The sequence below is a fragment of the Spinacia oleracea genome, chromosome 4 (genome assembly GCF_020520425.1).
Source record: "Spinacia oleracea cultivar Varoflay chromosome 4, BTI_SOV_V1, whole genome shotgun sequence".
NCBI lineage: Eukaryota > Viridiplantae > Streptophyta > Magnoliopsida > Caryophyllales > Amaranthaceae > Spinacia > Spinacia oleracea.
The window spans coordinates 3810153-3932700 of NC_079490.1; the positions used below are offsets into that span (position 1 = coordinate 3810153).

The 122548-nt window shown below is 35.7% G+C and overlaps 9 protein-coding genes and 1 non-coding gene across 11 annotated transcripts; 5 read left to right on the top strand and 5 right to left on the bottom strand.

The window, feature by feature from the left end:
- Positions 1-335: 335 nt before the first annotated feature.
- Positions 336-4341, top strand: LOC110783390 (COMPASS-like H3K4 histone methylase component WDR5A). Its single transcript, XM_021987731.2, has 2 exons — positions 336-1175; positions 3802-4341. Exons 1-2 carry the CDS (start codon positions 504-506, stop codon positions 4093-4095), a joined length of 966 nt encoding a protein of 321 aa, XP_021843423.1. The 5' UTR covers positions 336-503; the 3' UTR covers positions 4096-4341.
- Positions 4342-5026: 685 nt separating this feature from the next.
- Positions 5027-10811, top strand: LOC110783391 (50S ribosomal protein L16, chloroplastic). The gene is made up of 2 exons (XM_021987733.2): positions 5027-5209; positions 9793-10811. The coding sequence occupies exon 2, from the start codon at positions 9812-9814 to the stop codon at positions 10493-10495; it is 684 nt and encodes a 227-aa protein (XP_021843425.2). The 5' UTR covers positions 5027-5209; positions 9793-9811; the 3' UTR covers positions 10496-10811.
- Positions 10812-26602: 15791 nt separating this feature from the next.
- Positions 26603-36047, top strand: LOC110783392 (uncharacterized). Its single transcript, XM_056826725.1, has 15 exons — positions 26603-26890; positions 28001-28707; positions 28795-29107; positions 30614-30760; positions 30843-30931; positions 31037-31129; positions 32022-32148; positions 32425-32489; positions 32599-32773; positions 32989-33189; positions 33289-33336; positions 33452-33601; positions 33746-33828; positions 34578-34693; positions 35677-36047. The coding sequence occupies exons 2-15, from the start codon at positions 28118-28120 to the stop codon at positions 35751-35753; spliced, it is 2274 nt and encodes a 757-aa protein (XP_056682703.1). The 5' UTR covers positions 26603-26890; positions 28001-28117; the 3' UTR covers positions 35754-36047.
- Positions 36048-50793: 14746 nt separating this feature from the next.
- On the top strand, positions 50794-66095 carry LOC110783393 (sister chromatid cohesion 1 protein 4). The gene is made up of 15 exons (XM_021987735.2): positions 50794-51530; positions 54825-55086; positions 55175-55272; positions 55408-55457; positions 56400-56458; positions 57115-57226; positions 57371-58220; positions 58595-59008; positions 59198-59339; positions 60270-60406; positions 61482-62530; positions 64053-64086; positions 64369-64477; positions 65416-65545; positions 65664-66095. Exons 1-15 carry the CDS (start codon positions 51407-51409, stop codon positions 65754-65756), a joined length of 3663 nt encoding a protein of 1220 aa, XP_021843427.1. The 5' UTR covers positions 50794-51406; the 3' UTR covers positions 65757-66095.
- A 795-nt stretch (positions 66096-66890) lies between these two features.
- LOC110783394 (beta-glucosidase 42) lies at positions 66891-72676 on the bottom strand. The gene is made up of 13 exons (XM_021987736.2): positions 72382-72676; positions 72131-72197; positions 71984-72042; positions 71316-71391; positions 70886-70960; positions 70720-70807; positions 69972-70185; positions 69306-69421; positions 68973-69187; positions 68850-68884; positions 68402-68504; positions 68162-68270; positions 66891-67296 (listed from the first exon to the last, which is right to left on the bottom strand). Exons 1-13 carry the CDS (start codon positions 72496-72498, stop codon positions 67101-67103), a joined length of 1470 nt encoding a protein of 489 aa, XP_021843428.1. The 5' UTR covers positions 72499-72676; the 3' UTR covers positions 66891-67100.
- A 943-nt stretch (positions 72677-73619) lies between these two features.
- LOC110783395 (beta-glucosidase 42) lies at positions 73620-80137 on the bottom strand. The gene is made up of 13 exons (XM_021987737.2): positions 79823-80137; positions 79573-79639; positions 79428-79486; positions 78663-78738; positions 77952-78026; positions 77778-77865; positions 77343-77556; positions 76657-76772; positions 76277-76491; positions 75950-75984; positions 75766-75868; positions 75186-75294; positions 73620-73962 (listed from the first exon to the last, which is right to left on the bottom strand). The coding sequence occupies exons 1-13, from the start codon at positions 80063-80065 to the stop codon at positions 73767-73769; spliced, it is 1596 nt and encodes a 531-aa protein (XP_021843429.1). The 5' UTR covers positions 80066-80137; the 3' UTR covers positions 73620-73766.
- A 4797-nt stretch (positions 80138-84934) lies between these two features.
- Positions 84935-87031, bottom strand: LOC110783396 (pentatricopeptide repeat-containing protein At3g02650, mitochondrial). Its single transcript, XM_021987738.2, has one exon. The coding sequence runs from the start codon at positions 86893-86895 to the stop codon at positions 85135-85137; it is 1761 nt and encodes a 586-aa protein (XP_021843430.1). The 5' UTR covers positions 86896-87031; the 3' UTR covers positions 84935-85134.
- Positions 87032-91133: 4102 nt separating this feature from the next.
- Positions 91134-98390, top strand: LOC110783397 (V-type proton ATPase subunit H). The gene is made up of 12 exons (XM_021987739.2): positions 91134-91230; positions 91333-91389; positions 92588-92713; positions 93321-93423; positions 93504-93576; positions 95015-95080; positions 95170-95287; positions 95599-95793; positions 95949-96074; positions 96218-96343; positions 96812-96991; positions 97761-98390. The coding sequence occupies exons 2-12, from the start codon at positions 91354-91356 to the stop codon at positions 98007-98009; spliced, it is 1398 nt and encodes a 465-aa protein (XP_021843431.1). The 5' UTR covers positions 91134-91230; positions 91333-91353; the 3' UTR covers positions 98010-98390.
- A 667-nt stretch (positions 98391-99057) lies between these two features.
- On the bottom strand, positions 99058-107763 carry LOC110783398 (splicing factor U2AF-associated protein 2). Of its 2 annotated transcripts, XM_021987741.2 has the most exons (14): positions 107532-107763; positions 106640-106750; positions 105895-106029; positions 105411-105634; positions 104699-104896; positions 104191-104283; positions 104004-104042; positions 102823-102912; positions 102624-102726; positions 102382-102462; positions 101324-101400; positions 100910-100990; positions 100223-100314; positions 99058-99480 (listed from the first exon to the last, which is right to left on the bottom strand). In XM_021987741.2, the coding sequence occupies exons 1-14, from the start codon at positions 107599-107601 to the stop codon at positions 99357-99359; spliced, it is 1518 nt and encodes a 505-aa protein (XP_021843433.1). In that variant the 5' UTR covers positions 107602-107763; the 3' UTR covers positions 99058-99356. The 2 variants fall into 2 exon arrangements, with proteins under 2 accessions (XP_021843433.1, XP_056682704.1); XM_056826726.1 differs by lacking the exon at positions 107532-107763 and having other exon boundaries at positions 105895-106111.
- Positions 107764-116375: 8612 nt separating this feature from the next.
- On the bottom strand, positions 116376-116482 carry LOC130460177 (small nucleolar RNA R71). The gene has a single exon (XR_008920121.1). It is a non-coding gene; the product is annotated as a small nucleolar RNA R71 (small nucleolar RNA).
- Between the last annotated feature and the right edge of the window lie 6066 nt (positions 116483-122548).

The window sequence follows — 122548 nt, forward strand, 5'->3', positions numbered from 1 at the left end:
GCTAATGCAAACATCTAACCGCTAACAGCTAGTCAAATCAGCTATCAACTAACAACTCCTAACCAAACAGGGCCATTGTATTTTGTAGAAAAAATTAGAAAATATAGAGTTAGGCGAACAACCGATCCAAATCGGTCCGGTCTGGCTTTTTGACCGGTTTTCCGTTCCATCCTGGGTCCGGTCAACATAAGCAGTCCGGTCTCCAAATCTAGCATTATCCAAAAATCAATTTCCGATCCGTTCCATGTCAATCTGATCCGGTCCGGGTTTGGACCGATGAACACAGCAAAATATATTTCGCCATATAATTCAGACAAACATATTTGACAAACCAAAATTTCAAAAATGGATCAAATCAAATGAATTGGAATCATATTGCTCAAGTAAGAATTCAACCCACAAAAACCTGATATTTCCCTCCTAAAACCCTCTTCTTCTTCTTCTTCTTCTTCTTCAACAAAACCCCCAAAAATCTCTCTCCTCTTCCACAATTCCACACAACAATGTCTGCAACAAACGACACTTCTCAATCCTTCATTCCGTACACCCTCAAACAAACCCTAACTCCCCACAAACGCGCTATCTCCTCCCTCAAATTCTCCTCCGACGGCCGTTTCCTCGCCACTTCCTCCGCCGACAAAACCGCCATCATCCACTCCCTCTCCTCCTCCACCTCCGACGACCCACCTTTCTCTCTCCACCAGCAGTTTAACGGCCACGAACAAGGCATTTCCGACGTCGCCTTCTCCTCCGACTCTCGCCTCCTCGCCACCGCCTCCGATGATAAAACCGTCAAACTATGGGATGTATCCACCGGTCAGCTCATTAAAACCCTTATTGGCCATACTAATTACGTCTTTTGCCTCAATTTTAACCCCCAATCGAATTTGATTGTTTCTGGGTCTTTTGATGAGACTGTTAGGGTTTGGGATGTTAAGAGTGGGAAATGCTTGAAGGTTTTACCAGCTCATTCGGACCCTGTCACTGCTGTTGACATTAATCGGGAAGGTTCCATGATCGTTTCCAGTAGTTATGATGGATTGTGTAGGGTTTGGGATACTAATACTGGTCACTGTATGAAGACTTTGATTGATGATGAGAATCCTCCTGTGTCGTTCGTTAAGTTTTCGCCGAATGGGAAGTATATTCTTGTGGGCACATTGGATAATAATCTGGTATGGAAACTATCTGAAGCTTTTATTTGTATCAATTTGGATTTGTTCATTGGGTTTTAGGTCAGGCATTGTTTGATATGTTGGCTGTATGTATGCTTTCTGTGATTGTTGAATTAGGCTTCTTGTAACTGTCTGAATTGGTGTGGTATTACCTTGGCATTTGTATGAAGACTTCTTACTGAAGGGGAGTTTATTTTTGTTGGTAATTTGGATAATTCTTTTGTATGGGAACTATTCTTGGTTCTATTTAGCAGTTTCAGTTAAAAATTGTACACTGGTGTAATTTTGTTTTCATGGTTTGTCGAGTTTTAATTTGTTTAGCACTTATCGAGTGGTTAAGTTAGGGCTTTTGATGACAGGGTGTTGTTTTTGGATTGATTGATTTGTGTTGCTTGCCGGGATTTGTTGCGATTAGTGATTTAAGTTTAGTTGCTGGTACTTACAGAAATATGACAACTTTTTAAGGTTAGGGTTGTTATCGTGTGTGGAAAGTGATTTATGTCGTTGCATTTAGGTTGTTTTCATTTCTAGTTGAGCTGGGTGAATACGTTTCACATGTTCTTTGGGGGTATCTATTGTTTGATGTGAGTAAAGTTTGTTTGTTGCTGCTTAATCGATGTTTCTTTGGAACGTTGGGAGGAGAGCAACCATGGTTTGCGCAGCATTTTTGTAAGTGATTTACGTAAATGAAATGTTCAATGGGAATAACTTCGTCGAGCTACAAATGAATTAGGAATGACACTATATAATTTATTTTCCACTTTCTGTAGGCACAATTAGAATCTTCAATGCCACCCTCGTGCGAATTGATTCTGTTAATTCTCTTTAATAGGTAGGTTTCGTTAAGTTCTGGTTTTCCTATTACGTTGTAGATATGCCAAGTTGGCTATTGATTTCAAGGAAGCAAGTCCACCAACACGAACCACAGTTTTCTCAGTTGGAGTTTAAATGGATGAAAACCGCAAAACTATGTATCTTTCGAGGAGACAAATCTGCTTGTCTGTGACCATTTGCTCATTAGCTGTTATACGGACAAAAATATAGTTCCAATTTGGTTGCACATGATTTTGATTTGTGAAATTGCTTAGCCTTTGCTAGCAAGATTATCAGTTATCTTCTACTGCAGCAAGTTTTATCAATGAACGTAGTATCTAGTATGAGCTGAGGCCTGTTGGGCCTTTTGTTGTTTTTATAGTATGCCTGTTGTGTGTTGATTGAAGGAATAAAACGGGGGAATTTAGTCATTTAGTCATTTAGTCATTTCATAACGATCTCTGTAAAGCAAGGGGCAAAGTTTCGTCAACTGCTTCTTATGTAAGGTCTTCTTCTTCAGTGAGCTATACGGGCGTACTATAGTTTTTAACTACTCGAGGAGAACTATGGGGCTATGGGCTACTCCATTCTTTACTTTAAGTTACTAGTTAGTTTAGCTTTCCTTCCCCTACTTCGACTAGCACTAGGTTTTTTCATATCTACCCTACCTCAAGCTCTGTTTTCAATTGTACTGTGCCTCAAACAACCGAAATCTTTCTAGCTGAATCTGATACATTTGACTAAATGGGAGTTCCAGGGGCATGATTAGTGGGACACATTTACAGTGAAAGATGAACGGTTGGGTGGATAGCTGAGTCTTTTTAGCAGAATTTGACTCAGACTATACAATATTTGGTTGTTTGGTAACAAAATGTCAAAATGTATTCTTGGCTGCAAAGCAAAATTGCTTAGAGAAGATTCCGCCACACATATAGCTGTGAGTCTGAGAGCCTAGCCATAGTGTTCTAAAGCTATGATGAGACATGATCGATTGATTGAAGATCATAGGCTGTAGTTCATATATATATTGACTTCTTTCTTTGGCTTGCTATTTACATCGGTAACTTTAAATTATTGACTTATGGAGTGTAATTAGGCTGTACTCCCTCCGTCCCTAAAAGAATAGGTTGGTCAGTGGGCCCTTAAGGAGAGATAAGAGAGAGAGCAAGTGAAAGTTACTAAATAAGGTATAGGGCAAACAAATAGGGACGTCCCAATATGAAGTACGTGGCAATCTTTTAGGGACGGAGGGAGTATGTGGTTACTTGTTAAACCTGCATCCTGAACGCTTGTCAAATTCTGGAAATCTTGTTCGGTCCAAATTCAGATGAAGGGTTGTAGTAGCATATTGTATTTTTATTTAATCTCCAAGTACTCGCTTCGTTTCTGCGTTATCCCGCACAGCAATGCAGCTTTTTACTAGTCTATAGTGGGCAGGGAAAGCCTTCGCCTATCATTGTGATGCAGACCAGTGGTTAAGTTTCTTAATGTTGACCTTCATTTGTAATTGCCAGTAGTAAATATTACATCATCCAGGATTATCTAGGATTATTACATCATCTGTGTACCTTTTTTTTCACTTAACCTTTATTGAGTAATTTACACCGTGTCTCAGCTTATCTTTTATGCATTTTTTCCCCTTTCTTTCCAAAAGCCAGTAGTAAATATTACATCATCCAGGAATAGGATTCATGTAACATACATTTTGAAGTGTAGCAAATGAGCAGTTATTGACTGTACTTCCGTATTTATCTTTCTATAGATATTTTACTATGATGTTTGTGATTTACCCGACTTTATATTGAATCTGCAGAGGCTGTGGAATTTCCAGAACGGGAAGTTTCTGAAGACATACACAGGACATGTAAATTCAAAATACTGCATTTCAGCGGCATTTTCCATATCAAACGGAAAATACATTGTTAGTGGTTCGGAGGATAATTGTGTTTACTTATGGGAACTTCAGTCAAGAAAAGTTGTCCAAAAACTAGAAGGTCATACCGACACCGTCATAACAGTTGCTTGTCACCCTACCGAGAACATGATTGCATCTGGTGCCCTCGGGAACGACAAGACAGTGAAGATATGGACTCAAGGCAAAGACTAATTCTTTCTTGATTTATGTTGGCTTCTTCAAAGGGATTGTTGAGGGTGGCTGTATGTACTTGTAGGCTTGTAGCTTAGTGTTTAGATCTAGTTGTAACATGGCACGGCAGTTGTTTGTGCCGCCGTCGGGAGTTTTAAACTGTCCAATACTTTTTCTTATGTGAAGGAATTACTTCATGACTGGACAATACATATGATGAGTAATTTTGCTTTGAAAAAAAAAATTACAGGAGTATTATTTTGTAGATATTCTTGTGTGATGTTTAATTTCTTTTATCTTTCATGAATGTGAAACTGAGTATAAATGAACATATTCACTCTCCACAATGTAAGTTGCTCTTTGGACAGAATAAAACGTAAGTTGTATTACTTGCAAATAGGGGTAGACACGAGTTGAATTGAGCCGAGCTCTAACATGGTTCGCTTGGTTTAGTTAAAATTTTCCGAGTTTGAACTTGAACTCGAGACCTCGAGCTTAAAAATCCTTATCGAGCTATGTGTGATAGGAATTCTTCGAGTTCGAACCAAGTTTCGAGCTAGTCCTTTCGTTTTAACTTATTTTAACTTATACTGTATTGGCTTATTTCAGCAAGCATAAGTTCAAAAAGGTTTAGATAAGTTTCTACAAGATCTGACGAGTTCAATTCATATAAGATCAACAAAAACAAGCTTTTGTTATACATAATTCAACGCATAATCGATTTTTTTTAGCAAAAATAAATTCAGATAAGTGGATTTAAGTTCTGAATGGTTCAAGTGAATTAATTTCGAATTAAATTGAGCAAAAAATATCCTACATAGACCAACTTTAATTTTATTTTTTATAAGGTACATACACCAACTTAAAATACCCCACACTTTTTAATCACAATTTTAACATTTCATTTTATTATTTTTCAATATGAAAATGCTATTGTGATTTATTTTTTTTCCTTTTTTGCAAAAATAAACAAATGAACTTTCTTCAAACTCCAAATCGGGCATAGTCGCATTTGCTCTGCATCTCCTTCCTCCGCCCGAAACCATCCAACAAAAGCAGCATTTTGAAGTTTTATCACCACCTCTAGTCGGCGGCGCCTCTGTCAACCACCACTCCTCTGCGGCTGCTTTTCTCAGTATGTACTTTCTTCGCTTATCTATTTTGCATCGATTTTTTTTTTTTTGGATTTTCTGTTGATTTTTGTGTGTTTTATATCGATTCAAAAAGTGTTTAATATGCAATTTTTTGATACAATGGATTCAAATTGTTAAGTATGTTCTATTGGTTTATGTTAGCTTTCTTTTGGTGTTGTTTAATGTCTATGCCCACTTCATAATTCTACTTGAAATTCGTATTAGGGTTTGAGCCGTTTTTTCCTGTTATTTTGTTTCTTGAGATCAGTATTTTGTTGAAATGGTAGTGAAATTCTATGCGTAATGTTTTGATAACTTGGTAATGCTAAAATGGTAGTGTGGATTGATTATTTGGGAAGTTGCCATTGGATAAGTTATGGCAATTTTGGACTTGCTTTGGAATTTGAGCTTTGGTTTGTGTTACTTTGGATTGGTTTTCTGTATCGGGTAGTTTGGTGGGGATGTCATAAGGAGTGTGTTTGAGTGATGGATTTGATCACTGTATTTTGGAATTGCCTAGATCAATGATGCATTCTAGTTAAAGAAACACAAGCCAATTGTGAAGCAATCTGAGTTTCGTTTACTTGTAAGAAAATGAAATCTCAAGGCAAATCTTTTGTTGCATTTTTGTTTGGCTATTTCAATAATTCGACAGCTGCTCCATAGATAAAGATAACTGTATCATAGAATTTGTGAAACTTTGTTAGGATAATATGTGCGATGGCAGTTTGATTATTTTGGTGGAAAATGTTCTGTGGACCCTAACAATTATCAACCCCGTCAGGGATATAAAGAAAGAGAGTGCTGTAGAGTCCAGAGGGCAAGTTGCCTAATTTTCTGGTTGATGATTGATGATTCATTGTTATCTGTCACCTGCGTGTCCTGTTTACATGAGTACTTCTGTCTTCTACAGTTGCTACGGTGTAATTGTGTAAAAAAACTTAGCACTCTTTTGATTGCGCTTGGTAGTTGATACATGTGAGACCGAGGGTTTAATTCTTCTTAAGTTTAAATTCAGTGAGGTATGGCAATTGAGGACTTGTTGTAAAATTTGAGCTTTGGTTTGTGTTTCGACGGGTTCGTTGCATTGTATAGTTTGGCGGGGATGTCATGAGGAGTGTCAGAGTGTGTTTAGGTGAAGGATTTGATCACTGTATTTTGGAATTGCCTAGGATGAATAATGCATTTTAGTTAATGAAATACAAGCCAATGGTGAAGCAATCCGAGTTTCGTTTACTTGTAAGAAAATGAAATGTCAAGGTCACATTTTTGTTGCAGTTTTGTTGGGTTATTTGTCCAATTTGACAGCTGCTCTATAGATAAAGATAACTGTATCATAAAATTTGTGAAACTTTGTATGTGCGACGGCAGTTTGATTATTATGGTGGAAAATGTTCTGTTGACCCTAGCAATCACCAACCCGGTCAGGGATAAAGAAAGAAAGTGACTTGAACTTTACCAACTGTAGAGTCCAGAGGGCAAGTTGCCTAATTTTCTGGTTGGTGATTGATGATTCATTGTTATCAGTCACCTGTGTGTCCTGTTTACATGAGTACTTCTGTCTTCTATAGTTGCTACGGTGTAATTGTGTAAAAGAACTTAGCACTCTTTTGATTGCGCTTGGTAGTTGATACATGTGAGACCGAGTGTTTAATTCTTCTTAGGTTTAAATTCAGTGAGGTATGGCAATTGAGGACTTGTAAAATTTGAGCTTTGGTTTGTGTTTCGACGGGTTCGTTGTATCATATAGTTTGTCGGGGATGTCATAAGAAGTGTCAGAGTGTGTTTGGGTGAAGGATTTGATCACTGTATTTTGGAATTTCCTAGAATGAATGATGCATTTTAGTTAAAGAAGCACAAGCAATGGCGAATCCATCCGAGTTTCGTTTACTTGTAAGAAAATGAAATCTCAAGGCCACATTTTTGCTGCAGTTTTGTTGGGCTATTTCTCCAATTTGACAGCTGCACCATAGATATTGATGACTGTATCATAGAATTTGTGAAACTTTGTTGGGATAATATGTGCGATGGCAGTTTGATTATTTTGGTGGAAAATGTTCTGTTGACCCTAACAATTATCAACCCCGTCAGTGATATAAAGAAAGAGAGCCACTTGTACTTAACCAATAGTAGAGTCCAGAGGGTAAGTTGCCTAATTTTCTGGTTGATGAATGATGATTCATTGTCATCATTCACCCGCGTGTCCTGTTTATGAGTACTTCTGTCTTCTATAGTTGCTATGGTGTAATTATGTAAAAGAACTTAGCACTGTTTTGATTGCGCTTGGTAGTTGATACATGTGAGACTGAGTGTTTAATTCTTCTTAGGTTTGAAAATTTAGTGAGGTATGGAAATTGAGGACTTGCTGTGGAATTTGAGCTTTGGTTTGTGTTGATGGGTTCGTCGTATAGTATAGTTTTGCAGGGATGTCATAAGGGATGTGTTTGGGTGACAGATTTGATCACTGTGTTTTAAAATTGCCTAGGATGAATGATGCATTTTAGTTAAAGAAACACAAGCTAATGGTGAAGCCATAAGAGTTTCGTTTATTTGTAAGAAACTGAAATCTTAAGGCCATATTTTTTTGCAGTTTTGTTGGGCTATTTCTCCAATTTGGCAGCTGCTCCATAGATAAAAATAACTGTATCATAGAATTTGTGAAACTTTGTCGGGATAATATGTGCGACGGCAGTTTGATTATTTTGGTGGAAAATGTTCGGTTGACCCTAACAATTACCAACGTTGTCAGGAATATGAAGAAAGCGAGTGACTTGAACTTAACCAACTGTAGAGTCCAGAGGGCAAGTTGCCTAATTCTCTGGTTGATAATTGATGATTCCTTGTTATCAATCACCTGTGTGTCCTGTTTATATGAGTACTTCTGTGTTCTATAGTTGCTATGGTGTAATTGTGTAAAAGAATTTAGCACTGTTTCGATTGCGCTTGGTAGTTGATACATGTGAGGGTGACTGAGTATTTAATTCTTCTTAGGTTTGAAAATTCAGTGAGGTATGGCAATTGAGGACTTGCTGTGGAATTTGAGCTTTGGTTTGTGTTTCGACGGGTTCGTTGTATGATTGTATCGTATAGTTTGGCGGGGATGTCATAAGGAGTGTCAGAGTGTGTTCGGGTGAAGGATTTGATCACTGTATTTTGGAATTGCCTAGATAAATGATGCATTTTAGTTAAAGAAACACAAGCCAATTGTGAAGCAATCTGAGTTTCATTTACTTGTAAGAAAATGAAATCCTCAAGGCCATATTTTTGTTGCAATTTTGTTGGGCTATTTCTCCAGTTTGATAGCTGCTCCTTAGATAAAGATAACCTTATCGTAGAGTTTGTGAAACTTTGTAGGGATAATATGTGCGACGGAAGTTTGATTTTTTTGGTGGAAAATGTTCTGTTGACCCTAACAATTATCAACCCCGTCAGAGATATAAAGAAAGAGAGCGACTTGAACTTAACCAACTGTAGAGTCCAGAGGGCAAGTTGCGGAATTTTCTGGTTGATGATTGATGATTCATTGTTACCAATCACCTGCTTGTCCTGTTTACATGAGTACTTCTGTCTTCTATAGTTGCTACTGTGTAATTGTGTAAAAGAGCTTAGCACTGTTTTGATTGCGCTTGGTAGTTGATACATGTGAGACTGAGTGTTCAATTCTTCTTAGGTTTGAAAATCCAGTGAGGTATGGCAATTGAGGACTTGATGTGGAATTTGAGCTTTGGTTTGTGTTTCGATGGGTTTGTTGTATCGTATAGTTTGGCGGGGATGTCATAAATAGTGTCAGAGTATGTTTGGGTGAAGGGTTTGATCACTGTAATTTGGAATTGCCTAGGATGAATGATGCATTTTAGTTAAAGAAACACAAGCTAATGGTGAAGCAATCTGAGTTTCGTTTACTTGTAAGAAAATGAAATCTCAAGGCACATCTTTTGTTGCATTTTTGTTTGGCTATTTCTCCAGTTTGACAGCTGCTCCATAGATAAAATAACCGTATCGTAGAATTTGTGAAACTTTGTCGGGATAATATGTGCAATTGCAGTTTGTTTATTTTGGTGGTGTTGACCCTAACAATTACCTTACCAACCCCGTCAGGGATATAAATAAAGAGAGCGACTTGAACTGAACCAACTTAGAGTCTAGAAGGCAAGTTGCCTAAATTTCTGGTTGATGATTGATGATTCATTGTTATCAGTCACCTGTGTGTCCTGTTTACATGAGTAATCTAGTTGCTATGGTGTAAAAGAACTTAGCACTATTTTGATTGCGCTTGGTAGTTGATACATGTGAAACTGTGTGTTAAATTCAGGGTAGTTGATATAGCCGGATTGCGCTTGGTAGTTGATTGCGCTTAGGTTCGAAAATTCAGGGAGGTATCTGATACGTAGTATTTGTTGAGTTATGGTTGTCTGGTTGTTACACGCGATTCAAATGTAGGTTTTAGAATCTTGATGTTATCCATTTCACATATTTGTTGCAATCCGGCTATATTATGTGAGTTGGAACTTGGAACCAGTTATACTATATTCCTTCGCGTGATTTTAATGAAACATTCCACATACTTGGTTATCCTTGTGTGCAGAGAGAGCTAGAAGTTACTGATGGCTACTAGAGTGATCTCTCAAATCAGAAAACTTCCCCTTGTGAATGCACTGAGGCAGGCTAGCCAGCCATCTGCTACTCCTGGCTCATACAGCTCAAGATGGACCATGCCATCTACTTCTGTGGGTCCCACTTTGAAGAAAACCAGTGGTCTTACTCCTGCAATGGGGTCTCTATTTAGAAATTCGGGCTTAGGATCAGTTACTGCACATCCACGCTCTGGTTTTTCCGCGAGTATTCCAAGTATGTCAGTATCTGTACGCTACAATTCAACATCAGGGATATACGCAAATGTTAGGAAGAGGTTTACTAAAGAACGCAGAAACAGAGGAGAAATAAAGGGGGTTTCGGATAACGTTCTTTCTTTTGGTAAATATGCACTTCAGGCACTCGAACCAGCTTGGATCACATCTAAACAAATCACAGCAGGACAGCTGGCAATCAAGAGGAACATGCGCGGTGGGAAGCTTTTCATGCGTATATTTCCACACAAACCGATTTCTCTAAGGCCCGCTGAAACCCGTATGGGTCGAGGGAAAGGAAACATAGCATTTTGGGTTGCTGGTGTTAAAACTGGTAGAATGATTTATGAAATAAACGGAGTTCCGGAAAGTGTAGCGCGTAAAGCAATCACAGTTGCAGCATCGAAATTTCCTCTGAGAACCAGGTTTGTCAAATGTTAGGGTTAAAACAGGAGATGGATTCTCTTCCCCATTGTTTGGACAGATCTTGTCTCGTTTTTTTCGAATATTTGTACCTTTTCTACCAAGGAAACTTGCTGAAACATACTCAGAATTTTGATAGGTTGGATTACAAACTCTTTATCTTTTGGTTTCATATGAGCAGTTCAGGTAGATAGTTCAGCTTTTATATTACAGATGATATCAGACTTCACCTAGCTGGTAGTTGAAGTGATGTTTTGACTGTTATTCAACTGTATTTGGTTCGGCATAAAACATTTTCAAGAAAATAATGATACTCCGTAACATTTATCTTTTATCATCATCACTTTTATTTGGGTGATTCCAAATCAATAATGATTATTGATGAATAGTATAAATTACATGGCATCTGCCAGAGTTTTCTAGGTTCTTGATTCTCATTTATGGATGAGAATTTTTTTAGGGTTTTTAGGGTTTCAATAATTGGGAAGGAGATTTGGATTCATACAGGTTTAGGGTTTATCATCAACTCGTCAATCAGAACAATTCGTGCGCATATTGCGAAGGGCTCTACTTGGAAAGATGCGAAAACATCGAAAATCACTGCTCGCGTTAAGCTAGAAGCGGTGAAGTACGAGATGTGCTTTAGAATGCAGAATAGTAATTGGTTTGATTGTAACAGTTATGTATTTTCTTTGAATCTGTGGTATGCAGATCTATTTTATTATTGTAGATGCCGTATGGCTGATTATTAATGAAATTGTTCTTCCCCGTCAAAATAAAATAAAATTACATGGCATAATTGTAAATAAATAGACTTTCAAGATATATATTTAACTTTAATTTTTATTTCTTTAAGCTCACATTATTATTATTTAAATTCAAATTTTATTGACTTAACCTTAAATTTTTATTCATTTAATTCACTTTTTTCGCTTCCTTTTTTTCCCACCTTTTTTAGTTTTTCTACGATTTTATTACGAAAATGTCATGTTATTTGTACTATTCACAAATTGTCAAATCACAGTTGTTTCCCTTTTATTTGGTCTTTCTACCCGTTGTTTTTTTCCCGGTCTAATTGATGGTTTGAAGATTTATTACTACAACATAGTGGATTCTGTTTTAAACTAGTAGAAATGCTTGACCTTGAGTTTAAACATCAAAGCTTTCACCACTACACTATTAGATGTTTGATGTTACCATTGCAAAAGAAAAATATATAAGTAAATGTAAATGTCATTAATGTACTAACCTGGGGCATCACCCGGGCCCAAAAACTAGTTCTACTTTACGAAGCGACTCATATTTTTCATATTGTTGTTTGATAGTTGATCGAAATACAACATCGATATAATTTGTTGATAGTTGATTGGGTGTATAAGTGTATTAATGTATATCAGTATATTCTTTGTCGGATTTTGAAATGTAAAATGTGACTTGAAGAGTGGTAGAACTCTAATAGTGATTGCCGTAAGGATTTGTTCTTTTCGCCTTGCAAAATAAGTTTAGATAAGTTTAAGATATAAAGCTCAAATTAGTGAATTTCGAACGAAAAAGACAAGGTATTAGTCAATAGTGAAGCTTACAACATTATCCCATGAAAAAAATACTTCTATTTAATTACAAACTTATATGAAGGAGAGGGAGAACTTTGAAAAGGATTACACTTCTACTAATATGGAGTATTGCAAGGGTTTAAAAGAAAATGTTGTACATGGTTTGAAGAGAACACACATCTTAATTAGTGTAACTTGTAAAAGTGTTTCTTCAAAATCGTTATCAAAGATTGCAAGGGGAGTTGGCAAGTCCGGAATCAGAGTAGTGAGAATGTAACTTGCAAGTTGCAAGTAGGTAGGTAAGTCCGGGGCAAGAGAATAAGTAGATCAAGTAGTGTTGGAAGTATCCTTCCATAAGCTAGTCTTGCTTCAAAAGAATAAAATTTTGCTTGTCCCATATTGACAAAAAACAAGAGTTTTACCCACTTTATATATCCACACTCCACTAATAGGTTTGTTAGAAGACTTGAGAGGAGGTTCTAGGCGACCGCACGCGCGCGCGCGAGCCGGGCGAGTGGCACGACGCGTTCGCGGGTGTGGGTGGGGGCCCTTTTTGCCGCCGCTCTGTCTCGCATAACGGCTAGTTTGTCATATTTTGGTAACCGAATATTTTCTATAACGGTTAGAGATTTTATTCTGGAAATTGAGTCATTGATTGATTCTAATTGATTACCGAATTTATTTCCTTCCGAAATAATTCCTTCAGGCTTTTCGTTATTTATTGTGGCTTTCTTCTTCACGAAAAATAATTGCTCTCCGAATTTTTTCCTCTCAAACACAAATTCTCTGGTTTGTTTTTGGGCAACGTTCAATCTCGTTTTCAATCTATCTTTTTGTACTACACCAACGAGATAGATGTCGTGTAACCCTGGAGGTTGATTGTCAAGAGGCCGTGTGTACGTAACGGGACAAATTCAACTTTAGGGCAGTGTTCATACACGTCATGACTTGGTTAAAGATAAGTTTATTCGTTCATTACTAGTCATTGTTCCTACAAGTAGCGTATTCACTTATCAAGAACGTCCAAACCATTACTTTTATTGAAATCATCTCTCCACACTTTAAAATTACCCAATTTGTTTAAGAATCATAATTCACAAGTCTTATTGTCCGACATGACATCTAATAAGTGAGTATTGTAACTTCAAGTTCGAGAGCATTTATTCACGTATTCATATTTTTAGAACAAAGTGTGTTAATATTTTCTTTTAAAACAAAAGTTAAAATAAATATGAAAATCACATAAATAATTCCTCACTTTTTATACAAACCAAAATTTGTACTTCGTATGTTATATCTTATTTTCTAAAGTACAAGAAAAACATTGATGCAAGTTGGCGTAATTTCACAAGAAAAGTGGGTGTTATAATCTTTTACATGTAAATAAAACATTCACACTTTTAACCGAGCTTCGGAGGCATATTCTAATTTACTGGAACTATACTCCCCCCCCCCCCCCCCCCCCCTTCTCTACATCGCTGCTCTCCCTAACTATTAAGAGAACCCGAATAACAATTTAAATTCAGCATCAGAGAGTTTTTTCTTAAAGAATGGAGCTCGATGTCGTATGTTAACATTTTCCCGATGCTATGTCCCAACGTATTCAATATGAGTCAACTTTCATAAACTTGTGTGCCACTGTCTCACTGTTGCATGTATCTTGTTGCAGGTAAAGTATCATTACATTGTAGACGCCTAGGACCATGCCTTGCTTGTTTGTTGCATTGTTCCAAACCCAAGGAAAAGTGCGATTCATGTGCTATAGTTGTTTTCCTAGATAGGCATTGAGCGCGGAGCCGTTGACACTGAAAACGCTCCCTATTGACACGGGAAAGCGCCCACTCTTTGTGTTGACCCTAGGAGCATGGATATAGTGTGTGTTGAGCCTCATTCCTATATACCGAAGTGTTACCATGACCCCGGGACCTCGGTAGGGAATCGGAAACACAACGCTAGATTATTGAACCAATCACCGTGACCATCGGGTGGGAATGGATTGTAGTAGTGTACAATGCTTCCTAGACTTACTTGTAATCCACCAAATGACCATGCTTGAGTAGACTAGAGAGACCTTGACTTGCCATAGCTATACTAAGTGGAATCCCTCTTCCCTAGTCATACCCCTTTATATTGATTACACCCCTCGTTTGTGCAATTAGTGACAAGTTGTGAAAACAACTCAACATTGATTCAACTATACTCCCCCCCCCCTTCTCTACATCGCTGCTCTCCCTAACTATTAAGAGAACCCGAATAACAATTTAAATTCAGCATCGGAGAGTTTTTTTCTTAAAGAATGGAGCTCGATGTCGTATGTTAACATTTTCCCGATGCTATGTCCCAATGTATTCAATATGATGTCGTATGTTAACATTTTCCCGATGCTATGTCCCAACAATCAATGTTGAGTTGTTGTGACCAAGTAAAGTTTCTAGTGAGTGCATATCTATTGCCAGTATAGAAAACGCTTGATCCCCGAGAGTTCAATCCCTTACTTACCCCCATGCTACTATACTTAGTGTAGTGTCATAGGATCGAGTCAAGTGGAGAAAAATATTATAACTCTGGTGAGCTCCCATGATTAACGACTAGTGGGAGGGCATCAAGTATGATGATAAATCATCGCATGGGGGCACCAAAGATGGTGCCATCAATTACCGAACCAGTAGCTCAAGATGAGCTATGTAAAGGGAACATATGAGGGGGAACCGTGACCACGGTCGTGAATGCGGTGCCCTCCATTGACAAAATTTTATGCTTTATGGCTTGCATGATCACTAGACTTTTCCCTTTTAGGAGTCACCACTAAAGAGTCGATGCTATGGTCACCACCACCTGCAAAACAATTCAAAACATGTGCTTTCTCCGAAGAATCACTAGAGGTGGTGTGAGGCAAATCATTATTGATACAAAATCAGACACAACTATACTTTAACTTGACTCCTCTGTGTTTTGTCAAAAAAAAAAAAAAAAAACTTGACTCCTCTGTCATGGAACCCTTAACAACGCGGGTTAAGTTGAATATATCATTGTTATCCCCCACATTTAAGGTCAGTTTCTCATTCTTAACATCTATGACTTCCCCTGCAATATGAAGGAAAGGTCTACCCAAAATAATGGGAATATGTACGTCCTCCTCCATGTCTAACACAACAAAATCCACAAGAATAATAAATTTACCTACTCTAACAGGCACATCTTCCAAAACACCTAGGGGGTATTTCACATATCGGTTGGCCATTTGCAGAATTATGTTGGTAACTTTGAAGTCACCCATGTTCAATTTAGTACAAACAGATAAGGGCATGACACTAACACTAGAACCTAAATCACATAAAGGTTGCCAATATTACATGGAATAGAGAAACTCCCAGGGTCTTTCAACTTGGGTGGAGACTTATTTTGTAGTAAGGCACTTCACTCTTCGGTAAATGAAACAGTCTCCACCTCACTAAATTCTCTTTTCTTGGTGAAAATGTCTTTCATGTATTTAGCATATGCAGGTACTTGAGTAATTAATTCAGTAAAAGGAACCTTTACCTGTGAAATTCTTGACCACTTCTAAGAACTTACCAAACTGTTTGTCTAGTTTGTTCTTAAGCTAACGGTGAGGAAAAGGAAGTTTGATAAGTGGGACTTGTATCTCAACTTTCTTCTCTGCCTCGGTGCTAGCCTCATTCTCCTCTACTTCCTTTTCAGAGACTACCTTCTCAACTTCTTTTTCAACCTTACCACTAGCAGATGCTCCAACTCCACCCTCAATAGACATAGGTGGCCCATCGTACTCATAACCACTTTGAAGGGTGATTGCGTTAGCAGTCTCCCTATTTTCAGGTTGTGAAGGGATTTGACCTGGAGTTCTCCTCGCAAGACTAGTGGCCATCTGGGTCATATATAAATGATCTTATTATGAGCAATAAGAGCATCAATCTGAGTTTCATTAGCCAAAAGAGATTTCTGCATGGTGAACATCATATTTCGCATCTCCACTAACATAGGATCAGGTTGTGGAGCCTGAGACTGGGGTGGTGAAGTATGTGCTTGTTGAGGAGTATAAGATGGTCTGGGGAACCCAGGTGGTCCGCCAGGCTACTGTTGTTGTTGATAATTACTCCTTGGTTGATATGCTTGTTGGGGTGGTGGAGTCTGTTGAATCTGGTGAGGGTTTTGAACATTAGTACTCTTATATGATAAATAAGGATGATTTTATATCCCTCATTATATGAATGGGAGTACAAATTGATCTGCTTGTAGGCCTGAAATGTGTTACATTGCTCAATGGAGCTTCTACACTCCTGTGCATAGTGACCAGACACTCCCAAAATTATCACATACATTTACCGCTTGAGCATTCATTGCAGCTACACTAACTGGTTGGGAATTTTGAGATGATGTCGCTTGCATGTTATCGAACTTGTAGTGTAAAGCGGTTAATTGGACAGTAAGTAATTCAATTGAATTAATCTCATGCTTACCACCTTTGTTGGGCAGGCCTCTTGGATTCCCATGCTGGGCATTGTGAATGGTCATCTCCTCAATCATCTCCAAAGCTCTAGACATTGGGAGTTGCATGAACCTCCCATTTGCAGTAGAATCAAGAATCACTCTAGAGTCATTGCCCAGACCATTGTAAAACTGTTGAATAAAAAACCATGGTTGCAGACCATGGTGAGGCACTCCCGTTGCAAATCTTTGAATCTTTCCCACACCTCATGTAAGCTCTCTTCAGTCTGTTGGGAAATAGAAATAATCTGGCCCCTCAGACGGGCAGTCTTCTCAGGTCGGAAGTATTTCACATAGAATGCAAGGGCTAATGACTCCCAGTCAGTAATCTTCATAGCCGCTCTATTAAGCCCATTGATCCATAACTTTGCCTTTCCACTCAGAGAGAATGAGAAAAACATCTCCATGGTCTGCTCTATATTAACACCTTTCTGCTTGATCGTTGAGAATTACCGAATAAAATACTAAATATGGAGATTGGGTCCTCACACCAAACCGATGTCTATCAATCATGTTGATCAAGGCAGGCACAATTTTGAAATTTTTAGCATTAATATTCGGCATGATTGCCTTTGGTAGCACAGACAGACTAGGCTTGGAGTAGCATGTAAGCCTTAGCTCTGGTTGGTCACTCATCTCTGAATATGTATTAGAAAGATTTCTAAGATTCAGAGTCAGATAGATCTCCTAGATGTTTGATGAAGTTTCTTCGTCTATGAAAGCTTCTTTCGGGTTCGGGATCGTATGAAATAAGATCCTTAGTACATGTGGTTATATGCATAAACAACTAAAACTACAACCACTTGTGAGATCTGATCTCAAGGAACAAGTGTCCCTTGAGATAAAAGAGAAAAAATAGTCTAAACAAAACCAATAGTAGAAAATAAAATTGTTGCCCCGAAAATGACGCCAAAATTTGTTAGGCTAAGTCGTATCACCTTGTCAAAAATAAACCTAAATTCAATAACCAAATAGCAAGGGAAGTCAAAATCGAATCCACAGAGAAACTATATTCTTTCTACTATTAATCAACAGGTCTAGACTATTGATATCAAGAAAGTTGGTTTGGTTTAATATGATTAAAACTACGACGATAATCAAATAACGATGATAAAAATGTTAAGGGAATCTATGGCAGCGGTTCACCACAAATGCAGACTAGGATTGGACGATGGTCAATAATAATCAATTAACAACCATAACTACGAAAACATGCATCTCTCGAATTTAATGAATTCCTTAGAAAATACAACTAGCAGGCTCTCGCAATTTACTAGAAATAGCCCTATCTAATAGTCACAAATCTTAAACATCAGATTTATACCTCTCGAGGCATAATCTAAGGTTAATCAAGCAATCAAAATAGTCCGGCCGGACACAATTGACGAAAAAATAAAACAGAATATAGAAATCACGATCAGTAATCAACTATCAATATCAATCCAATCCCAATCATACATTTATGGATCCCCTAAACCCTAGAAATTAAACTACTCACTCATACTAAAACTAAACAAAACAAACATATTTAATAAATACATAAATGAAATTCAATAATGAAATAAAAAATAAGACAATACCAAACTGAAGAACGAATGATGAACTTGAAATATTGAAGCTTGGATTAAAATTGCAAAAGTAACTGATAAGGGTTTGAGAGAGAAAATAAACTAAGTAAACAAAAGTGCTGAAAATCTAAGATCATTTCTAAGTCCTTAAGACTTAGTATTTATAGTCTTGTTCGAAATTAAGAAAAACCGAGTCATTAAACTAAGGAAAACACGGAAAGATTGTTGTCGCCATATTGGGCCACCATCCGCCCGATCATCGTGCTCGACAAGGAAAAATGTTGTATCTCCAACCGCCGATCGGGCAGCTATTTGCCCGTTTTGCAGCTATTCGCCCGATCGGGTGCGCGTGCAAAATTGCCTGATTTCCATCTTCAAAATGTCATATCTCCTTCATTATTCGTCGAAATTAGGCGAGTGACCACCCGTTCGAAAGCTCTTGAAGTCTAGAATCCAACCCTATTAGAATCACTGCATTTGAATTTGTAGAACTTGAGTTATCATTAAAGTAGTGGACTACAATCATTTTTCTACTTATTTCATTATTTGCTTTGCTTCAAAACTCTTCCAACTCAATATTCGTGCTCTCAAAAGTACATCACCTCTTGCAGTGGTTCAAAAGTAGGAATGCATTAAAATATGTTAATGTCTACAATGATAAACCTGAAACTACAAACACACTACAAGGAGCGCATTAATACTAAAAATGGCTCCGAAGAGCACAATTAAGACCAACCATCAACGAGGGACGGAGGTAAAACTCTATATAAAATAGGCACATCAATACCCGTTCCAAAAAATCGAGAATCGGAACCAGAACATGTTGCAACATGTTCCCAATTTTGTTACCCGGAACCGGAACCTGTACAAGAGATTCCAGAACCTGGGGTTCCGGTCTTCCGAATCCTCAGGTTCCGAATCCTCAGTTCCAGATCCTCAGGTTCCGAAACCCTAGGTTCTGGAGCCTCAAGTTTCTAACAGATACCGGTTACGATTCAGAGTACCCTAAGTTTTTGTTCACCCCTAAGTGCAACGACAAGTTCCACCTAAAACTTCAGTTAAAATCTCATTGATGTTGACAATTTATCAAAAGTTGTTGGACTATGCATTAACCAGGTTTTCATTTAACTCACGACTTTTTTATAATACCAATTTCAAAATAGTCAGATTTTTTTCATCAGTGGCCATTCTCATGTCAAACAATCAAAGCAAAAATTATGTAACAAATGAATAAACGAGACACTTATAAGGTAGAAAATTAGAATTAAGAGAATACCTAGTTATTGTTCCGGACAATGCCTCGGTTGTTTCATGTAATTTAGTCATTTATCTTAATTAAAATTAATTAAAATACTAAACTATTTTTATTTATATAGTTGAGATTTAATTAGTATTTTTTTGTCGGTAAAATTTAATTAGTATTCCCTCTGTTCCTAAATGTTCTTCCCATTTTCCTTTGGCACACTTGCCAATGCACATTTTATATAGTTAATATCTCTAATTATGTATAATTAAAAATTCTCATATTGTTAAAATACTCATTTAAACGATTCAAACAAGACCTCACATGACTATATTTATTCTTATATATTGCACATTTATTCTTATATATTGCACATAATTCAAAAGATTCTCTTCTATGTGAATAGTGTTAAGATTCTAAATGGGAAAAACACTAAGGAAGGGAGGGAATACTTCTTAACAAATAGTTTGAGATCAATATTATTAATTAAAATATTATTTTTGAATTTCTATACTTGCATGTATAATTGAATTGATTTTGTACTTGCTTCGTAAATGAATTTATGTAACTCCGTAAATGATTTCATGTAATTGAATATTTTAATTGAGTTATTTTGAAAAATAAACCTCGGAGTAATTTGATTAATTATAAATAGTAAAAAAAAATATGCATAAATATTGCATGAATATAGAAAGTTGTATATTTTGTAGAAAAAAAGTTCATTTGAATGGAAATAAATTGTACGGAGTAACATTTTTTAAAAATCTCAAGGGGCGTAACATTTTCACTTTCTTTGGACCCTGATAAATTAAAATTGTCTGACAACCCATCATATTGGAGAAAGAATAATTAGTTTCTTAATAGATCTGATCTAATTACTTTGATATATATGCTTATATATAAAGCCGTAAAAACATCAATCAAATACAAAAAGAGTTATTTTTCTCCAAAATTATTGTCTTTAATTTATCACTTCACCGTCATTTTTATTTTATTATTTTAATAAAACTGTCTGCTACTGCAATTTCTGAACTTATATGCAAAAAAAAAAAAAAGTATCGTGATCATGTTTGGTATGTTGCAAAAGCTAGCACATTCATGGCTGATTTGCAAAAGAAACTTGGGAGACGATCTCGGTTGTATTGTAGGAATGATGAGAAGGGAGGAGGCCGATGAACAATTGGTATTATATGAAGTTCATCTAAAACTGGACTCCCAAATACAACTTTTGAGCTATGGATTACATGAATGGAAGATGGAAGGAAGAAACAGACGGCTAAAATGTTTTGTTCTCAACATAAGCTCTTGAGGGTAAATGGTTATTTAATTCAATCAAACAGATGTGCAACCTATATCAAATGTTAATTTCTATGTCGACCCATTTTAAGACCTTCATTTAACGAGAGTTCATATCTCTTGTTGTTTCTGCACTTGTTTCGTAAATGAATTTACGTAACTTCGTACATGATTTCATGTAATTAATATTTTAATTGAGCCATTTTGAAAAACAAACTTCAAAGTAATTTGATTAATTATAAATATAAAATTATATGTATAAATATTGCATGAATATAGAAAATTGTATATTTATAGAAAAAAAAATTCATTTAACTGAAAATAAAATGTAACATTTTTTAGAAATCTCGAGACTTTTTCACAACATTTTTCACTTTTCAATTATTTTTTGTAACTCAAACTAATATAAATGCAAAAAAAAAAAATGTAATAATTTTCGTAAATTTTTTGAGTAGGAAATTATAAATATGACATAATTATTTTTGAATAATTTATGATACTGAGTATTCTTTTAATTTTCTATTTTCTTTAACACCGGATTTCATGAATGAAAATATTGTATACGAAGTAGTTAATTGTATAGAGTATGTCTCATCATAATATTTGGATTTTTTTTCAAAATTATCATCTTATGAAGTCCAATTTTTCAAACTTATCACCTTATAAAATTTTAATTTTAAATTACCACCTTATAAAATCACAAACCTTCAAAGTTACCACATGTTAACGAATTTTGTCAATTTTTCCATTAACAGGTGGTAACTTTGAAAGTTTATTTATGTTTTTCCTTCAAAATTTCCACTTTTGGTTTTAAAATTAGCACCTTATAAAATCACAAACCTTCAAAGTTATCACCTGTTAACGGAAAAATTGACAAAATCCGTTAACAGGTGGTAACTTTGAAGGTTTGTGATTTTATAAGGTGGTAATTAAAAATTAAAATTTTATAAGGTGGTAAGTTTGAAAATGTGAACTTTATAAGGTGGTAATTTTGAAAATTTCCTAATTATTTCTATCACTGATATTTTCACCAACTGCTCGTTACAACAACAAAAAAATATTTTCCTCAAATTCCATTTGTATTTGCTTTACAAGAACGTATGAATAGATCATTCAAGAGATATGTATTAAAAAATTGTAAAAAAATTGACGTTGAATTAGTTTTGCGATAATAATAAAAAACCTAATACGTGATGAATCATATTTATATAGGGTATTCTAGGCTCATTTAGGTTGCATTTCTAGGCATTCGTCTCATTTTAGTTGCATTTAGAGTCATAATTGCATAAGTCGTCGTTATTGTACTCTATTACGCTCCGTTTGTGTTTTCTTTGATATTTCAGGTGATTTTACAATCATTTGGGTGCTTTCGGAGTGTTTGGAGGTGGAACGAATGATCACCGGATGGTTTGAGTCGGAGACGAAGTGTTTGATCGGAGAATTGAGTTTTCCGGGGATGATTAACTCGATATATCGCTTGTGCATAGCTCGCAAGACCCCTCGTTGGCTCGCAAGACATCTATCGTAGGCTCGCTACATTTATCGTTGGCTCGCAAGATCCCTCGTTGGCTCGCAAGATCCCTCGTTGGCTCGCAAGACATTTATCGTAGGCTCGCTACATTTATCGTTGGCTCGCTACATCCATCGTCGTGCCTCGTCGCTTCATGGTTGCTTGCTTCACTAGGCCAGCGAGGGATGGCTCGCTAGCTCCCTCGCTGCCTCGTTGCTCGTCGCCTTGGCCTGCTATGCATCTCACTAGGCCAGCGAGGGATGGCTCGCTAGCTCCCTCGCTGCCTCGTTGCTCGTCGTCTTGTCTTGCTGCACTTCACTAGGCCAGCGAGGGATGGCTCGCTAGCTCCCTCGCTGCCTATAGCTTCGTCGTCTTGTCTTGCTGCACTTCACTAGGCCAGCAAGGGATGGCTCGCTAGCTCCCTCGCTGCCTATAGCTTCGTCGCTTGGCTTGCTACACACACGCACAGGGCAGCGAGGGATGGCTCGCTAGCTCCCTCGCTGCTCTACCTTCTTGCTAGTCGCTCATCATGATGCCAGCGAGGGATGGTGCGCAAGATCCCTCGCTGCCCATGCCTCGCCATCTATCTTCCCGTGTGCGCGGCTCGTGCTCGGGTTTGGCTGCCACATCATCGCTCCATCGACCAATCATCGACGACTTTTATTTTTATTTTCATATTTATTTAATTTTTTTTATTTTAGAAAATAGGAGCATATAAATACTCAAGAACTAATTAATTTCCCTCATGTTATTATTTTCCTAGAATTCTTTTAAACGTTCAGTTTTATTTTTCTCTCTACACATTATTGAGCCCTAGTTCATTCCATTCAATTATTCAATATAGAGGTATTTTCATAATTCTTCTTGCTTCTCTTGCTTTGAATTATCGTTTCTTATTATTGTTCATTATGAAATTCATTGTTAATTCATATTTCTTGCTTTGAATTATCGTTTCTTATTATTGTTCATTATGAAATTCATTGTTAATTCATATTTCATGCTTGTTAATTCAATTATGAGCGAGTAGTTTTATTCTAGGGCTAAGTAAGGGAAGCCATGTTTATACCATGATTGATATGCATTAAAGTTCGTTAATTTATAAATTATGATTGAGTAATTCCAATTGATTTGTTCTTAATCGTTGATTCATGTTATCGGCCAATTTCATGGATTAATTATCTAGCTAATAGGAATTAGAATCGAAAGATCGTGTTTTTAGAGGCTTTGTACAATTGGCAATTCTGATTATGTTAGCGACCGTACTGCATATGTTGAATTGAAAGTGTTAAGACCCGACCGTAGGATTAGCATGTACTTTAATTACTCGGCCTAGTTTATTCGTTGTCGAATTGAATTGTGTTATTGGATTGGTATAAGCATGGTGAACCGAACAGACGCCCTAGACCTTTAATTCATTGATAAATTACGCATTTTTATTATTGTTTTAGCTTTAGTAGTTAATACTCAAACTCAACTTTCGTTATTGAAATAGTTCGTATAATTGGGCAAAAACTAATAGAACTTGTCTCCCAGTGGGATCGACCCGTATTTGCTAAGTATCTGCTAACAACAGACACCGTGCACTTGCGGTATCACTTTTTAATTCATCAATACGGAGTATCAATTTTTGTACAATACCCTGGTCTGCTCGATTCCAATCTAAACAAAACATTACTTATACTTTTCCCTTTTATTTGGTCTTTCTACCATCTGTTTTTTTCCCGGTCTAATTGATGATTTGAAGATTTATTACTACAACACAATGGATTTTGTTTTGGAATTATGCATTAAGAAGAGACTCACATTTTTCATATTGGTGTATGGTAGTTGATCGAAATGCAATATCGACATAATTTGCGATAGTTGATTGAGTGTATTAGTGTATATCAGTATATCGTTTTTCGGATTTCGAAATGCAAAATTTGACTTAAAGACCGGTAGAACTCTGATAGTTGTTATCATATAAGGATTTGTTCTTTTCGCCTCGCAAAATAAGTTTAGATAAGTTTAAAAATTAAGATATAAAGGTCATATTAGTGATTTTCGAGCGAAAAAACAAGGTATTAGTCAAAAGTGAAGTTTACAACCTCATCCCATGAAAAAACGATTTACAAACTTATATGAAGGAGAGGGAGAACTTTAAATGCATATTGATTATTGAGTATTGCAAGGGGATTGAAAAGAAAATGGTGTAAATGGTTTGAAGAGAAAACACATCTTAGTTAGTGTAAATTATAAAAAGTGTTTCTTCAATATCGTTATCAAATATTGCAAGGGGAGTAGGCAAGTCCGGAATCAGAGAAGAGAGAATGTAAATTGCAAGTTGCAAGTAGTTAAGTATGGGGCGAGAGAACGAGTAGTTCAAGTAGCGTATTCACTCAATCGAGTACGTCCAAACCTTTACTTTATTGAAATCATTTCTCCTATTAAACACTTTAAAATTACCCAATTTGTTTAAGAATTATAATTCACACGTCTTATATTCCGCCATGACATCTAATAAGCGAGGCTGGTAACTTCAAGTATGAGAGCATTTATTCGTGTATTCATTATTTTAGAACAAAATGTATGAATATTTTTTTGTTAAAAAAAAGTTAAAATCAATATGAAAATCACAAAAACAATTCCTCCCTTTTTACACACACCAAAATTTGTACTCCTTAATCCTTATAACTTATTTTCCGAAGTACAAACAAAACATCAATGCAAGTTGGCATAATTTCACAAGAAAAAAACAGATGTTATAATCTTTTACATGTAAATAAACCACTCACATTTCTAACCAAGCCTCAGAGACATATTCTAATTTACAAGAACTATATTTTTCCCTCCTCTATACATCGCTCCTCTCCCTAACTATTACTGGAACCCAAATAACGTTTTAATTTCAACATTAGAGACTATTTTCTCAAAGAATTAATTAATGGAGCTCGATGCCACATGTTAGAAATTTTCCTAATGCTATGGCCCATCGTATTCCATATGAGTCATACATGTATTTTATTGCAGGTAAAGGCCCTGTTTGGAAATTGGCTGTTGGCTGTTGGCTGTTGGCTGTCGGCTATTTTACTTTGCTATTTTGACTGGCTGTTCAAGTTGGCTGCTTTTGTTGGCTGTTTGACTATGGATTGGTTACAAATATGTTTGGTAAAATCAGTTGTTGGCTGTTGGCTGTAGCTATGTAAAATGACATTTAAGGACATTTAATGTCTTTTATTCATTTTTCGATACATACTATACTGTGTATTGTGTACAGAGTAAAACATAATTACAAATAAATAGAATATAAATTAAAAATAAATTACTTTATGCAATAGTATTAATAAATTATTATTTTAATTAATAATTACGGAGTAATAATTAATAACTAATAATAAATAATCAATGATTAATAATTAATAATTAATAATAATTAAATTAAATTAATAATAATTATTAATTATTAATTATTAATTATTAATTAATAATTAATGATTAATTATTAATTAATTATTCACTTTTAGTTATTAGTCATTAATTAATAGTCCGTAATTATTAATAATTCATTATTAATTATTAAAAATTATTAATTATTAATTATTAATTATTAATTATTAATTATTAATTATTAATTATTAATTATTATTATTAATTATTAATTATTAATTATTAATTATTAATTATTAATTATTAATTATTAATTATTAATTATTAATTATTAATTATTAATTATTAATTATTAATTATTAATTATTAATTATTAATTATTAATTTAATTATTAATTATTAATTATTAATTATTAATTATTAATTATTAATTATTAATTATTAATTATTAATTATTAATTATTAATTATTAATTATTAATTATTAATTATTAATATTAATTATTAATTATTAATTATTAATTATTAATTATTAATTATTAATTATTAATTATTAATTATTAATTATTAATTATTAATTATTAATTATTAATTATTAATTATTAATTATTAATTATTAATTATTAATTATTAATTATTAATTATTAATTATTAATTATTAATTATTAATTATTAATTATTAATTATTATTTATTATTTATTAATCATTAATTATTAATCATTAATTATTAATTATTAGTTAATTAGTAAAAAAAAAGGACAAAAAAGTAATTTAGATAGTGAAATGCCAAAAGCCAACTCCAAAAAGCTAGTGTTACTAGCTTTTCATTTTTGGCGGAAAAGCTGGCTTTTCAGCAAGCTAAAAAGCCAGTTACCAAACATATTTTTTTGCTGTTTGACCAGATTAAAAAACCAACCGCCAAAAGCCAATCAAAAAGCCAGCAAAAAGCCATTTGACAAACAAGGCCAAAGTATCATTGCGTGTGATTTTCTCACTATTACTAATTTACTCTGGTCGATGTTTGCTTGTAGTCTCTATATGACTATATCCATTACAAAGTGGAGAGTTTTCAACCTTTAAGACGTGGAGATATCATTTCGGCCCATTTTCACAAAATCACCAAATAAAACGAATGTGCGAATCATAAATCACTTCACAACTCGCTTTCTTTATTTTTCTAACACACAGACACACAGTGACAGAGTCCCTATAAAAACTTACCCCAACGCCTAAAACCCCTCTTTCCTGACTTTTTCCCCAAGTTTTCTCTCTCCTCAAACCGCACACTCTCCCTGCATTCGTAGAACATTCAAGACTAATCAAATTCTTCTCATTTCGGCGACAACAGCAGCTAGGGATTGCGATTTTCTCAAGGTTTGATTCACATTTTTCTTTCATAATCTTCGTACTTCTGTGATTATTCTGCAAATGTAAATTTTGTTCTTCACTTAAAATCAGTTCATTTTGTGGAAAATCGGTTGAATTATTTGTTCGAAATGAGTTCGTTGTTGTGATAAGATTCTTTGACTTAACTACTTGCGATTTCTTAAGGTTTGAATCACGTTTTCTTCATAATTTTCGTACTTCTATGATCATTGTGCAAATGCGAATTATGTTCTTCACTTAAATCAGTTTGTTTTTCTGGAAATTCGGTTGAATTGTTGTTCGAAACGAGTTCGTCGTTGATAATATCCGTACTTCTATTATTGCTGTGCAAATGAGAATTGCGTTCTTCATTGAAATCAGCTTAATTTTGTGGAAAATCGATTGAATGATTGTTCGAAATGAGCTCTTTATTGTGATAATATTATGCCTAAATCACGTTGTAATTAGGTAAAGAATCTTGTCAGTTTCTCTTTATAACGCGCGAGTTTGCTTTTGTGACTGTTTTGGACGAATTTGTGTTAATTTCGTCTTAATAATGTTTATATTATTTGAGAAAATAGGTTGTAATAATGTTTATCGTTGTGTAGGAAATAGGCCGTTGTAATTTTGTAGAAGAGATGTCGTGTAATTTTAGATGAGTATTAACGGAGCTACTCACATCAAGCGAGTTTGTATTCCTCCCGTGATTAGGTGCCGATACATAATAAAATGCACCATGCCTTACTTGATTGATTTAGATTGGACTATTAGAGACGAACGAGTAGACGAGATTCGAGATTCTCGGGCAACTAATATGCAACTTTAACATTTTAAAAAATCAATACCTGAAATGCAGCGAATGGGAGCTTGGGTGGTTAAGAAAGGGTTAACTGTTGGAAATTATGGAAGCAAGTATTTCATCAGTAGGTTCTAAGTGACTAAATGAACAAGTCATATAGTTCCGTACCTCACTATTTGTTATGGAGTAGTTTTGTATGCTTCTTTTGTGCCTTTTGTTTATTTTGTGTTCCTTGAAAGTTATGCTATTCTAATGGTTTCTAGCTACATTACTTGCTCAAATCGATATTATTTTCTTATCAGTTTTATTGTTTTTATTAGGTTCATTAGGTGTTGGCATTTTTATTGGTCGAGGGAAACCCCATTATTCCATGGGTATCAACAAGTAGGGACCTAGCAAGAGATTTAGCTTAGTTTTCAATACCTAGAGAGTTGCTCATGGCAACAAGAGCTATCTTGCGCCGGAGGAGAGCCCTTGCCAGTGCGTGGACTCAACCCAGTGGCTCGTTCCGTTGTTTTTCGAGTTTTGAGCATGGGCAATCATGTTCCGCTCCCCACTCACAGGATTCAAGTTTGGCTGTTGTTCTTCCTTCTCTTGATTCTGATTCAAGGAACGAAAGGAAATCATTTTCATTAACCAAAGATAAGTTACAACTTTTTTCCTCCGTTGGGATTCTACGCAACAATTTGAGTGGGAGCTCAAGATTAGTTGATGAACGCCTGAACTATAGATCGTCTTTAGGAGCGGCCTGGAGGTCACAACTTTTGCGCTATTCTTCAACAGCAACATCAGGTCAGCCAGAGTTTCGGAGCGGTAATGAAAAAAGTGAAGAAAAGATTGCTACTCAAAAGGAAGCTTCACCTGAAGAATGTGATCAGGCAGTTGAAGGCCTCAGTTCAGCTAAAGAAAAAGCGAAAGCTAAGCAAATGCAAGAACTTCGTAAGAGTGGAAAATCAATACTGCGAAGAGTGTGGGCTACACTTTTAGGAATCGGGCCTGCTTTGAGGGCTGTTGCTTCAATGAGCAGGTAAAACCTTTTTAGTTTTTACTAAATCCCTGTTTGACAAAGTTGTCTGTAGATTTACTTTCATGGATCAATTTTCCGTTACTGTAGAGCGGATTGGGCTATTAAGCTTGTACACTGGAAGGATGAATTTGTATCTACAATGAAGCACTATTGGTTGGGCACAAAATTACTTTGGGCTGATGTTAGAATAAGCTCGAAGACGCTGGTGAAGCTTGCTAAAGGCAAGAGTCTATCAAGGAGGGAGAGACAACAACTCACCCGCACTACAGCTGATATCTTCAGGCTAGTTCCAGTTGCAGTTTTCATTGTTGTCCCATTCATGGAGTTCTTGTTGCCAGTATTCCTGAAGTTATTTCCCAACATGCTGCCATCAACTTTCCAACACGAGATGAAAGAACAGGTAATTGTCAATTTGTCATGATGACGTTTGCAAGTAATATGGTATTGTCACAGACTTGTCGGAGTTGTCGCTATGTCTCGTGCTCATGCTCTCCGTTTAAATTTATTTTTGTTACGGGGTTGTAAATTGGAAGTCAGACTGTTGTGAAATACTATAGAAAAACTATGCAACTTGTTCTCATGTTTTTACTTTCTTGCATGGAAGTATGTTTTAACTTTTAATGAACTTGATAATTATAATGTTTTCCCTAAATCAAGAAATTACCTTTACTCTTAATTGTGCATAGTAAAAGCTTGTTTTCTGTTTGATTGACTTCTTTAGTCTGTTTTGTTTTTGGTCTGTTCACTTATCTTTATATAGCAGCTCCATACTAGCTATATGAACAGGCTGTCTGATTTCTTGTTCCTCAATACAGAAGTTTATTGGATCTTCTTTCTATCTGTCTTGTTTACTGTTACTTGTGTTGAGGATCATAGTATTGTATGAGCAGCACATGGTTTATTGAAGAAACACTCTTTAACTGAGTCTTGAGCTATCAGCTATGATTTATCCCTAGTAAATAAGGCTATCTATTTTTGAGAAAGCGGAAATGTATTATGTTTTTCTCATGTATGAGGGTTGTTCAAGTGTGTATTAATTATCGTTTTACGTACTATGATTGTTGTATCCTGTGAATGGGTCTATATGTTACTCTCTTTGTCCCATAAAATTTGCTATTATGTGGAAACTGAAACACGAGAGCTTGTCATTTGCTGCAATGTGTATAATTTGAATCTTTACTAGTAGCAACAACTGGGTTTTGGAATTCGATTATCCTGTTTAGAAGACTAAACATATGGTCTAAGGATCTCAATTTATCTGCTAAACTTCTTCAGGTCAAGTTGTGCTACATACAGTGCCATACTTTCAACACTGTCACTCTGTTTTGCTCTTACTCTAAACACTGTCTTTTTAGGCCTGTTATCCTATATCTTTGGTGGAATTAATTTATTAAGAATTTAGGAATATATAGGATAAGAGAATAGTTCTCACGAAAATGGCACAATGCTTTGTTTCTTAAACGTTTTACTACTGGCACTTTATCCTTCAGGGAAATCCAAAGGTGAAGTTATGTTGTAACTGTAGAATCATCACATTCTAAACCGCTGCAGTTCTTGTCTATTATAATAAAGAATTAAAAACCCCATAAAATGAACACAAAAGTATACCATAGTATTGCTTAGTACAGAAAAGCTCTATGTGCAACTGCATTTTTTTGTTCATACCAAAAATATCATTGGCATTTGATCGCCTCAATTTGGTTTCCAGTTTGCCTTTTGCATATTCTTACTACTACATTTCCCAATGAGATATGTTAGTGCAGCAGGTTTCCTATTTTCCACTTGTTTGTTCGGCAGATGGGGAGAGTAGTGTGAGCTTCTAGTGGTGACTTGTTGTTATACCATGTAATGCAATTTGAAATTCAATAAGATGTCTATGCGCTCATACTTGTAACTTTTCTTATAGGAGGAGATGAAAAGGAAACTAAATGCAAGAATAGAATATGCCAAGTTTCTTCAGGATACAGTGAAAGAAATGGCAAAGGAAGTCCAGAATTCTCGCAGTGGAGAGATTAAACAGACAGCAGAAGATCTTGATGAATTTGTAAACAAAGTAAGGAGGGTATATGTGTTCATCTTGTAAGAATGTTTCCGGATTTACTTTAGTTTCCTTGATTCAATCGTTACTTTAACAGGTTAGGAGGGGTGAAGATGTTTCTAATGAGGAAATTCTGGGTTTTGCTAAGTTGTTTAATGATGAATTGACTCTTGATAACATTAGCAGGTTGGTGGGTCTCCTTTTTCTCTAGACTGTGTATGACCTGTTTTATATTTTTTTCCAGTTCATCTGTCTTCCTTTGTTTTTGTGACGTTGATTTGTTTTGTTCAGGCCTCGATTGGTAAATATGTGCAAATACATGGGTATTAGGGCATATGGAACAGATGCATTTTTACGTTTTATGCTTCGAGACAAGCTTCGGAAGTAAGTTACCATACTTACCAATTCATTATTTGTTTATTATAAGTACAAGCCACTTAAATGTATTGGGGTAATATATCTTATGTTAGGGAAGTTGTGCATAAATTTTACAGACTAATACATCGAACAAGTTTAGAGCACTAGCTTTGAAACTTCCTTAAAGTAGATTTTAGGAGAGCCATAGTCAGACAATTCTTGAATCTTTTCTGTAAAGTTGTTCTACACTTTAAACTTGTTGAATACAAATTTTGTAGATAAAGGAAAGTTTAACTTTTTTATTCTGGTGTATTGTGCCTAAATTTATTTTATTCATAATTAAGTTGATCATTCTTTAAGAAGTGAAAATTATTTTATGGTATTTTAGCTTTAGATTTCAACCTTTCACCTCTCCCGAAAAAGTTTAAAATAATAGGAGGGGGAGGGAAGAATCCAGATTTGAGTTAGGCGCATGAATGTGATGAATAGTAATGCTCCCTATGAATCCAATTTGATTTATGTGAATTCCAACAATATTTCTATTTCAGGTATTTGGTCGGTCAAACCTTTTCTGTCCTGCTATCACTCAACTTATCTCATATTTAGTGTCACATCTTGAATCCTTTTTTGCAGTATGTGACTATGTGTACCCTTTTTTACTCTTGGATTCCTGATTTGTTGAATTTTTCCAAGTAAAGTGAGATTGTGGACTCGTCTTTATTTATCTGATTAATTTTGTTTTTCCTATGCTTTAACATTTACAATGGTGCAATTCTGCAGTGGCTTTGTTGTCTATTACTCTTATTAAAAATAAGAGTATTGTAAATTCATCATCATTGTTGATTGGTGAACAATGTTAATTTTCTATTATTCAGTTGTTCAATGTAATAGGGAGACACTAACTACCTTCTATTTGAAGGATTAAAGAGGATGATAAGATGATACAAGCCGAGGGTGTTGAGTCTCTTTCAGAGGCAGAGCTTCGTCAAGCATGTAGAGATAGAGGTTTACTTGGTTTACTCTCTGTTGAAGAAATGCGTCAACAGGTTTGTTCACAACTATACCAATTCATTTTCTCCCACATTAATTGGTTTTACACTGCTTATGAGTTGTGAATTTGTGATGATATAATTGTAATCTAACCATTTTTTAATGGTAGCAGTGCCTTTTTACTCATGTTACCTGGCTGAAATGATAAAATTTTGAATCCATACAAATTGCTAATCACTAGAATAATTTATGTTCATCTATATTTTACATCCTGGTCCGTAGTACTTGTTTTTGGCCAATGTGCATTCATTCAAGTTGTCTTGTATGTGCAGCTGCGTGATTGGCTGGACTTGTCTCTCAATCATGCTGTTCCGTCATCTCTTCTAATTATTTCCAGGTATGCAATGTTATACTTGGTAATTCTTTTGGTTTTTGGATTAGGCTGTGTTAAAACTGGCTAAGGCTACTTCCCGACTTTATCCTCTGTTCTGTACTTCTTTTGGCAGAGCATTCAATGTGTCCGGAAAAATCAAACCCGAGGAAGCTGTGGAATTTGCTATTTCTTCTTTGCCAGATGAGGTTGTCGATACCATTGGAGCTACATCTTTGCCTTCTGAGGATTCTGTTTCAGAAAGGAGGAGAAAGTTAGAGTTCCTTGAAATGCAGGAAGAATTAATCGAGGTATAAGTCTCTTTTCCTCCCTCCAAACACTTTAGGTCTTAAACTGTACAATTTTACTGGCTGTTCGTTGACCTCATATCTCTTCTCAACCTTCTGAACAAAACCATTCCTCTAAAACTTGCTTCATTTGTCGGAGGAAAGTTTTTTTAAATTTGCTTTAGTGTTGATTTTAAGACTCTATAAGTATACTCATGTTATAACTTACTAAATTGTAGGAAGAGGAGAAGAAAATGAAAGCAGAAGAAGAAAAGGCGAAATTGAAGGAGTCTATTGTTAGCGAAAAGGATGTTGCCTTGGAAGAGATGGTGGATGCAACTACCAGGGACGCACAAGAATATGCAAAGGCTGCATCATCAGATACCGATGATCAGCTTTGTAAGCTCAGTCGTGCATTGGCTGTTCTGGCTTCAGCATCTGTAAGAATATTTTGGTGCAGCATCTTTTTATGATGGAGTCTCTTATGTTACGGAATACGGAGTACTAATTTTGACTTCGGTTTCTTTTACTCTCTTTAGTCAGTGAGCAGGGAACGGGAGGAGTTCTTAAGACTTGTTAATAAGGAGGTTAGTGAAAACTTGGAACTAATTAATTACACTACTGACACCACTGGTTTTCTTTAAACAAGTATTGTCACCACTTTAGGATGATACAGATTTACTTCTTTAATCTCTTTTCCAGATCGAGCTTTACAATACTATGGTGGATAACGAGGAAAAAGAGGGAATAGAGGGGAAAGTTGAAGCTGAGAAGGCGTACAGAGCTGCTCGGAAAGTTGACGAAGAGGAGTCGGATGATACTGCTCAAGTTTCTTCAGCGCTGATAAATAAGGTAATATAGGATCTAAATAAGTTTTGTTTTCCTGATCCATCTCTTAATTTAGCTGATATTGTTTCATTGTTTGATGGATCTTCATATTTCTTGTACGGGTTGTACTTATTGAATTACTGGGAATTTTCTGTTTTAATGTATCAGGTGGATGCTATGCTTCACAAACTTGAAAAGGAAATTGATGATGTGGATGCAAAGATCGGTGATCAGTGGCGATTTCTTGACAGGTATGCTATTAAGAATAGTAGTTGGGGAAATAGCAATAGAGCCAACCTTCACAAGGTTTATTTCTATGCCACGTCATCATTATACAAACCTCATTTCTAACAAACCTTATGCTTACAATAGACAAATCTATTTAAAGGTTTATGTCGGGACCCACGAATATATCATCGTACTCACTTACTCACATAACAAATAAAATATTATTTTACTTTCTTTACTTTATGAGATGCAACTAGGTTTGTTTTTAGTAACCTCTCTTAAAACTATTCGGACTAGCAATAGTAAGGTTTATATACAAAACCTAGTAAGGTTTGTATACGAACCTCAAAATCATTAAACAAACCTCATGAAGAACCTCTTATTGCTTTTGCCCTTAGATGTTTAAATTAGCCCGTGGAGATTCTTGAGTGGATTACTGTGTTTCTAAGTTGGCTGAGCTGAATCCGAGATGACGAATTGTTTTAGTCATGTAGCTAACTTCACTTTCTTTGATGAATTACTCTTAATACCCTGAAATCTGGTAACAATAAGATTAATAGAAAGGTTTCTTGAAGTTGAGGTTAAATATGTAAATGCATTGATATTAAATAAGGTCGTCGTTTTATTTCGCATGTTTTACGTTCTTGCACTGACTGCTATCGTTCTTTTATTTGTTTATATGTAAAAGCTTGCTATAGTGTTATACAAGCTTTAGAATTAAATACTGCATATGAGTAAAAAATGCTGATATTAAACCTGTCTCTGCCATTAGGGATCACGATGGAAAGGTGACTCCAGAAGAAGTGGCTTCTGCGGCTGCGTACCTGAAAAACAAAATTGACAAAGATGGTATCCAAGAGCTCATCACCAAGCTCTCAAAAGACAGAGGTTCGTTTGATATACTCTCTCCGTCTTTTAAGTAATTGGCCACGTTTCTGTTCAAAACCGTCTGAATAATAGGTTACATTCTAATATTAGTAGCATATGCTTTGAACTTCCCCGTATTCCGTTTGTTCTATAATGGTGTGATCGAGGGAGTATTGTTTCAATATAGTTAGTGATTGATTTTTCTTCCCTAATCCGAGCCGTGGTAACCCCAACCCAACCTGAACTGAAACCAAAATGACGTGAAATCGACCCGATTTGACCTATTTATCATATTTGTAGTAATATTAAGTTTTACAATGTTTATGATATTCTTTGACACAACCTGAAGCTAAACCCGAAACTGACCCATTAAGCCGAATTGCCACCCCTTATATAGCTGGTGATTGATTTTACTTCCCTGGCATGAACTTGTTGCTGGCGATGTTTCCTGATACCAGCAACACTTGTGTTTGCGCCTAGTTTTAGGAATGTTCGTGTGTAGTACATGATAATGAATAAATTAATGTGTAAGTGGGGTTAATGGTGGTATTTTAATAGTTTACGTGGGAGAGAAACAAAAAATAATTGGTGCAAGTGGGGTAGAGAAACAATAAAGAATTAGTGGTCTCATGCCAAAAGATAAAGTATTCAGAAACGGCCGAAAAAGACTAGTGTTGCAAGTATTCAGAAACGGGACATAATTAACCAAAATTAACTCTAATAATGTACTAAATAACCCATTAATAGTACATGATCACAAGAATTGCAGAATTTTCTAAGACCCCCATTCAATTTTCAGTTTCAATATTTTTCTGATTTGGATCTAATTGTTTATTTAGTGTTTATTATTATTACTATTTTGTGGTACAGTAATAACATTAAGGCATAAAGGGAGTACCATTTTTAATTTTTTATCATTTTATGTACCATAAAACATCTTTTTTTACCTCCGACTAACTATTCTCTTGCTATTACTTGTACTATGGTAATATTTTTTTTACCAGATGGGAAGATACTCGTTGAAGACATTGTTAGGCTAGCCAGTGTGAAGGTTGGAGATGAAGCTGAATCTGAAAGATGAATAGATTCATCCACCTAGTAGATTTTTGGTAGACGGTCGTTGTTCGACCTGGTATTGAGAATAGTGCTTGAACACTGACATAAAATACGAAAGTTTTGGTAAAAAAACGTTCGAGTTGGGTGAAAATGGTGCCTAATTTTTTAACTCAGGCCACCTTCTATGCTGTCATAATTCATTTACCTTGTAGGTACACATTACTACATTACTAAAGATGATATTTTCCTGCTGCTTTGCATATGAATTAACATAGAAAATGTTATATGTGCATATATATGATACTTCATACTTCAATCATGTGTCTATGTTACTAGTAGGATTTTCTGTATTGCTCATACAAGTGGATATTTATGTGCATATATATGATACTTCATACTTCAATCATGTGTCTATGTTACTAGTAGGATTTTCTGTATTGCTCATACAAGTGGATATTTCGTTACCGGGTGACCTATTTGCATTTAACCATCTCTGCTGCTAAAGATGATTGTGAGCCGGTCTGGGATTCGGGTGGAGTCATGGGCCTGATGTGTATGGCCCGTGTCAAGCCCATTTGTAATGTGGTGGGTCGGACTGTCCGAAAACTTCAGAAATACGACACAGGCTCATGTGTCCCCATACTTAGATGGTAATTTTGCTAACGGGTGCCTCTTTGCATTTTACCATCTCTGCATACTAATTTAACAACAGTAATGAGGCTTGAATATTAGCCTTGAAGAGCTCGGAACCTTGTGGTGGAGATTGTGTCTGCATCGTGCATGAATGTTGTCGATTGTTCAGGGAACAAAGCAGGGAAGTTTTTTTTTTCCATTGTTATAGGGAAGGAAATAGAGCCGCATATTGGTTTGCAAATAGAGGAGTTGAATAGACAGCGGAGGTTGAGAATAATCCAACATCCACCTTTGGAGTTGGGTCGCCTTCTTCGTGAAGACATGGTTGGGGTGGCTTTATCGCGTCTTGTTTCATTTTAACTCTTTATTTTCGTTTTGGGTTGAATTGAGTTTCGATCATCGTCCGAATAATGGACAACCCTAACAACAGGGGTAGTGGACTAGTGGTGGATTGAAATGAAGGGGTATGTAAATGGGATTGTAGATTTGTAGAGAGAAGGGCATTGGTGGACTGGTGGTTATAGATAGGGGTGAAAGTTTGGTAGAAAAAACCAAAACCTAACCGAATCGAGATTTTTCTATTCGGTTCGGTTTGGACTGAAATTTTAAAAAATATTGGTTTTATGGTTTGGATTGGACTGAAAAGTTTGAAATCCGAATAAACCGAATTAAAACCAAATAAATAGAACTCGGCTAAAAGTATAATAAAGACCAGAAAATTGGCTAAAAACAGATATAATATAGGCCAAAAATAGGCCCAAATGAAATGCCCATGAAAATTCGGTTTTATGGTTTGGATTGGACTGAAAATTAAAAATCTAGTTCGGTTTGGTTTGGATTAAAAGATTATTTGGTTTGGATTCGGTTTCAATAAATAAAAACCGAATTAGTTCGGTTCGGATTTGGTTTGGGCCTTAATCCAAATCGAAAACCGAACTTTCGCTCCTAGTTATAGACTTATAGTTGGGTTTTCCCTTTTTTTTGTCAAAAAAGGGGGGAATTAAACGCCTAACAAGCACGGACCTTCACGAGAAAGCATGGTATGACGTGGGCAGGAATGGGGTCCGTTGATTGTGTTCGGATCACATTTTAAAAAAAAAACACGACATGACTCCGACATAACAAAGCATGTAAAATTGACAGAATCAAACACATGAGATTATGAGAACAACACGAGGGCTTGTGTGTGCGGCTGTGCCTGGGCCGCCTTTTTTTAATTATTGCATTATTAGTGGGCTTGATGTGAGATGGGCCTGGTCCAAGATACGGGTTTGACAAGACCAATAACCATCTATAATGGGTAGTAGAATCTCATGTGCCAGGGGGCTTGAAGTTTTGATTGAGTTCAAAAGACTAATAAAAACGAACCTTGTAAATAAGGTGGGTTTAGAAGTAATGCATTCTCTCACGTTTTGAAAAAAGTTTCAAGATAAATAAGGTCATACTTCCTCTGTTTCTTAGATGCATTGTACTTCATATTGACATTTTACACTATTTATTTACTAACTTTCACAATGTTTATGTAAATATTATAAAAGTTACTCCCTCCATTCCTTTTTGTTGTTCCCCTAAAGAATATTGGGTGGTTTTTAAGAAAATTGGAATCTTGGGTTGTATTGGGATATGAGTAATGATTGGGTGTAAGAATAATGATTGGGTGTAAGAGATTATTTAAAATAAAGTGGGGAGAGAAAAAATATTTTAAAAAATAAGATAAATGGGAGATATGTTATTATTAATAACAAAAAATATCAGATTAACCAGAAAATTAACAAAAATTCAAACCAGAAAAATCAAAAAAAAATCAACAAAAAAAAATCAAGAAAAAATCCAGAAAATTAACCCAAAAAAACCCAGAAAATCGACAAACCAAAAAATCAACCAAAAACCCCCAAAAATCGTCAAACCCAGAAAATCGACATACCCAGAAAATTCAAACCAAAAAATCGACAAAAAAATTCAGAAAAAATCAACCAAAAAATCGACCAAGATCAAGGCAAAAATTTGACCAAATCAACCCAAAAATTCGACAAGAAATTCGACCAAAATCAACCCAAAAAATCAACAAAATTCAACCCAAAATTCCACCAAAATCAAATTCAAAAATTCAAAAAAAATCAACCAAAAATCCCGACCAAAAACAACCCAAAAATTAAACAAAAACTAACCCAGAAAATCGTCAAAAATCAATCCAAAAAATTCGAAATAAGAACACAAAAATAAATTCATACCAACATGATCTCAATATCACGATTTTGAAGATTTAGAGGTCAAATTCGACCATGAAAACTCTAGATCTAGAGTTTTCATGGTCGATTTTCACCATCTAAAGCCATAATATGTATTCTACAGCTTTTTTCGGAGGGTGTTAGTGGTGGCGGAGGTGTGGTGGCGGTGGCGGCGGCGACGATCTAGAATTTCACCTACATATCTTAATTAAGAACAGAGAGATTTTGGAGGAGAGAGAAAAAACGTGAGGGGAAGATGGAAAATGAAGAACATTTTAGTGTTCTTGACAGAAAAGTGAGAGGAGGGACGAGGAGAGAGAGAGAGAAAAGTGAAGGAGGTGATATACTGATATGTTCTTGACAGAAAAGTGAGAGGATGAAGGAGGAGAGAAAGAGAGTGAGAGGAGCAACGAGGAGAGAGAGAAAAGTGAAGGAGGTCCGAGAAAAGAAGAGAGAGGTGAAGATAGGGATGGTTGGGAGGGTGGGTGAATTGGGAAGAGGGAATGAATAAAATAAGGAAAGTAGTGAAATTTAGGTTGGAAAAAAGGTAGAATCTTAGGGTTTTTTGGTAAATAATGGGGAATCTTAGGGTAATTTGGTAAAAAAACTATGGCTAAAAATAGTAAAGATTCAGTATGGGTACAACAAAAAGAAATGCCAAAAAAGGAAATGGGAACAACAAAAAGGAATGGAGGGAGTAGTATACAAATAGAGTAAAAATGTCAAGGTGATGCATCTATTATGAAACGGAGGAAATATAAATTTCAATTAGGTACCCTGAATAGCGAGATGCGTGCACTTAATAAATATATAACTAGTGTGTGGCACGGGCGATGCCCCGATCGCTACATTAAATAGTTAAAATTTTAGATTTTTCTTGAGCTCAATATTTGACGAAATGCATATATGTATACCTTAAAGTGAAAAACATCAATTAAGTTTGTCAACTACACGGACACACTACGTACGTCCATTTATCATGCCAAGTAATTTTTCAATTAGAATATCTTACAATTGTATAATTTGTTTTCTAGTGGAACTAAGTGCTTCGAATTAATAACACCAAATTAGATATAAGCAGCCATGTAAGGTATTTCTATAGTTGATGCTTATGAGATTCATGGCATCATGTTTCTTCATAGTTGTCCTAATTATTTTTATTTTTTAATATTTTTTTTCAAAATATTCCATAGAAAATAAAAAATCAAATAAAAATTTAGTTGGTTTAAACTTCATGTTAACATTTATTTATAAATTAATGTGAAGAAATAAACCACAATTGGTGGTTGGTTAAGATAGTAATGAGAATTATCATTCATACATGAGGTCTAGAGTTTGAAACTCGTTGTATTGATTTGTGGTTATCCATGACATGACATACCACTTGGTGAGTGTATGATGCGGCGCTAAGGGAAGAGTACTACGTGACACGTAGACGTTTTCCAAAACGTCTTTTAATATATTAGTATAGATTAAAGGTTTGTTTAATATACAACCCTAGCCATTAGGAGACCAAAAGCCCACCAGTAAAGTCCCAAATATAGCCCACCAAGGATCCGTAAACAAAAGTTTCTAGAACAAATATTTGTAAAGCCCGCTAAGGAACATAACTACGTCATACGTGTAAGATTAGATATTACAATGGGGTAAACATTTACCTATTTAAAGGCCTACACATTACTCATTTTAGTATTCAACTAGTGTGTGGTCCGGGCGTTGCCCCGATTTCTTACTTTTATTCGGGTATATTTATTTTTTAAATATGTGCACATATAGATGGAGTCTTCGTCGACATCAAATGACATCGAATTACGGTGGTGATACAAGATTAGTGGTCGATCAACAACTTTCTCAAATATGAAACCCTCACATTCGAAAATCAAAACAAAGTTGGATACTTTTCTTCAAAATTAGTTGATTTATTATAACCTTTTTTATTTTTTTGTTTTTGAGGCTTAAGCTAGAAAAATAATAACGGAACATTTATAAATTAAGTAATTATTATCTTTTTTTTCCTTCTTTTTTTGTATTCACTTTTATTTAATGTATTATTTAACGTCAAAAGAATATATACGTTTATGTAGAAAGATGTAACATAAGTTGTGGTTAGCTAAGATGGTAGGAAGTGTAACTTTTAACAAAGAGGTCTAGTGTTCGATCCTTGTTACATGTTAATTAGTGGTGACGTGGCGTAATGAGAATAGGTTTACATGACACGTATACATTCTTAAGAACGCCTTTTAATATATTAACTAGTGTGTAGCTCGGGCGATGCCCCGATTGCTACATTAAATAGTTAAAAATTTTGTTTTTCTCGAGCTCAATATTTTTTAAATACATGTATACCATAAAATGAAAAACACCCATCAAGTTCGTCAACAGCACAAACACACTACGTCGTTTATCATAAGAAATAATTTTTCAATTACATCATCTTCCAATTTGTATAATTTGTTTTCTAGTGGAATTTCCAAATTAATAAACACCAAAATATAATATGTAGTTGATGCTTATGAGACTGATGACGTCATGTTTATCCATGGTTGTCTTAATTCTTTAATTATTTATTTCCCCAAAATAGTGAATAGAAAATAAAAAGTCACATAAATATTTAGTTGTTTTAGACTTCATGTTAACATTCATTTATAAGTTAATGTGAAAGGAGAAACCACAATTGGTTGTTGGTTAAGATGGTAATGAGATTTACCATCCACACTCGAGGTATTGAGTTCGAAACTCATCGTATGTATTGATTTTTGGTTGTCTATGATATGAAATATCATTTGGTGAGTGCATGATGTGACGCAAAAGGAAGAGTACTACGTGGCACATATACGTTTTTCTCAACGCCTTTTAATATATTAGTAATTTAGTATAGATATAGATATTCTTCCAGTCTAGTATTGCTTATGCTACTGACCCAACGGGAGATGATGCCGGAGAGGGCTTCATGAGTCCAACCCAAACCAATGAGTTGGTTGTGGATGAACACTCCAACCACACATTCCAACGATCAACCATTATTGGTAACAAACACTCTTTCTCTCCCTTATTTGTCGATGATGCATACATATATACATTTCCATCACAATTTTGTATTCCCTCCGTCCCGGAATACTCGAACCGTTTTGCCTTTTTGCACTGTTCACATAATTCACTTTGACTCTATTTCATTTCTATTATATATACGAAATATATAATATATTGTTGGCTTCCTCTTAATATATATTTTCAAAATATTAATATTTTTGTAAGGTTTTATATATAATGTGTCATATCAAAACAGTGCGAGTATTTCAGGACGGAAGGAGTATGGTAGTATACAATTTTGAAAGGGTGGCTACTAGGTGGGGAATAGGGAGGGTGGTCGGTGGGAGGAGGTTAGCAAAGTGAGTGGTGCTACGTACTCTTAGTGCCACGAGGGTACGTATGGTGGTGGTCTTCGTCTCTTCGACGGCTGGCCTGGTGGTGGCTCCGAGTGGTTTGGGTGGGTGTTGGTGTTGTTGTTGGGCTAGTCAGGTGGATATGAGTTGTCTCTTGTCTGGTTGGGTTGGACAAGAATTACGGGTGGTGTTGGGGTTCGTTTTTTCGCATATCTGATATGTGTGGAAACACACATATCAACTAAAAGACAAATAGCTAAAAGACAAAAAGGGAAGTACCATTCATGTAAAAAAAAGTACCATTCTGTAAAAAAAAAGTATCATTCTGTAAAAAAAATGTTTCATTTGTGTTTAGAAAAGTACCATTTAATTATTATTTTGTCCTTATTCCTATTTTGTCTTATGTTCTGATATGTATTTCCCTATACATATCTGATATGTATTTGTACTTCCTCGGTGGTGTTGTGGGTAGTCAAGTTAACTAGCTAGGGAAAATATTAATATTTTGCTAAAATTCAAACCCAAACTTTGAGCAATTTTCTTTATATCCTACCTTGTGTAACAGATTAACTGCATTAATTATGTTTGAAAAGGAAAGTGGCTTTGTATTAAAGCATTGACAAGGATAACAAACTAATCCTAAGAGAGTCACTAAGTATATGATAGTTGTATAAGAATCCCAATGATAAATATTAGTCTAATTCATACTAAGGGACGGGTCTCATACAACCCACGTACGTACCCTGATGGTATGGCCAGGGATTGGGGCTCTCACACCACCCGTAATGGCTCGCTAGTGTAGCTTATTAGGTTGTACGGACACGGGACACATATACGGATACGGAGAAACGGAAAAACAAAATTTGGTCATTATAGGGTAATAAGGTAGTTTTTTAGAATATTCGAATATCGGTGTGTCCTACACGTTTTAAAAAGGGTTAGTTTTATATTTTTGAAGTGTTCGTGCATCAAATGTGGCTTATTGTGGCTCATGTGATGGACCCACTCGGGATTTTGATTATATTGGTGTGGATTATTGATTATGATGCTAAGTCTTCATCTCTTTGACGGCTATATTTTCCTTCTAAATATGCATGCATAAGTGTTAGACCTGATCAAATAACGGGCCGGGCCAGGTTCGGCCCGGGCCACAATACTTTTTCCAATCCCGTTGTCGGGTCGGGCCAAAACAGTCTTGCCAAAGCCCATCACAGTCGGGGCTTGCGGGCTGGTCGGGCCTGCTGGTTTTCAAAATACAATGTTTAATAAATCAAACAACAATTAAAAATTCAATTAGATACAAGCATAAAACTAGTCAACTACCGATTTTATTATATTGCCCACTACCAGCTATGCAATTAGTCTAATTAACCCAAAGTTAGGACAAAGGCAAAAGAAAAAAAAGTCAAAATTCAGTATATATTTGGCGTTAGAGTAGATTACTGTAGAATTGTACTCCCTCCATTCCTTTTCGATCTTTCTGTTTCTATAAATGTCGTTCCTAAATGATCTTTTTGTTTCTATTTTTGGACATTACTTTTTACCATAAATTTCCCCGATCATTCCTTATTTAATTCATTTACATTTCCCTATTCACCCACTCAACCCCACTTTTATGATTTTTTATTACTTTAAACAAAATATATTCTCTCTCCTTCATTTCTTTATTACTTTCCTTCATTTATTTATTACTCCTCCGTCTCTTTTTGTTTTTTACATAATCCATTTTGGGTGTTTCATTTTGTTCTTTACATTTCCTTTTATATTGTCACATAATGCATTAATATTCTATCAAAAATTGTGCCCAAATATTATTTTAACCAATTAAATCCATTGGACATTAAATATTTCTCATTTTCCCAATGTCAGATTTTTGATAAAAGTAAAAATATTATAAATAAACGTAATTTTTCTTGTTTAAATAAAAAAATTAGATGAATCTCAATGCACATTAAATAGTCGTTAAATCGCGTGAAAAACATCAAACGTAAAAAACAAAAAGAGACGGAGGAAAGTACTTTCTTTTACACCCAATCATTATTCTTACACCCAATCATTACAAGATTCCATTTTCTTATTTTCCACCCCAAACACCAAATAGGAAGATCATTTAGGAATGGAGGGAGTAGATAGTACTCCGTTCTTGAATTCTTCAATGTTGACATGTTGTAGTCTTGTTTTAGTGGCACTTAGTAGTGCGTTAAAGTGTTAAACTTACTTTTAGAACTTACAACTGAAAGTCTGAAATAAATAAATAAAATTAAGAAAAAATAACAATGGTTAATTAACATCTAAGTAGTGTCAAGATTGAAGAGATAAACGAGGATTACATTGTTGGTCTACAAACTTTTCTATAAGGCGGTCTTACACAAAAGACCATTTTGGTATCATATAAGTTAAGCAATGGAACCAATTAGTTAAGCACTTGAACTAATTAGTTAAGCACTGAAACCAATTAGTTAAGCAAAGAAATTAATTAGTTAAGCAATTGAATCAATTAATTAAGAAATGTAACCAATTAGTTAAGAAATTGAACCAATTAGTTAAGCAACAAAAGTGGTCTTTCCGATAAGGCGGTCTTACACAAACGTTGTCGTTGTTGGTCTCTTATGGCAGAGTACAAGCTTATGCAATTAGGAGAGAGAAATTAAAAAGGGGAATACAATGGAGTCATGAAGAGGGAGGCGGAAATGACAGAAGCAGGAACGTGGTTTTTTTTTTTTTGTCTCGCAATTGTCAGTTTTCCACGCATTTTAAATTAGGGCCAGCGGGCCGGGCCTACGGGCTGAACATCTAACTCATAACCCTGCCCGAATTATACCGGCCAGATTTTTACTACCCAAACCCAGATTTCGGGCCTGGTTTTTGTGACCAAAACCCGGGATTTTTCGGGCCGGGTCAATCATGATCAGGTCTAATAAGTGTCTGTGGCTATCAAAGTGGGAAAGTTAAGCTTTAGTTTCAATACGGGTTAGACTAATAATATCACTCCGTTTTCCGTAATAATGATGTGCTTTTGTCCCTTAAAAATAAATTAATGATACTCCCTCCGTTCCTAAATACGTGTCTACTTTGGACATGTACACGGTAATTAATAAAATTGAATGGTGTGTAAGAGGTAATGATTGGGAATGTTTTTTTTTTGGAAAGGGAAAAGTAGATAATTGTTTATTGATAAAGTATAAATAAAAGTGGAGGTGGTGATTGAAAAGTGGGAAAAGTGTAATGGGTAAGAAAAGGTAATAATTATGTATAGAAAAGTGGGAAAAATATATAGAAAAGTGGGAAAGGTGTATGTCCAAAAACGAAAAGTGAACACATAAAAGGGAACGCCATAAATGAAAACTGGACACGTATTTAGGAACGGAGGGAGTAGTACTTAAAATCATATTCTCCGCCAATTACGGGCTACATAAATCCGACATCCAGTAAAATTTCTGCCGCAAAAGTTGAGACTTCTACCAGTTTGAACAACTCCAACTGGGGAAATTTACCGTCATGGGTAATATTCAGCATAATCATTCTCTCTAGTGCTGGATATATTTACCTTTTACTGCTACTTTTGTTCAGCGGCAGCTCCGCCACCGGCAGCAGCTCTACCACCACAAGCAGGGCATCCTATTGTTCATCCTGGAGACCTGGACACGTGGAAATCCTGCTGGATGTGTAATGCAAAAGTATATAACAAATACGACTAATACTCCCTCCGTCCCTTAATACTCGCACCGTTTCTACTTGATACACCTGCCAATGCACAACTTTGACCACCAATATCTTTAACTGCATATTATAAAAACTTGTAAAAATATTAATATTTTGAAAATATATATTAAGATGAAGCCAACAATATATTATATACTAACATTTGTTTTCATATACTAAAAATAAAATAGGGTCAAAGTGAATCATGTGAATAGTGCGAAAAGTCAAAACGGTACGAGTATTAAGGGACAGAGGGAGTATTTTTATAAGTTTGTTTTTTAAAAGTTTGTATTTGACTACTCCCTCCGTCCCGGAATACTTGACCTGTTTTCCTTATCGGGCCGTCCCTTAATACTTGACCTGTTTCTAAAAATGGAAATATTCTAACAATATTATATTATTTCTCACTCCACCCCTATTAACTCACCTACCCCCTACTCCATACAAAAAATAATTAAAAATTCAACCCCTACTCTCCCCAACCCCACTCCTTCACACATATCCCACTAACTACATTAAAATAATATCCCACTATCAACTACTACCTATTAAATTAAAGGGTCGAGTATTCCGGGACGGAGGGAGTACTATTTGTGTATCCTAAATGACATAGTAAGATCTAAGATGTCATGAAACTAAGTACTCCGTAGTTGCAACTTGCAAGTATGAGATCGATAAGTGGGCTTTCTTTTTTGTGTGAGTGTGACTTTCTTTTTCCAAAAGGTGAGTATATTGTTGACTTTAATATAAGAACTTCTTGTTACTTCTAAATTGTTTACGGAGTATTTTCCCACGTGGAAGAAATATGATGTTTGATCGTCTTTAATAAATATATTCATGTCCTTCATATATTGAATATGAGATGGTTTGAACTATTGGGCCAAGTGGATAATTCAAAATGATACGGGTATATTTCTAACATGTTAAAACTAAAGTATTAAGAAGCTCGCAACGATATCATTATACTATCACGTAAGACTTTTTGGCAAGCTGCAAAACAAATCAACATTAGCTTCCATCAAGAATAAAAAACAAAACAAAAAAAAGGATAAACAGACAAATAAAAAAAATAAAAAAAAATATGATATGTAGTTACTATTAGGAATTATAGTTGTTAATACACATTTTAAAACTTGCCCTTAGAAAGAGTAGGTAGCTTGCTAAATAGAAATAAGGTTTGTAGCTTAATTATATGATTAGGCCCAACACGTAATGGCCCATAAAAAATAAAAAATAAAAAAAGCAAAGTTAGCCCAAGATGAGCAAAGCCCAAAAGGAGTAAAATCCCAAGAGTCAAGACTCGACGCCATCCTCACCAGATTCAGGGAAGGAAGATGACGAATCACCAAATGGTCGGTTATTCCTCCCCGGCCACTATGCAGTTAAGGGAATATGGCGGTCACTTCCCCTCAACTGCACTTAAATCGCAACCGGGAGGAGTATAAGTAGCAATTAGATTGGCTGGAGAAAAACACTACCAACAACACAAGAACATTTCTAAATTTCTTAGCTTTTCTTAGCTTTTAGCCTTAGCGCGTAGTTAGACCTGGGCTTAGTAGCCTAAAGGTATGTAGTTCTTAGAGCATCTCCCGTGGTTGTAGCTAGATACTTGCTTGCAATTTTTAGAAATTTCAAGCTACTAGCTTGACCATTGGAGTTGAAATGATAAATTAGTCTGGTCAAGCAAATTAGCTTATCTAAGCTAATTTTCTTGAAAAAACTTGGCCAATGAAATAATATTTTATTTCATTTATTTTAAATATTGATTGCCAAATATGAATACATTAAATATCTAGCTAGTAACTAACCACTAGGGTACTAACTAGCTAGAAAGGGAAGTGGTTTGAAATATTATGTGGCACGATAATCTAATTTATAAATCAGCTTATTGTTGGAGATGCTCTTATCGTCCTCTATGTATTGAAGAACTTGAGGTTCTGTCAGCGCCAACGTACTCTTCCAAATATTCGACCTTGGAGGTAACATCCTTGTGATTTATTGTTTGTCTAGTTTTCCTTACATACCAATCAATGGAATTTAACTATCTATTGTTTGTCTAGTTTTCATTCGACTTTGGAGGTAACATCCTTGTGATTTAACCATCAAGAAATACGCCACTTGATTTGCTTCATTGTTACAGTGAATGTGCGAAAATGAATCCAATTTTGATAAGCCAACCTTTAACTTATCCCAACCTGCTTTATTTTGTATTAACTTATTTATTTTTGGTTTTAACTTATATAAGATTATTATTTATGAAATAAGTGAAAAATAGGTGATCAAGACAAAGTCTTATCGGAAAATGAACGCAAAATATACAATCAACAACTATTTACTAAGACACGTTGATTTCTTTTCTTTTTTCTATTCAATACAAGATTGATCTTCACAATAGGTTGATGTGATGGGTCTATATCATAAGCTTCAATTCAAATTTTATTAACATTCATGACCTTATTTCCCGCCTTAAATCATATTGTACTAAAACCTTTCTCTGAAGAATTAATCTCAAATTTAATGAATATGACTTCACGACATATTGTTCACGACATATTGAGTACTCCGTATGATCCCAATCATTAAAAACAAAACCATACTCTGTACGTACTACGTGACAATAGTTATATAAAGACAAAAATATCTATATAGTGCATTAGTTATACTGATCAACGTGTAATTTTGTAATTTATTCATAAATTAGTTCTAATTAGGAAATGCATTGATTTCTTATTTACAGCCCCAACCATAAGTTTTGTATAATTCGTAGATTTTAGTTTGAAATCTATAAATTCATAATTTTAATACAGAAGGTACTGTGTGCACCCATTGTACAATATATTTATCGTACATCGACGTAACTGTTACTCGATTTTTGTAACTTTTAACACATTTTATTTTATTTTAACATAACTCTAACCCAACTTTGGTTAGTGCTCTCGTTTTTATAAATTTTAGTATTTTGAAGTAGAAGTAGTTTTATATACGCATTACAATATTTATTGTTCATTGACCTAATTAATTAATAAAAAACACAACCTTTGTTCAAAATCTGGTCCAAACCGGAAAATATATCAAAACATGACCGATTTTAGATAGGACTGGGCCGGTTTTCGGTTTTTAAAAGTTTAGTTTATGGGTTTCAGGTCTGATCCAAAATCGGAATTTATTGTTCCGGACCGGTAGACCGATTTATATTAAATAAACCATTAATCTTCTTTAGCGGCTAAAATCATGTGTTCTTTTATTTTGTTTTCTTCCTGTTTAGTCTTCTCTATCCATAATCCATCTCTACTCCCTTGAAAACGGAGAATTAATGTTTAATTTGAAAGATTTTCTAAATGTATTTTGTTTGGAAATAAATAACTTCGAAAATAGTGTAGAGCCATATTCAATATTTTTGGTCCAATCCAGTCTAAACCTAGACCGAACCGGAAAAAATCAATCCAGTTTAGACCAGACATCTTCGGTCCACAAATTTTTTTGATTCCAATTTCGATCCAAACTAGTTATGATCCGGTCTGATTTTGGACTAGTGTGCAGTAGAGCTATCAAAACAGGTCATCGGGTCGGGTTTGGGTTGGGTCATCCCGGGTCTCGGGTCATGATCAGGTCGTGTCATGTCGTGTCAATATTCTATCAGGGTTGAGTTCATCTCGGTCGGGTCGATTTCAGGTCGGGTCATGTCGGGTTTTTTCCTATGACGGGTTTAGGTCGGATTCGGGTCGGGTCACATTTCGGTCAGGTTTGATTTTGGGTTCGGATCTTACCGGGTCGGGTTTAAGTCAGTTTGCAACACAATTATTTTCGGTTTCGGGTCTTGGTTTGGATCGGATAATAATCAGATCAGATAGAATTCAAGTCAGGTCACCCTCGGGGACGGGTCAAACTCGGGTTTGATAATTAACCTATACATTTTAATTATTTTGTATTGTTAAAATAGTACTCCGTATTTACTTATTTTAGAGTTAAATTTTATATACACCAAATAATCGCGTATTTCTGTTAAGTCAATACATATATAAAGTGAATAATAATTACGAACCAATGATCGATTTGTTCATCTCAAAATGTGAAAGTGAAAAACATTTACTCCTGCAACTCGAATTTCATTTTTGGAATGAGGGGTAAGTGAGTGGGTCTCCAGCCAATGCGAGTCTCTTGTGTGATCGTCTAACCGTTTTTCTCGTTGTTGAACACATTGACATAGGTCGCGCAGACAAAGAGAAAGACTGTCAGTTAGGACTTAGGATGTTAGATTCAATTCTTACCTTTCATCTCATCCAAATTGCAAAAAATATCTCGAAATTATTGTAAAAACAAAACAAGTTTTACTTACTTTTGTTTATTTATATAAAAACGTTAAGTTGTTCAACACGTTTTAAAGTTTTCGCGTTTTAATTTTTCAGTATCTAGTAATAAATAATTAAAATAGATTTATCGTTGAAGTTAATATTTGGTCGTGTCAATGACAAGTCGGGTTATCAAAGGTCGGGTAAATCGGGTAGCGGGTTGTCACGGGTCGGGTCAATAGCAGGTTTCATCGAGTTACAATCAGTTACGGGATGACATCGGGTCGGGTATCGAATTGGGTTTGGGTCAATGTTCGGTCGGGTCAGTTCGGTTATCGGTCATCTTCGAGTCGGGTGTCGTGTTCGGGTGCTACAACATCGGGTTAAAGTCGGTTTTTTTGGATTACCTGTTTTACCGTAATTTCAGATCATGATCGGTCACGGATTTAATCGGTTCAGGTCGAATTTTCAGGTCGGATCAGTTTTTAACAGCTCTAGTGTGCAGCCTTGCTTGACAGGTTTATTTTACTTTTCATAAAACTTTAAAATCTCAAGTACAAAAAAGTATGTAACTCAAAAACCCAAAAAAATTCAAAACTTTGAAAATTGCGCTTAATCAAAACATCAAAATTGCACCCAAAATTTTGAACTCCAATTCAGTTTGTCCCCAAAAATTCGGACTTGTAAAATTCACAGCGCGCATTCTCCCTTTCAATCTCAGCCGTCCATCACTACACTAATCCTCTTACGCAAACCAAATCAACGGCGATCTAGTAAGATAGACTTTAATCACAAATTTTCTTCTTCTGTTAGATTCTCATTCTCACTTACTGATTACCTTCCCTTTTTTTATTTTTCTTCACTTTCTCTCTCCTAAAAAACCCCCACCATTTTCTCTCTCCTCGTCGAAAAACTCCCTCCCTTTTCGATCTCGATTCTCAGACTTCCAAGTTCGAATCTTTTCAACTCAATTTGCAAATTCTGCTGCAATTTTAGTCTGGAAACTGGAAATCAAGCTTGTTTTGGTTCTTTAGTAGTTGAGTTTGATGCGAAGTTTGAGCTCTTGGAGTTAAAAATTGGGCGAAATTAGCTCAATTTGCTGCTGAGTTTTGCTTCAAGTTTACAGAATTGTTCAATTTTGCTGCTGTTTTATGGAGAAGAAAGTTGTTTATGGCTGCTCAGTGAATTCCAGGGTTTGTTAGTTTGAAGTAATTTGCATGGTGTTTTCCAGAATCTGTGATTTTTTCACTTGCTGAAGTTAGGGTTTCGGCGAATTAGCTTAATCTATTACTCAATTGATCAAATTTCAACGTTTTAGCTTAATTCAGTGGAATCTAGGGTTTACAATTTTGGTGAAATTTCCAGAGAATTTATGGTTTTGCGAGGATTCGATAACTCGAAGTATATGAATTAGGGTTTAGGAGTTGGTGGAAGAAGAATAAGATGTTTTATTCTCAGTTTATTTTGGCCAAGAAAGGGCCTTTGGGGACGATATGGATTGCAGCTCATTTGGAGCGGAAGCTTCGGAAGAATCAAGTTGCTGATACTGATATTGGCGTCTCTGTTGGTTAGTTCAATCAGTTATCTTAAATCATTTTTTTCCTGTTTATATTAAATAGTTTCCGAAAAGTACGCGAATTTTTATTGTACAACCGGTTGTTTATGTTGTGATATTCAGTATTAATTTCGCGGTTAGTTACGTGTTTTTTTTTAGTATTTGATGTTATTAAGTTATTAGTTGTTACCCCACTTTCAGAAAGAATAACATTGGCAATGAAACAGTCCAATGAAACAGTCCAATTGATATGGTATTCTTGGTTACAAAGCGGATTATCTTCAGGTTTTTGCATTTATTTTGGCAGAGTAAATAATAGTGATGGATTGCATATAGGATATCTGAAACAAATTTCAGGCCGATAATCTAGGTCTACAATAATATCTAGAAATTACCTAAAAAGTGTCTAGAAATTACCTAAAAAGTGTCTAGAAAGATGTAGGCATGACTATCATCGTCCAAGTAGAGAGATAGAAATTTCTAGAGAGGGAAGATGAACAACATTATACAACTATAAATAGATGTATGTTGTTGTATAATCGAAGTAAAGAAAAGGCAACACAAGATATTAGGTCATACAAGCTCACTCTTGCTCTCTATTAACTTCATCAACATAAATACCAAATACCACCAATTCTTCACCATCGAAATTTCTAACCGTGTTCGAATTGGGAAATTGCGAGTTTTGTTTTCTTTAAAAAAAAAAAAAAACAATGCATGCATGACCCTACCTCGCAACTGTTCTATGAAGGCCTTGCTTTGTTTTAATAATTCATCTGCAACAATAATTTTTTTGATGTGTTTTTGCTTATGGGTTTCAATTATTAATCTTTAACACGTGATCGTCTTGTAGACGAATCATTTGAAGAATAAAGGATAAGGATAGACAATGGTGAATGGAAGGGAGAGGGAGGGAAATAACTTTTTCGTATGACTAATAGTTAGAACACTTAAGAGATATTAGTTGTACGAATACGATTAGATGATTTAAACATATTTTTTCAGTTGAAGTTGACCTCTTACAGTCGAATAATGTTGGGATGCCGAAGTGATATGTGACTTGTGATCTCTTTAGCAACATTCTCATCAACTTTCCCCAAAACATTCAAATACAGTTACAAAAATATCTAAAAGAAATTGCTAAAATTCTAACGATAAGAATACTATACCCTAGGACCACGCTCGATGTATTGCATAGCGACAAGCTCTTTGGTATCCTTGTCCCTCTCAAGATGAGCAACACTAAAATTCCCAGATCATATATCCTTTACTAGCTCATACTTTTCCATTTTTGCTACTCAATACTTCAATTTACACAAAACGAAAATTAAATTAAAAAACAATAAACACTCAATTAAGTATTTCGGTAAGATTGAGATCAATTATGAAGCTTTAATTTCATATTCGAGCACCAAACACGCAGAAGGGTGAAGGATAAAAAAATATTTTCATGATCTATTTTGGTTAATTAAACATTTTTAATAATGTCATATAATAGCAACATACCGACTTCCAAGGTTGTGATCTACACACTCTATTCAATTAAATTAAGCTAATTAAAAATTTCTAAGCTTGTGAACTTATCTAACTTATTAGATCTTATTGTAGTTGTGAATTGAACTTATTGAGACTTATTCTTTTATCTGGACTTGCATGAAAAAGTTAAAATAAGTTGAATAAAGTAATAAACCACACCTTATATGTCCGCACTAAGATCGTAACACCATCTACTGTTGATGTAGGTAAAATAGCGCTGAATATTGAAATTTCAGTATTTTTTGCTTGTAGATATCTAAACAATGCAAGCGTTTTGGTAACACCTAGAAAATAATTAGTTGCTACTTGCAAATGTTTTGGAAAGTACTTCCTCCTTTCCTCAATGGTCTACTCGCTTAAGAAAAAGGTGAATAAAGTAAGAGAAATTAGTAATAAGGTGTAAATGTTGCAAGGAAGTAAGGGTAAGGTATTAAAAGATATTTCCCCCAAATTCAACAAAGTAGAAGCGCGCAGAACTTTATGAAATTCCCGGAAATGGAAGGTAGTAGAGCATTAAGGAGCAGGATGAAAGTGGTTGTTGAAGTTTGACATTGATATTTAGCCATTTCATTCCTAAATAACGTTTTTTATGGTTACACACATTCAGCAGTTAAATAATTGCATTGCTCTTCTAAACGTACGTAATATAATGCATAGACTCTTCAATATTTTAAAATGCAGTTAACAACGTATTGATATTTTGAGTAACAAATAACATTGGATAAAGAAATTTGTTAAGCGGATATATATACTTCAAAGCTGAGAAAGTATATTTGATAACGAGAATCAACGATTTTAATACTTAAATCATTTTTTTAAAAAGTAAACAAATATCATTTAAAACTAAATCATTCATCATGTTGGTGCCATGAGGGTTGGGATTTAGAGATTGGAGTAGGTCATCGTTAAGAGAGTTTACAAGAAATTTGTGGTGTTTAACCTTATCTGTCAGAGTACATTAAGATGGTGAGTTGGAGACTCCTAGTTTTTATTTCTGCTGCTTATATTGAACTGTAACTATTTCTTGATGTAAGGGTTGTTATCTGGTTACTGTTTTACTTAATTATTGTGCTTGATAGCAATGAAAACATATTCAGTTTTGTAAGAGTCTCATGTGTAAAAGGTGAGAGTCTATGAGAATTATGCAAGGACATGTATTCATTTTTGGAAAATCACTTCACTTGTGCAGCCTTCTTTGAGCAAGTCCTCCCCCCCCCCCACCCCCCCACCCACCCCCCCCACCCACCCCCAAAGGAAGTTAAAGTGAGAAGCAGTACAGCTTGGCAATAAGCTTCAATAGTATTAGTAGAGTAGTATGGTGTAGTATAGCAGCAGTGTTCCTGCTTGTGTATGAGTTGTGGTAATTACATAAGAGGAGTCCTTTTGCTGTCAAAAAACTGCTGAGTCTTTTGACTATCTTTCTCTCTCTTACCATGATAGAGATATGCTATTTCCATTTCGGTGTAACATGCTGTCTGAATTTAGGGTTTGCATCTTCTCGGATCTTCTACTAAGCCAATTGATGAATTTCATGCAGCTTATTGAGGGATTTTGCTTAATTTGGTATTTTTTGGTGGATAAATCTAATTTTGAGAAATTCTAGTTTTTTTTTTTACGGATTGTAATGCTTAAGAAAGGGAACAAGAACGTGATTGTGGGTGATATTATCTATTTCAGACCTTTAATTGCAAAAAAAATCTGGCTAATTTTTCTCCTTCCTTTTTTCTTTGATATAATGTTTTGCTTAATTTCCTCTTTCTTTTGCTACAGATTCAATACTGTTCCCAGAAGTACCAATCGCACTCCGGTTGTCTAGCCATTTGCTGCTTGGTGTTGTTAGGATATATTCCAAGAAAGTGAATTACCTCTTTGATGATTGCAGTGACGCTTTGCTTAAAGTCAAGCAAGCATTTCGCTCTGCAGCAGTTGATCTACCTCCTGAACAGTCCAAAGCACCGTACCATTCCATTACTTTGCCAGAGACCTTTGATCTTGATGATTTTGAGTTGCCCGACAATGAAACATTTCAGGGGTTGGTTTCTGTTACGAATTCAACGCCATAATTGAATTACTTAGTAGTATGCTTTGGTCACCATTTAACGATTAGTTGTATTCTGCAGCAACTTTGTCGATCACCATATTAGTACAAGAGAGCAAATTACTCTCCAGGACAGTATGGATGGTGCGACTTTTACAACATCACAATTTGGTCCTGATGGTCAGTTGCCTCCTCTTGGTTTAGATTTTACTTTCCCTTCAAAATCTTATTCTTTTGCATGGTCTTGTGTTTTTTTTAAATTTTTTTGTTATCATGTTTATTGTGTCATTATTCATTCATTTTAGTTGTGTACAGAGCGTTTTGGTGATGGTGATGCATCTCAGATTGGTTTAGACCTTGATGAGGTAATTACATTCTCTTGTTGTTAGTTGCTAACTTTATCTACTTGACTCTGAATTTGAAGTTCTTTGTGTTTTAATTTTTAGTCCAGTTAGATACCTTGCAATACATAGATCTCTTGGTATAGTTATACCAAATCTTCTTGGGCCTCTTGGCCCTTTAGAATGCCGTTGTCTACTTGAATCAGATTAAACTTGCTTTAATTGTAGCAGTTATTCTGTACTCGCACTTCAAGCATTGACAGAGAGAAGGGCTAAGAGTTGTGGGGGGTGGGGGGTGGGTGGGAAGGTAAATGATGACTATACTATACTATTTGTGGATCACATTGGGGGTACGTGCTAAACCATTTTACAAAAGTCATAAATGGGACAGATACTGTTATGTATATCCATGAGACGTGGGAGAAGGGGAGAAGGGGTAGATTGCAGATCTGGGTTAGAATAATTGTAATGAAGATTTGGAGGGCATTTGATGTCTCTGTACAAGCAGTTGGAATGCAGTATATTCCAGGAGTTCAGGGTGGAGAGTGAGTGATGCACTTAAGGTATCTTTTCTTTGGTAAATCTTTTAGAGGTTGGGATCATAAATAAGAATTAAACGAGGCCTATTATGTTGGATTTGCCAATTAGGATGTGCAAAAATTACGGTGGTGTAATTGGAGTGTATTACGTGAGTGATAGTTCTCAGTTCTCACTTCCTCTGTAAAACCCTAGATATCCTTTCTCTCTTCTTTTTTATTCATCTTCTTCCCTAGAAATTGAACTAAAAACATAGATGTTGCTACAACAAGTAGGTAGTCTAGGTACAGTTTCAAATGAAAATATTGGATCCTTATCATGTAAGTCGAGAATTTTGATGATATATAGGGGGCATTTATGCATAGCCTATCATGTACGTGGCTCAGTGAAGCATATTTTTCTCTTAATGAGCTTTTTTTCCGCATGCAGGAGTTATTTATGGACAAGGAAAATGCTCCAGGAACAAGTGGAATTTTGGTTGACACAGAGTAAGAGAATCTATGAGCATTTATTGTATATTGTTCGAGTGTATTTATTTGCATGCATTTAAGATTGTACTGAAAATTATTGTTTTAGGAATATTAATTTTTCCAAACAGGCGGTATATGTTGATGATTTGAAAAGCATTTTAAGCATTACGTGAAAATAAGTTTATTGTATGAATGTGGTGTGTGACTGTTATTTATTTTTGTGCTAACTAGTGGTTTTGTTGCGAAGATTGTGTCAGAAAGTTTTAAGCACACCAGCCCCGTTTCTTGTTTCCTTTTTCCCTTTATCCTTATTTTTGAATGTCATGTTCAACAATTGATACTCAGTTTAATGTTGTAGCCCTCCGTATTTGGTGCCACCAAGAGATTGGGGAGGGTCTAGGAATTAGTATTAATAATATGTATAAATGCCATTAGTAGTTGCTAGTAGAGACTAGAGACATTTTAAGTCTTCCTTTCTGTATGTTGGATTTCTCTTCATAGGTTGATCTTCTTTATTTTTTAATATTAATCGGTGTTTGGAAATTGTGTTCGAATTGTGAGGCTTTTGGACGAGGGTTCCAAAAAATATTAATTTGGGTCATTTCAATTCTTCAAAATTAGGCGGTTGGAACGTTACTTCAGTTCTCCTAATTATTAGTTATCTTTAATTCCAGTGCTGGTCTTCAGGCATCAACAAAAGAATCCTCACCTTTCAAAGACGACGAGGATAATGAGGGGGTTTCTGATCCTCCATTGACTTTAAACACTAATAACTTTACTATCCAGGTTAGATTTCTGTTTCTTCCATCCAGGTTAGACTTTGTTCTCTCATTTTTGTAAAACAAGGTTTCCATTTTAGATTTAGATGTACATATGCAAGTACAAGAAAGAGTGAATTCTTCTAGAATGCTTATATTGTTGAGTGTTCAGGCACCTTCTACTCCAGGATTAACGGAAGAACCAAACTTGCCTGGCGATAAAGAGGAAATACAGGTCAGTGATGATCATATGGATGAGGACCAAAACCCTTGTGAGCTAGTTGCAAAAGAAGTGTCTGGAACTGCTTCGAGTCCCGTGGAGCCCTCTGACGTAGGTGGTGCTGAGCACCATTTTAATGGAGATGTTCATTTCATGGACGAGCAGGATGATGAGAAAGAAGAAACACTTAATACTGAATCAATGGACTACATCCCCTCTGGTTTTTCTCAGCCTGCTACCGTTGATGAGCATATAGAGGTAACCAACGGTCATGATAATGCGGAGAATCAAAGAATAGCTGCTGATGTGGATTCCAAAGGATGCTTTGATGTTAATGAAGTAAGTATGAATGGGACTGCTGTCCCAGTCCCTGAAAATGCCGATGTTGTGGAGCTTCAAGACTGTGACCCGCTTGCTGGCTGCAACAACACTGATCTTAATGACATTGACACTTATCATCCACTACATGACAGCGGAGAAGAAAATAATAAATCATCTGTAGGTCCCACCGTTCTTGGCACCGTGGAAGCTGTTACTAGTGGTTCTGAACATCAGAATTCATTTCAATCTTGTTTAAACCTGGAAAATACCGCGATCTCAGAATCCGACATTGATGAAAAGCCACCAGGCTTTGCTATTCCCGTGCTTCAGGCGTGTACTTCCAAAGTCCATGCTTGCGAAGATGCGGGTAATGTGTTTGATGCCTCCAACCTCCCGATTCAAGACGATGGGCTGAGTTCATTTGGGATCTCTGAAAGGGAAGATGCAACTGATGTTTCTGTGATTTCAGCAAGTGTCCAAGGTTTGTTACTTTTTGTTTTTAGTACTCCCTCCGTATTTAATTAAAAGATACACTTTCTATAATAGGCCGTACTTAATTAAAAGATACACTTTCCTTTTTTGGTATTTCATGGTCCCCACTTCCAATTATATTAATATTATCTCCTTTTTGTGGTCCCCTCACTTACTCACATCATCTTTTTAATACAATAAATAATTCACCCACTACCCCACTTTCATCTTATTTTAATAAATTCAACTCACTCTTCTAAAACTACGTGCCTGTCAAAATGTATCTTTAATTAAATACGGAGGGAGTAATTTGATAAGGACCATATGTATAAGCTGTTTCATTGGTTCTTAAAAGTTCTTGGCTTACGTATTCCCATGGAACAGATGTAGTGGAACCAATCTCAAATGCAGACCAGGTAGCTCATGGATTTCCCTGTGCTACTGACATCAACTTAGGAGGGCTATCAGACAACTTAACCGCAGAAGAACATCATCTAGAAAAAGGGAATAACTTGCAGCTTTCTGATTTCCCGCACCCTGAAGTGCTGCTTTCAATGCCAAACCTGCCTCCTGGCATATCTGGCAACTTCTTTGTTGATTCTACTCCTGGTAAAGAACTTCTTGCAAAGGATGTTGATGCTACTGATGATAACGCCATATCTGGGAGGAAAAGAAGTTTTACCGAGAGTACAATGACTTTTCAAAGCCTTAATTCAGTTGTGTCTTCTGGTGGAGCTCAGTCCAAAGGAACTGTGGAATCGGTTCCTAATGACAACGATTTGTTATCTTCTATTTTAGGTAATAAATTGTTTCCTTGCTTTGGAAGTAAGTTGATGACTAGCTGTTATCTGGTTCTGACCAAAGTCGTGATTGACATACATGGCAATTGGCTTACTACAACTCCTGTTTTGAGATTTTCTCCAGTTGATCTGATTGTGAACACTAACTGTTTCATTCGTTTATTTTAAAATAATACCATTCTCGCAGTAGGTAGAAAGTCTTCAACATTCAAAATGAAGCCTACACCCATTCCTGATACAGTTCGTGCAAAGCGCCAGCGGACTGCAGTTCGCTCTGTTCCTGTGAAGCGGAAAGTTCTTGTGGATGATTCTACAGTACTGCATGGCGAGTAAGAGTTGTTTTTAGCTCATTTTTGCTCTGTGTCAATTTTTGTCTTTGAGAATTTTCTTCTGTCTACAATGTGAAAGAATTTGAAGTAATACCCTGTAGCTTTCCAAAATGTTAATATCCCTACTATACCTAGGTAGATCATAAATGTCTCACTTCATAACAGCGTTGATTGGGAGAAAAAGCCTCGAGGGAAGCAATGTAGCATAAAGAACGATGGCAAAGTCCTTCTAGATTGTTATTTGCTGTATCTATTTTATGACAGGATAGTATTACATTGGTTTAGAATTTCTGAACCAGAAATTAGAAGGCTTTGGAAGAAAGAAGGCAAAGTCCTTCTGGGGTGTTATCTGCTGCTATTTGGCTTTTGTTTTGCGAGAGAATCGTAATTTGTATTCCATCCGTTTTTTTTAATTAATGGTTCACTTTCATATTTTCACATATCTTACTTTGACTATATTTTTCTACTAATGTATAAAACAAGTGTTATTATGTAAATTGTATTTTTGTAAACATAATTTGATTTGTCACAATGGATATTTTCAAAGTAACTGCTTTTAAATTTTTTATATTAAAAGAGAGAACAAGGTATTAGTGGTCAAAATTGTGCTCCAGAAAATATGGAAGTCAAACTGGAACAATTAAAAAACTCTTAAGGGAATATCAACCCATCCCTAGGATTTCTTTGGAGCATCGTGGTTTGCATATCTTCATTATAGGAATGCCTTTTTAAGGGTTTGCATTAACGGTTACACTATGCAGTGTCAGTAGAATTTGAAGGCTTTTTAGTCAATTTTCTTGGTAGTGCAGATATACAAACTAACGGTCATGATTGTAGTGTTAATCAATTAAATTACTATCTTCTATACTTGTTAAGGGTAATTCTCTTTTTTTAGTCTTTGTGTTTCTGACCACTTTTTATTTTGCTCAGCACGATAAGGCAGCAACTAACTGAAACAGAAGATATACGCCGTGTGAGGAAGAAAGCTCCGTGTACGAAACATGAAGTTTGGGTGCTTCAGAAACGGTTTTTGGAGGATGATATTTTCAATCAACCTGCATTTACAGGTACATGAGAAACTTTATTATTTGTTTTTCTACTTGATTAAGAAAGAATATTGTAACATGTAGTTTACTACGGGTTGTTGAGCTTATTGCCTTCTTTTTCTGTTTTAATTAGTCAGTGTGCACTGTGCATCAGTAAATGTTTTGTTCTTCCTTAGTCGTATGAAACTTAATGTGACATTTATATTTGTTATTATAATTGAACCACATAGCTTAAAATTTAATTGTTAGAAAACAAGATGTAATCAGGGACTTCGCAGTCTGCACTGCCACCTAAGATAAATATATAATGATCTAACTGTTGGTCTCTCTTTTCTCCTCTTCCTTCCTTTTTTGTGTGATGGTGTGAAGTCCACATAGTGAGGTTGATTTGGTCGGTATTGTAGATTTTGTAGGTATATGAGTACCCTTCTTGTAATGCTTTTAGACTGTCTGTTTGGGTAATATTTCTCTGTATGCGTTACCTCTGGGCTCTAGCTATGCCTATCAGCTTATTTTTGCTGAACTAACTCAGTTTTGCTTAACTTAATTTATTTTGCTGAACTTACTTATTTGAGCTATTTCTGATAAACTCAACTTTACTAATGCTGAAGTTAAAATTTCTGAACTTTACAAATAACGTTCCGTTCATCTTATTTTAACTTATTTCAGCAAAATAAGTCCAGTTCAGCAAATTAAGTTTTTTTTTTTTTTTTGGTAGACAATTTACACATACAAATAAGTTTTTCCAGTAAAAATAAGTTTAGATAGTTTATTTAAGTTTAGTTAAGTTCGGATAAGTTAATTTCAATCATATTCAGTTAAACCAAATAGAGCCTAGGTTGAGGAGATTAGCGCCCTAGTTAATTTGGTTTACACCTCGATAATAGTGATGATTGGTATCATGGGACCTGTGGATAAGTAGATATATATTTGTGTCTTTCTCATATAATGGATTTGTTTCCTTTTGAGGCTTTCTGGCCTGTATTTAACATATTGCACCAGATTCTGGTAGATTCAATCTTTTGGTCTGACCACAAGCGGGTTAGTCTACATCAAGAGATTATATAGCATGTTTAAATACTTGTTTTCTCTCCAGGAATGTTCCCCTCCTTGAGATCAATTGATAATGAGGCATTTGATCTGAATCGAATCAGAATTTATCAAGATGAAGCAAACAAAGGAGTAAGTGAGACCAACACCACACTTGTTGGGGAAACTGAAGTTGTGGGGATTGCTGTGCCCTCCTTTACTGACATCTCCACAAGGCTTGATGAAGAAACTGAAGCTGTGGGGACTATCGAACCATCTATTGCTGTTGGTGAGGAATTGCAAGGGCATGGTGGTAATTTGTTGGAAACTCCATGCGAACAAGAATCACCATTCGTCGTAGTTGATAATGAGGTCTCAAAACAGATATCACCACATGATGCCTCCATGAAAGAGTTTGGTATCATATTTGATGATGTAAGATCTCCAGTTGGCGGTGAAGCAATTCATTCCATTGCTTCAGGGGATGAGCCAGTATCTTCACTTGATCATGTTCCTAAAGTTAATTTCAACTCAACAGAGGGTACTAATGGCAATTCACCTTCACTTGACAAATCTAGCGATGTCATAGCCCCTAAGCATGTTGATGCATATGCATCAGGCCAAATACTCGATGAGAGGTGTGTTACAGAATGTACAGTTCGTGATGCCTCAACAGCAGAGGATGTTTCCGGATCAGGTATACGTGATCAAGCGGTAGATGCCGGTGTCTCTGAGAACGTTGATTTAGATGAAAGATCAGATGGTGTAAGGGAAGGTGTTGTTGATATAAATATAAGTACGGGGCATTTCGAGGATACTTGCTCTTTGGCTGTTCATGATGTATCTGACTCTATTGCCATTGAAGACAAGGCTTTCCCAACATCGGATCAAGTTGTTGAAGATTGTCATCCGGATGAGCTTGTAATTTCAAATAAGGACGAAACCTTCAATGAGGATGTGAAATTAGATTTGCCATATTCAGTAGAAGCTGACTTAAACCCTAATATCACCATATTAAATGAGAGGGAAGGGCTACAGTTCTGGGAAGCTGACCCAAAGATGATCATTGACTCCCCTCCCATTCATTCTGAGTTTATTGACACCAGAAGCAATGCAGTAAGTGTTTTTTTAAGTCAGCCTTTATCCTTAAATTTTCGAAGTTGAAAGAATGCTTGTTGTTTTCTGTTGGAGATTGAAATTGCTTGACATTTATCTAGTACTCCATATACTTCCTTTGTTCCTTAAATATTGCATTATGGTTGACTTTTACTCCTCTAATACCTTTCTTTGACTCTTAATATCTCAAATTATGTAGAAGTAAAAAGTATATAAGGTTGATATTTAGAAAATATATATTGATACTAATCTAACATGAGACCACATGATGACAATTTTTCTTATTTGTGAATCAACAAAATATGGCCAAAGTCGTAGTGTGAATAGTGTAAAATCAACATGGTGCGATAAGGAACAAAGGAAGTATATTTGTTCTACTATAAATAAAGGCCTGTTCTCTGGGTTTTTTCCTTTTCTCGCTGCTGTTTGTTGATGTTTTTTTGTATATTGATGTCCGGGGACATTCACCTTAGCATGACTACATGCGATTTAAACCAAAGCCGTTTGTGGTTATTGATGAATTCTGCGTCAGTGTTTTTCTTCATTGCTAGGGTGGTTCTTAAGAAGATAAAATGGTGGAGATTTAGAATTTTTCAGTTGAATAGTATGATAAAAATGTCTGCTCGTGCGAAAATGTTGTTGATGTAGCTGCTCTTTGGTTTATTTCTTTCTTTTTGGGTTGAGTTTGTGTTCGCAGTCTACTATATACTTCCTTTGAATATTGAAAAGCCGCGGCAAGGGAAGGAATTGGAGTTTAGTTGTTTAGTTTGTGCATGTAGTGTAACTTAGTTAAGCTTATCATGCGTATTTGTGACGGAATGTCTTTTCTGTTTGACATGTTAGATTGAGAGGATGCGTAGTGCATCTTTGTAGTGTTCATTGACAACTACAACTTATGTTGTTGACAACTGTAGATGGGGTTGTATAAAAGTTTATTTGTCCCATTAGGTTTTGTCATCCATAAAAAGAATAGCTTTCCCCCTACTTTAGATACTAATTCTATAGATACACAAAAAAAAAAAACCCTATTTCACCAAACAACATAGAAATTTCATTAGGTTTTATCTATGACAGTCAATTAAATGGATTTCTCTGTGGGAATCTCATGCTGTTATAAACCGTTGACACGGGTTTCAAAAATAACAAGTTAAGCGGATTCCTTAACTTAAGCGTCAAATTGCAATGGTAGGTATAGCTTTTAGCTCATTGAATCATGGTTTCTTATGCACAACGTAGAATCCACGCCATGCTCGGTTTTTAAACTCACCAAGTGTAATGTTTGGAACTTAATTAATTACATCACCTGTTAAGAAAATTTGCTAATCACACAGCAGCATTTCTAAAATAATTTTAGATTATAGGAAAATAATGTGAGAATATGGTATATTTTTAAGATTATTGTACCTAGGGGCTAGATGAATAAAAGGGGAAGGGAAGTTAGGGAACCACTAGAAAGATGAAGTTATTTTCCTTTCTTTTAAGGAGTTACTAAATTTATCTTCTGTTTGCCTTTGTGATGCAGGAGTTTGAGACGGATGCCATTGAGCATGACACAGGTTTGATGTTCTCTTGTATTTTTGTTAAGTAGCTAATTTCCCTTTTAAAAAAAAAAATCTTAATCCTCTTTGTTTTCAGTTTTCATAGTTATATTTTTCAAATTTAAATGGTTGTCTATGCTTTTCTAAACATTGTGACATGTAAACAAGCAGTTGGTGGCTCTTTATACTCAAATCTATATCCCAACAATATTTTTTCTAGATTTTTGCAATCTTTGTCATGACCGGTTTTCTAGAGCTTATAGCTAAAAATAATGATCTAATTTGCTCTTGGCCAATCAGACTTCTTGAATGTCGATGACGATGACGTCGCAGAAGATTATGAAAGTGATATGCCTAATCCTGACGAGAAACGCATTCTAGACAACAGCGGCTGGTCTTCTCGTACCAGGTTTGTGTGTTTTTTCTTTCCTTTTCGTTATTTTATTTGGTGGGTATTTTCTAATGATCGAATATAAGATAGATAGTGAACTGAGAAAACTCATGAGCAACTTGTTCAAAACTCAGTTGGAATTTCAGCTTGATTAAGGTCTAAACTCACGTGCTGATTTGAGCTGATGTGAAATGGAAGTTGACTTGGGCTTGTCATCACCCGACTCCAATCTATACTAATATATTAAAAAGTGTTTTTAATAACGTGTACACGCCACATAGAGATCCTCCATTCACTAGAACATGCCATGCCATTTCTTTATCAAATGATATGTACAACAAAAAATTCTTATAATAGGATTTGAACTTGGGACCTGTCACATTCAAAGTGGATGTCTTACCATCTTATCCAACCATGAGGGATATTCTCTTTTTTGCACATAAATATATGTAACTTGAAACATCAAATTGTATGGTCTATACTACTCCCTCCGTTCCTAAATGTTCTTCCCGTTTCTATTTCAGGCGTTCCTATATGTTCTTCCCATTTCTATTTTTGGACATTACTTTTTACCATAAATTTCCCCACCATCCCTTATTTAATTCATTCACATTTCCTTATTCATCCACCCAACCCCACTTTTATGATTTTTTATTACTTTATTAAAAATATCTTCTCTCTCCATTTCTTTATTACTTTCCTTTACTACTTTATTACTTTCTCTTACATTCAATCATTACTCTTACACCCAATCATTACAAGATTCCATTTTCTTAATTCCCACACCAATTCCCAAATGGGAAGAACATAAAGGAACAGAGGGAGTAACATTTTACGTATTACACACATGACACCATATTATGATATTCAAAGTAGTAACCTGGGGCATTGGCCGGGCCAAACACTAGTTAATTTTTATATGAAAGGTCAACTTAGATATGTTTTTGTTTTGTCAGAGCTGTTGCCAACTATCTTCAAGTCTTGTTCGAAAAGGAATCTGATCACACAAAGAAGGTCATCTCCTTGGACAGCCTGTTGGTTGGGAAAACTCGTAAAGAAGCTTCAAGAATGTTTTTCGAGACATTGGTACGTTAAACATCACATTATAAGATAAACTCGTAGATGATAATTTTAACAACGGATCAAATATTTCCAAATTATGATATGTACAAGATGGAATTAAATGTTTTTGTTGTTTTAACAGGTCCTGAAAACTAAAGATTACATACAAGCAGAGCAGGAAACCTCTTTCTGTGACATTAAAATAAACCCTAGAGGGAAACTCCTTGAATTCTGATTCCGATACACAAAAGGAAGGGTAGATTGGTGAATAGCCGTGTAATCCTAGTTAGTTGACGTAGCTTAGAATTCGGGATCATGTTTCTCCCTTGATTTATTCTTTGTCTAAGTTATATTATGCCTTTTTCCTTCTATTTTTTTCGGGTGGTTAGTAGGTTTACAAGGAGGGAAATTTGTAAGGTTATATATAGCATGTGTATCATGGGTAGGCATTTTGGAATGTCTTGTAATGTTAATTCTGCAATAATATTTGTATATATTTATACATGATGTAAAATTGATACTCATGCAACTGGAGATTTATTGATGATCTAATTGTTGTCCAGTTTTCTGTAAATCAATGGTTTTCTCGTTCCGTTTACTTAGTTTGTTATTCATATCATAAATTTTGTGCATTTTGATTGTAAAGGATGAATTTTTATGCACAAATAGTTGTTTTTGCTATTGGAAAGAACCAAAGAACTTTTTTCTGGGCTAATGTTGAAAAGTTCCATCCTTTTCATGACAATGTAAAAATTTTCTGGGTTCCAGCTTGAAATTTTCACACTTAAGAAACCAATCTCTTAAAAACTATGGGGGTACTTAATCTGTTTCATAATGATTATGTTTTAGTTAAGAATTTTGACACTATTGTATAAGAACATATATATTCATGTGAGATCTTGTTTGATTTGTCTCAATTGGGTGCTTTACGAATATCGAATGTCACAATTTATATTAACGTATAATTAGAGATAAAAACTGATATAAAATGTGCATTGATAAACATGGAAGATAAAAGCTGAACATCATCATGGAACGTAGGAAGTATTTGACTAAACATATTAGTACCCTAGGTAAGATATTAGGTAAGTGTTATCAGTGCAGGCCTATAATTCTAAAAATTTCATGCCTAAGCACCACAAAGACATGGTAAGAGATGATCAAAGTTCGGGGCGGGCTCATGCCTAAACCCATAATTTGGTACGGGCCGAAACGGGTTTTGGGTCAGGCTCGGGTTTTGGCCTGCACGGATAACACTTACCAGGGTGACTTGTAAGCTGTGAGGAATGCCTTTTTCCATTGAGCAAACAGCTTATTAGTAACCTAAAATGATTACAGATTGAAACCTTTGTGCCAAATACAAATAGCATTCAAAGATCGCCTGAAAATCTGTAATGACTATCATTATAGATAATACAAAATGTTTGATCATGTAAGTTGAAAAATGTGATCAATACAATACAGGAAGTAACATGAACAAAAGTAATTTTGGTTACTTTCAGAAGCATTCGTACATGTATTGGGACTTCACAACACTAGTATGAGAGGATTTAGTTAAATGTTCTGATTCCAATAGAAATTACTCTTCTTTACCATCTTCCCCCTTGTTGCCCTTCAAGAACCGCGTCCACCAATAAGCGGAGGATTTGGGATGCCGGGAAAGCCCGTTCTTATAGTCTACATAAACTAAACCGAAACGTTTGGTATAACCTTGTTGCCATTCAAAGTTGTCCAGCAAAGACCATGCGAAGTATCCTTTCACATTGCTGCCATCCCTGTTGATAAATTGGGATTAGATGCGCGATGAACATGTTTTACATGGAAATCAAAAGGAGTTCTCATAATACAACCAAGATATACACGGTTGTCAAGTTGAGCAACATTTTTCACTTCGTTGGAGAAGATGACAATAGTCTAATGCATCTTTTGTTCACGGAAATTTTGGCTCATCCACATACGTTTTATTTTTGTTTTTGTGGTGCGAATGAGCCACAAGGGCAATACAAATTACAGAGGGGGGGACGTACACAGTCCTTCACTCTTATTCACTGGGACAAAACCTCATTGGTAAGTCTCATCATCAAAAGTGATGGCTCAATTTCCTCATGTGAAATAAGAAAAGATAGTATTGAACAAGTGCTTTTAATCCTTTAATACTTAAGTTTAGCAAAATCAGACCAATTCAATCAAAATCAAGGTGAACAGAACATATCCAGTGCAATCAACCAGTATGAGTGAGTTAGATAGTTATCATGCACACAAGAAGAATAACATGAATACATGATTGAGGAAAGAGTATAACCAATCAACCAATATCAGAGTGAGTTAGCAGATATCTTTCTCATGCTTAAGATTCTCAAATCACCACTACCCACAAGCCGAATAACATGATTGAGGAATGAGTATAAGCATTATAATGTGGCTATGAGTACATAATTCTCAAGGTTAACCAGCCCAGCTACCGCAGGTTTTCGCTTGAGTCAGTCCCAAGCATTACACAGTTGATGGGGCTCGACTCTGTGACCTCTAAGTCACAAGGTGAGTTCCCCACCAACTCCACCAACTTATGTTGGTTTTACGGAAAGATAATTAATCCCCGCTAAAAACAAACTAAAGACTAGAACGTAGACTACTGCTTACCTGATTGCCTCCGCAACAGAAGCAACATATCCCTTGAAGTAAGTTACTCTCAATTTGTCATCTAATACCTCATGGAGCTCAGCCAAGTCGTCGTTTTCATCATCCATACCTGCCAATATTGTAAATAGCTCGTCAATTTTGATTTCCTTCAGTATCCATGTTTTGTTCAATTCCTTGATTTCTTCCTTGTTTAGCCAAATTATTGAACTAAATAAAAAAAATTCAACCGAAAAACTATACCATTCTCAGTAACATAAATTGTAGGATTGTTGTACTTCTCTGTTACGTAATTAAGAAGTTTTCTAAACCCCCAAGGAACAACATAAAGCCACGGTGATGCTGCCTGCCATTCAAGTGGATATAGAATATCAATCATAATAAAAATTCACACAGAAATCCCCTTTCCAAATCTCCTACATCTATATAGAAAATTTTCTCAAGAATATGCAAGAAAAGAGCTTTGAATTGTTGATTGATCGCCAAATATGGCTTAGAACCAACAGTTCATTATCGAATGGATCTTTCCATTCTAATACTGTATCCGAGAGTTATCAGCATTTATCAAATATGTTCATATCCAACGGAATACTATTGGATAAAATGACAAAGACATTGTTAAGAAAAAGATTGCTTTTCCCGGATGAAATGAAAATTGGATTCATGCAAGAGGAAGGAGCTGATAAAGTACCCTCTCGCCAATTGTTTCACCATTATCCCATTCAGCTGTAAATGGAATGAAACGAAAAAATAAGAACAGAAACAAAAACCAAAAAAACAAAGTTTTTTAGGGATTCAGGGCTTCAGCATTTACCAATTGTCTCCATCTCTTGTGCTGCATAATAATCACCCCCTTCAGCATCATTAGTCAAATGTGCTACGTACCTAGTAGTGTAGTGATTTATACCAAGGAAGTCTATGGAGTTTTGAAGAAGATCTCTGTCTTCTCGAGAGAATTTAGGAAGCCTTTCTCCAAGTTTTTCACGCATTACTTGAGGATAGTCTCCAAAATATATCGGATCCAAATACCTACGCCACAGAGGAAATGAAATGATCAATTCCTCCAACTATCCATGATTACAAAGAAAATGCATGTCCATCATTCAATTAAAGATCGACTTTAAACTGAATAACCAAAAATAGATACCATCCTAGCTGGAAAGCAAGATGTCGTGCAGCAGCATTTTTGTCTTCAACACTCTCTGATGCAGGCTCGGCCCATTCACAATCAACCACCAAGCCAATTTGCCCGCCTTGCTTTTCCTAGGCGGAGGAAAAGAAAATAAACAAAAGCAATAGCAATAAAAAGCCTTATTGAGATAATGTATTAACATTTGTTTAAAAAAAGTATACAAACTACAACTCAACATCAACAACAACAACAAAGCCTTAGTCTTAGTCCCAAAATGATTTGGGGTCGGCTAACATAATGTATTAACAAACTACAACTCAACAAGTTACTCCAAGACTCAATAATCAAGGCTTTCCAACTTATCACAATGATTACAAACTCTAAGGCATTACTACAACCAGTTGATTACTACATAAAATCATTGAGATGGTTGGAAAGTAATCAATTTTGTTATGTTATGGAATTTCACAGTAACTATAGCTTCAAGTGATAGTGATAAAAACATAGTGTAAATACCTGCATAAATATGTAGTTATTATATTACAATTTTTAAGTTCCATAAACTATATGGATTATTAAATGAAGTAACTTTGTTACTTACCCGGTTACCCCATCAATCCACAGTCATATCCAATTTATCAAGCTTTTCATACTGTTAAAACAATCAAGGAAAATCGATACCTGGTACTTGTCTTTATAGATTGACGCGGCAGAAGCATGGGCCAGGATTTGGTGATGTGCTACCAAATATGAATCTTCACATTTTCCAGGTGCAAATACCCCAATACCATAGCCGAGGAGAGAAGTATGAAGAGGCTCGTTAAATGTAACCCAATGCTTTACTCTATCCCCGAAATTTGCATAGCAAGTTTCCGCATAGATCGCAAAATATTTTCTGGAATTGGTCAGTTGTTGAAACATGTTAGACAACATTGTCGTGAAAACACCAATTCATCTTGACAGAAACTAAACAAGATAGCAAGAAAGTAATGCAATAATAGTAACTCCCTCCGTTCCTTATTTCTTTCCCTGTTTGGAGAAAAACACGGGTATTAAGAAGATGCATGTGTGTGTAATAAAAATAATCATTGTTATGTACTTTTATGGGAAATGAGAGAAAGTAAATGATTGCTTAATGTAAAAGTACAAAAAAAGAATGGATGTGGGGATGGTTGGGTAGGAAAAAAACAAATTTGTGTAAGAAAAAACATTCATGATTTCTGGAAAAGTGGAAAAAGTATATGACTAAAAATAGAAACATGAAAAGTATTGGGGAACGCCCTATTCGGAAAACAGGAAAAGTATTAAGGAACAAAGGGAGTACTAATCTTCAGTGGTATTATGCATTCAATTCTGAAACATGAGGTTTCAATTCGAGGCGCATTCGCTTCTACTCCTAAACATTGAAGTTCAAGAGATAAGTACTCACACAATGTCCTTATTCATCCACCCTCCAATAGATTCTTGGAGATGTAAAGGGAGGTCCCAATGGTACAAAGTAACATAAGGTTGAATACCTGACAACAGATAACATCGTAATTCATTTTCATTGCTCATGATGTCAAACTCTTATAAGACATCAAATGAATTCATACCTTTCTTAAGAAGCTCGTTAATAAGATTGTTGTAGTAACTGACCCCTTCGTCGTTAACCTTGGTCCCAAGACCATCTGGAAAGCAAAACACTAAATCATGAGAGAGTAATTAAGGTACAAGTATATCATTTATCAAATTGCTCTTTCCCCTAATAGTTCATGATATGACCAAATTTTACGAAAAAATCCATCATAATAGTTGGATTTTTTGTGCACTTTCCTCTTTACACCGTCTTAGCAAGGATAAGTCAAGAAAGCCAATCACAAACTATGGCTAATCTAAGAAATGCAACAACTTCTTTCATACATCTCCCTAGCACATAATGTGTGAGTGCGTGACAGTTATTTCGGAACAGACAAAGCATATAGCAATATAATTCAATGCAGTCAAAACTCAAAAGTATACTAGTAAAAGTAAAATTAATGGTACCCGGGAATATGCGGGACCATGATATTGAGAACCGATATGCTTCAAATCCCAACGTAGATATGAGTTGTACATCTTCCTGTTGCCAACACAGTCAAACAATCAGGCGTATATATATAACCTACATTACTCGGACTCTTAATATTGAAAGCACATGCGTTCCTAATCAAATTATCAACTCTTAATTTTGAAATCACACAAGTACCTCATCAAGAATTCTTAATTTTGAAAGCACACAAGTTCCCCATCAAGTTATCAATTCTCAATTTTGAAAGCACACAAGTTTCTCATCAAATTGTTAATTCTTAATTTTGAAAACACACAAGTTCCTCATCAAGTTATCAATTCTTAATTTTGAAAGCACACAAGTTCCTCGTCAAGTTGTCAATTCTTAATTTTGAAAGCACATAAGTTCCTCATCAAGTTAAAAACTCTTAATTTTGAAATCCCATAAGTTCCTCATCAAATTATCAACTCTTAATTTTGAAAGCACACAAGTTCCTCATCAAGTTATCAACTCTTAATTTTGAAAAGCACACAAGTTCCTCGTCAAGTTATCAACTCGAACACTTCGACACATACCCGTGTCCGACACCCTTCCGGGTATCTTAAACATACTTGTAGTAAGTTTTTAATTAAAAATGTAACACAAATAGTCAAACAGTACCAACCTTGTAACGATGGTATTGATCAACTGCCACATCGCCATTGCTACCATCAGCAATTTTTCCTGACCCAAACAACCAAAAATATCACAGAAATCATTCAACTATCTTACCTAAAACATAAAACAAGACCATCAAACTCAATATAATTACCTTCAATATGAGTAAAAGCATCCCAAATACTAGGACCCCTGTTACCCTCATTGCACCCTCCTTCAACCTATTATTCAACAACAAAATCACCTTCAGATCAAATTTGGTATTGTATGATCAAATTCAATTTTTTTTACAGATCAAATTGATTTTGTTTTTTCGTGGGTATTCTTCAGATTATCATCTAATTAATTCATTGAAATAGGAAAAAATGATAGAAAAAAACAATCAAATTAAAAACCTGGTAGAACCTGATAAGCAGAAGTGGCCACACCAAACACAAAATCGGGAGGGAAATCGGTTCTGCAAACTTCCTCTTGATTCAAAGTTGACCCATTTTGTTTGAAAATGGTGGGTTTCTTCGTCATTTAAATTCCAACGTTTTTGAGCTTAGATTTGAGGAAAAAAAATGGCCAGATTTGTAGAGATAGAGAAAATATATGGGGAAATGCTTGAAATTGGAGCAGCAATGGTTTACTATTTCTATGTACTTCATGTTCATCCCTGCAATTTGCGTCGAAAAAATTGACTTTTATGTCCCGGTCAATGTTTAAAAATTGACAATGTCCCAATATCAAGGAACTTAAAATTTTCACAGATTCTTATTTACAATGGGTGTACAATAAATATTGTACACCGAAGTAAAAGTTGACTTAAAATGCTTTAAAGTTACATTTATATATGTAAAAGTTATCTATTTTTTAATGATAAATTTTTCATTTGAATAAAAAATTATTTCTTCAAAATCACTAATAATGTATAAATTAATCATTTAACCCTTTAAAATGTTTATCTATCAACTTTTTAATTTTATAATATAAAAGTTACAGAAAAATAGGTTAAAGTTACGAAAAACTGCATTAAACTCGACCAATTATTTGTTGGTTCAGTGGTGATTGAGGCTGAACTTGGTATGGATGACTCGTGTTCGATCCCCCGCAACAACAATTGGGAGGGGACTGTAACCTATCCACCCAGAACTCGCCCCAAATTCGGATAACCAGTGCGGCATGTGCACCACATACGCCAGAACGTGCATCGTATGTGTGTTATGCATGTGCTCAAAATCTGGCATGCAACAACCCTGGTGTAGGTTTACTGATGCATTGCAAAGGCCTAGCCACTCACCATAGTTTCTAGCTTGAAATTTTCACAGTTTGAGAAAACAATCTCTGATATTAGTTAAGTGCCATCAGTGCAGACCTATAATTCTGCAATTCGCTTGCAACAACATGCCATTTCTGATAAGGTTTCGGCCCTGCTAAGTCGTTCAGACTTCGGTGTTACACCATTGCACTACATACACGGCATGTGCACCACATACGCCGCAATGTGCATCATGTGTGTTATGCATGTGCTGACAATCTAAAATAATTAGTGAGGAAAACCTTTGTGCCAAACACGAGAATAGCCTTCAAAGATCGCCTGAAAATCTGTAATGACTGTCATCATAAATATCAGCTGATTCAAAACTATCTGGAAAAGGATATATGGAGAACAAAATGTTTTATCATTATAAGTTGAAAAAAGTGATCAATACAATACAGGAGTAACATGAAAAAAAGTAATTTTGGTTACTTTCAGAAGCATTTGTATAGGTATGGCCAAATTTGCAGTAATGTATCTGTTTTCAATATTACTCTTCTTTACCATCTTTCCCCTTGTTGCTCTTCAAGAACCGCGTCCACCAATACGCGGAGGATTTAGGATGTCGGGAAAGCCCGTTCTTATAGTCTACAAAAACTAAACCGAAACGTTTGGTGTAACCTTGTTGCCATTCAAAGTTGTCCAGCAAAGACCAAGCGAAGTATCCTTTCACGTTGCTGCCATCCCTGTTGATAAATTGGGATTAGATGCGCAATGAACATGTTTTACATGGAAAACTAAAGGAATTCTCATGATACAACCAAGATTTTTCATTTCACCGGAAAAGATGACAATAGTGTATATGACATATTTACATCATTTGCCATACTTTGTAACGCATCTTTTGTTCACAACAAATTTGTCTCATCAACAAAGGTTCTTTTTTTTATGCGAATGAGCCAGCTGGCAATAGATTGGGTTGGGTTGGGTTGGGTCGGAAACAGGTGGACCCATTTATAAACGGTTTGAGAATATCACAACCCAACCCGACCTGTTTACTTAAACGGGTTGAGATTCTCAACCTAATCCAATCCAACCATAAACGGAGTTGACCTGAGGTTGACCCGTTTAAGTTTTTTTCCTCTTAAGTGCAAATTGACTTGATTATATAATTGCGTGGTGTTTTTGTTTTTAGGCAAATCGCATAGAAAAAACTAATACTCCAATATACATTTGACATGAATCAAAATGTCAAATAATTTATTCAATGTTGAAGGAAAAAATGAAAAATAAAATCTTTCAAATAACATTCTACAGATTTGTATTACATACTTGCTTGAATATAAACAGGTTAAGGGGGTTATTTTCGGGTTGAAAATTTCAACCATACCCAACCCATTTATTAAACGGGTTGGGTTGGGTTGACCCATTTAATTAAACGGGTTGAAAATCTTAACCCAACACTTTATTATTGGGTTGGTTCGGGTTGGATCAGTTTTTTCCAGCTCTAACACAAACCCGTGACCTATTGAACACAAACCCCCAGGATTAACGACTAGTACAAAACCTCATTGGTAAGTCTCATCAATAAAGGTGCTAGCTCATTTATCTCACATGATTACACTTAAGTATCAGTTAAGTCAAGTTTAATAAGAAAGAAAAATTTGAACAACAGAAAATAACTTTTAGTCCCTTAATACTTTAGTTTAGGAAAAACCAGACCATTTCAATACAAATCTAGGTGAACAGAACATATCCAGTGTGCAATCAACCAGTATCTGAGTGAGTTACCAGATACTTGTCACGTTATCAACTTACCACTACCCACAAGACAAATAACATGATTGAGGAATGGGTATAAGCATATGATGTGGCTATGAGTACATACTTCCCATTCGTGTCACATGCGGAAAGATAATTAATGCCAGCTAAAAACAAACTAATGACTAGAAAATAGAATGCTGCTTACCTGATTGCCTCTGCAACAGAAGCAACATATCCCTTGAAGTAAGTGACTCTCAATCTGTCATCTAATACCTCATGGAGCTCAGCCAAGTCGTCGTTTTCGTCATCCATACCTGCCAATATTGTAAATAGCGCGTCAATTTTGATCTTTTTCAGGCTCAGTTTGATTTGTCGTAAAACGTTTTCAGTGCAAAATGATTTTCCATGGAAAACATTTTTCAAGGGAAAACACAATTCCATACTACTTTTCCTTTGTTTGGTTCCTTAAATGAAAATGGGAGAAGATGGTGAAGATTGAGGGGAAGAAGAGAGATGGAGGTAAGGTGGAAAAGTGGTTTCCCTCCCTTTCAAATGGAAAATGTTTTTCCATCTTGGAGTGAGTTATGGAAAACTGTTTTCCATCCTTTGCCAAACCAAACAACTTAAAATGATTGAAAAGGGGAAAATCGTTTTCCATTAAAACGTTTTACACCATGCCAAACGGAGCCTCAGTGTGCATGTTTTATTCAATTCCTTCAGTTTTTCTTTGTTTAGCCAAAATATAGAACTAAAAAATAAAAAATAAATCAACTGAAGAACTATACCATTCTCAGTAACATAAATTGTAGGATTGTTGTACTTCTCTGTGACGTAATTAAGAAGTTTTCTAAACCCCCAAGGAACAACATAAAGCCAAGCCGATGCTGCCTGCCATTCAAGTAGATATTTCTATCAATAATAATAAAAATCACTCAGAAGGGAACATGATGGAAGGAGCTGATAAAGTACCCTTTCGCCAATTGTTTCACCCTCATCCCATTCAGCTGAAAAATGGAATAAAACGAAAAAAATAAGAACAGAAACAAAAACCAAAAACAACAGAGTTTTAAGGGCACGTTCCGTATCGTTTTTTGTTTCCAGTTTTCTGTTTTTTACAAAACTAAAAACCAAAATATGAAAACCACCAAAAGTAGTTTCCATTTTGTTGCGAGATTTCAAAATTAACATGATTACTATAACTATATTTCTTAGTTCATGATTCGATATATATCATATGGCTTATAAAACAAACAAAAAAAACAAAAAAACTGGAAAATGGTTATGATAAGCATTTACCAATTCTCTCCATCTCTTGTGCTGCATAATAATCATGCCCTTCAGGATCATCAGTGGAATGTGCTATGTACCTACTAGTGTAGTGATTTATACCAAGGAAGTCTATGGAGTTTTGAAGAAGGTCTCTTTCTTCCTGAGAGAATTTAGGAAGCCTCTCTCCAAGTTTTTCACGCATTTCTAGAGGATAGTCTCCAAAATATATCGGATCCAAATACCTACACCAAAGAGGAAATTAAATGGTTGGTTCCTCTAACTGGATTAAGAAAATTATATTATCTCCATGATTACAAAGAAAATGCATGTCCATCCTTCAATGAAAGGTTGACTTTAAACTGAATAACCAAAAATATCCGCATGATTGCATGAAGGAGGTAAGATACCATCCTAGCTGAAAAGCAAGACGTCGTGCAGCAGCATTTTTGTCTTCGACACTTTCTGACGCAGGCTCGGCCCATTCACAATCTACCACCAAGCCAATTTGCCCTCCTTGAATTTCCTAGACGGAGGAAAAGAACATAAACAAAAGCAATAGCAACAAAAAAAGCCTTATACAAGCTACGCCTATAACTCAACAAGATAATGTATTAACATATGTTTAAAAAGTATACAAATTTTCATAAAAAAAACAAAAAAAGTATACAAGCTACGCCTATAACTCAACAAGTTAACAGATTCGGTCACGACCACCTTCATGACTCAGTAATTTAGGCTTTCCAAACTTATCGCAATGATTACAAACTCTAATCTTAGTGAGACAGTGACTAAGGCAATAATACGACCAGTTGATTAGTAAATCAATAACATCATTGAGATAAGTTGGAAAGCCTTAGTAATCAATGTTTTTATGTTATGGAATTCGACAGCAACTATTGCTTCAAGTGATAATGATAAAAACATAGTGTAAACAACCTGCATAATATTATACGGAGTATTACAATTTTTAAGTTCCACATTTACTATATGGATTATTAACGGTTACCCCATCAATAGAAAAAAAGTATATCCACAGTCAAATCCAATTTATCAAGCTATTCTTATCGTTAAAACAATCTAGGAAAATTGATACCTGGTACTTGTCTTTATAGATTGATGCAGCAGAAGCATGGGCCAGGACTTGGTGATGTGCTACCAAATATGAATCTTCCCGTTTTCCAGGTGCAAATATCCCAATACCATAGCCGTTGATAGAAGTTTGAAGAGGCTCGTTAAATGTAATCCAGTGCTTTACTCTATCCCCGAAATTTGCAAAGCAAGTTTCCGCATAAATAGCAAAATATTTTCTGGAATTGGCAAGTTGTTGAAACCATGTCAGAAACGTAATCGTTAGAACACCAATTCATCTTGGCAGAAACCAATCAAGATAGCAAGAAAATAATGCAATAATTTGTATACTCTTCTGTGGTTTTATGCATTCAATTCTGAAGCATGAGGTTTTAATTCGAGGCTCATTCTATTCTACTCCTAAACAATTAATGAATTAAGGTTCATGAGAAGTACTCACATAATGTCTTTATTCATCCACCCTCCAATAGATTCTTGGAGATGTAAAGGGAGGTCCCAATGGTACAAAGTAACATAAGGTTGTATACCTGCAAATAGATAAAAATATAACATCACAATTCATTTTCATGGCTCATGATGTTAAACTCTTTGAACACATCAAACGAATTCATACCCTTCTCTAGAAGCTCGTTAATAAGATTGTTGTAGTAACTGATCCCTTCGTCGTTAACCTTGGTCCCAAGACCATCTGTAAGCATAGCAAAGCACTATTTCATAAGAGAGCAATTGAGATACAAGTACTATTATTTATCAAATTGCTTTATCCTCTAATAATTCATAATATGACACAAAATTCCATCATAATAGTTGGATTTTTTCCGCACTTTCCTTTATACACCGTCTTAGCAAGGATAAATCAAGAAAGCCAATCACAGACCATGGCTTATCTAAGAAATGCAACAACTTTCTTCATACATCCCCTAAGTTCTAACACATAATGCGTGAGTGCGTGACAATTATCTCCGTACAGACAGAGCATATAGCATAAATATACTTTAACGTAGTAAACCACTAATTTCATGAGAGAGCAACTATTATTTATCAAATTGCTCTATCCTAATAATTCATAATATAACACAAAATTCCATCATACTAGTTGGATTTTTTCCACACTTTCCTTTATACACCGTCTTAGCAAGGATAAATCAACAAAGCCAATCACAAACCATGGCTAATCTAAGAAATGCAACAACGTTTTTCATACAACTCCTAAATCCTAACACATAATGCATGAGTGTGTGACCATTATTTCCGAACAGACAGAGCATATAGCATAAATATACTTCAATGTAGTAAAAAGTACACTAGTAAAACTATATGGTACCCGGGAATATGCGGGACCACGATATTGAGAACCGATAAGCTTCAAACCCCAATGTAGATATGAGTTGTACATCTTCCTGTTGCCAACACAGTCAAATAATCAGGAGTATATATATAACCTATGTTACTCGGACTCTTAATTTCGAACAAAAGCACATAAGTTCCCAATCAAGTTATCAACTTTAACACTTTGACATGTACCCGTGTCCGAACACCCTTCTGAGTGTAAATAACCTACGTTACTCGGACTCTTAATTTCGAATAAAAGCACATAAGTTCCAAATCAAGTTATCAACTTTAACACTTTGACATGTACCCTTGTACGAAAACCCTTTTGAGTGTAAATAACCTACATTACTCGGACTCTTAATTTCGAATAAAAGCACATAAGTTCCAAATCAAGTTATCAACTTTAACACTTTGACATGTCCCCGTGTCCGAAAACCCTTTTGAGTGTAAATAACCTACATTACTCGGACTCTTAATTTCGAATAAAAGCACATAAGTTCCAAATCAAGTTATCAACTTTAACACTTTGACATGTACCCGTGTCCGAACACCCTTCTGAGTGTAAATAACCTACATTACTCGGACTCTTAATTTCGAATAAAAGCACACAAACTTCTCATCAAGTTATCAACTTTAACACTTCGACACATACCCGTGTCAGAACACCATTCCAAGTATCATATTACACAACCAAAAACATACTATTGTCATAGTGTGAAAAGTTTTTCACTAAAAATGTAACACAAATAGTACTAACCTTGTAACGATGGTATTGATCAACTGCCACATCTCCATTGCTACCATCAACAATTTTTCCTGACCCAACAACCAAAATATCACAAAAATCAATCAACTATCTTATCTAAAACATAAAACAAAACCATCAAACTCAATATAATTACCTTCAATATGAGTAAAAGCATCCCAAATACTAGGACCCCTGTTACCCTCATTGCACCCTCCTTCAACCTATCATTCAACAACATAATCAGCAATCTCAGCTCAAATTTGGTATTGTATGATCAAATTCAATTTTTTTTTACTGATCAAATTGATTTTGTTTCTTCATGGGTATTTTTCAGATTATCTAATTAATTTATTGAAATGAAAAAAATGGTGAACAAAACCATCAAATTAAAAACTGGGTAAAACCTGATAAGCAGAAGTGGCGACGCCAAAGACAAAATCGGGAGGAAAATCGGTTCTGCAAACTTCCTTTTGATTCAAAGTTGACCCATTTTGTTTGACAATGGTGGGTTTCTTCGTCATTGAAATCCCAACGTTTTTGAGTTGAGATTTGAGAGGAAAATGGCGAGATTTATGGGGAAGAGAGAAAATATATGGGGAAGTGCTGAAATTGGTGCAGCAATGGTTTGCTACTCCTATATACTTCATGTTTACTCCTACTTTTTGCGGGGAATCTGGGATTGATGTGCTCAAATTAGAAGTTTTGTTATTCCTCGACCAACGATATTACTTCTATTGCTAAAAGGGAAAAATTGACAACTGTGTCCTTTGATAGTCATGTCGTATCTAAAAGATCTCAACTTTTGACGAACTAAACGGTACAGAGTAATCCGTAACATCATCGTTCTTCCTAAATCGATCCTTGATTGAGAATAATATAAAGTTCCCAACTTTTGATTAATTCATTATAATATAGTTTGTTTCTTGTCACGCATCACATAAAATATGAGTGAAAAGTCAAAATGTGTAAACTAAAACGAGTCGAAAAAAGCACTATCTTCAACGATATTATTGTTTTTAAGGAAAATTGACAATTGCCCCAGTTAGTGATCAAATCGTGTTTAAATGATCTCAACCTTTGATTAACTAAAATGTATTATGTAACATTTATTGTTTCTTCATAAAAAATAAAAAATAAATAAACGGGTCCTTGAATGAGAATAATATTTTTTGTTTAAAAGATCCAACTTTTGATTGATTCCGTATACTATATTTTTTTTCTTGTTAGGCGCTAAGATAAACTCAAAATGTGTGAATTATAATGAAGCGAATGAAGTAGTTGATTCATACAACCTTCAATTTTTGTCTCCTTTAAAATATGGAGCACCTCAAAGCTCTCAAGCAAGGAACATTCTACTTCAACATCTCAACTAATGTTTAAAGGTTATCCATAAGATTTTCTATAATCTTTTTATATAGTAAGATAATCTCAATTAATATTTGAAGATTTTCCATAAGCTTTTCTATAATAATCTTTCGATATATTAAGATTTTATGGCCTTCAATAATGATATATATTTTCGGTTTTGAATACATATCATATGATGAACACGTGACATGATGAGGGGAAAATCGAAAATGGATTAGTTGGGCAAGGAAAAGAACATGGGTGGGTTAGTATAACGTTGAATACTTGGACAAAGTGACGTGTAATTACAAAATAATGACATTGTTCATGTTACGTGTCAATGTCATTAAAGCAAGAGGGTAGAGGTTTCAAATCGGATCAACGGATCGGGTTTGGGTCGGACTTATTGGATTCGGGTTAAAACAGATCGGATTGGAACGGATTAATTTGGCTAACGGGTCGGATCATATCGGGTTGAAAACTTAATGGATTGGATCGGGTCGGATTTTTTTATGCACGTGTTCTATCGGATCGGGTTGTAAACGGGTCGGATTGTAGTCGGGTTGGGTCGGATCGGATCGGATTGGAACATGACGGATTGTTAACGGGTTTAGCCGGACTATAACGGGTTCGGATTCATATCGGGTCGGATTGGAACATGACATATTGTTAACTGGTTTAGCCGGACTATAACGGGTTCGATTCATATCGGGTCGGATTCATATCAGATTGGATTAATCGGGTAACGGACTAACACGGGTCGGATTAAGACCCGGGTCGGGTCCATTTGGTTCCAAATTATATAATCATAATATCGATGACTTAATTAGGAGACAAAAACGATAACTGACTTTTAAAAGTAATAAAAATTTAAGATCAATAATATAAGTTATTGAGTATATAGTATAAAACTTAGTTTAATACTACACCCGTTCCTGAAAGTTCTTTACGCCTTTCAATTACAAGTTTCATTTGAGCAGAGTGTATAAAGTGAGAATGAAGTACAGGTACATCGTATAACTAATACTCCCTCCGTCCCGGAATACTTGACCTATTTTACTTATCGGGCCGTCCCTTAATACTTGACCTGTTTCTAAAAATGGAAATATTCTAACAATATTATATTATTTCTCACTCCACCCCTATTAACCCACCTACCCCCTACTCCATACAAAAAATAATTAAAAATTCAACCCCTACTTTCCCCCAACCCCACCTCTTAACCCACCTCCCACTAACTACATTAAAATAATACCCCACTATCAACTACTACCTATTAAATTAAATAAGTCAATTCAAGTCCCTTAAACTCTGTGCCGGTCAAACCGGGTCGAGTATTCCGGGACGGAGGGAGTAGTCATACGCTTAATCAGTAGTGCTACATAATTAATGTTCTCTTATGGGTCGTGAACGGTTTGGGTTAAACGATTTTGGATCGAAATTGGTTCGGATTAAACGAGTCATGGGTTGAAACGGTTCGGATTAAACGGGTCATGGGTTGAAACGGTTCGGATTAAACAGATTTTCCTCGGGTTGGAACGGATTCGAGTTCAAACTGATCAGATCATAAACGGGTTTCGGACCACTTCGGTTTGGATTAAACGGATTCGGATTGTCACAGATTGATCTGTTGTAGGATTCAGATCTTAATCGGATCAATATTAACGGGTTGGGTCGAATTCGGGTTGTATATAATCGACCGGATCGGATCTTGGCTCGCGGGTTCTAAACGGTTCGGATTCTAAACGGTCGGACTAATCCATCGGATTCACTGGATCGGATTGAGAATTGACACCTCTAGTTGGTTGTCTAAAATTATCCCATTTCAAAGTAGTTGCACTTTTACAATAATCCACACGTAATTTTAACAATTAGATGACGAGCTGATTAATTGAAGGTAACAAGGCTGTGGGCCGGCCAGCCCGAGGCCCGTATTAGTACAAAAATAGGCCACACTAGCAAAGGGACGTAAAAAGCGCAGTCTGACACGAGCACCAAGTCATGGGCCGTTTTTTGGAAAATACAAAATAAGGCCCGACCCAGCCCAAGCAAAGCACAATAAAACTTAGTAAAATTAGGTTTAAGCACGATGGTTCGGCCCAGCACGAGAGTCTGAGATGCATTTTTTGAAAATTTCAGCCTAACCCATCACAAACAGGCTTGACAAGGGACGGGGCGGCCCATTCAGGTACACGGCCTGTGGGCTCGGACCACCCCGGCCCACAGTCATCTTTAAAAAAGTCAGTTGGACCATCTACCAAATGGTGCAAGACTGCAAGAGCAAAGGCATGACATCTGAATCTCATAAATTTAGTAATGGGGTGTTGTTATAAGCATTTCTTTTACTTCTACGAGACCATTTTTGAAGAACTTTGGATCTGATATTAGACATCTCCGAAATCTGTCAATACTTCGACTGCAAAAAATGAGAAAATGCAGACATTTCCCTTACTGTGGGTTAAAGATTACTGATCAAAAGATCCTCTTGAAGGCCTGTGGTTGAGGGGGCATCACGAACCTGATTACTGCAAATGTTTTCAAAACTTTCACCTGATTACTGCAAATGTTTTCAAAACTTTCACCTGATTACTGCAAATGTTCTCAAAACCTTCACCTGATTACTGATTACTGCAGACTTTCACCTTCAAAACTTTCACCTGATTACTGCAAATGTTCTCAAAACCTTCACCTGATTACTGATTACTGCAGACTTTCACCTGATTACTGCAAATGTTTTCAAAACTTTCACCTGATTACTGCAAATGTTTTCAAAACTTTCACCTAATTGCTGCAAATGTTTTCAAAACTTTCACCTAAGTGCTGCAAGTGTTTTCAAAACTTTCACACTGCAAATGATTACTGCAAACTTTCACCTGATTACTGCAAATGTTTTAACTTGATTATCTACATCACCAGAATTCAAGATCCAAATATTCACAGGCAACCTTCCAGTCTTTCACTAAAGTGTTCTGAACATATCCCACACAAATAAGGGGAAAAAACACTGGCTACACGTCTACACCACGAAGAATTCAAGATCCAAAACTTCACAGGCAACCTTCCAGTCCTTCACTAAAGTGTTCTGTTCTGAACATATCCCACACAAATGAGGGTAAAAAACACTGGCTACATGTCTACACCAACACTGTCCAACAAGGGTGCAAATGGTTCCCGAATTATTTCTGTGCAATTATGGAACACCTCTGATATGCATACAAAATATGTCAAACTCAAGCAACAGATCTAAGTTGCTAAAAAAGAAATACCAGTAAACAAATTCGCTACCTAGTGCTTACAGCTTAAATGAATGTCTCACTCCTAAACTTCTCCTTCGCCTTCCTTAATCATCCTTAGCACAATGCATAAGGAGTGGATGTTGAATGTCTTGAACTGTGTGCAATTTCGGCAATCCACACACAAAGTATACTCATCATGTCAAACTCACTTTAATACCCTTTCCTTCAATGGGTATTTCTAAAAATATTTACTAAAAGGCACATGCTCTGTCAGTGTTCTTCTACCCTCAGCAAGAATATCAAAGTTAGGCCCTGTTCGGCTTAACTGCAGTTTCAGGACTTATCTGGCAGTGCAGTTCAATTCAGTTCAGTTAATCTCAGTTCAACTCTAAAAAACAGGGTCTTACACAGCAGAAAGAGAGAAGAGTGGTTTAGCGCCCATCTCAGGCTCTGGGCAAGGCAGTTTGCCCCCCACCCTATGACAGTAAGACCGACCAGACCTAAGTAATTGTAGAACACGCCCTCCCAATGAATATACATATACCCTAACAACAAATTTTGGAGCAACAATTCCTAGGGTGCATCAGTGCATGAGTGGAAGGCAGCAATAATAATCAGCAAAACAACTACCCACTTAATCGAATAGTAAAGTCTAAAAGCTAGAGAAATGAGAGTACTAAGGAGTTTATAGTACATACCTCTACTACTAATTTACGGCCCTTAAACAAAGGCTAGCGAAAACATTTAAAGACATATCATCCATGCACCCTTAGCTAGAAGAGAAACAATTAAAAGCCGCAACCTTAGCTGCATTTCACAAGGGAATTATATATAAAGAAGTGATTATTCATTATTTTTTGCTCATGGAGAAAAAAAGAGCAAAGCTTCATGTTGATATTTTCATGTCAACAGTTTCACACATAAATAGCAAAATGGAAGAAATTTTGTTGTACTATTTGATCAACAGTTCTAGAAGTGATGCCATCCAGATTAATGCTACCAAAATTTGATAACCACATGGGAAAGAAAAGAATATAACTGAAATAAATATTACCACAATAAAAAAAGGAACAAAAGAGGCTTCGGCTTCAGCCACTTCATGTTACAACACTAATTATGGTCCACTAACCGGTCTATGGTTTAACAAGATCATCTTCAGATCCAATTGCCTCTTGTTCCAACTCTTTAACTGCGCTTATAAGACCTCGCGTAATACCAGGAAGATGCAAGTCTTTCCCTTTCATCTCTTCTAGAAGCTTCTCAGCTGTTTTCCAATCTACAGCCTTCAAACAAAGTGACTGAATCAACTTATTGTACTCATCTACATTAGGTTCAACCCCAGAATCCTTCATCTCGTTCAGCAACTTCATAGCCCTGTCAAATTCTCCAAGGTTGCAATACCCTCGAATGAGTGAGTGGAAAGTAGCAGGGCATAGTTTGGAATGTTTCTTTTTCGCCATTGATAGGACTTTTCGAGCTTCTTCCATTAAACCACCCTTTGCATAACCACTGATTATGACACTGTAAGTGTAAACATCGGGTTTAAGTCCTCTACTCTCCATAGTTTTCAGAAACTCCTTTGCATCTTCCAAATCTCCAGCTTTAGAGAGAGAATTGACAATAATATTAAAGACTGCATTTCCAGGAGGTGGGCCTTTCTCCATCATCTCAGCAAATAATTTCTTAGCACCCTCAATGTCATTTTTCCTACATAAACCACGGATTACCCATGTGAACGGATTGATAGCATGTTTAAGAACTTCACCAGGAAAATCAACCAGCATTTCCTGTGCTAAGTTTACAGTTTCATCCACCTTTGACAGGCAACTTATCAAAAAATTAACAGCCTTTTGAGGAGGATATTTATCATTCTTCTTTGCTGTGAGATAGACAACATGAGCCTCCTTCGACTTATGTCCTTTACAGAAATAAGATATGATCTCACCAACCTTCTTAGTTTCAGGAAGCATTCCAGAATCAAGCATTTTCTGGCAAACTAATGTAGCCCAATCATAGAATGACCTCCTACAAAGCGCTTCAATGGTGAAATAATAAGTGTCTACATTTGGGACGCAACCAAATTCCTCGAACTTCCCAAATGCCTCAAATGCAGCCTTTCCTTTGCCCATTTTTGAGAATGCTAATATCAACTGATTAAGCATTTGGGCATCAACAACACCACTCTCTTTCTCACCGATTTCCTTCACCACATCCCACAAAGCATAAACATCTTTCCTTTTGGGTTCGGGACTAGTGCAAACAGCACGAACAAGCTCACTTAAAATCAGGATATTAGCTTTGAATTCATTACGACACGAAACCCATTTGTAAAACCTAATCAAATGATCCCCAGGAATAAGCGGTGTTTCGAGCACTCTCATCACAAACTCCTCATTCAACCTCAAATACATACTATCAAGACTAGACTCTAAAGACCCATCTACATCATTTTGAAGCAAAGACAACACATTTTCCAATTTCTCATCATCAACCCCTACAATTTCTTCACTAACCCCTTCTAATTCCTGCTCATTAAAGTCAACCCCACTAATATGGGCATCAATAATTTCATCAATTTCACCAGTATTAGGGTTCAATCCAATGTCTTGGGAAGAATTAACATCATGGGTATCTTCAATAACCCCATTATTTTCCAATTCAAGTTCCTCAGAGGAAGTAGCATCATGATTCTCAGTTTCAAATTCACTAATTGAAGAAGATTGAGAGAAAAACCTGTAATTTTGATGAAGAAACTTCCCGGAATGTTTGCTGGATGAAAAATGTGATGAATTTAGGGGTTTGTGGATTACCTGAGAAGATGGGGTTTGAGATGAAATCAATTTCCGCCCAAAGTTTCTGGCGAAAGAAGATCTTGACACTATGGATCTCCACATTTCTCTTTCTCCTTCGATGAATCTCTCTCTTTCTCTGTTGCTTTGGCTGTGCGTGGGCTATGCAACCAGGTTGAACTGTCGGAGTAGGGTTTTTGGGTTTAATTGAATGTCTCGCAACTTGCAGTTTACTTTGGCCGGTGAATATTTTTTTTGCCTTTAACAAACTAGTAGAAGTGGTCATTCGGGTCGATGGGTTAGGTACGAGTTTGATTTCGGGTCGATTTCAAATTGTGTCAAAAGTATAAGAAATATTGTAAAATTTAATATTACTATAAAATATGATAAATAGGTCAAATCGGGTCGATTTTAGGTCATTCGTGGTCGGATCAGGTCGAGTTCGGGTTTCCCTCAGCAAGTTCAGGTCGGGTAATCGGGTCGGGTTAGGAATCGTCAGCCCTACTGGCCAGGACCGCTACATTTTACTTGTGTGGTTTCTTTTTATTTGCAACGCTTTCTCTCAACATGATATTTTAGAAAAAGAAGTTCAAAGATGTAAATTGGACATGTCAATGAAACATGTTGCTCCGTACAGCTGTACTCTATGAAACTTTAGTAACTCATGTGTCCTTCTTACTCTTGTTTGAGTTATTTTGATAAACATGTTCGTTTGCTTTGTTTAATCTTGGGTTAATGTAAAGTATTAACAACTGATTTCACTCAGTGTTATTGAAATAGAAATTATTCCGTCTTTATGTATGTTTCAATTTGAATATCATACATGTAAATACGGTTTTGGTGTTGACGGTTTGATAATGCGGTTGAATAAGAAAGTGTACGCTTTTTGTTTAAAGAGTCAAAGAGATTAAATAACCAATCTCTTTATTTACATAATTCAAACCAAAAGGTTAGTTAACTCGACATTTCTTCACTAATACTTTGGTAGATTAGTGGCATACGTGTTTTATTTGGCCTTATTGATTTTCTATGAAAATTAGAGCCTCTAATCAAGTTGTGTTAACTTAAACCACACTGAACACTCCCTTTGTGAACCAACGAGGTCTTGGTCTAATGGTTAAGACTGAGAGCATGTGTACAATAAGTCTGAAAACACTCCATTTGTGAACATTGATTGACATATTCTACCTATTAAATTGTCCTGAATCCACCATTCACCAGGTTAGGGTTGAGCCGAAAAATTTAGTTATGAACAAAATAAGAGGTGTTTGTAGCCGTGTTGGACCGAACTATTAGTCATCCGAGCTCAAACATTATGCCCATACCAAATTCAACATCAAAATTTACTCGTACTTTCGAATCGTGCCTTAAAACTACATTTGATTTCCGAAGTCAGAAGACAGACATCAATCACAAAGGAAAATACTCTATACTTCACTTATCTAATTTAATTTGACTAAAAGGCCCCGTTCAGTATCGTTTGTTGTTTTCAGTTTTTTGTTTTTACAAATTAAAAACCAAAATATGAAAACCACAAAAAATTGTTTCTAGTTTTTTGTTGTCAGTTTTCTAAATTAACATGATTGCTATAAACCTATGAGTAAGACTAATTTTTAGTTCACGATAAACTTTTGTAAAAGACGGTCTTACAGAAAAGACCGCCTTGATGGCAACCATTATGCCACGTAATTGCTGGCATCAGCATGACCCAACAATTTTTTTCAGTGAAAATATATATCAAAATTTTCTTTTAATTTTCATTTCAAAACCCTAATGCATTTCTCTCTCTTCAACCACTCTGCCCCTCTTCTCTCTCTCCTTCAAATCGCCGCCCCCTCTCATTGAAATGGTTGTCGGAGATGACGAAGCAGGCGAGAGAGATCACGAAGACGACGACGGAGGTAACTCTTCCATCCCTCTCTCCTCCATTTTTCTTCAATGGTTTAAGGTTTTTGATGTTTCAATTTTCGTTGATCGAAGGTGTGAGGGAGCCAGGCGGCTATGGTTGTGGATTTCTAAGAAGTTGAGGTCGTCTCTACGAGCAACAGAAGCAGCGACAACGGCGGTGGCGCCTGAGAGGAGGAAAAGAGGAGAGAGAAAGAGTGGATTACGAGGTTGAGTCTCAAACCCTAATTTAATGGTTGTTACACCGATTCTTGTCTGCGATCTCTATTCCGGCGATCTCTCTCGGTTGACGTTATCATCGGCTATAGCTTCTGGCTGCTGCGGTGGATTGATTTGGTGCCTTGCACTCGATTTTTGATCTCGCAATTGGTGGTGGCGAAGGTGAGATTTGGTTTGGTTTGGAGCCGGTTGTGGTCTCGGCGTTACGCTGGTACTTCTTTCATCACTCCTTTATTTTAGCTTCTTAATTTAGTTAGGTTTCGATTTTTCGATTCATGTGATTTGTATTTCGATCGACTTTCTATTCAATTCACCCCAATCTGTTGAATGTTGATGCTAGCTTGGCCCGATATGTTCACCCTGATATAGTGATGATTTTGATTAGGTTTTTGTTGCAATTAAATTGAATTCGATTAGTTTTTTGTTGTATAGGTCTGTGGTACTATAGATCTCCGCTTCGGTTGACAATCCGACCTCTTGTACAAGGAGGAGGATTTGCGGTGGTGGCGGTCGGTGACAGACTGAGGGTTCGTAGCTGGAAGCACTATGACAGTTGTTGGTCGAATATACTGGTGTTTTAGTTGTTTTAGTTTCGTTTTATTTTTAGTTAAGAATTGTAATATTTTAGTTACTCTTTTTTTTGTATTTAGTAAAGAATAATTATGTTTTAGTTTTAGTTATAATTCTGAAATAATGGTCTTCTCAGTGGAATGGCTGGACTGATTTTCTATGTTTTAGTTATGAATTTTTAAGTTTTAGTCACGATTTTTTTGGTTTTAGTTAAGGTTTTTTGAGTTTTAGTTACGTATTTTGAGTTTTCGTTCAGAGTTTTAGTTATGACTTTTCGAGTTTTAGTTATGATTTTACCAGTTTAAGTTACGATTTTCTTGGTTTTAGTTAAGATTTTTTGAGTTTTAGTTATGTATTTTTGTTTCAGATAATGCATTTTAGAGTTTTATTTAGGATACAATATTTTAAGCATTGAAAATAATTAGTTAAGCAATTGAATCAATTAGTTAAAAATGAAACTAATAAGTTAAGCTTCAGAACCAATTAGTTAAGCAATGTAATAAATTAGTTAAGTGATGTAACATATTAGTTAAAGCATGCAACCAATTAGTGAAGCACTGAAACCAATTAGTGAAGCATTGGAAGCAATTAGTTATGCACTGGATCTAATTAAGTTAACCACTGAAACTAATTAGTTAAGTTTGAGATTCAATTAGTTAAGCAACGAAATTAATTAGTTATGCAACAAAATCAATTAGTTAAGCAATGAATCAATTAGCTTAGTTAAGCAATGAAATCAATTAGCTTAGTTAAGCATTGCAACTAATTAGTTAAGATTTTATGAGTTTTAGTTAATAATAAGTTTGTTTTAAATTAATAACTATTCGACTCATAAGTTTAACTATTTTTTTTTATACCTTAACTATTTTGTTATTCAATTTGTTATGATTTTATTACTTTTAGTTATGTTTTACACTAGTTTAGTTAGTACCCAAAAAATTTGAAAATTTTAATTTCGAAAAAAAAATTTTGAATCAAAAAAAATAATTTAAGCTTGAAGTCCAATTAGTTAAGCTTGAAGTCCAATTAGTTAAGCTTAAAGTCCAATTAGTTAATCCTGAAGTCCAATTAGTTAAGCCTGGAAATCCAATTAGTTAAGCCTGGAAAAAAAAAAAAAAAAAAAAATCGAAAAAAAAAATTCAAAATTTTTTTTATTAAAAAAAAACAAAACAATTTAAGCCTGAAATCAAATTAGTTAAGCCTAAAATCCAATTAGTTAAGCCTGAAGTCCAATTAGTTAAGCCTGAAAAAAAAATCAAAAAAAAAAATTCGGAAAAAAAAAAATCCAAAAAAAAATTTGAATTTTTTTTTCGTGCTGACGTCAGCATGACGTCAGCACATGCGCCAACATGGCTGCCAGCAAGACTGCCAACAAGGCGGTCTTTCCTGTGAGGCGGTCTCACACAAAAGTTTCTCTATGACTTTTAAAATAAAAAAAAACCAAAAACTGAAAACCTACAGTAATACAAAACGCCCTTATTTTTCTAATCAATTGTGTTTTACTTTGTTTTGTTTTCTTAAAGCCAATTAAAAGGGCGATAATTAACAAATTTTCTATCAGATTAATTGGATTTTTTTTTTTTTGATAAATATCAGATTAATTGGATAATCGAGTACGAGTTAATTTTGCCAATTTATATTGCCAAGAAAAAAACAAAAAAAATAAATCATACAAGTAACGCCACGAAAGCACGACGACACTCTGGTCTCCTTCCTTCCATATCCCCTTTGTCTCTCTCTCCTCTGGTTAGCGATCTACTCTCAATCTCCAATCTCACATTCTTCATCATCTGGATAATTTTGTTCATATTAATTTGTATCTTAATTTGTTTTTGTTAATCTTTGAAGTTCAAAATTTCTGCATAACCTATGACGATCGATCATGCCGAACTCACCACTGACCAGGTTTGATTTCTCCTGAAATTTCGTTCTTCAATTTATTTTCACAATCATTGGTCTATTGACTATGTTTAATTGTTTTGCTCGATTATTGGTTATAATTTGTCTGTTTATTTGTTTGATCTAAATTTCCAGTTCATTGATTACAAAGGGTTATCATCAAAATTGTAGTCTTTTTCAATTTTTCGGCGAGGGTTTTGTTTTTATTTTTTGTTTGCTTGATCTGAATTGAATTTCATGCTAATTTGTTGCTCAAATTTCGGGGGATAATTAGTTAATGCCATTAATTTGTTGCTTAGGAAAATTTAGGAAGTTACCCATGTTTTAGCAGATTGCCATTGTTTAGATGGAACTAATTGTGTCTCAATTGATCCACATTACGGATTTCCGGGTGAACTCGATCGAAATATTAGGGAATAATTAGTTAATTCCATTAATTTATTGTTTTGGAGAATTTAGGAAGTTACCCATGATTTAGCAGATTGCCATTGTTTAGATGGAACTGAGTTTGTCTCAATTGATCCACATTATGAATTTCTGGGCGAACTCGATCAAACCAGCCGCCACAATCATGATCCGTAAGCCAACTCTAGGAGAGCTAATATCTGATTGACTTTGGAGTGGGGAATAGGCTAATTATTTAATGTCAATTGGTGAAGTTCAATGATAGATTATCAAAAAAAAAAAAAAGTTCAATGATAGATGATAATGCTTGAATTGCAATATACCAAACATATTTACAATACTTACAATCCAATAGTGCGAATTTGAGATGATTTTTCTTGAAAGATGTATTTGAAACCCAATGGTGCAATATTATTTGAATTGACTAGATAATAGTTAATATCATAATTTTGTAAGTATTTGAAACCCAACTGTTTTAGAAACACTGACTACCAAAACAGATTTACCATTTTTTGATGCTCGAGGTAATGTGTTGTACTTTTCATTTTATATTAAGGTATCATAAAAGGTTTATTGATTGTAATACTTGTTTGTCTGTCTAGAGTTAGACTATGCGTAGATGTCCCCTGAAGCTGAATGTGAGAACTTATGTTGCTTCCTTTGTTTTCCTGACATCCTGTATAATTCTGGTTGATTAGTACTATGTATAAATGTATAATATTTGGTCTACTGGATTGTTGTGAACTAATTTGTTTTTGTATTTTTCCTTTCATTCTTTCTTCCTCTGTCTTTTTTCAAGGTTCTCAAAAGGGACATTCCATGGGAGACATACATGACGACCAAGTTGATCACTGGGACAGCCCTTCAACTTTTAAGGCGTTATGACAAGAAGCCTGAGAACCAGAGAGCTTCCTTGCTGGATGATGTAATTTTCATCTTTGCTTCTTTCTCAAAGTGGCGGCTGTTTTTGAATTTTAGCTACAGTCTTTCTGTCAAATGCATCCAGTGACACATAATCTCTTTTAATTTTGTTGTGATCTGTCATGGCCTACCCCGTTCCTCTAACTATAAAATTTCTATTGAATGTTCGTATGATTGTTCAGCATAGATTCATAGAAGAGGCTTCATTACTCTGTTAATTATTATCGGAATCAACCTATTCGATATTGAAACCTTTATTCACCTTCTAATTGTGGCTTTAAATTTTTTTGTACCTTATTATATCACGATACATATTTTCATTCATCACATGATGGGTTCCTAACTTCCTATCGTTCCAGTTTCTGCTCACTCAGTTAATATTTCGATTGGTCTGTTTTTTACTAAATCTGTTTAATCTTATTTTTTATGGATGTCCGGTAGTAAATTTATTTACCTGATACCAAACTTTCAAAGTTGTCGTCTTTGTTATCCTTCTTCATGTGCCTTGTTGAGTGTGTGTACACTAGACAATGGTCTACATCTTGAGTCCTTTCAGATAATGGATCTTTACCAATTTTCATAGTTCTAATTGGTGATTGTACTTGTAACAGGATGGCCCATCCTACGTTCGAGTATTTGTGAGCATTCTACGTGATATTTTCAAAGAAGAGACTGTGGAATATGTCCTTTCTTTGATCGATGAAATGCTCACTGGTAAATGCAGATACACCTAGTCATCTGGTTTTGTATAACTTATTGTTGGCCCATTTTCTGATTTTTTTCCCTCTCTGCAGCAAACTCCAAAAGGGCCCGGCTGTTTCACGATAAATCACTGGCAAGCGAGGATATCTATGAACCGTTTGTAAGGTAAGAATACGAAGACTCTTGTCAGATAATTACTTTTCTCAAACAAATTGGATTTGGATCCTTGTCTAATTGTCTTTTAAGAAATAGAATTGCATAATCTGATAATTTTTTGTTTGAGATGATTGTTTTGGGAAACTTTAACAGTACAAGAATTGCGTCCAAATAAATCATATATTCTTATTAATGTTGAATTTCAACTTAGTAGATTTGAAGTTCCCAGTTCAACTTTGTGAATGTGTATTGGTTGATCTCAGCTCTGGTGAGGGGAGGGTATGGAAAGGGACTTGAGAGAAATCATATTGAACCCGAAGTGTGTGGTTGAATGTGAGTGATTCATGTTGAGCATGACCAAAGAAAATGCAAAGTGTTTGGAACGTGTTAGACTGAAGTTCTGCTTGGATTAATGGTCAAATGGGGATTCAGTAGGCAGAGGGACTTTTAAAAGAATTACCGTTGTGAAATAACGAACGGTGGGAAGACTGGCATACAAGTAATCAGGTATAGTGGCGTGATTAAGGTTATTGTAACATGCAAGGAACTGGTCCTGAGGCGGGGGGTACAATGGGAAGTTCGTTATAGTTCAGTTATGAGAAGCTTATGAAGGAAGACAGTTAGTTTGTTATAGACTTATAAATATTGGAGGGTCGACAGAGAAAATTGTGATGGGTAAAGCTTGTAGATTATAACAATTTTCTCTGTTCAATCATATCTTTACCTCCTACTGTATTAGCGTTCATCTGTCCTTAGTCACGACTTGCTAAGAATAAATTTCTTAACTGAATATATGGAGTAAATTCATGGATTTTCCGCTATGGTGCTACCACTAAGATCCAAAGACTGCAAGTGAAAACAGCAAGTTGTTCTATGTGATGGTCAATTGGTACAGTTGGTGGATTTCATGAGGTTAAAGTTTAAAGTGGCATTCTTACTTTCTTAGGCTTAGATTCCTTGTATCCAATGTGAGCTCTCTTTTTGGCTTTTAGCTTGTTAACATTTGCGACTCTTTTGACCACCTTGTAGCCCTTCCGAGAGTAGTCTTTTCTTTGGCTTTTAAATTTACGACAAGGATAGAAAGGGTAGCATCTGAAAGACTCTGAACGGGTTGGATTGGCTTGGGGCTGAGGTTGCTTTTAAATCAACTTGATTGTTGTTGTTATTGAAAGAAAGAGTAACAAAAAATTAGGGAAGTTTCTCTTATCTACGGTTACCCAAATGCTTCCTGTGGGGCTTGCACCAAGGTGGGGAGTGATACAGGGGTTAAATGTCAATACAATTTCCATGAGGCTCTTATCCTTACCTCTGCAACGAGGCTGTTACTACATCACATTCTATTATTGTTATTTCTTTGCAATATGTCGATCCAAAATATGCTTGACATGCATACACATGCCTCTTGTTTGTCACGATTCTGCTATAACATTCGTCTATGGATTTTCAGATTGCTATGGAAAGGAAACTGGTTCATACAAGAGAAGAGTTGCAAAATACTTGCATTAATCGTTAGGTATTGAAATATAATCTGCTAACTAATAATTGGATGCATGGCTTTGTCGACGTACCTGCAAGTTATTAAATTATATCTGTTCATTGTAGCGCACGACCCAAAAACCAGTATAGTGGAGCTGTGAATGGTGAGGCCTCAGATTCAAAAAGCAAATTGACCACCATAGATGATGTCTTAAAAGGATTAGTGGATTGGCTTTGCACACAGGTTTGAGCATAGTTTTTTTTCCTTATATAAAGTATCATTTCGTCTTGGGTACCTGTTTGCTTCAGTATGATGCTGAACTTTCAATTTTATTGACAAATTTGGTGACATTTGTTCACAATTTATTTATTTATACTTATTATTAATATGGTATGGATGTCTACTTGTCCTTATTTTTGTTAACGTTCTTTAATTTGTGACAATACTACTCTATGTTTGACTTTTTTAGTTTTTGAAATCTAGTGAGGTGAAGGCTTCTAGATGTTTTAGGTATGTCTTAGTGAATAACGACTTCGGTTATGAATACCCTGCAGCTAAGGAATCCTTCTCATCCCACTCGTGGTATCCCTTCTGCTGTAAATTGCCTTGCTACCTTGTTGAAAGAACCTTTGGTCAGATCATCATTTGTTCAAGTTGATGGGGTGAAGTTACTCATTCCATTGATTAATCCGGTATCTAATCAATCTACACCATTGGCGTCTTCGCAGTCCACTCAGCAATCTATGCAGGTAATTCTTGCTTTGTTCCTTCAAGAAAAATCTATTTTTCCTGTCAGTTCATCATATTTTCCTTCTGATGGCATTTTGGTTCCATTATTAGTGGCATATCTGTAAAATTCTTTCAGCACCTTACGTGGGTGGGTGTTCCTTTTATATTTCAACAGCTTCTTTATGAAACCTGTCTCTGTATCTGGCTATTGTCATTCTACGAACCTGCACTTGAGTACTTGGCTACTTCCAGATGCCTGCCACGGCTGACAGAGGTGGTGAAGAGTTCTACTAAGGAGAAGGTAATAATATATAGCGCTTAATTTTCAAACTTTTAGCCATGCTTCATAATTGGAGCATGTGTCAAGTATACACATACAATTATGGTATTATGGTACACACATACAATTATGTATACTTATTACAGGGGCTGTATTTCTTGTAGGTTGTTAGGGTTATTGTTATGACCTTCAAGAATTTGCTACCAAAAGGGACCTTTGGCCCCCAGATGGTGGACCTTGGAATGCCTCAGATTGTACAAAACTTGAAAGCTCAAGCCTGGAGTGATGAGGTGAGATATGACCAATCCTTTATGTTTAAGAATATTTTCACAATTGGGAGTCAATGACTTACAAAATGTATTCCTCCATTCCATAAATATCGCACAATTTTGTTTTTTACAATATTCACATTTGACCTTTGGTCATCTTTTGTGATTCATACCTAATAAAAATTGTAGTCATATGAGATCTTATTAGATTCATATTGACATATATTTTCTAAATATCAACTTTTGATAAGTTTTAGTTATACATAATTCGATATATTAAGAGTCAAAATATGTGTTCAGAAGCGTAAAGTCAACCATGATGCAATATTTAAGGAACGGAGGAAGTATATATAAAATCTGCATTACATTTAGCTTGTCTCTTTGGAATTATTTTTGACACTTGTCCTATTCATTAGAAATGTTAAAGTTATTCGCTTTCCCTTCCGTAAATTGTAACTTTTCTGCTTGTTATCCTTCATTGAATTCCAGGACCTTGTGGAGACCTTAAATCAACTAGAAGAAGGACTGAAGGACAATGTCAAACAAATGAGTTCATTTGAAAAGTATAAACAGGAAGTATTTCTTGGCCATCTTGACTGGTCCCCAGTTCACAAAGACGCTTTCTTCTGGCGAGAGAATATCACCAACTTTGAGGAAAATGATTTCCAGGTGAAATTCCCCTTCTCTTTAGCCTGAGTGATACTGCACATTATACGCATATTTGAAGCCTCCATTAAACTTCTTTCAATGACGGGTACCTCACTGGAGTCACTGCCCATTTGGTAGCCGGTAATAAATGACGGAAATGAGAATGAATTGAAGTGTAATTTTGAAAAAAGAAATGTAACATCATAATACCTCAAGTACTCGTAGATCCGACACTCGGACATGAGTACGGACACTGGACACCATTTTGGAACAAAATCATGAATTTTTTTCACAAAATAACCTAGTCGGACACTTGGATATACCCGTGTCCGACATGGGTACCCGAGTTCGAGTAACATAGATCATAAGCTCATCCTAAACTTGTGTTTTTTCATTCCCACTCAATTCAACCCCGAGGCTATAATGGATGGTAATGAAGATTAATAAAGAAAATGAGGTACTTGAGGTGAATTAGCATTACCATCTATGTTACTCAGATTCGGGTACGAGCGTCAGACACTGGTGCGTGTCCAAGTGTACGACACAGCTAAATTATGAAAATTTTCCTTGATTTTAGACCAAAATGAAGTGTCCATCCATACCCATGTCTGAGTGTCGAGGATCCGATACGGGTACTTGAGGTAAAACAAAGAGTCAGTCGGAGTAACATAGATTACCATGGGGATTTTAGTACATGACTTTCTTCACGAATTTACAACACACCATTTGTTACCGCCTACCAATCCGTCACCTGAACTTTGACTAAGAAATTGACCTCTCGTGAATGCAGGTCTTGAGAGTCCTCATCACTATTTTGGACTCCTCAAGCGACCCGAGATCCCTTTCCGTGGCTTGCTTTGATCTCTCACAGTTCATTCAACATCATCCATCTGGGAGAGTTATAGTTAAAGATCTCAAAGCTAAGGAACGCGTGATGAAACTGATGAATCATGAAAACGCCGAGGTTACCAAGAACGCTCTACTCTGCATCCAAAGGCTCTTCTTGGGAGCCAAGTACGCGAGCTTTTTGCAAGTTTGAAACGTATTTATTGGAGAAATGATGCAGATATCAGCGGATTTCACTATCTCGTAGATGTTCATGATATGTTTCAATGATTGATTTGTTGTTCAATATCCCCTAATAAACAGTATGCATGTCAAAGCTTGTTGAGGCTCGCGATATGGCATAGACAAATGAATGAGGCTACCTATAGACGGGTGTAAATTTTTTCTTTTTTACCTTTGTGACGAGGTTTTGCTCATGTATTTTCACCATTTGGTAGGCTGATGGATGTATTGTTTCATAATTCCCATACACAGCCTGGAAAACAAAATAAACCCTAGTTATTTATTTATTTTCTTGTATCTGCACATTATATTTATATTTTTTTGAGTAGATGAATGCCGTACCTTGGTACAACCTTCTTGTTTTTTATTCAGTAGATTAACCTTTGATTAGTGCATAATCTTTTTTTTTCTTTTTTTTGACATAAGCTTAATCAAAAGTTTACAAGATGCCATGACAATGCACAGAGATGTCAAAAAAAAACTGACCTGATCTACCTGACATCCGACAAAAACTAAAGTAACCAAAAAACAAATATTCACACATTCAATCTGCATGAACACGATAACCCTGCACAAAACATTATCCGATTATGCCATGAACCAATTATACCCAATTTGGTAACCGACAGTTGACCCGATTTGTCAGCCCTTAATCCCTTATTGTCAATTCCCCAACCACGATGGCACAATGCCAAGATTTCAAAACGGAAAGTGAATAAAACAAAGAAAACCCCGAAAAAAATACATCAAACCAAGCTATATCCTTGAGTTTAAGATGGAGTATGCCACAAGCAACTATGTGTTACCTCATAAATAAAACCATCATTTCTGGTTTGTTCTGGTCACATTGACGATCTCCTATGACGATTTTAGCCGACCCCAAATCATTTTGGGACTAAAGCTTTGTTGTTGTTGTTGTTGTTCAAATGCAGAGGAAAACAGCAGTAGCTGGTTTGGTCCTGGTTACAGGCTACAAGGAAATCTGCCTCAGCTCGGGGAACTAAAGAGGAATGACTGAATGAGCACACTCTACATACTTTGTTATACAAATCTTGTCAGATGTTAACATTATTGGGAAATCTGCATATGAATATATCTTAGGTCAACTGTCAAGGTATTAATCTAGCCAAAAGTACAAAAATTTCAACTTCCTTCCAGTATGTACATCTAAGCTACCATTTCCATAGCACTTCAAATCCTATCCAGTGGTTACAAATTTTCATGACAAACTAATTACATTAACTAGAAGTCTAGATTTGTAATTGCAGATTTTCGCATCCTTCTCTAAACAAGTTGGTCATAAATCATATTATTTGGCTCATTCAGCTTCAAGTTCTGCAGCAAATTTCTTGAGTCGTTCTCCTTCATCATCATAGTCCCGGAGCGCAGCATGATTGACAGAACCGTCATCTTCAACAGCGTGTATCTGCCTCCCACCAAACCTTCACAAAAGCGGGAAAAAATTGTGAGAAATGAATTCTGATAGGGAGTAAGTAAGTTCTGACATGTACATCAAAAAGTTGTTTGTGCAGCACAATTCCAACTGAATTATACAGCTTATGTGTGCAGATTATCATTAATCAGGTAGACGGAAAAATTAAGGCTTCCCAAAATTGATGCAAGTATTTGCTAAATGATGATCTTGATTCTTCACAAATCCAGGTTGTCCTATGGCATTTATCTTGAAATATTCATCACGTCACTTTTCTACTAAATAATATTTGATTTTTAATTCTATTGCTAAATTATTACTCCCTCCACACCTAAATATTTGCCCCATTTGACTTTACAAGGTCTCCAAAACGCGATTTAAAACGTAAATATTTCCAATTCTATTAAGCGTAAAAATTGTAAAAAGTTGATATTCTAAAAATATATATTGAACCGAGTCTAACAAGATCCCACGTGACACGACTACATTATTTGTTATAAATTAGTGAGATTTCATGGTCAAACTTTTATAGTTTTACCAAAATATTTAGGGACAGAGGGAGTATCAATGAGATCATGTAGATGAGATCATGCAATATGTGTTAAAAACTTAAAACACATGGATGCCGACTGCAGCCATATGAAAGAAACATAGACTAACCTACAATTGAGCAAGAAACAAGCTTTGCTACAAAACCGTATAGGTTATGCTACGCACTATTTCGTTCAAAAACAATAAACTTTTGTACTTACCACCTTCCATCCATCAAGTCTATACACTTTTTAGCATCGGTTCTGTCCTTGTACCTGACTAGCACAACTCCGTGCGGGTTGTTCTCACAGACCTGCCCAATGAAAGGAAATCAGAAACAAAAACAAAACAAAATCCGAAGCAGATGGAATATTATTTTTATTTTAGGGATAATGTGAGGACAGCCACCAAGATAGTTGTTTTCTCCTTTACTATTATTAGTTTACTACTAGGACTATCATTATTATTATTACTTGTATTATGATTAGACGCTCATAGAAACGCACAACTTTGACCATTATATAAAAACTTATTTTGAATCATATATTGAAAATGTACATTGAGATAAGCCGAACAACAAACTAGAGTAGTGAATTCTTTTTTTTAACATGTTACGGAGTGTAACTAAATGTGGTCAATGTTCGTAAAAAATAATAGTTTAAAAGGTAAAAATGTGTATCTATTGAGAAAAGGAGGAAGTAATTTGTAAAACCAGAAATAAATTTGGACTCCTAATACATGCAACCATCAACTCGGAGGAACTTCTTAAAATGTATGAGATTAATAAGATGAATAGCTTATGTTTAATGATTCCTTTAACTGTAAGTACATTCCAACTCTTCTTAAAGGATATACAAGTACCGAAGTACGTCTTCTCGGTTCCAAACGAGTTAAAAAAAGCCACTTACCTTGATGAAATCCACTGGACCAAGCTTTCCACATTCCTCACGGACATCTACCTCCAATTCATCACGTAAACTTAACTCTTCCTGTAGAAGTAGCAACAACAATATCATTCAACAAATCAAAACTGGGCATGAAGGATTTTGCAGTCTACTCTGAAAAACGTCCAATGGAGATGAGAGAAGTTCACAGAAAATTGTTTCTTAATTTACAAAAACAAAAAAAAATATGCCCACTCGCGCAAACATTCTGTTCACTATCTCTTTCTTTCAAAAAAGACAAATGATTGCAACAATCAATGGGCTTGTTAAGGCATGAGTTGTTCAATCCTGTACTTTTTTTACACTACTGCTTTAAAACATGTTCTTTCGGGACCTTGGAGATGAGACGCAGAATTATGAAATTTATTTTACACTTACTCTCATTTCCGCAGTTGTAAACATGTTGCTCAGGATAACCGTAGCCGGGATCATAAGTTTTGAATCATCACGACCACCTAACAATGAATAAGATGGTAAGGTTAACATGTAAAGGAAGATATAACAAATACAATCACAAATCCAAAATCAAACTTCTACATCGCAGGAACTAATTATGCTTTTGAACTAATTATACTATCACAAATCCAAAATCAAACTTCCACATGGCAGGAAGATATGTTGTATTTGTACTGCTTTATATAGGTTTAAAAATTGCGATTATTCAGGTTTGAGATTTTGGAAATTGAGAGAAAAAGTGGGTGCTTGACTGCTTGTCCTTTTGTTCTTTAAAGCATACAAGAATACAAAGTTGGCCAAAGTATACGCCTGAAAGTGGCTTAAGGTCCTAAAAACAAGGCAACATGTTGGTAAGCCCAAATATATATGACGTGGCAATATGATTGAAAAGTTCATGTTGGAAAGCATGTGCCATACTTCCATTCCAACAATATTGCAAGATTTATGCAAAATGAAGCAGCAAAACAATGCTCAAAAAGAAAGGTCCGGGATGAGTATTGAATCTAAGGAAAGCCTAGCTATAAGAAAATTAAATGCCATCATATGCATAAGTTTCCTCGTTAAATTCAAATGATAGTTCGCATATAAGAGCAGTAACGAACTAACGACGTCACCAAAAGTAGCAGCAATGAGAAGAAAATGTGACTAAGAAAATCAAAAATACATGCAATTATACGTTATATGAGTGCAACAGTTGACAGGACAGTACATTTTCCAATATAATAATCAAAAAATTGATTAAAGGAGGAGAAAAGAATGAGACTTGGACTTTTCAGCTAACTATCGCAAAAAAGCAATGGGGCAATTCCAGGAAACCAACCAATACTGAAGATAGTTATGTCAAAACAAGAGCATAATTCAGCTCTAAACATCAACAATTAGTCATCTTTATAGAAGCGCATAAGGTTAAAGATGCTTTCCGAATCCCGCAACATCAATAGTGAAACTCAAAAAAGGATGAGAAAGGACAAGAATAATACCCCAACCAAGCATCTTCTCTTCAACCCTTTTTAGTTTGTTTTTCTTCTTTTTATCCGTCTGTTTGGGAATAAATCTCTCCCCTGGAAAAAAGAGTATAAAAACACATCAAGAACATGTGAGCCTCAAGCTATCATATTTCGCAACTTAGGACCAGGCACTACCATGAGGGCATTGAATATTAAGAATTAATCAAACAATGAGCCTCTATATCTGAAAACAGAGTATTAATGCGCATATTTACCTTTCTGCTCAAACTTCGCAGGGGTTACAGACATAGTTATCTTCTCTCCAGGCCGGAAAGATGCCCCATCTAATAGTTGTGTCGCCAAGGCTACTGATGGCTCCTGGTATAAGTTGGAAAAAAAAAATTGGAATCTTGAGATACTAATAATAGTTCTATTGCACATTGATTTTAGTATCCAGCCAAATATAGAAAATACCTTTAGATATGTAACAAGTGCATCCCCCTTCTTTCTTCCAGTCTCCTTGTCGAAGTATAGTTTCACACGGGGCTTTTTACTCTCAGGATCCTGTGGATAAATAAAGTCAACAATGGGATTGTGGTATGCAGTTAGAGAGAATTCCATAACAAAATCAAAATTGAAGTTGTCAACATAGTGAGCCACAAAACCAAATTTCTAACTCTCACACAAGCAGAGAAATATCTAAACATCTCCAAGAGTTGAATATGCAGTCAATTCCAGTATGAAGAATTAGTTGAAATAAGCTAAGACCAATCTCTATGACTACAGAAAACATCAATAAGCATTAAAATTATAGATTTAGGTTTTCATAAGTGTGAATGTGTGATGCATGTTGGTCGTGGACTTTTGTTTGCCTTCTCTATAAAATCAAAAGGAAGCATAGGGCTACGTTTAAAATTAGATCAGCGGCTTCTAGTAATTCTATGCATATCACAGACTAGAAAGAAAAGTCCCAGGTGTCAGGAGGTGGCATGCTCAAATATCAGTCACGTAATAATTCAGTGGAGTTCTAATTCCTACAACAAGCAGGAGGAGTAGAGTCTTATGGAGAGGCTGAAGTGCCTGAAATTTTGTACACATAGAGTATGGCCTTCTTTACATGTTCATCAATTTTGTTTTAAAGATTTTTCCCTACAACATCGACGTCAACATTAAACCAATGCCTTTGAAGGGGTCCCCACAGTGTAAGCCAAGTGGACTGGATCCAGCATGAAGGTTGCAGCATTCACCCTACTAATACAGAGGTTGTTTAATTAGACCCCTGATCCCAAAAGCCACAAATTTCAGCTACGTCACAGTTGCAAAACTAAATGAGACATTTTAATTTAGTCCATTAGAAAAAGGAAGAAAAAAAGATAGACACTTTGTCTAGGTGATGTTGGTAAAGCTTAAAGAGAAAACACTATATATGCCATTTCTTATCAAGCGATCGAACACATTTCTAAGAAAATAAAAACACATACAAAAGAGAGCCACACTTTCGATTTCCCAGCCCACCTACCTAAAACAAATTAAACTAATATACTTTCAATAGGAATTGTACGGATGTTCACGTACGTGTGCCATTTCCTATAAAAGCATATTTAACTTTACGCATAAAAGAATAGAATTATAGAAGCTTTATCCTTAGTCCTTACCTCCTTTATTATGCCACACTTGGAGAAAACCTCCACCACCTGTATAGGATTACCAAATATGTTAAATATAACATAGCAGAGGCAAATACAAGTACAAACTATATACATCCTATGCTAGCTTTAAGACAAAAAAAATCTTTGCGGATAATTCATTAAATATGCTTATTAGGAGGTAATCAGGACTCACTTCCTCGATTGTAACATCATCTGGCAATCCAGTCACATAAACATGCGTGTTCTGCTTCAACTCGAACCAACTGTCTGGCGGTTTATTTGCTTCCTGTTAAAGTATATTGTAAAAGATGAGGACAAAACTGACTCTACACTGATTCATCTTCTACAACCAATTCCAGTAAGGCAGTAACAAAACTCAAAGGCATCTAAGAAAGACAGTACAGAAGAAACACGCATAAGTAACTACGTATGCCCTTTATCTGCACACAAGGTTAACCAAGGATGTGAAAAATAAGAATGTGTTTTTATGCAACAGGGCGTGAATTGTTGGTAATACCGTGCCTACTACCTTTAATCCCACCCCTTCGGCCCTTCTCCCATCCTGACACACACAAAAACCACTCTTTCAATATAACATGGGTGCTACGGCAACTACAAGTGATGTTAAACACTACAATGAAAATAGTAGCAAGCTACTTATGTGAAAGAATATTAGAGACAACTAAAAGCATATGCATTACCTTTTTCTCAGTCTTTGGTTCTGGCTCTTTTCTCTTCGCACGTTGTTTTGTATCCTTTTCTTCTACTGCCCCAGCATCAGTAGTGTCTTCTTTATTTGCAAGAGTGTCATCTACAGTTAGTACAGGAAAAACTTCCTCTTGTTCGACAAATGTCATCTCTTCCAATCTGTATCCCTCTTCTTCATCTGCTTGGTTCTCCTGCCAGAAAACAATCAATTAACGACTGTTTCATATATTCCGCGGTTTTGACTGTAAATATTTTCAATAAATCACTGTAAAACTGAAACACAATTTACTGCACAAGTCCAAAGGAAACACCAAAATAAATGCTAGACCAGAAATTTTGATAATAGCTGTGGCTTCCAAGGTAATCTCTTTGCCTACTGCATTGGTATACCAATTTCAAACTCCGGACCATAAGGGAAAGGGAAACCATGCCAACATCAAACTGAATGATTCATTCAAAATGCTTTTATTAGCAAAAGTGCAAAAGGACAAAGCATATCTCTCTCTTTTAAGAAGCAAGCTTACTGGATTAGCAATGACAGGAAGGGAAATAGGTAGCTCCTTTCTAGACGGATATAATTCTTTAAAAAAAAAAGGTAAATAACCTACAAAAGAAGGGATAGTCCCATTAAAATAATAACAAGAGTAATGAATTTGTAGCATAGGTCATATAATAATCTGAAAGCCATAATACTAAAGCACCAACCTGAGGAACCCATGCTCTAAGACTGCGATCCCACTTGTAAGTAGTTCCATCATCATCGGTAAATTCTTCCTCCCCGTCAGGTGGAGTTGAGGGTCTCTCTTGCTCAACTCCATCTACATCACCTGAAGCAGAACCATTATTTAGCATCGCAGCTTCAGCTTCAGCCTCAGCCTCTTTCACTTCCTTTTGCCATTTCTCGAACTCTTCATCTTTGATAGCAGGTACTGCAAGAAAATCACTATGTATAAGAATCGTCTCTCCTGAATCATTGACGGATCCCATGTATAAGTGACCCCACTTGGCCGAAAAAATTTGCATAATTTTAGTTAGTTTTTGATTAATTCGTATTAAGAAGTACTTAATTTTTCAGTAATTTTGTAATAGTGAGTAGTGACCCCACTTAGTACAATTTCTAGATCCGCCAATGTCCTGAATGATAATAAGAATAAGGTTCCTGAATGATAATAAGAATGAAGTTCCTGACCTGAAGCTGAAAGTTCAGTTGCATGACAGTGTACGCCAGTCATCAACTCGGGAACAGATGAAAGAGGCTGCCAATCAGGTCTTCCTTGAGCCCATACAAAGGTACTCTCTGTCAGGTATCCGTTTAGGAAATGCTCTGCTCAGGCGAAGTAAACAAGCTAAGAAGTTGTTTCAACATGATACAGATCGTGTAACCGTGCAATTGGTAACTGGTAGAACTGTAATTGAAAGAGACAAAAGGAACTAATAAATTTCAAAAGGAAAATCCTCGAGGGAAAATCTGTTATTTAAAGCATAGCCAGATAGGTGAATGTAAATCAATTGTATATACATTTCACCATGGCAGCCTAAAACTTTCTTATTTCCCAAGTCATTTCCTCACTCAATATTTCTCCAGAATTTCCAATCTTCTTTGCTGATATTTCCATTGAGAGGAAATGTCCTAAATTAAGTTAATAAGATTTGCTGGTAGCACCATATCAACAGTTCAAACTTCAAAGAACATTCAACTACTCTGTTTGCACTTTGACTACTAGGTTATTAGTTATTACTTACAAAAACAGGCAAAATTTAGTTTTTCAAATGCAACATTCTGGAGAAACACAACATGAATCGATGCATGTATCACACATGTCAATCACTCAATCCTAAACACCCAAGCAAGGCCTTATACACACAGAAGTACAAAACATAAAACCAATGCCTCATTCACACAGAACTACATTACTTGGTAAGGTAAAACTCACCCTTCAATTCAGCAATTGTGTACGGGCCAATCTGCTGCTGGGTTGGATCGATTATATACCATCCCACTAGAGAATTTTCTGGTAAATGTTGACTCGTTGGCCCAGCTGTCCCTATAACAAGCAATGACAATTAAAAACCACATATATGTGAAAATAAAGTACGACTTCCTCGACGAAACACAAACGTTTCAAACAAACGCATGGGTTTCCCAACTACATTAAAACCCTAGCAACCGGAAACCTTGGAAGCAATGCCCGTTTACTCTGAAGCGTTTTCACACACAAATGTTTCGAACAAAAGAATGGGTTTCCCAGCTACATTAAAAGTTTAAAACCCTAGCAACCGGAAACCTTGAAAGCAATGCCCGTTCACACCTCATGTTCAACCTTACCCTAAGAAGTAAAAGAATCTAAACTCCCTCCATTCAGAAATAATTGCCACATCTCACAATGAAGGGCATGACATGCTTTCAAAATATGAACATCCCCACACTCTCTATTGTTCAACCTAAGTAGGAAATTTCTAACTTTCAATCACATATCCAAGGCTTTTCAAACATCCCCAAATAGTATAATAAGTTACAATATCTCCAGCATAATGAACTGAACTTAACCTAAATCATTCAACTTTAGGGTTCAATACAATCAAGGAACAAAACCCATTTCTCAAATTAAAACAAGTGCAATCTAATAAAGGTATAAGCATGCAATTCATCGGATTATTAACTCAAAAGGGCAAAAAAGAATCATAGATTGTCACTGAACATAGCTTCAAACGAATCAAGAATCAATTTTTTAACAGATTATAGGGTATAAAATCAATAAATCAGATATTATAGCTTCAATTAAAGGAAACAGGAGATAAAAATTAAGGGGGAGATTAAGCGCTTACCAACGAGAAGTTGTTCGTGTGTTGGAGATTGTGGGGGTTGCTGTAAGCTCGGATTTTCAACCGACGACATTGTTGTTCGAGACGAAGAAGATGAACACGAAAAAGGGTTGAAATTGAAAGTGGGTTTTAGCCTAATTTGCAGTGCTGTTTTCTCTGTTTGATTAATTTGCAAGGACTTTCATTCTGGAAACCTCGACATAGACTTGATTGGAGAACATGCAATGAAACTGGGTGAGCCCTTTAGAAAGTTTAAGTTTGGTTCGGGTCAAATAATGTTTGTTCATGACCCAAATTACGCTTTCGGGTTCGCGTCGAACCAATAAATTAAAACATGATTTAAATTCCAAATTTAAAATTTTCAACCAACCGATACAAATTGTATATTTTTAAAATGATAATTCTATTTGTTTATACTTTTTTTAATAACATTTTTAAATTTAAATCTTTTGTTAATAAGGTAAAATGATTTAAGAGTTGGTCGGGTCGCAAAAATCACCATTACAAACATGTATGGTCGGATTTGACCCCTGATTTCATTGAATTGTTCAGGTATGGATAAATGTTACTATAAATTAGATAGAGGTGATTGCAAGTTGGAATAATTTTTACCACAAAACATCATGCTTAAACCAACAAATTTGGGCTGGCTTTTTGGATTGAGTTTTAGTTTTGGTCTAATAACATGGTTTTGGGTCGAGACGAATCTAGCCAGTGGATCAGCCCCATTAATGATCATCTCTAACCATTGCATGTCTTTGAGGGTCTTTTCTTCATCCCCTAGTTGGATCCGCTTATAGTTGACCTGTGTAACTAAACTAGAAACATGGTTACTAACGTCTCCATAATCAACCATACTTGAGATTTTGTAACCTCAACTACAGATTATCATTTACATCATTTTTTTTAATATGAGGTACTTGTATCATTTAGACTCAATTAACTCACATACAATTCTATCTACATTTACACTTTATCCTCAGCATCCCTCAATGATGATGATAACATGACACCATATTACTAAGCCAAGATTTTTTTTTAAAAAAAATAAACAATTTCCATACTTTATGCATACCCCACTTGAGAGTATTGACCATATTTTGTTATTCAAAACTAAAATTAAAGGCTTAAAGCTTAGCTTTGTCCAACATTTCTCCACTTCATTGCATGATCACTCGTTATAAAGATCCTCTCAAGACTAGGGATGAAGTCATCTGGTTCTTATCATCTTTATTTTTTATTTGTGAAGCCAATATAATGGTCGGTTTGTCAGGTTATTCGCAATACTTTAGTTTATTAACGTCTTGATAGGTGCTTGACTAGCTAGCAATGACTGGTTGCATAACTATCCACAATTCCACATGCTACTCTATCTTAATTATGAGCACTTATCATGATCGGATCATACTCCAATTTGCACAATTCCTGCCCACCAAAGTTATCAACTTTTCGATTTCATAATCCTTGGACCTTAGATACAGAAGCAACAAAGTTAATCACCAAAAATCGGAAACACAAACATTTTGCCTCTAGATGTTTTTGCATTGTGCAAAACTTATCTAATCTCAAAACATGATCTTAAGCACTGGCATTTCCCAAATATGGAAATATTCAAAATAAGTTGGCCATAAACCAAAGAAAAATACAAAACGTTGAACCACAACTTCAGCTCCATCCAGATAATATTCATATTCAACTTCATCTTAAAAGACTTATGACACAACAAGAACGTTTGGTCTAAAGTTTGGGGGTAAATATGCTAGAAAACAATGGTTTACTCAAGGTGATCATAACTCTCGATTTTTTCATAAAAGTGAAACTTACGAAACGAAAATCTAAAATTTTTCGGCTTCAAAATTTCTTAACTCTTAACCCTTTTTCCCCATCTGAAATCTCTTCACTCTTTTTCAAAGAAATTTCAATTAGATTTAAATTTGATCATTCTCATTCTAGCAATATATGTATCCCACGGATACAACCATGCGTTACTTCATAGGAAAATACATCCTTAATTGACGCAACCATTTTGGATGAAGAGATTAGATATGTTTTCTTTGACATGTCACCTTAATTACAAAGCACCTTGTCACGTGTTGACTACGTTTTCTAGTCCCTTGGCCTAGTCACGCATGGTGCGCCACTCTCTAAGCCGCAATGCTTAGACAACTCAGGATTTCCCAATGATGGCACAACACGTCATACCTTGGTTTACCTCGTAGCACAACCTCTTAGTGGTAAAGATAGTAGCGATTAGCTAGCACACTTCCCTTGGTGCCTAGCCAACTGATTACGACGCCCCTTGGTCGTAGCACAATAAACACACAAGCTTAGTCGATCACTTGTATGCCCTCACACTCGATTGTAGGGATGACAATCACATACGATTCCAAACCGAGCCCGATTCGATCGAAGGAAAAAAAAATCCGATCCGAATCCGATAAAAAAGGTCTGAATTTGAATCCGATTTTAAATATCTGAATCCGAATGGGAGGCGGGTCGGATATAAATTCGTCCCGAGCCCGAATCCTACCCGAGTCCGAATTCGACTCCGAATCCGACCGGAAGTTATTTTGATCTGTATTATTTTTCATATATATAGCTTTTTTAAGTGAAGTTCCCAATTTAATCTAATATATTTAATTAAAGAGGCTACATTTGTAAGTTATTAATTATTAGAAACTCATTAGATTTTGAGAAATAGGATTTCTGATTTTTATTTTAGAGTTAAAAAAAAATACAAGTTCTATGTAAGTAAAGCTAATGCATGAGATCAGTGAGTCATTAAAGTACGACCAATAAAAAAGATTTATAACTTACTTTACAATTAAAAAACTATCAAGCCAGAATGAATAGTTAAAATAAATATCTAAATATTTTTTTTTATACGGAGTAGTTGATTTAATATGCGCTACGTGGGATCATCCAGTCACAAAATAATAAACGAGTTCCTGACAAGATATTTTTTTTTATAAAGGTAAGAAGAATAATACATTAGGATCCCCTCGCACGAGGGATACTCTTAAGTAATCACTATCTAAAATGGAAAGTAACTGAGGACTAGAACAAGACTCAATACACATAGTGTTGCTAACTAAATGACCAACATTTGTTATCCAATCTGCTGCTCGATTAGCTTCTCTGTAGACGTGTTTAATATCCCAATTGTCAAAAAACTTGAGAATATCCTGAATATCTTGAATGATGAAATGGAGCTTCCACGGGATTTCCCAAGTTCCTTTTACTGCATTGATGACCATCAGGTTGTCTCCTTCAATGGAAAGATGCTTGATGTTGAGTTTTTTCGCTTCTTGAAGTCCTTTATGAAGAGCACACGCTTCTGCCATGAAAGCTTGCGTAATACCTAGATTGTAAGTACGAACACTGATAGGGGTGTCATTGTTTTCGCGAATAGTGAAACCAGCTGTTGTTGTTGAAGTTTTGCAAGAGCCGTCAAAGTTGAGTTTGAAGGCACCCTGAGGAGAGGGAAACCAACGAACTAGCACCGGAGGATTGTGAGTAACATGTGTATGAGTGTGTGAGGTGAGAGGGGTACCCTTAAGTTGATGCAGGTCAATATTAGTTCGGAACTTCCATTCTTTAAAGGATATACTGGCTTTAAAGAAGACTGGAAAATCATTAAAATTATCATTGTTGAAAATGCAGTCATTTCTCTCTTTCCAAATAGCCCAAATGGTGAATAGAAACTTGCAAAGAGTTGTTTGATACTCCGTATCTTTTTAGATAGTGAATAGTATCAAATAAGTCATAGTAAGGGTTAGAAAAATCTAACCACCTTTTAGTATGGTCAAGTGTTCAGTCCTATTTTGCAGCAGGATACTGAATAAAGAGGATTAATGTTCCTAATGTAAGTGTCACAAAGAGGACACACATTGAAAGGTAGAATATTTCTTTTGAAAAGAGTATCTATAGTAGGGTTACTTTTATGGCAGATTTTCCATAGAAAAATCTGAATACTATGTATTCATGTTATTTGACTAATTCATTTATACTTCGTTTTTCTTTTTTCAAAAGAATTATCATATACCCCGTTTAAATTCGATCTCTTTTGGTAGATACATTAAAAATATATCCTCTAGCTAAAACTAACGAACGTTCATGTATTATGGCTTTGACTCGAGTTTTGTGATCATATAAGGGTTTTTCATTTTGTTCTTCCATATATATTTCAACATTTTAAAGCTTTTTATTGTTATTGTTAGTACAATTTATTGCATTGTACTAATTATGATTATTTTTATTTGTTGATACTTCGGTGATGAAAAAGGATGTAACTACCATTATCATTATGTTGAACAAAATTATATTAAATGTGTACACAAAACTCAATGTGCCTAGCTATTGTAAATATAAAACGAACATTACAATAACAATCTTTCTCATCACTCTATAAAAGTATTTATCATCTATTTGGTACTACATGATACATTGATACATAGTATGGAGTATTACGCAAGCTCCGTTCTATTCGACTTATTTTGTCTGAACTTGTTCCGTTCGTCGTATTCCTACTTATTTCAGGAAAAAGAAGTTCTGGTAAAATAAGTTTAAGACAAATAAGGGTTAACCAAGTACAATTTATAACTAAAATAAGTTTTTATAAGTTTAGATAAGATACGTTCAGAAAAAACAAGTGAAAACTAGGTGAATAAAACACATCTTTATATTATATGTACTTGTTTGTGTGTGAAAATATATGAGAAAACTTGTATTTTATGACCTTATCTCATCTAAACTTATTTAAACATATTTTGTCTGATATTAGTCAAAATAAGTTGAACAAAACATAGTCGTACTAATCTGATTAGTATACTAATATAAAATTTATGTTTAAATACATGAAATATTATCACAAAATCGTACATCGTACGAGCTTAAATCAAGTAACATAGTAAAATAAAATTTATAATCTGTAGTTTACAAACGAAATTTAATAAAATCGTCCTAAAAAATTAAATTATTTTTTTTTTAATAAAATCGTCAAAAAAAGTAGGATCAACATAAATCTAAACTCAAAATGATTGCCTAGCTTCTTAACCCACCAACATATTTCCCCCATATAAAAAGAAATTTTAAAGCTCAACTGTGGAGGAAATTTGGTTCATGTTCGATTTTAAAAAAAAAACAATTCTCCAAGCGGTTGCTAGAGATCCAATGACGTTTTTGTAGAAGAGTAAGTGGAAGTTCTGTTGTTTAACGGTGAGTAATTATGCGATGGAGGAGATTTGAGTTTCAGTTTGAAGATCAATTTGTCTATATCCATTAGTCTGTAATATTGTTTAATGTTGATTTTAGAATATAAATTAAGGTTGTAAGTTAAGATTGCTATTTTTTTATGAATTAACATTTATGAACTTGGTTTTCGTTTTGGATCCAAATTGAATTTTAAAATTTCGATGATCTAGTTATAATTCGATTTGGATAACATATTAAACAGCAGTTGATTCGGACTTAAACGAACTTAAACGGAGCTCCATCGGTGCGTGTCGAATTTGGATGTTCATTTGCACAATCTGGATCGGACTCAGAATTTTAGGATTTGGAGTCGGATCCGGACTTGGATCCAGATTTTGGGTCCAAACATTATTCGGAGCGGACTCAGATATTGCTTCCTCCTACCTGAGTATGATCCTTTGCCATAGTGCCTTGGATAATATAGAACACAAGAGAGCTTTATGGAATGCTTTCTTATATTGAACTCTCAACTTGGATATACAAATGATCTTTGGTGCCTATTTATAGACCACCATCCCTTAAGTCTAGAACATTCACACTCTATAATATTTTATACAATTTCTACAAGAAAATGCATACAAGTTTCTAGAAAGTTCTCACCTCCAAGGAAACTTCCTATACAAGGAGGTACCTAGACCCTTCTAGATACTTACCCAAATATGTAAGAGTATTTATAATTTCCCTGTCTAGAACCTTCAAGCTCCACTCATCCTAGAATGTCATTCTATAAGCTTTCCGGCCCATCCGCTATTGTTCTTATGTGTGCGGGCCTTTTCGGGCCCAATCAGGAAAATCAGGCCCAACTATCATCTTCATTGGCCTGAAATTGGTGGGACTTGCAAGTTTCAGCTCAAACGGATATCGTTTGGCCCACCAAATGGCTCATGTGATTGTGAAAGAGACGACCCGTGATAACCTGGTTCAGATGATTTTAGTCCTAATTTTTTCAACATTATTGACTCATAATTTGACCTGAAATTTGTAAAGCGATTAGAGTTTTTTTTCATAATGGTATTATTAGGACAACTTAATCATACGACTAATACATTAATTCCGAAGGTTGATAAGACAGATAGGGCTCATGAATTTCGGCCTATTAGTTTGTGCCATGATTTACAAAGCCATAGCTAAACTGCTAGTTAACATAATTAAATCACTCCTAAAGAAAATCATAGGACCATATCAAAATGTCCTTTCTCCTGAGAAAGCAATTCAAGATAAAATTTTGTTGGTACACAAAATCCTAAATATGTATAATAAGTCTAAGAACAAAACGGGCTGACTAGCTTTGAAACTAGACATGGAATTTTCTTATGAACGAATTGAATGGGATTTTCTGTGGGTTACCCTAAAGGCTTTTGGCTTTAATGATACTTGGATAATGTGGATAAAATCATGCATGTGTTACTACAGTTTCATACTCCCTAACCGTTAATAATAACACTACAACGAACATAATTCCTACGCGAGGTCTTGGACAAGGGGATATGTGATATGCATGTTTTATATAGTATTTTTACCCCCGTCCCTTAGTACTTTTATATGTCAAACGTGCTCTTAGGAGCCGTTTCTAGTACTAATGTGTGTTATTGAGTGTGCCTTGAGTTTCAGGTTTGATTATGAGAAATTGGTCGTTTTAGACCCGTTTCATTGTTGATCTAGGCCACTATATGAGTCCGAGAAGTTCGGGACCTCCATCGTCGAATTTCGGGAGCCTTGGATGCTTATGGTTGAGCCCCGGGAGTTAGACTCAGTGATATGGGCGAGCTACATTGAAGATTGCAAATCGCCCTGGAAGCTGAGGGCGAAATGCAACCATCGGGCGGAATTATAAGCAATATGGAATCATCAACGCGCGCCCGATCGGGCGCAGCTCGCCCGATCCGGATCGGGCGGTCAATCTGGAGGCTGAATGGAGAGTTCACAAACCGCCCGATCGGGCGGATTTTGGCCCGATCGGGCCGACTATCGAGTGGATCGCCCGATCGGGCGAAGCGACGCCCGATCGGGCGACGCCAACCCCCAACACTTATGCGCGAGTTTTCTTTCCGTTTTTTGGGCTTTATTTTGGGCAAACTATATAAGCAAGCCTTAATTGTTTTTAGAGAACACTTTATTTTCTAGTATTGAAGCTTAGTATTATTTCCTTAGCCTAATTTTCTCTCTAGTTTATGCAAAAACACTTAGTTTAATTCTCAATAAAAATTCAAGCTTTCAATTCCCTTGTTCTTCAAATAGGTATTAATTCTTATTTCAATTCATTGTCTTGCTTCAATAATGCTTTCAATTATGATTATTGCTTTGTTTATTGTCAACATGCTTGAGTAGTCTAATTTCTAGGGTTGGGGATCCATGAATAATATGAAGGGATGATTGAATGATTATGATTGTTGGATTGTAATTGATTCCTATTGATTGGTTTATTTCACTATGCAATTAGATTTGCGCAGGTTTAATTGTGGTAGTTATGCAATATCAAATTAAGATTCGAGAGATGCAATTTGATGTTTAGGCTTGTGTCAATAGGTAGAATTAGAGTTAATACGTAGCGAGAGCCCGTTAATTCTAAGTCTATGATTAGTATCGACTTGAGAGAGCATGCTAATCTAATTAATTACTTTGTTGATTATCGTGATTGTTCAATGTCCTGGATTATTATTTGTTGGAAAACCTATACCCTAGATTCTCTAATATATTGATTCATTCTTGTTTAATATTCGTTCGTAGTCTTAATATACAAACCATGAACCAACTTTGTTCACAATAGTCTAGATTAATTAATTGATAGTAGAAAGAACGCCTGTTTCCCTGTGGATTCGATCCTGACTTCCCTTGCTACCTAGCTAGTGGACCTTAGGTTATTTTTGATTAGGTAATACGACTTTAGCCTGTCAAATTTTGGCGCCGTTGCCGGGGAAACGGTTTTATTTTCTGTTGTTGATTGCTTATCCTAGATTATTGTTTGTTACTACTCAAGGAACTCACGTTCCTTGAGACCGGATCTCACATTGTTTTGTAGTCTTTGTCTATGCCCAGGACCGTAGGTACTAGTAATCTTACTCCATTCGATCTGAGCCCGAAAGAACCTTTCGTAGACGAAGAACTTTCATTGCACAGTGTGGGAATTACTCTGATTCTGATCATAATATTGGCGATCTTTTTCCTTCAGATACAGATTCAGTTTCAGAGATAGAGATGGGTGACGAAAATCTGATACCGCCACCTACCCCACGGCTTACAGACTATTCTAAGCCAAGTCTGTCCGTGCTACCAAAGGCGATCATGCCTTCTATTGCAGCTGAGACCTTCAAGATTGAGCCTGCATTGATTAACATGATCGAGAGACGCCAGTACGGTGGGGAACCAGGTGAAGATCCGAATCTTCACATTCAGTCCTTTATCCAATATTGCTCCACCATCAAGCAAAAGGGATTGACTCCGGAGCAGACTATGGAGATACTTTTCCCTTTCTCTTTGAGTGGGAAAGCTAAACTGTGGATTAATGGGTTGAATCGGGCGGCTTTGAAAATCAATAATTGGGAATCCTTGGCTCTTTCTTTTTATGTTAAATATTTTCCACCTGAGAAAACGGCTCGTCTGAGGGGTCAGATATTAGGTATCTCACAACAAGCGGATGAGAGTTTGTTCGAGGTCTGGGAGAGATTCAAGGATTTGCAAAGAGAATGCCCGCACCATGGTTTGGAAGATTGGTTCTTGATTCAGCAGTTTTGATAATGGTCTGGGCAATGAGTCTAGATGTTTGTTGGATTCAGCTGCAAGTGGGAGGTTCATGCAACTTGAGGTGCCTAGAGCTATGGAGGTGATTGAGGAGATAGCCATTCACAATGCCCAGTATGGAAATCCTAGAGGTCTATCTAACAGGGGTGGTAAGCATGATTTAAATTCTATTGAACAATTTACTGCCCAATTGACTGCTTTACATTATAAGTTTGATAATATGCAAGCGGCCAATGCTCAATCTGCCCAACCTGTTAGTGTAGCTGCTATGAGTGCCCAACCTACTACTATTTGTGAAAGTTGTGGAATGTCTGGTCATTATGCACATGAATGTAGGAGCTCTATTGAACAATGTAATGCATTTCAATCCTACAAACAAAACAACCCATTCTCCAACTCTTACAATGAGGGCTACAAAAATAACCCTCTGCTTTCCTACAGGAGCAACAATATCCAAAACCCTCACCAAGTTCAACATCCACCACCACAACCATATCAACCCCCACACCAACAATCTTACCAACCCCGAAACAACTACAACCAACAGTCTAGTGGGCCACCTGGGTTCTCTAGACAACACACATCACCCCCACAACCACAACCTCAAACCACACAGCCTGACCCTATGCTAGTAGAGATGAGAAACATGATGCTACAAATGCAAAAATCTCTAAGTGAAAAGGATGCAAAAATCGATGCTCTTACTGCTCATAACAAGATCATTGATACACAGTTGGCACAGATGGCTACTACTATTGCAGGGAGGCCACCAGACCAACTTCCTTCACAGCCCGAAAATAGGGAGACTGCTAATGCAATTACATTAAGGAGTGGTAGGGATTATGATGGTCCTTCTATGCCGGTTGAGGTTGATTCCGGGGTGTCTGCTAGTGATCTGGTCAGTGAGGAAATCCCGAAGATAGTTATGGGTGAAAAGGAAGCTGAAAAGTGTTAGGTTATGATACATATGACAATTCATAAATCATGCGGAAATAACCATTAAGCCAGGAATACATATTATTTACACATAATCATTTAGCATAGTTTAGATGCATACTCTTTGTTGCGTGCCTTCCCTAGCTGCGCCCGAACCGAACAAGAACAAGTCTTTAGGACTCCAAGTGTCGTCCCTCCGTAGATAGTCCACAGCACGTCCGGATCCGCCTTAAGATTGACCAACTAGAATCGCCCCTAAGGTACTATAAATTTTGGGCACTTTTGAGCAAGATGTGTAACTGAATTTTTCTCTCAAAAACTCACTTTGAATACTTGAATACTCGTTATAAATTGTGAACCCAGGCCACATATTTATAGGGGTATGGAAAGAGAATTGGAATCCTATTAGGATACGAATTAATTAAATTAGAATTATAATAAAACTCTTATTTAATTAATTTATCAAATAGAATTAGGAATTTAATCATTAAACGAATTCTGCATGTTTTAGGTTTCGTATGCGAACACAAACACTTACGCGAGCATGACCCGCAAGCGTGCAGGCCATGCCCGCGCACAGCCCACACGGTCGCACGGCCCACGCGAGCTACAAGCCCACGCGAGCTGCAACAATGCTCGCAGCCCACTGCTCGCAGCTGCGAGCGCTGTGCGCGCTGTGCGCGCTGCCACGACCTGCTGGGCCTGGCCTTGCGCTGGGCCTGGCGTGGCCTTGGCTGTTCGTGTGGCGCGCTTGGCTTGCTGGGCGATGGCCTGGCTTCGTGCTGGGCCCTCGTCCGGCAGGCCTCGTCCGATGCTTATTCGTACGATACGCTTCCGATTAAATTCCCGATTCCGGAATATATTTCCGATACGAACAATATTTAATATTTTCGATTCCGGAATTAATTTCCGTTTCGAACAAATATTTAATATTTCCGTTTCCGGAATTATTTTCCGATTCCGATAATATTTCCGATTCTAACAATATTTCCGTTTCCGGCAATATTTCCGATTCCGGCAATATTTCCATTTCCGATAATATTTCCCGATACGTACCATGTTTCCGTTTCCGGCAACATCTACGACTTGGATAATATTTATATTTCCGATACGATCCATATTTCCGTTTCCGGCAATATCATCGTTTCCGGAGTATTCATTTCTTGCCTGTGACGATCTCAGCTCCCACTGAAACCAAGATCCGTCGATTCCGAATATCCATAGTTGGAGTATTTAATGCCATTAAATACTTGATCCGTTTACGTACTATTTGTGTGACCCTACGGGTTCAGTCAAGAGTAAGCTGTGGATTAACATCATTAATTCCACTTGAACTGAAGCGGCCTCTAGCTAGGCATTCAGCTCACTTGATCTCAATGAATTATTAACTTGTTAATTAATACTGAACCGCATTTATTAGACTTTAACATAGAATGCATACTTGGACCAAGGGCATTATTTCCTTCAGTCTCCCACTTGTCCTTAGGGACAAGTGTGCATTTCCTAATTCCTTTGTCGCTCGATGCTTGCTCTTGAACATAAGGTAAGAGTTGTCATCCTTATTATGTCCAGAGGTGTTCCTCGGTTTCAGAGTTCAACTGATCAAATAAACAGATAATCATAGCCTATGATTCATCCGAGCACGGCCATGCATTTCACAGTTTCTAGCTCTCCGAGTGGCCTTGTACAACTTTTAAGCATCTCATCCCGATTTATGGGAGGACAATCCCAATCTTGTGATCTTGAGATTAGACTTCGTTTGATAGGTGATTACCTGAGCGTTGCCTTTATAGCCTCCTTTTACGGTGCGACGGTTGGTCAACGTCAAAGCAACCAGTTCTCAAACAAGTAATCTCAAATCACTCAGGTATTGAGGATTTAGTGTCTAATAATTTTAATGAAATTTACTTATGACAGATTTTCATCTCTTACAGTAAAGTTTCATAGGTCTTGTCCGATACTAGTCTTCCCAAAGTAAGTATCTATGCAAATGATTATGACATTGCCATGTCCACATAGTTCAAGAAACAGAACTACTAGTCATCTTGCATTCTAGTCGTCTAACGTTTTCTATGCGTCCAATTTTATAGAAAACTCCGACTAGGGACCATTTTCAACCTTTGACATTCAAGTTCACTTGATAGACATTTCTTAGTCACAGGACTGGTCCTGACAGTCTATCTTGAATATATTGTCAAATTGAAGGGACTCATCATTTAATACTAAACCAAGATTAAATGGAATATGAAAATACATTTCATATATGATAAATGTTCAACCCCAATGTTTTACAACCATGGGCCTCTAACCCATCTTTAAAACATTTCATGGAATTCAAATCTATGCTTGATTTCCAGTGCTACAACGTGAGTGTTGCTTCTCACTTGTTGCATAGGTTTAGTTATCATGCTTTGCCAATCTTAATATCCTTTTCATCGAATGTTCTTCGAGATAGATGATAAGATCTTTTGAGTATGTTTATTTTGTGATCTAGTCTTTCTCGCTACAATGGTGGTTCTACGCATTTCTCAATGAAGAACCATCAAGTTAGCAGACCTTTTTCTTGCTTCAAGAGTGGTTCTACGCATTTTTCAATGAAGAACCATCAAGCCAGCAGATAGGTGATCTTCCCAAGTTCAGTGAAGAACTCTTTAACATAAACAACCCTGTTTTATTGCTTTTTAGGCAATAAGTACTTTTACTTCAACTGTGTAGGTTGCTAGTGATGCTTTGTTTGGATTTACCTATCCAAGCAGTTCATAGATATGTGGAAGACTCTCCAACTATATCTTAGAACATAGAAATTATTATTTTAATTTCCCACGCAACAACTCATGGTCTCCAACCCATGTTGCCATTTTCAAAACACGATGCTCTATTGCTCGTCCTTATCAATGGTTAACTCCAAAGGGTCTTGCTTGATCCTTTGCCAGTGTTTATGCGTGTAGCATCAATATTTAGCATATCTTTATTTCCTTGAATCAAGAACTATTCCTATGTACCTTTTCAAGTACCATAAGTATTCTTGATCTCAATCTAGTTGATCTTTACTTAGATCAATAAAGATTGGTATATGTTCGTCATGGCTAAAGTCATACGATACGTTTTTGGCGATCCTCATATTATATCATACATGATAAATTCTTTTGCAGAATAATTCCCAATTGAATTCTATTCATGTAACTTTAGCTTATCTAGTTTCAGTAGATACTAAATCCAGCTAAATTCTTTGACATATAATATAGGTTAAGAATCTTATTTAGATCCTTTGATGTTTAACTTAGTAAATGCTTATACATAGTTCAAACATCCTTTACTTAGATTTATTCACATGGGTCGAATATCTCCAATGGAGACTTTCGTTTTTGATTTAGTAAATGCCATTTACTTAATCCAAAACAATATCATAAGATCTTTGTAAATAGATCTTAATACCCAGTATGTACTAAGTTTCGCCTTGGTCCGTCATTGATGAATAATCTCAAATCTAAGTATTTAGCATTTGAATGTTATTTCACAATAGAGAGATATATGTGTGATACACATAGGACCAATTAAGTTTTATGTACTCCCACTAAACTTCTTATATATCTATAAGAATCATGTACATTTTATGAAACTAAAATACTTATTAGCTTCACTAAAATACAGTTCTAATTCCCAATTGCTTGCTTAAATCTGGACTTAGATTTCATAAGCTAGCTTTCCTTTTCAAGCATTATTTGGATCCACAAATCCTATGACATGCCATGTACATAGTTTATTCCAACATTTGATTGAGGAATACTTTTGTCATCCAATTGCCATATTTACCAATATGCAATCATTGCTTGAATTATAGACTTGAAGCATTACGATTTTGCATGAGGTTTCAACACAATCCACATCGTGAATTTGCTTGTAACTTTTAGCAACTAATCTAGCTTTGTGTGTGAACACAATTCTTGTTTGATGGTTTTTATCCTTAAAACAAACTTGCAACCAATAGGTGTGAAACTATTCTTGCAAATCAACAAAATTTCAATTTTGTCATCAAAACATTGAGTATGTTTTATGGCCTCTAACCATTTAAAACATTTGAGTCTATATATGGCCTCTAACCATTTTAGGGAATCTGGGTTTCGTCATAGCTTTCTTACAAGTCACAAACTCATTAATCTACATGATAATAGTTTGACTGCAAGTTGTAGGTTTCTTCACTATCTAATGGAAGAATCGCATAGCTTCAATGACCTGAACTCCATGTTTCTTCACTATCTAATAGAAGAATCTCATAGTTCCAGTGACTTGAACTCTATGCCTACTAGGGTATAGAACATCAAACAATGAAATATCAATAGCCACTTGAAAGTCCTTTGAATATTCTGTTCTCCTTGAAGCACTTGTAAAGTCTTCTAAGAGATGTCTATTCTTTAAAGCCACTTCTAAAGTCCTTAAAGAATAAGTTCGGATTTTCTGAAGCACTTCGAAAAGCCTCCGGAATGTCCGTTTATGTTTGTTGTTCGCCTCGAAGACTTTCGAGGTCTATTTTCTCCCACTTGTCATTTTGGAAACGAATCTCCAAAAGGACATTATTTCGAGCAAACAAACATTATGTTCTCAAAAATTCGTGGTAGAAACAATACCCTTGTGTCTCATTTGAATAAATCACAATGAAACATATATCTATACTTGGGCCTTAGTTTGTCGAATGACAAACACTAAGCTCCCACTGAGTTTTGCAACTCTCTAGATATATTTTATGAAAAGTTATTCTGAAATTACTTTTCAATAGATTTGACGAATTTGGTTTAGTTTGGTGGTAGTTGAGCATTTTGTTTTAGAAATTATAGGAAAAATCTTTATGATTCATCATTAATCGAATCAAGTACTAATTGACTTCGATTATTCCAACTAAGATATGCCATATCTTATGGACCTAGATTGTGAAATTACACCACACAATCATTGATGATCATATTTGGTCTCAAGTAATCATCAACATGATCTAACCTAGATCTTTATGATTTCTTGCCAAGTGGATTTATACTTCTGAATCTTTGAACTAGCCAAACAGATTCAAACTTATATCACATTGAGTAAATAAACCTATA

What these genes read in the sequence shown, in the direction of transcription:
- LOC110783390 (XM_021987731.2), top strand. Translation starts at nt 504, where the DNA reads ATGTCTGCAACAAACGACACTTCTCAATCCTTCATTCCGTACACCCTC. An exon ending in GCACATTGGATAATAATCTG is followed by an intron (nt 1,176 to 3,801) that starts GTATGGAAACTA and finishes TTGAATCTGCAG; the next exon opens with AGGCTGTGGAATTTCCAGAA.
- LOC110783391 (XM_021987733.2), top strand. Translation starts at nt 9,812, where the DNA reads ATGGCTACTAGAGTGATCTCTCAAATCAGAAAACTTCCCCTTGTGAAT.
- LOC110783392 (XM_056826725.1), top strand. Translation starts at nt 28,118, where the DNA reads ATGGCAACAAGAGCTATCTTGCGCCGGAGGAGAGCCCTTGCCAGTGCG. An exon ending in TGCAGGAAGAATTAATCGAG is followed by an intron (nt 32,774 to 32,988) that starts GTATAAGTCTCT and finishes ACTAAATTGTAG; the next exon opens with GAAGAGGAGAAGAAAATGAA. An exon ending in CAGTGGCGATTTCTTGACAG is followed by an intron (nt 33,829 to 34,577) that starts GTATGCTATTAA and finishes CTCTGCCATTAG; the next exon opens with GGATCACGATGGAAAGGTGA.
- LOC110783393 (XM_021987735.2), top strand. Translation starts at nt 51,407, where the DNA reads ATGTTTTATTCTCAGTTTATTTTGGCCAAGAAAGGGCCTTTGGGGACG. An exon ending in GACAATGAAACATTTCAGGG is followed by an intron (nt 55,087 to 55,174) that starts GTTGGTTTCTGT and finishes TGTATTCTGCAG; the next exon opens with CAACTTTGTCGATCACCATA. An exon ending in TTGACACCAGAAGCAATGCA is followed by an intron (nt 62,531 to 64,052) that starts GTAAGTGTTTTT and finishes TTTGTGATGCAG; the next exon opens with GAGTTTGAGACGGATGCCAT.
- LOC110783394 (XM_021987736.2), bottom strand. Translation starts at nt 72,498, where the DNA reads ATGACGAAGAAACCCACCATTTTCAAACAAAATGGGTCAACTTTGAAT. An exon ending in TGCTTTTACTCATATTGAAG is followed by an intron (nt 72,043 to 72,130) that starts GTAATTATATTG and finishes TGTTTGGGTCAG; the next exon opens with GAAAAATTGCTGATGGTAGC. An exon ending in AATTTATGTTACTGAGAATG is followed by an intron (nt 68,271 to 68,401) that starts GTATAGTTTTTC and finishes CAATATTGGCAG; the next exon opens with GTATGGATGATGAAAACGAC.
- LOC110783395 (XM_021987737.2), bottom strand. Translation starts at nt 80,065, where the DNA reads ATGAAGTATATAGGAGTAGCAAACCATTGCTGCACCAATTTCAGCACT. An exon ending in ACAAGAGATGGAGAGAATTG is followed by an intron (nt 75,985 to 76,276) that starts GTAAATGCTTAT and finishes TCCATTTTTCAG; the next exon opens with CTGAATGGGATGAGGGTGAA. An exon ending in TCTGTTGCAGAGGCAATCAG is followed by an intron (nt 73,963 to 75,185) that starts GTAAGCAGCATT and finishes ATTTATCAACAG; the next exon opens with GGATGGCAGCAACGTGAAAG.
- LOC110783396 (XM_021987738.2), bottom strand. Translation starts at nt 86,895, where the DNA reads ATGTGGAGATCCATAGTGTCAAGATCTTCTTTCGCCAGAAACTTTGGG.
- LOC110783397 (XM_021987739.2), top strand. Translation starts at nt 91,354, where the DNA reads ATGACGATCGATCATGCCGAACTCACCACTGACCAG. An exon ending in GAGCTTCCTTGCTGGATGAT is followed by an intron (nt 92,714 to 93,320) that starts GTAATTTTCATC and finishes TACTTGTAACAG; the next exon opens with GATGGCCCATCCTACGTTCG. An exon ending in ATCTATGAACCGTTTGTAAG is followed by an intron (nt 93,577 to 95,014) that starts GTAAGAATACGA and finishes ATGGATTTTCAG; the next exon opens with ATTGCTATGGAAAGGAAACT.
- LOC110783398 (XM_021987741.2), bottom strand. Translation starts at nt 107,601, where the DNA reads ATGTCGTCGGTTGAAAATCCGAGCTTACAGCAACCCCCACAATCTCCA. An exon ending in TTAGAGCATGGGTTCCTCAG is followed by an intron (nt 104,897 to 105,410) that starts GTTGGTGCTTTA and finishes GTTTTCTGGCAG; the next exon opens with GAGAACCAAGCAGATGAAGA. An exon ending in GTCCAGTGGATTTCATCAAG is followed by an intron (nt 100,315 to 100,909) that starts GTAAGTGGCTTT and finishes TTCATTGGGCAG; the next exon opens with GTCTGTGAGAACAACCCGCA.